Below are 144,179 nucleotides of genomic sequence, written 5' to 3'. Positions count from 1 at the left end.
AAGACTTAAGTCTTTGTGTAACTACTAAATGAAGTCAAGAAATCTTTGAAATAATTATAAAAGGTTAAGAATTCGTAAAAGGATTTAAAAGAAATTTTAATAACCCAATTCACCCACCCCCCCCCCTCTTGGGGCTACACCTTAGTTTTCATTTCCCTATTGCATTAGAACGAACCCGAGACCCTTCTTTGAGGCATCACTGTAAATAACAAATCCACCATCCCCTCATGGAATGGTAAGAACTGGAGCAGTAACCAGCCACTGCTTCAGTCCCTAAAAACTCTACTCGTACCCATCAGTCTATTCAAACTTTACGTTCTTCCTCATGGGTAGTGTTAATGGACCTATAGTCTAAAGAACCCTGCTACGAACCGTTGGCAGTATCCTCTGTGGACCTTATAGGTCATGCCCGATTTTGATTATGACAAATATTCATTGTCTCTAATGGGTGTTTGAGGTTTTGTGCAAGAACTAAGATTGTTAAGATCAAGATGGGCACAAAGCAAGTAAAGCCTGAAGACCAATTTATATTCAGTGTTGTAATATATTTCATTTAATTGGTCTGTAATAGTAATTAGGGCTCTGGTTTGTAATAAGCTCACACACATCACGTGCATGTTAATACGTAAGCTCAAACAAACCGTAAATGAAAAATGACCTTAGAAAGACCTTAGGGTTTTCCCTTCGGTTGACCGACACCAAACTTTTTCGGTGTCTTCAAAATTGGACCCCAAGTGACCTTAGGACACTCAACTTTGCACTTGTACGTTTTACGCACTTGAATAGGGTGAATGTATATTGAAATAGGACCAAAATGCACACATAGTGTATTTTCGGTCGACTGGCCAAGGCAGTTCATTTTGCCTTGGTCAACCGAAACAGACCTGGGTCAACAATTGACCAAGGTCCCAGTTGACCGAACCATTGCAATTCAAAACCCCTGGTCTACCGAAACCCCCTGGGTCAAATGCTTGACCATCTGGTCGACCGAGGCAAAAATGAACTCCAACTACCTGGTCGACCGAGGGTCCTCGGGAGAAATCCCAATGGTCTAGTCGACCGAACTAGCCAGTTCAAGATGGCCCAGTCAACCGAACCTCGGAGATTTGAAAAATCGCCTTCTCCTGGTCGACCGAGCCTTTAGTTCAAAATCCTCCTAGTCGACCAAACCATATGAGACCTGGTCGACCGAAACTATTCTAGTCGACCGGACCTCTCGGATTGCCTTGATTTTTACCACAGTTAAACATTTTTTAAACAGGATCAAAACATTTGAAATGTCATTAAACTTTCTTCATAATACCCAAAAGGTCCCTAACGGTCATATCTCTTCCCATGTCTATATATATAAGATCTTTTGTGAAAATAAGGGGATGCTTAGCCACTTTGATTAGGAGAAATTCTCTGAAATTTCCAAATCCTATAATACTCATTTCCAAGCTCCACACACTCGATCTTACCTTCCCATATTGCCTACATCATCTGTAAGTTGTTTTTCAGTGTTTGTCTTGAATAGGTTTGCTCTTCTATCTCTAGATCGATTGATTTATTTTTATTGAGATCCAAACCAAAAGAATTCTTAAGAGACTTTGTTAATAAGTCTATCCTAAGAAGACTTTGATAGATCTTCTAAGATTGCATCTTCATTGCAACATCTTAAGAAGATTGTATTTGTTTTTGGTTGCAAAATATTTTCAAAATACTTTCAAATATGTAGTGCGCTTTATCTTGTTAAACCCTTTAAAAAGATATTTGTTTGTGTGATAAAATCTTTGTTGCAATACTCGTTAACTCATATATCCTTTACTGAATACAAAGATTGAATATCCTTTTGCAAACCAAACATATACATTATTAGAGCATCATACGATTGAGAAAACCCGCTCATTGAAATATACATTGTTTGGATAGTATCTTTGTGTGAACATCTTACCTGAATATCTTGTGATACAAAGATTACTTGATTGATACTCTCACACACTCATTACACTGATAGTAAATATATATATCTGAGAGTTGAAATATTGGACCACACTGAGCTTACATATTATATCATTTGTGGTGTATGTAATTGCACGTATTTGGGTAGATATCAACTTTACACGAAAGCACAGTCACTGTACGATTTGATTGTAATAAACATCTGTTGTATTTCCAGGCACGGGCCTAAAGAGGGAGACTAGCCCTGGAATAGTCCTGGATTAGCTTAGACCCGGTTAGGAAAGCGAGGTGCGCTATCTTGTTAAGGCATGTAGGTTGAGGTCAGCCCCGCTAATTGACCTGGTTAAGGTTGAGGTCAGCCCTGTCCTATTTGACCTGGTTTGTATAGGTGCCGCTCCACCTGTTTAAGTGAGCTTTTAGTGGAATCCTCGGGCTTACGAGCTAGAGGCGGGGACGTAGGCACAGTTTGCCGAACCCCGATAATATATGGTGTGTTTGTCTATATTTCCGCATTTTATATTTATTGCACATGTATGTTATGGGTGAATGATGCGTATGACTTAATTTCCACATTATATTTATCTACACATTTGGAAATTGCATAGATAGACCCTAGGCTGTATATATACTATTGTTGGATAGATTAACCTAGGAGAAAAAGTTTTTAAATTCCAATTCATCCCCCTCTTGGGAATACACCAATTCTAACATCATGCAAGACCCAAAAAACTCCTGACCTCCTGAACACTCTTCGGTTTTGTCTAGCCCACTACAGCTTCTATCTCACTCCAGTCCACTTATACCCCTTCTTTGGACGCTACATGCCCTAAGAGTGCCACTTATTCTAACCAGAACTCATACTCATTAAACATCGTAAACAACTTCTTCCTAAGTTCCTGAAGTACCAACCTCAAATGAACTGCATATTCCTCATGACTCCTTGAATAAACCAGGATGTTGTCAATGAAAACGACCACAAATTGGTCCAGATACTCGTGGAACACCCTGTTCATCAAGTCCATAAATGTTGTAGGAGCATTAGTTAATCTAAATGGCGTAACCAGAAATTCATAGTGGTCATATTTAGTCCATAATGCAATCTTTGGTACATCTTCTGATTTCACCTTCAACTGATGATACCTCGATCGCAGATTGATCCTAGAGAAAACCTATGTGCCCTGTAGCTGGTCGAACAAATCATCTATTCAGGGTAACATGTATTTATTCTTCACTGTCACCTTGTTAATCTATCTGTAGTCGATGCACATCATCATCGACCCATCCTTCTTTTTTACACATAATACTGGTGCTCCCCAAGGTGAAACACTCGGTCGAATATAACCCTTATCTAATAGCTCACGTAGCTACCCTTTCAATTCCCTCAGTTCTGCTAGAGCTATATGATACGAAGCATTCTAAATCGGTGTCATGCCAGAAGCCAACTCTATAGCGAACTCCACCTCATGGTCAGATGGCAATCTCGGCAAGTCCTCTGGAAAAACATCTGAGAACTCCTTCACCACGGGGATTTCCTCCAGTTTACGTTCCTCCCTCGGTGCCTCTTTTATGAATGCTAAATAACCCTGACATCCTTGTAGAAGTAATTTCCTCATCTGTATGGCCAAAAGGATCCATGGTGTAAAGCACACAAACGACCCAACAAATATAAACTCCAACTCCTCAGGAGGTCAGAACACTACCTCCTTCCTACGACAGTCAATACTCGCATAACTAGCCGCTAACCAATCCATACCCAAAATAAGATCAAAGCCATGCATAGCAAATATAATCAAACTAATAGGTATTCTTCTCCCCTAAATATCTACTAGACAGTCTCGGATTACTTTGTTACACACTATCCCTACCCCTGTCGGTGTGACCAACTCTTACTCAACATCTAACGACTGTGGTTCTACCCCACACAACTTAATGACTTTCCGAGAAATGAAGGAATGTGTTGCTCCTGAATCAAATAATATAGTGGCACTATTTAAAAAAATTGAAATAGTACCTATCACCACGTCACCAGCATTCTCAGCATCGCCAGGAGTTAGAGAATATACCCTCGTCTAAGTCATGCCCCTGTAGTAGTATCCACGTGATGCCTAGCTACCACCCCGATACTGCTACTATGGAGGTGGAAATTTTGACGGTGCGTGATACTCTTGCATCTTATGTCTGGGCTGACCACACTGGTAGCACTCACCTAGTCCATCCCTACATTCTCCTGAATGCCACTTGCCACGCCCAGGGCAAAACAATGTCATGAGCTACCCTTAAATGCCCTAGCCCCCATACCCTGATGCTAGCCTCTGTCATGCCCATACTTCCTCGAAGAACCCTACCTCGCACTTGAATATGAACTGGAAGGTGCTGGCCTCTTTTTTGGAATCTGAACCTCTGTATCCTTCTATAGGCTTTCCTCTGCCATGGTGGCCTTATCCACCAGCATAGCAAAGTCCAAAATCTACAGTATCGCCATTAGCTTCCTAATCTCCTTCTTCAAACCCCTCTCAAACTTCCAAGCTTTCCTCGCCTCATTTGGTACCATAAACGAAGCAAAGTAAGAGAGCTTCATGAATCTAGCAGCATATTGTTGTACCATCAGCTTTCCCTGAGTCAGGATCATAAACTCCTCCATCTTTGCAATTGCTTTGATCTCTTGTTTCAAAGAAATAAGTGGCTCATAAGGAATGGAAAGAAACATATTCTAGTTGATCTCAAAGTCCTTATACAACACTTCTTCCAATGGTGGATGGTGGATCACTTGTGAGAAGGACATAATGCTAATCCATGTTCTACATAGCTAAGTCAATTTTTTAATTCCCGACTATGGCTGGAAAGTACCATTCAAAGAACACCTCTCTAAAATGGTCCCATGTCATCGCCACCACCACTAATATCTTTGCCTCAAGCAGCTTCACTGATTCCCACCATCTCTCGGCTTCTCCAGTTAACTTGAACGTCACATAGAGCACCTTCTGCTCATTTGTGCAACATAAAACAACCAAGATCTTCTCGATCTCGCAAATCCAATTCTTTGCTCGGATCGGGTTGTACTCCTTACGAAGGCAAGAGGCTCCAGTCAGGTAACTTGATCAATAAAACCTCCTAGCTCAATCGTGGGACGGTCTTGCCTCCTAGCATTCAGCGTAACCACCACTATAAACTGTTGGGCGAAGTCAAGAAACACTACTATAGAGTCACTACCACCCTCATTGGTAGCTCACTCACTACTACTGGCTCCAACGTTGGTAGTATTATCTTTGGACTCCATCCTGAAGAGACAATTAAGAAAATTTTTAAGAATCTTAGTACCTTAAATATCTGCTACAACTACAATACAATAAGGTTTACTTTAATAACTTATCGTCCCTAATGGCGACATACTCTACCAGCTTAATACTTCAATTCTAACTCAAGTTCCACCTCTCCACTCAGAAACAAAATCGTCAATGAATTGCCATGATTTTCTGAACCCGTCGACTGATCCAGAAAAGCATAGAAGTCCACCAATGGATTTCTATATCTAGGCCTATGAAGCAAAACTCAAAATTCCAATTCTACCTGTTCCTATCTTCCTACACTCTGGTATGACCTCCTAACCTCGTCTAACCAAGTCTACAATACCTAACAACCGAGTTAGCTCTGATACCAACTATAACGCCCTAACCTGCCATGTGGGCCCGAAGTGCTAGAAAGCATAACATAAAACAAAATATTCTCTGATACCATTCACAAGAGGGTTCGACCCCAAAGAGTTCACGGTTGCCCTATCCATAAACAACATACAAGAAAGCAGCGGAAAAGTTTGCAATCTCCAAAATACCATACTAGAGTTCTAAGTCAATACTATTACTTAAATACTTCCAATGTTTCTATTACAACCCCAAAAAGATAACCTGACCATAGTCCAGTACTTACACGAGTACTTACAAAAAGGACTCCCTAAGCACTATGCTCCAGAACCAACAAGAACATTAGGTCCGGTTTCCTGCAGGACCTGAAACAAGATTTGTATATTGGGGTGAGACACTTCTGAGTAAAGTGGATCATATTACATCAGTGTGTGACTACATGAGTTTATTCAAATTCAAAAATAATAGTAAGTTTAACTGAAATGAATTACGCAGTTAAAACATTCTCGACCCTATAATATAGAAGATATGTATATAATTCCTGCAAAAGATAGCATGGCTTATTGCCAGCAAGAGTTCCCCAGGTTGAGGTAGGATACAGGCCCATCCCTCGGCTCGGTACTCAAAGTTGTAACTCTGCCCATTTTATTTTTAAATCATGTATATGCATATCAAACTCATCTCTGCCTAGGAACACCACATAAACACCATTTACTTCCCCCATGGTATGGGCTGTGCGGTCCGTAGACCCGATCTAGCTCTGGCGGCCCACTAGTCTAATCACTTCAATGTTACAAGTTCGCTTTGGTCAACCCCACCTTGGATCAAACACTAGATCTAGTTACCAATCGACTTTTCAAATACCCACCCTTACCATCAAGGTGTGGTTGCACTATATCACCCACTAGCAACGGTACCATGCTTCCATAGTAACCAGTTCTTGAGGTGGTTCATACATCATATATACAATTTGTAATGAAAGCACAGTAAGATGTTTTCATTCCATAAAACATTTAAGTAATTCCAGTATTTTTCACAAACGCATTCATTCATCGGCATTACCAGGCATTCGCAGCCCTTGGTCTTAAATTGGTATCTCGTTTTCCAAAATTTCGAAAAACAATTTGGAACTCCAATTCCTATATCTTATACATATATTTCACCAGTTCAGTTCATTCATGGTTACCATCTTATGTCACACTCATTTGATTAAATATGTTATAATATAATAAATGGTTTGAAAAATATACTTTAATTAAAAAAAAAAAAAAAAAAAAACAAGGGTTCAAGCATCCCCAACCTTTAATATAATAAGAATATATAAGTTTAAAGAAAAATGGAGACCACACCCCAAAACCCTAATTTTCCCAAAATCATAAAATACAATTTAACCTGTTCAAATTTCAAAAGTAACTGATATAAGAAAACTCCCCTTACCTGGCTTGCAAGAAAGCTCACTGGAAACCCCAAACTCCACGCCCTATGACGTTTGTAGTTCAAAATCCTGAAACCACAATTTTCCAAAATAAATCAACACAAACTCTAGATCACCAACCATTAATTATTTCATAAGCCTTCCCATAGTTCACAACAACCACAAAGCCTTAAAATAACCTACTTACCATAGTTTTGGAGTAACGCCCAAAAAGCTCAGATCAAATAACTGTTCCTCTAGACTTGTAGAGAATCTCCCCTAGATCCTCGTAATAACTTCAGATCGTCGAATCTGTCAACGAGCAACGAGAAATCGTAGAGAGAGAAAGAGAGAGCGTGGGTGTGGGTTAGAGAGAGAGAGAGAGAGAGAGAGAGAGAGAGAGAGAGGGAGAGAGAGATAAATTATGTTTCTTTATGAAGAAGTAAACAAAATTTCTACTCATATACCCCTTGACTCGTTCAAATTCGTCAACGAATGGCGCCTTCGTTGACAAACCACTGAAGGCCATTCTTGGCAAAACAAGGACCTCATCGACGAACCCTAAACCTATTATTTTCTAAATGTTCTAGATCTCTTCATTGACGAAGCTCTGAAATTCAGTGACGAACCACTGAAGGGCCTTCGTCAATGAACACAGGGGACTCGTCGACGAAGCCTGCTGAAATCCCCTTTTTATCTTCAATTTCTTTCTTTTCTCATTCATTTATTTATTTTCTAAATTCGGGTCTCTACATAGAATATCCAAATCTGCATTAATTAGGGAATCTGCAAATTAGGAAATGAATTTCAAAATGTTATGCCTATAAAAGGGCATGCAAGCAAGGGGGTCAAGGCATCCAAGAGCAACCGTGAGCAGCTCTCCCTCTATTCTTCTCTCTTCTTCTCTCTCTTATTGCCATAACTCTCTCTACCACATGACTTACAACCACTGGGTACACTCTGTCTCTCTCCCTCACCTCAAGACCATACACCACAGCAGCACCACCCTTATGATTTCCTCTCACTGCTCCACACAAACGCAGTATAGCCTACAACCCAGCAAGCTCATGGACACCTTCAACAAGCTCACGACACAACTCTCAAGCCACCATGAGCATATGCAAATCAAGAAAGAAGGAGGGACCAGCAACAAGACACAACAGCAAGAGGGAAAACACGACCATGGGGCTATTGGGGAGACACAAGAGATCAGGATAAAAAGGGGCAGAAGTCCTTGCACCATCCCCGACCATAACTCTGGCCAGAGCTATTCCCCTAGCATCCCACAGCCAGAACAGTAGCAACAACCCCTCTCCATCCTCCATGCAACCCAGCGAACATACCAAGAGGGGTTGTAGCTTCTTCCCATCCCCCTCACTCTCCCTCTGGCCATTTGTTAGCCTTGGTGTATTCCCAATAGGGGGTGAATTGGGTATTTAAAAACTTCCTAGGTTGATTTCAATTCCACCAGCAATAACACTCAGCCTAGGGTCTGTCTATATACACATAAACCCAAATGCGTAGATAAATGGTATGCAGAAATTAAATCATGCACAACATTCACACTAAAACATACACATGTAGTAATATAAATTGTAGAAATATAAGACAGTGCACATGCGATATGTTATTGGGGTTTGGCCAACTGTGCCTATGTCCTCGCCTTGGCTCACCAGCACAAGGATTCCACTAATGCTCACTTAACGGGTGGAGCGGCACCCATTATAACCAGGTCAATTAGCGGGACTGACCTCAACCTACACCTTACCAGGATGGTACACCTAACTTTCCTAACCGAGTCTAATCCAATTTGGGACTATTCAATAGGGCTAGTCTCCCTCTTCAGGCCCACGTCTGGAATACAACAAATGTATATAAAATTTACGTACACAAAAATGCTTCTTACCCTAGCAGATATGTACCACTACGCATAATATCACAAATCAATGCAAACCAAATATGTAAGAATGATAAGCTCAGTGGTGTATATGTGCAATCTACACTCAATACAATGATAATCTCAAGTATGCACAAGAGTTTTCAAACAAGCTAATCTTTGAAAGCAAAGTATATCAAATCTCAATATGAGATTAGTATTTCAAAGATGCTAGCAATATATTCAAACAAACTCAAAAAATATTTTCTCAAATTGTATCAGGCACAAGAGTTGTTTGAAATCAATATTTGTAAAATTATTTGCACACAAAGACTATTACTTAAGAATCTTGCAATGACAATGCAAAGATCCGCAAGCTAATGAGTTTTTCCAACACAAGATTTATCAAGTTAAATCTATGGGAAGAACCCTAGCCGTCTCAATACAAAAATCAAACAATAAAAATTTCAATGAGAGTATATGGCTATTTAGAATGAAGCACTAATAATCTAAACACTCTATCTAAGCTTGGACGATCAAAGAAAATGAAGTAGGACAATATTTAGGATAGTATTAGGAAAAATAGGCTTTTTATGTTTGAGAGGATTTATTGCTAATGATTTTGCTAATCTCTACTTAATTTTCACAAATGAGCCCCTATATATAGAAAAGGTGAAAATTATAACCGTTGGGGACATATGTCATTGTTGCAAAAGTTTGAGTGAGGTTAATAATAATAACAGCATTTTTAACCTTAGTAAATTCGACAACCCGAGAGCATCGGTTAACCGACTTGATTGTTCGGTCGACCGAAGTGCTCAGTTTTGTTTAACAGGGAAAAATTGAACTGTATGTTCGGTCAGCCGTTCATAAGGCAATTCCTGAACCTCTGAGAGTCGGTCGACCGAAGTGAGTTTGGTTTACTGAACATGGGTGTTCTGTCGACCAGCCATTATTTGTATTGAAAGTTCGGTCGACCAGGCAGTTGGGATCACCCCACATGTCGGTTCGGTGGACTTAAGCATTATAGCTCATTTTCAGTTCAGTCAACTGAAGGGTCAAAATGTTGACTTGGTGGAGGTTCGGTCAACCGAATCCTTCTATGCATTACAATTCGGTGGACCAAACATGCCTTTTTTGAGCATTTCGGTACTAGTCCCTTTATAAAACTATCCCTATTCATATAATGATTGAATTTAATTCAATAGGGCATATTTTAATGCAGACATGAGGGTCTTAAGGTTAGTCTAGGTCTTTTTGAGCTTTTCTACCCTATCATGCATGTAATGCATTTTTTATTACAGTCCATTGAGCTTTAGTTATTACAGACCCGAATAAAAATTGAATTAAAATAAAACATATAAAAAATTCACGGTCTTTATCCTCTTCAAGTCCATGTGCACCAAGTTGGAATATGTACTTGAACTTGCACATAAACTCATTAACAATTAAATAACACAGTATTTGTCATGATCAAAATTGAGCATGACCTATGAGGTCAACATTCTCCCCATTTTTTTGAAGATGACAAATACGTCATACAAAAGTGGGTACAACCTTGAAAGGCTCCCCTTGACAATATGCACAGGGAATTAAAGTTCACAAAGTATACCCAATTTTGCTCTCTTCTCCCTCTTTTGGCAATAGCAAAAAGGGCTATGATTTTAAAAAAGCATGTAAGCAAGACATTAAGTATAAATCATTTAAATACAAGAGTTGTTTAAGAAAATTTTTAGAAATTTCGGCAGCATGTCGTTTGAAAATAGAGCATTTCCCCAAAAATCCCTGTATAGAAATAACCTGATTGAGTTTTAAATGAATAATTTGTCCATAACTACTTAACTCAAACAATTCAGTATGATCAAAACATAAATATGACTATCAATCATGCAAGAGATATGATAGTCATGCATTTTGTAGCACAAATAAATTCATAGAGTATAAAGCAATGACAGGTTTAGCAATTAAGCACACGAACTATATAACTTGTTATTAAACTAATTTAAATGACATGAAAACAAAATTATACCATAAATATGCACAAACCATTGCAATTGAAACATACCATAAGACCCGTGGAAGATATGAGTTTAAAGCACATGACATGTGATAGCAAATAGTTAGTTTGAACACAAACATAGTCTAACTAGTTCGCATGCATTTTCATATGAAGTTATCGAACTAGTTATGCAATTTTTTAAAAAATATATATATTTATGTATATAATAAATATATATCCCCCTTATAATGTTTGCAAAAAGGTATTGGAAGAAGCTTTAAAGATCAGGCAAGCACAAAGAAAATGTGGCAAAGCAATATATATCAACAAAATATTTTCACAAAGAGAATTTCATTTAAGTACATACCACAGGTGTTCCAACACAAATCTAAGTTGAAACGTTTGTGAGCATAATACGATAGACATTTCAATTTTAGATGCTCCCCCTATCAATTTGAAATCTAGCTTAGATGCAATAAACTGCTTATACCAGATAAAGAATTATTTCATTATGCCTAGTAGTATAAGCCATCAAACCAAATCTTTAAAATCAACTATACTGAGTATTTGTCACTTGATTAGTATAGTTGTCCTCATAGACCATAGATGCATCAAATAATGTATATTAAGGCATACAATAATACCCACAACCGAGAACAATCCATATATGTTCATTGAGCTTTTAAGAGCTTTATATGATGTTCCAAATTTTTAGAAGAACCTCAATATTTCAAAGAGTGAAGTGATGCATATAAGTCATTTATGCGCTTTCTATAGGGATGAAGTTAAGCTCCCTAGGTGCCTGATGATTATGTAAGGATGAAATTTTATTTTCATTTAGTTTTCACTCATCCTTTCAAAAAGATTTTAACATTTATTCTATCATAATCATCTATGTACAAGGTTTTACTTTTGGGAGAATTCCTGTCGAAATTTCGGCAGCGTGCCATCTATAAATCAGACATTTTCCCATAAAACCTGTACTTGACAGCTCGTTGTTTTCAATAGATAGTTCATATAAGGCACGCAACAACCTAAATTCCACAGGCAACATGCAATTCACATCAATAGCATCTGGCATGCAGGAGGCATTCTATATTAAGCATGCAAACAAGTAGTAACACAATAGTAGTTTAGAATATCTTAAGGAGTTCATGTTATAATCAAGATAAAAATATAATTACCATCTAAAAAAAAATTTAAGCATTCAATACACCATGGATAGTAGGTTAAAGTGTTGTTTTCATATAGACATACAGACATATAAGCATAAATAAAAATTAAGAGCATTTTAATATATATAGATATGAAAGATAAATGCTCCCCCTCAATTATGCATTCGACTCATTTAATGCTTTTTTCTTATTTTTCAAATCATTTAGCCAAGAGATCTAGATTTTTAATGATATATGCTTAACTTTGGATGAATAGACTTAAAGGACCAAAAAGTCACTATAGATATTTCTTTAAGTGAGCTAAGCCAATATTGCCTCTATTGATATGAATTTCAATACGTATGAGAAGCACGAGCTCAGAATGGCTTTCAACTTAAACTGCTCATACGCAAGTTTCATTTGGACTATGACCTTTCTTTAAATTTGAAACCTAGTGCAATTAATTTAGCCATTCAACTTTACTAAAGATATGAAGCTCTAAAGATTTGACTTTGAAGGATTGAGAGCTTATGACACAAGTTAGAATAAATACTCTTAAAGTTTTAATCACTTATTAAGTTCTAAAGAGTATTTTGAAGTGAGCATATGCGGACAGTATTAAGATAGTTTTATGATTGTGAATCTATCCAAACAATTTAGATAAAGAGCAACTAGAAGAGTATAAATTTTAGAACACTGCTCTTTGGTGATTAGAAAGTATCCTTAAGACATGATCACTATTTTGGAGTAAGGATACAAACCAATGAGAGAATGGATCTTTACCAGATGTGATCATGACGTGGTAAAGCTTTTCCTATGGAGGAGATGAACCAAAATCAGAGGATTTTTATTTTGAACTCAAAGGGAACAATCCCCTAGTGGATGCCTCTAATTTTGATTTCAAGGATGTCTTGTGAAAAGCACTCAATATATGTTGGTCATTTATGGTCAATAGTGCTTTAAGCCTGGAGTGATGACTAAACATTTTATTAGGCATTTAAGGCTTTCAAGATGAGTTTAGGACAAGATTTTTAAATTGAAGAATTTTATTTCCTAAAACTCAAACTTGTGCAATGGATAGAGTATGCTTAACTTTAGATATTCATATTTAAGCATGAGTTAAGCAAGTCAAATTATTTACCAAGCAAATAATGCTTTGTCCATTTGGAAGAAGATTTCATTAAATTATGTTATAGCCAATGTTTATCATATTTTATCTAGCCATTATGATATATATATATATATATACGTATTAAGTTCAGGTTGGATACATTACTTGAACACTCATATTGGCTTAATTATTTAAGACTTAGCATTCAATATAGAGTACAGTGAATGCATATACTAAGAATTTTCATTTTAAACACCAACCACTTCCTAAACCTACTGTCATCACAACTCCTAAACCTAGGAACTAAAGGAATATTGAAATATTTATATAATTCTCTATTGGAATCCGATCTTCCTTAGGTCCTACGGAGTTCGCCTTCATGATTACCCACATCATTTCTTTGTTTAAACCACTGGCAGTTTTGAATGGATATATGAATTAAATGTGCCAGATAATTTTATAAGATAAGCATGTTTTATGTATGCTTGAAAGAATATGCTTGCAAGTCTTATTTTTGCTCGATGAGGCATTTTTATGACTGTGGGTTTGATAGACAAAACATGAACCCTTTTTGAAAATAATTTTCATTTTAATTACAAAGGGCTCGTTATGATTATTCTGGTCATTTTCAGTTTTAATTATACCTCTAGAAAAATCATTTATCTATTTTTCTAAGCAGATGATTTTCAAAATCTTCTTAACCATTTTCTTTTTAAGGATGGCATGATACTCTTTTAATTTTTCTAATTGCTTTGCCAAAATATTACTCTCGTTTTTCAAAAAGGTTTTCTTCTTAGGCATCCCAGCTAGAATCTTATGCATTTTAAATGATTCATTTTCGAGTGTTGTATGTGAGGGCATGCTTTCATTGTATGATTCAATACATGATTCATCCCAAAATTTATCACTATAACATTCATATGAATCAATGCATACGGTATTGTCATCAGAGCCAATAGATGACTCATCATACAATATATCACATGATTTGACACAAGAGTCATCAATAGATGACTCATCATACAATATATCATATGATTTGACACAAGAGTCATCACAAAATGCATAACACGAATTATTAAACGAGCTAGAGTGAGAATCATATGCCTCCTCATTGATTTCTAGCTCATGATTTACCTCCTCTTGATCATTTGATCTTAGAGCATTTAGAGGAGTTACAATCCCTTCTCCTGGGATTCTCCATATTTCTTTTGTAGTTCATCCCAGATTTCCTGTGCACTATGACATGCCACAAACTTAACAAGAATATTAGAATCTAAAGCACGGTATAATAGCTCCATGATATATGAATTCGCATGCAATAAATTTATATCATCTTCATTAACTGACATACAAAATCCCTTCACAATCACCTGCCAGGCCCTCCAGTTCATAGATTTTATGAAAACACTCATTCCAATTTTCGAGTGGGTGAAATTTTCACCACAAAAAAATAGAAGGGCAAGTAGGTGACTATCCCTCACCAAAGGGGCACTACAAAAAATAAGGTTATTAGTGAGATTTTGAATTAGTTGCTATATTTGCTGTTACTAATACTTATTAGTAACGAAATTTTCAAATCATCACTAAAAAACCAAAGCCCGGCACTATAAATTCTACACCGGCTCAATCAAAAATCATCACTAAAGCCATAGTATTAGTGACTGTTTTAAATTTGTCACTAATGCGCTATTATTAGTGATGGTTTGAAAATCGTCACTATTGCTCACAGGAAACTATTAGTGACAGTTTTCAAACCGTCACTGATAGTATATTATTAGTGACGGTTTGAAAACTTTCACTAAAACTCTTAAAAAAAAGGTAATTATTAGTGATGGTTTTGAAACCTTCACTAATACTTAAATTGGACAATTAGTAGTGACATTTTAAAATCGTCACTAATAATTTTAAATTAATTTTTTTCAATTATTAATTCTTGTAAAAATCTGTAATTACATTTTTGTATACGTAACATTAAACCATAATTGCTAAAAAAATTATAAATTATTCAAAATTCTAATTCTAATTCAAATTCAAATTTACATAAAAATAAAAATATATCATACAAATTCAAATTCAAATACAAATATATTATACAAATTCAAATTTAAATACAAATACATTATACAAATTCAAATTCAAATACATTATCCTTCCCTTGCTCCCTTAATCTCATCTGCCACAAAAACATCACAAAGCCAACAATCACAGCCACTGAGATTGTCACAATCACCACCGCCCAGTTGGACTCCATCGACACCCACAATGCCACCTGGATCGACCTAAATAAATTTTAATTTATTTTAAATAAATAATTATATTTTAATTTAAAATTTTTTTTGAACAAATATTTTATTTCATTAAAGAAGACAATGAAACTTTAGCGTCGAGAATGGATCCACCATGATGGTGATGTGAGCTTCGACAATGAGAGACCATGGCAGCATGGGCAGCTATGGCTTGCTGCGGCGTCATCCTCGAGGGTGAAGTTCTCAAACAATAAGGCTCAATCTGCAATCCAGGGCCCAACTTCAAAATCCTTGACCTTGATGGTGATGGAGCAGACGACGAGGTCATGGAGTGTGATGAAGGACAATGAGGTCATGGATGACAGAGAAGGACGACGAGGCCGTGGATGGTGGTGGCAGCATCAACTTATCTAGTTTACTTGGAGTTTCTTTTCAAAATTGATTTGAAATACGATAAGTCTGCCAATGTAGACAAAATGAATTTGAGCCTTTCATCGATAGGTTGTCTCTTATAGTTAAGGTATGATTTAAATATTAATTTTATTTCTCTTGAATCTTGATGCCCTTCTTGCGATCATTGCATCCACTTACCTTATTGTAAATAAAATTAATATTTAAATCATACCTTAACTATAAGAGACAACCTATCAGATGAAAGGCTATAATTCATTTTGTCTACATGGGCAGGCTTATCGCATTTCAAATCAATTTTGGAAGAAACGCCGAGTAAACTAGATAAAGAATAACCATCCACTCCACTATAAGAGTACCTGAACCTCTCGATTCTTACCTTCATGTTCATCATAAACTCCAAAGAATGAAGTGGAATCATCCAAAACAGGATATGCAGCATGCTAGCAAATCAAACATTCATAGTCAATAACAAAATATTCATACTATTAGTAAAGAGTTAACACAGGCATTATCACACAAGTTCCAAAAACCTTGTGAGGTACATTAGTATGTCCAAGTGTAAGGTCTTAGGCACGTATTGTCATCTTGTAAGGATGTCCAAGTCGTAGAATTAAACAAACACAATACTATATATATGCAGCTCAACACTAAAACCACATACCCAAACAAGTATTATTCAATTAGAGGAATTCAACAGGATGTTTGTTACTCTCCAAGTGTGAAAAAAAGATGCCACAAATAAGTTTAACACATACTGATTCCCACAACTTGTGAAAATATGCACATGAGGAACAGATATTTCATACCTTATGAGCTGACTTGGCAAGTGCTTGCATATCGTAGCTTGTATGTGCATAAGAAACCAATTTTAACTACACACAATGCAAGCGAATAGCATTAATGTGACACCAGATAAGACAACTGAATCACCGCGCGCAACGACTCTCCACACGGCCCCATGATTGAAAACTTCGCCGTGAACCCTGCGGTAGCTATCGTTCGCGAACATCAACACGGGGGCTTGAGCATTTTATGTTCTGTAGTTGAAGGTGAATTTTCACTAGTTCAACAGAAGTGAGCAAAAGGCTCTACAAGGCCCCTGTTCCAATTCCCCCTAGGACAACTCCTTTGTAAGAGGGAGGCTCTTCAGCTACAACTGAGGAATCAAATGCTCGTGACAGCATTGCATAGATCTGGAAGACCATGGCATTCTGTAAGAGGCAACTGGAATGAATTTTTTGGTAAGAACTGTTGCATAGCTAGGAAAACAATTTGTTTGCAATCTCTTTCATTATGACTGCTTTCCCTTGGTGGATAGGGATGGGTGTGTTGTCTCATCCTTAAAACCCTAATTGAACCACAACACCAACTAATTGTGCCAAAGTTCATCCAAAATTCCAAAATCATGTATATGCTAATAATGTTTTCAGAATTTACTTCAAAACCCAAAAATCCAAAATCAAAAAAACAATGTTCCCAAATGGTGAGAGTGTCCATGACATCAAGTTCATAGGATTGGGAACACATGAGCATTGGCGCAGCAATCATGATATGGTTCAAGTTTAATTGTATTTGTTATGATAAAAAAGCTCGAATCCAAGGCATGCAAGATGAAACAGAGTTTGGGCTTAAGAATCTAAACAGATTAAAGACATGCAAGATGAACAAATTAATAAAGAAGAAGATAGAAGAAGAAGAAATGGTGAACTAGGCACCTGAAAAGTGACAGAGTTGAGGGGCACGCCCATGCCAAGGTAAAGGGTAGAGGGTCCCTCGGTGGCGACGATCTTCAGAGGATGCCCAAGGTAGAACCACCAATTCTAGAATGCTGCTACCAGATTCTCAGGGTGTCGACGAGGGTAGCCAGAGATGACGCCGGCCATCCCCCCGAATCCTCTCACCACGAACTCCTTCCCCAACTTTTCACGAGAAACTCTGGCCAGATATCCATCCATTCCATAATCCACTCACCCCCTTTGTATTGCAACTATCTATTTTAATGAGTTGCGTGCATGGAGGAGCGAGGAGGGAGGGGCAGAGGGAGGAGCATAACGAAATTTGGGGAAAGAAGAGATGGAAGGAGGGAGAAGGAGGTGGGAGTAGGAGAAAGAAGAAATATGGGGAAAGTGTGGGGGATTTCAGATTTTGAGCATCAGTGACGGTTTCAAAACTGTCACTTTTACCATACTATTAGTGACGGTTTTCCCAATCCGTCACTAATACCCTTAACTAATTTTTTTTTTTTATATCTTTTAAATAAAAACACTAGTAGTGACGATTTCAAAACCGTCACTAATACCCCATTATTAGTGACGATTCTTCCAAACCGTCACTAATACCCTTAATTGATTTTTTTTAATATTTTTTAAATAAAAACACTAGTAGTGACGGTTTCAAAACCGTCACTAATACCCCATTATTAGTGACGCTTCTTCCAAACCGTCACTAATACCCTTAACTAATTTTTTTTTAATATTTTTTAAATAAAAAACACTAGTAGTGATGGTTTCAAAATCGTCACTAATACCCCATTATTAGTGACGGTTCTTCCAAACCATCACTAATACTCTTAACTAATTTTATTTATTTATTCATAAATATGAGTAGTGACGGTTAGTTAATCATCACTAATAAGTGACTTTTAGTGACGAATTTAATCCGTCACTAGTACCCTAGAATCGTTGCTAATATTTTCCCGAATAAATTTTCACGCAAAAATTGTTTACCGCGCTATTTTTAGTGACGGTTCTAAAACCATCACTAATAGTGTTGTATTAGTGACGTCTGCTAAATCCGTCACTAATGCTTACACTATTAGTGACGGTTCTTAAAAACCGTCACTAATACCAACTTTTGGTGACGAAATTGAATTCGTCACTAATACTTTCGTCACTAAAAATAAGTTTTTTGTAATAGGGATACACCAATGTGAGTCATCTCGATCTTTTAGCAAAAACGTTCAAGTCAATGCTATGAAACTGTGATACCAATTTTTAGCCTTGATGTATTCCCAAGAGAGTGGGTGAATTGGGTATTTAAAAATGGTAATACTCAACCAAGGGTTTGTCTATATGCACATAAACCCAAATGCACAGATAAATGGTATGTGGAAATTAAATCATGCGCAGCATTCACACTATAACATACACATGGAGGAATATAAATTGTGAAAATATAAGACAGTGCACACGCAATATGTTATCAGGGTTTAGCCAACTGTGCCTACATCCCCGTCTTGGCTCACCAGTACAAGGATTCTACTAATGCTCACTTAACGGGTGAAGCGGTACCGATTACAATCAGGTCAATTAGTGGGGATGACCTCAACCTACACCTTACCAGGATGGTACTCCTAACTTTCCTAACTGGGTCTAAGCCAATCTGGGACTATTCAACAGGGCTAGTCTCCCTCTTCAGACCAACGCCTGGAATACAACAATTGTATATAAAATTTACATACATAGAAATGCTTCTTACACTAGCTGATATGTACTACTACGCACAATATCACAAATCAATGCACACCAAACATGTAAGAATGATAAGCTCAGTGGTGTATATGTGCAATCAATATTCAATACAATGATAATCTCAAGTATGCAAAAGAGTGTTCAAATAAGCTAATCTTTGAAAGTAAAGTATATCAAATCTCAATATGAGATTAGTATTTCAAAGATGCTAGCAATAATATTCAAATGAACTCAAAAAATATTTTCTCAAATTGTATCAAGTACAAGAGTTGTTTGAAATCAAGCTTTGTAAAATATTTTGCACACAAAAATTATTACTTAACGAATTTTGCAATGATAATGCAAAGATCCTCAAACTAATGAGTTTTCCCAACACAAGATTTATCAAGTTAAATCTGTAGGAAGAACCCTAACCAAACTCTCAATACAAAAATCAAACAATACAAATTTCAATGCGAGTATAGGGCTATTTAGAATGAAACACTAATAATCTAAACACTCTCTTTGAGCTTGGATGATCAAAGAAAATGAAGTAGGAGAGTATTTGGCAAAATGGGTGTTTTAAGTTTGAGAGGATTTCTTGCTAATGATTTTTCTAATCTCTACTTAATATTCACAACTGAGTCCTTATATATAAAAAAGGTGAAAATTATAACCGTTGGGGACATATATGTCATTTTTGCAAAAGTTTAAATGAGGTTAATAATAATAAGAGTGTTTTTAACTTCGGTAAATTTTGACAACCCAAGAGCATCGGTCAACCGAAGTGCTCAATTTGGTCGACTAGAGAAAATTTGAATTATGTGTTCGGTCGGCCATTCATAAGGCGATTCCTAAACCTCCAAGGTTCGATCAACTGAAGTGAGTTCGGTTGACCGAATATGGGTGTTCGATCTACCAGCCATTATTTGTATTGAAAGTTCATTCGACTAGAAGGTTGGGAACACCCCACTTGTTTGTTTGGTCAACCAGAGCGTTACAGCTCATTTTTGGTTCGGTCAACCGAATGGTCAAAATGTTGACCCGGTGAAGGTTCGGTTGATTAAATGCTTCTGTGCATTACAGTTCGGTCGACCGAACATGCATTTTTCGAGCATTTCGGTCCTAGTCCCTTTATAAAATTATGCCTATTCATATGATGATTGAATTTAATTCAATGGGGCATATTTTAATGCAAACATGAGGGTCTTAAGGTCAGTCTAGGTCTTTTTTAGCTTATCTACCCTATCATGCATGTAGTGCATTGATTATTACAGTCCATTGAGCTTTAATTATTACAGAACCAAATAAAAACTGAATTAAAATACAACATATAAAAAAATTCAGGGTTTTTATCCTTTTCAAGTCCATGTGCACCAAGTTGGAATATGTACTTGAACCTGCACACAAACTCATTAACGATTAAATAACACAATACTTGTCTTGATCAAAACTGTGTATGAACTATGAGGTCAACAACTTCTCTCTCCTACGGCTGCACCGCCATCCTCATGGTCGTGCACCTCCACGCACAACAGCCACGACCCCAAGGTCCTCTCTAGCTTCCCCTAAGCACACACTGCACACACCCTAAACACACACCACACACATACATGCATTATTGTTTTTTAAGTGTTTAAAAATCCTAATTTTTTTTTTTTTTTTTTGCATTTATGCTTATATTGTATATTAGTATTATTATTTTATTATATAGAATTTTTATGTTATGATGGTATTATTGTCATCCTTATCTTATTTTTATTATTTTATTGTTAATGTGATTAATATTATTGTTGTATGATTGTTATTATATTATTATTATTATAATATCATATTGATAGTTTTGTATATTTATTTAGGCTTTAGATTTATCATGCTAATATTGTTTAGGTTTTCTTTTTAGAGGTTTAGGTTATTTTATGTTATTATTGTTTGAGTTTGTTTAGGGTTTTGGTTGTTACTACTTATTATTTAAGATTGTAATTATTTCACATTTTATGTTTAGGTATGTTTAGGGTTTTGGTGGTTTTCATGTTTTTAGGAGGTTGATTATTTTATGTTTAAGTATTGTTTTAGGGTTTGATTATTTTCCTATTATTATTTGTCATATTATTGCATATTGATTTCTAGGGTTCAATTTATTTGCACATTATTGCATATTAATTTTTAGTGTTTCCATATTATTGTATGTTGATTTTTAAGGTTTTCCATATTAGTGCATGTTGATTTTTAGGGTTCAATTGATTTCCATATTATGCCACATTTTTTTTTTTTTGGTGTGATTTATTTTCTTTGTATATTGCATATCAATAGTAGTGTTTAATTTGTTTCCATATTTATATGATATTAGGTGTGTGTATTATTATTATTTTTATTATTATTATTATAGTATTATCATTATTATCATCATTATTATTACTATTATCACATATTTTTAATATTTTTGTTTGTTTTGTATGCTTATATTTTGTATTCTATATTACGGTATTTATTTTTATATTATTGTTTTTTTTTTGTAAGGGGTATCCCTATGATTTCCAAAAAATGGCAATGGGCTTTTTGATTCTCACATGTCTTAGCTCTAAGGGATACCCTATTTTAGATATGTTGTGTAAAATATGAATATTTGTGTGGCTTACTTAATTGCACGTCCTTAGGCACTTTATTAATTAAAAAGGGGGGTAAAATAAAAGGCTATTAAAATTAATTTTGAATAATTTTAATTAATTAGGTACCATTCGTAGAATGTGTGTGTAGGGGATGCTAGTACCTTCTACTCACATAACTAAACTCCCGATCTCGATCTTGGTATATGCAGACTAATTCTACTCTTAATTGGGTAATGATTATGTGTTCTAATCACATCCCAAAAGGTTAGTAGCTACTCCAACTTATAATTTTTCCCGAAAATTCAAATCATCATTTTTTATTTACCTTCCAGGGGCACCCTCACACCTGGGATGTCGCGGCATTCACCAAGAGGGTAGCACATGTTCAAGAAACACATGTTTGAGCAGAGAAGGGGACTTACATGTTAGATTTTTGGCATGTAGATGATGAATCTGTCAGCTACCTTAAGCTTTGGTTAAAGTCAAAGTTGTTTCTTCCATAAATATGGTCAAGCTCTAGCTCATATAGATAACTTTTATGGGGGCATTAGAATTCCAAATTCCATTTTAGGTTCGTACAAAATTTTCAAATCTTCATGCCCTTTTTTTTTTGAGGTTTCATATTTTGATTCATGAAAAACTATTTGATATTTGGGTGCACTAGGGTTGCTTTGCTAGATGATTATTGAAAAAATAATGTGTGTGTGTGTGTGAGAGAGAGAGAGAGAGAGAGAGAGAGAGAGAGAGAGGCAGAAATAGGAATGGAAGCACTCTTTTGAAATAATAGCAGAAACCACTTCTTGAATGGGGAAGAATACTACGACGATGATGAGAACAATAGTTGGGACGACTCCTATTGGTCAGAACTACTAAAGGGGAAAGATAAAAGAGGCATGCGCATGAAGAAGGCCTTCTGCAATTTTCGGCAAGGTTCACTAATGATGGCCAATTGATGGTGACATCTGCAATGGTGGCTAAAGTAGCAGTGATTTCCAGAGCATATGGTGGCTACAAACAAGACGACAAAGGGTGGATAAGAGCAAGAAGGAGACGACAACTGTTGGTGTTTCCCCAGAAAAACAAGGGTTTCTTCTCCAAAATTTCTAAAAAAAATTAGAGGATAGACAAAAAAAAAATATTTTTTTTTTTGAAGGTAGCTTTCATGATTTATTTTATTTTAATTTTCTATTTGTTTATATATATATTTATATATATTATTTAGGCTCTTTTGTTTCGAAATTTTTTCTTTTAGATGATTTATAAAAAAAATTTGTTTATTTTTTATTATTTTTTTGGGATGGTTGAAGATTAAACTTGAACTGGGGGATGGACGGCAGCTACACCAACCAACCGCTTCTATTGATATTGGAAATCAGCGACCACCAACCAACCCACCATTGTTGATTATACTGTTCTAACAATTGTTATAAATAGATGTGTGTGTGTGTGTGATGTAATGTATGGTTAAGAGAGAGTGAATAACACTTGAGAAAAGAGTTTGTGTATTTAGAATTCCTCTGTAATATTTTTTTTAGATTGAAATCTATTGAGTGCAATTTTTTTATTGAGTTTCAATCATAACCAGTGATTGAGTGAGTCCCTTCCACCCATCAGTGGTATCAAAGCGCCTAGGTTCGCTTAAATTCGCCAAACAGAGGCGAATGATTCACTCGAAAAATGAGCAGGTCGGAAACTATCCCAAGTATAGGAGTTCTGTCGTGTAATATTTAGCCCAGGGTTAGATCATCTCCTCAGGAAATGCGATTTAATATCAAATTTTACGTTTTCCCAATCGAAATTAAAAAGTTACTCAACTCAGTTCAGATTCGGGATTTTTATTCAATATATTTGTATGATGTTCCATAAATTCTATATCAATTAAAGTTGAAGAATTTTGCATTTAATTTTTGGTACCCATATTTTCTTGGGTTCGGATGGTTTAACAAGGGATGTTTCTTTAATTCTCCAAACTTGTTTAGTCTTCACACCCTTTCTTTTAAATGGACATTCAAATTTTAAATGTTCATTCTTCTTACATTGATAGCATATGGTGTTAGTGTAGGCATTAGAAGATGTGTTAGGATAATCTTTGGATGCTTTCGAAAAATAACCCATGTAAAGATTTTTTTTCTTTTTATTTTCAATCCCATTAAAGCCAATGCCTTCTTTGTTTAAGGTCATCCTTTGTGAACCTATTATTTTATCAAAGTTTTCCTTTCCTTTTGTGAAGTTGTAAATAATCTTTTCTTTATCTTCAATTTGATTTTTGAGATCATTTATCTTAGTATCTTTCTTGTCATCAACCTTCTTTTGTGATTTCTCTAATTCTTGAGATAATTTTCTGATTTTATCATCTAATTCAGAAATATATATGTCTTCATCATATTCCATAGAGGATAGGGATCGAAGATCTTCTATCATCTTTTCATTCTTACATTCTAATTTTATGATTTTCAATCTTTATCATTTCCAGCAATCTTAAATGATTCTAGCTCTTTCATCATTCCATCATTCTTGTTTTTCAATGATGTGTTTTGTTTAGTTACTTTGATTAGCATCTTATGTACTTTGAATAAATCATTTTGAAGTTCTTCATAAGATGACATACACTTATCATTGAATTCATTTGATGAATCACTACAAGAATTATTTAAGGATTTGGATTAGGTGCTTTCCTCATCGTCCTATGCCATAAAACAAGTGTAAGCAACCTCTTGATCACTTGATTCACATTCCGAACTACTTGTATAATCTCAGGTAGTGACTTTCATAGCCTTTTTGTTTTTCTTCTTAGACTTTTTCTTTAGTAATGGACATTCCGATTTTATATGTCCAACTTTGTTACAATTATAACATGTAGGCGTTTTATTTTTAGATTTCTTTTCGCTAATTTCTTCTTCTTCTGATTCGGAGTCTTGATTTCTTCTTTTGAATTTATTTTTCCTTCTAAGGATTTTGGCAAGTTTCTTGGACATGAAGGTTAGTTCATCTTCATTCATCTCTTCTTCACTACTAGAGTTTTCTTTTGAGGCTTTGAATGTTATTGTTTCTTGGGCTTTGATTTTTCCACTCCTTTCATTCATTGCCATTTCGTATATGAGTAAAGAAACTATTAGCTCATTTAAGGAGGTGTTTTTCAAATTTCTTCCTTCCATTATGGCAGTGCCTTTTGGTTCCCATATAGGTGGCAGCCTTCTAAGAATTTTTCTTATCATCTCATAGATAGTGTAGGTTTTTCCTAAGACATTTAGGGAATTTATTATGTGAGTGAACCTAGTGAACATGCTAGTTATAGATTCATCTGGATTCATCTTAAAAGCTTCATATTTGCTCGTAAGCATATCAATCCTATTATGTCTAACATCTATAGTGCCTTCGTAAGTTACTTCTAGCTTGTCTGATATTTCCTTGGCCGATTTGCAAGCCATTACTTTATTAAATTCATTCATATCAAGGGAAAAATATAAAGTATTCATAGCACTAGAATTAACTTGCAGCATCTTATGATCTAAGTCTGTCATATCCTTTTTCTTCTTAGGAATTTTTTTTTCATCTACTAGTTTAAAGGGAATTAGGTCACCATCCATGACAACCACCCAGGCTTTCCAATTCATAGTTTGAAGATAGATTTGCATTCATTTTTTTCCAAAAAGTATAGTTATCCCCACAAAAGATTGGTGGTCAGGTTAAGGATTGACCCTCTCTGAAGGGAGCTACTACTATGTGTGTCATTCGATCTTTTTATAACTACTTGTTAGGATTTGTTATAACCTGTCTCTGATACCAATTGAATACTAAGGTGTAGTCCCACTAGGGGGGTGAATAGGATTTAAAAATTTTCTTTTAATTCTTTTCAAGAATCCTTAACTTCTTTTTCTTCCTTTTAATGAATTATTTACTTCTTGTTGATTTATTCAAAGAATAAATACTTAAAAAAAATTCAATCTACAACCAACAAAGTACTTAACCAATCAATCAACCAATCAATTTTCCAATCATCCACAACATTCAAACTAAGATAGAAAATTCAGCATGTGTTTATTTTGCAGCCCTGTAGTGAATTAATTAGCTTTCTTAAAATAAGGTGCAATATAAAATTCAATACTCTTTCCAAAAGCTTAGACGTTAAATAAATATTCAGTTTAAAGAGTCTTTGAGTGTTTCACCAATCAACATACTCCTTTACGGTTTTCGCAAAGAATAGATCAATCAATGTACTCCATTTCGGTTTCCGCAATCCCAAAAACAATTAAGCTTAAGTTTACTTAATATCAAATCCATGTAGTGTTTATGATAAAGGAATTTAAAACATTCATACAATTCATATATGCTGTAAGTAAAGAGAGTAAAGGAAAGAGAGAGTGAGACCATAGTTTTTACAACGTTCAGCTTATCCATAGCCTACATCCTCGCCTTTGGAAAACCACCAAAGGATTGCTAAATTTAGTTCCTTTCTAGGGTGGAACAACATTGTTTACACACTCCTTCAGTAGGCTAGAGCCTACCTCTCTAAGTGATATCCCCTCACTCGGTCACTCCTTCAAATAGGTTAGAGCAGCACCTCTCTAAGCGATATCCCCTCACTTAGCCAACGATCCAACAATCCTAGAATCGTCAGAATCTACAAGAGATACAAAGTAATCTTTACATACAATATCATTCTCAAAATATAGTAGATTAGTAAAATTTCAGCTCTAGGTACTTCAATATTTTAAACACCAATAAGAAATAGAAATGAAAATCAAGTGTAGAATTCACCAAGGGTTCCTTTGTGATTTGAGAACACTTAGTATAAGAAACTTAGGTTGGTGTTTCAGCAGCAATTCATATGATTTCCCTTCAGCAAGAGTTTGAGCAATAATGAGCTTTGAGAGAGATTGAGAGATTTGATGCAAGTATGTTGTGTGATTGCTTGTATATATGAATTCTTGGGATTAAAGGAGTATTTATAAGCAATTTAGGATTAGTTTCCTTGTTCCCCAAGTGATTTGGAGTGTCCACCAAGTTTTTATAACTTTCATACTTGAAAAACCAATTTTTGAAATTTTTCCCGTTGGAATTTAAAAAGTCAAAACCTGTGGAGTCAGTCGGCTGGAGAGGCGACTGGGTAGTATATTTCCACAGGATCAATCGGCTAGACAGACGGCTGACACCCTTCTATCTCTCAAAAATTAAATTAGAAAATAGTCAATCGACTGGCATGACACAGTTCATTTTGGGTCAATCGGTTGGGTACTGTCAGTTGGCTGGGTACTTTCAGTTTATTGAGTCAGTCGGCTAGACAGTTAATTTTTCTATTGTTTCTCTGTCAATCGACTGACTAAATCAGAGTGTTTCTAGTTAGTTGGCTAGGCAGACCTTTTACTGATTTTCCTTTTTGGTTTTTAAAATTTAGTTTTGTTCACATGTTTTGATCTTTCATAAAATATTTTTCGGGATTTTAAAATAGGTCTTTAAGTCCATAAATAACCCCTAAAAAGCTTCAACAATATTTCAAAAGATATTTAAATATTAAAGCACTTACCTAAAGACTTCTAAGCCATTTTTCATTCTTAAACACTTAAGTCTTCATGCTTTGGTCTTCTTCTTGTCTTCAAGCTTTAATATCTTTTATATCAAGTTCATCCTCTCATAGTCGTCTAGCTTTAGTATATCATACATGCCTTTAAGTATTCTTTAAGCTTTATATGACCATGTTCTTTTGAAATATAAGCTTCAGCTGATCCTTGTGAGCACTTAACCTTGGTTTCACATATATGAGATATGAAATATCACTCAACCAAATATATTAAGTTGCACTTGTTTGTCAGCATCAAAATAGGATGTTAAGCTTTGTAAGGCCAACATAAACGAACATTAACCGTTATAGAATCCATTCATGGAGTATTCGATGAGTCAAATCCCTTCTCTAAAAGGATTGATGAAGATGAAATTGAGATAAATAAGGAATTTGAAAAACTGTCTATTGATAATGATTAAAAAAAGAGAAATGAAATTAAGGAACCATCTACTGAAACTAATCAAATTGAAAATGAGTTTAATGAACTACCTAGAGAATGGAAGTACACAAAGAGTCATCCCATTGATCAAATAATAGGTGAACCATTACGTGGAGTAGCCACACGATCCTCACTTAGGAATATGATTAGTCATTTTGCCTTTCTATCTCAAGAAGAACCTAGGAATGTGAGTGAAGCAATGGAGGATAAATCTTGGGAGATGTCCATGCAAGAAGAGTTAAACCAGTTTGAGAGAAATAAAGTATGAACATTAGTTCCTAGACCGGAGGATAAGATAATTATTGGAACAAAATGGATATATAAGACCAAGAAAGATGAACATGGAATAGTTGTTAGAAATAAGGTAAGACTAGTAGCTCAGAGATATAACCAGGAAGAAGGAATAGATTTTGAAGAAACCTTTGCACTTATAGCTAGAATGGAAGTCATTCAAATGCTTTTAGCCTATGCTGCTTTTAAAGATTTCAAGCTATATCAAATGAATGTCAAAAGCGCATTTTTAAATGGCTACATAAGTGAAGAGGTATATGTAGAACAACCCCAGGTTTTGAAAACCATAAGTATCCAAAACATGTTTATAGACTAACTAAACCCTTGTGCGGTTTAAAGAAAGCTCCTAGAACTTGGTATGAAAGGCTAAGCAATTTTCTACTTGATAATGGATTTATCAGAGGAAGGACATACATGACACTTTTCATAAAGTTAAAGAAAGATGGCATGCTCCTAGTTCAAGCATACGTAGATGATATCATATTTGGAACAACAAATGAAGACTTGTGCAATGAATTTGCAAGCACTATGCAAAATGAATTTGAGATGAGCATGATGGGTGAACTAAATTTCTTCCTAGGACTTCAAATCAAACAAGCGAAACATAGAATTTTTATAAATCAATCGAAGTACCTTAGAGATCTGCTCAAAAAGTTTAATATGGAAGATGGAAAAATACCAGGGAAACCTATGAGATCTTCTTTGAAATTAGACAAAGATGAACAAGGTATACCATTAGATGTCAAGCTCTATCATGGAATGATCGGTAGCTTACTATATCTGACTACCAGTAGACTTGACATAATGTTCAGCATATGTTTGTGCGCAAGATTTCAGGCTGCGCCAAAAGAGTCACATTTGTTAGCTATCAAACGAATACTTAGATACCTAATAAGAACTATTGAACTGAGGTTATGGTATCCTAAATATACATCCTCTGAGATTATCAACTATTCGGATGCTGATTTTGCTGGTAGCAAAGTGGATAGGAAGAGCACGAGTGGCACATGTCATTTCTGAAGACATTCTTTAGTCTCTTGGTTTTCCAAGAAGCAAAATTCAGTTGCTCTTTCCACAGCTAAGGTAGAATACATAGCGGTAGGAAGTTGTTGTGCTCAAACGTTATACATGAAGCAACAACTTATGGATTTTGGATTAAGTTATGATACAGTTCTTACAAGGTGCGACAATAAGAGTGCAATAAACATGTCAAATAATCCTATATTACATTCACGAACTAAACATATAGAAATTAGACATCATTTTCTTCGTGATCATGTGCAAAAAGGAGATGTGACACTTGAGTTTGTATGCACAAATGAACAATGGGCAGACATATTCATGAAACCACTTACGGAGGATATGTTTATCCAAATTAGACATAAATTAGGCCTGATGCATAGCCAAGAGTTGTCTAGAATTATATTAGATGACATAATTCAGGGGAGCAAAATCACTTAATATTCACAATTGGTTAAAAATTTCAAATTCGACTCATTTGTTCCCATTTGGTATCACATTTGTTTACATTTGGTATTAAACTCGTATCATGATGAGTACATGTTAACTGACACATGTTAATCCTCACATAACCTTTGAACTTTAGTGACTATTTTTGCTTATTCATGTCTATGAAATTTGACACACTGTGTATGTTCATATTAAAATTTAATTCAACAACACAATTGTTTTGCATTAGTGAGGGGGAGAAGTAAATTGAATTAACACAGGAAGACATATTTCACGATACAATTTTTGAAATTAGAATGTTGCATATTTTAAAAAAAAATATTGAGATTTAATTATGTCTGAACATTTTTTTATATACCTTTTTGTTGATGTCAAAAAGGGGAGAAGAATATAACGATATAGCAAAAATAGTTGGTAAGTACATGAGTTATATATGCAAAACTATTGCCTATTGTCAATTGTGTATGAGCATATTTCATATTACTGAATATTTGATTGTGCATTATTTGAGGGGGAGCCTTGTTAGGCATAACCCATTTCGTATTTTTGCTCGTGTATTTATTATCATAAAAAATGGGGAAATTGTTGACTCAATGAGTCCAATCCTATTTTGATTATGACAAATCATTTGGTATTTGATATGTGCATTGAGAATGTGAGTAGGAACATTACTCCGCATGCAAGGAAGGTTAGAAAGTTATGGAAGCCATGAGGATTAAAGGATATACAACTTGAGACAATCCACGAAACTTAAAAAGTAGAAGAATGAAGATGCAAGTGTCAAGTTCAAGATCGTCATGGGAAATGGGTATTTAGAACTAAATTTATTTACATATTTTATATGATTTAATTCAAAACTCAAAATACACCCTAGACTGACCTTAGGACTCATGCATCTCATGAAAATATTTTGGGGGTTATTCATTAACTTATAGACTCTATTTAAAACCCAAAAAAATGATTTATGAAGAAGCAAAGTAAGAAAGCAAAAATGATTTTTGAAAACAAAAAAAAAAAAATTGAAGTTAGACTGCCCAAACGACTGAGGATTACCCTTAGAAGTATAAACATGCAACTTTAGATGACTGATGTTTTACTTCAAGCGTCTAAAGAACTTCCTCAGAAGGATAAAGAATTAGTTCAGTCATCTGAAGAACTAATTTTTAAACACGGAACAGGAAGAACATCTTCAAATGACTAAACTGAATTTTCAGTTCAGTCGTCTGAACTAGGACTTTAGAAGACTAAACCTATAGTTTAGTCATCTGACCCTGTATTGAGACTGTGACTTTTAGTGCTTTAAGGAACTTCAGTCATCTAAATCCGTGAGCTCAGTCATCTCAACTTGCAAGAACTTTTAAAATCTGGTTTTTAGTGACAAAACACGCGAGTCATTTAAGTAATCAAGTTGATCCAACAGTCAATACTTAACCTAGGGCCGAGAACACTTAAAAAATCAACCTCAAAACCCTAGTTCCTCACTTTTTGCATATGATTGAGGAGCTTTGAACATTCTTGTACATCTCTTTAGAAGTTCTGAATACTATTGCTAAGAATCATTGCTTGCACTACAAAGAACACACATTTACTTAGGCATTCATATATTCAAGATCTGAGCAAATACATGTGTAACCTCTGCTAAATCTAGATTTGATCTTGAGGTTTAGAAATTATTTTATTGAGCTTTCAATTTTTATTAATCGGTCATCTTCTTCATTATTCATTTAGTAAAAAATCTTTTTGGGAGCAAGAAACTTATTTTCCCATAGTTTTTTATTTGAAAAATATTTTGGGAATAGTATTCTAAAGTTTGATTCATTGTGATATTCAAAGTTATATTCTTATTCAAAGAGATCTATCTTATTGGTGCAAAAAGTATTTGAAAAATATTGTTTGTTAAATCTTTGAAATGCTCAAAGTCATACATTTATTCAAAGGTTTGATCTTTCGAATTATTTGATAGCAAGAACTTAGATCTTCATAATATTCAAAACAAATTTTTTAATAAGATCACATTATGTATTCTTGCATCTAGTAAGTTGAACTAAAACCCTAAATTCTCCAAAGCATCAACTTATATAATTTTTTTGTGAGATTTGATCAAAGGGAAATTTTGTGAAGCATATCATTCATATAACGATTATATCATTACATACATACTGAGCTTCAAGTCTTATCATATAAATATGTGTTAGGATTTCCATTGTACTCACTAGCTTTGATAGAAGCAACATTGAGTTTTTGTAGATTTGAAATTTTATATTATAATCACAGTTCGTGTTGTGAACCGAGTGAGGAGGAAGTTGTGCCTCTTGTAAGCAGCGGATTGCAAGGGAAGCTCCGTCCCAGTTAAAGGAGCAGGGATTTAGTAGAATCGTTGAGTGGGTTTCTCAATGCGAGGATGTAGGTCGAGTTGGCTAAACCTTGTAAAATCGTGTTTGCCTTCTCTCTTCCCTTATCTTTTTAATTTCCTCTTGCTTTTCATAATCAACTTTTGCATAGTTGTTTGTTGATTTATATTATACGCACTTGATAATTAATTGGGTAAAATAGAATTTATTGAGATAATCATTTGAAATAATTTCAAGCCCCTGCAATTAATTTGTTAAATATTGAAATAGGGATTAAGTGGTAAAATAAACTTAAATATTTTTAAAATACCCAATTCACTTCCCTCTTGGGATTACACTTGAATTAACAGTTTAAGTTAGCTAATCCTAAAAGATATAAAGTGATAACTATAATTGTGTTCTAATAATAGACATGCTTAACTCATAAAATATTAATAGATATGTCTACTATATTAGAGGCCTTAAAGATCTAATGCATAAACTGAAAGTCTATCTTGACTATGCATATCATGATAAAGGATTCACTATATCAGCTATAGATAAAGGAATGAGGTAGTTTAACCCAAAAAATTCATCTCTCATGGACAAAAGTAGGTGACTTTAGTTGAATTGTCTAATATTATCCATGAATACTTAAGGTTAAAATTTTTAAGAGCACAATATATGTTGTTATTTTCTTATACTTGAGATTTAGAAGATCAAACTCAAAGAGACCTAGTTGATTGATCAATCACTGACGAATCTCACAAAGTTAAAAATCTAAAATACAGCTGATTGAAGTATTGCAAGTGCAATGAAATTATTCTATACTCACAGCATATGGCTAATTCAAGAAGAAAATTCTCCTTGTTCAATTTATGAAAAATCATTTAATAATACAAGGATATTGAACAAATTGAAATGGGGCATAAGGATAAATTTTCAAACTTATTGATGCTTATCATATTGAAACAAATGAAAATGATATTATTGGCCACAATCAAAGGATGAATTGTGCAAGGCTTAACTTAAAAAGTATTGAGATTTGGAAAGCCATATGAATTTTTGGTATTCATATGCAAATATATATATATATATATATATATATATATATATATATATTATCTGAAATCAAAAGAAAGAAAATATAAAGCAAATTGAGCTTATTGCATAAGTATTTTGAATAAGGAACAAGGATAAGTGTTTGAAGAAAACAGGATTAGGCTCATCAGTCAATTGATTTTTTTTGTGTGCTTGTTTGATGTTTCTTATGCTATTTTGGGATTCTTGATTATCTTCTTAAGCATGATGAGTAGTCATTAATCTTTTTTATGTTGATTGTATATGCTTATTGATGACTTTCTCATTTTGATTGATACAATGTTATAAGGAGGAGATGTGTTGGGAAAAAATACTAAAATCTGAGCATGAATATTTAATTCATACCATATGACATATGACTATGAGAATGAATCATTGAAATATGATTAAAGCATGAGCATGAGCATACTAATCTGATGGAATTACAGATGCATGAATATTTTCCGAAATCAAATACTAAGTTGGGTTAAAATGTTTGACACTATTTTTTTTTTTAGTTGTACTTAGCTATTTTATTTGTCTTCCTTGAACATCTTAGTTTACATTCTGATTTTGGATTTATATTATATATCTTTTGCAAGCTGGATGATGGATGACCATGTTATGATTGAAATATATGCTGGCTTATGCACCTTGTTATTGAAATCTAAATGAGAAATTTGTTTTGGTCCTTAGTACCTTTGCATAATATTTCTTTCGGTTCATCATTTTGTTGATATAAAAAGGGGGAGAAAATTTTAGCAAAAATTGAATATGTGCAAACTAAGCATGAGCATGGCATGATAAGTTTTAAAGCATGATTGATAATGATGATAGCTCCACATGATATTTACACTCATACTATTCATTGATACATAGTTTATACTTCACGAATGAAGGTCTGAATTTATTGAATATGAAATACATATCATTCAGGGGGAGTTAAACTTGTTAAAAAGTGATATTATAATTTATGTTCATGGCTAAAATTGATTGAAAATTATGATATACAATCTTTTGTATTTTCTCATTCTATTTTGGGACTTATTGTTATTCCTTTTGTGCATGATAAATGCAAAGTTTCCGTTTTGAGCCTTCACTAGATCTATACTTTTGCTTATGGTTGTTCATTGCCTTGGTGTTTATATATTTTTCTTGATATCTTACTCTTTTGGATTGATGTCAAAAGAGGGAGAAGTTTTAGGCAAAAATTGAGCATGACATTGCATACCTAAGCATGTATACTGGCTCAACTATGAAAGTATTTGATCTTGAATTATGCCATGATGTGATCTTGATATATGAGCATGATATTTAAATTAATATTGAAATCGATCTTGATATTGCAAATATTGTTAAGTTGATGCTTATTGTAAGGGGGGGGGGCCTTTTAAGGCTTACTCATTTTTTGCTCCTTGTTTATCATTATAAAAAATGGGGAGATTGTTGGCCTTACAAGCCTTAAAATCTTTTTTTTACGATAATAAATTAGAGGAACTAAAAATATTTGGTTAAGTGATGATATTTCAGGACTCAAGTATATGAATACAAGCTCAAGTGCTCACAAGGATTATTGAAAGCTTGTACTCCAAATAAAATGATCAAATGAAGCTTAAAGAGTATTAAAGCATGGATTCAAAGATGTTCTAATAAAGCTTGAAGTATATTAAAGCATGAAGTTTTAGATGAAACTTAAATCCAAATTCAAAATGAAGAATGGAAGCTACACATAAGACTTACTGCTTAGAGTGCTTAAGTTTTATAAGCCTTTTTCTCTATCAAACACTCCTTATTTTAACAAGTGGTCAAAATGAATGGTGTGAGATTTTCTCTTAGATTTCTATTGATACCAAAAAACGTTAAAATTAGAGTTATATAGTGGAAGTTATACCCAAAATACTGAAAGTTGGTCGAAGTTGTCAACATCCCAATCGACTGACATAATTGGTCCAGGCAACTGAACAGCAACCCGAGAGGACCCAGGTACTGCCTCAATTTTTCTAGTTGACTGAATCCTTGCTGACTTTGAATTCTGTGTGTTTTAAACTATCCAGGCGACCAAATCTCTATTTCCAATCGACTAACTCTTCGAGATTTCAAAATTTAAAAATAACAGGAAGTTTCCAATTTTGATTTTTTTGAATACTAAACGTTATGAAAACTTGGAAAACACTCCAAGTCACTAGGGGAACATGAAATATACTTTATAAACTCTATAAATACCCAAACCAAGGATTTAAAAACACCAAGGAATACAAATAGCAATCAAATTATATTGCAAATACTTCTCAAAAGCTCTCTCTTGCTCAAACTCTTACTGAAGTTTCTACTAAGAATTTGCTAATTTAGAGCCAAAATTCTTTGAGTTTCTACTGAAATTTTCCAAATCTAAAGAACCTCGGTGATATTATTTGGAACTTCATTCTTTCTATATTGATTTCTATTGAAGCATATTGTGCTAATCAATTGTACTAATCAGCTCTTGTAGAGAGTGTCATTGTACACCATTTGTTTTTTATTTTTGTGACGATTCAGGATTGTTGGATCGTTGGATTGGCAAGAAGAGGAATTCTAGTGTAACCGAGTGTGGGGTATCGCTTGGAGAGGAGGGCTCTATCCTTTTGAAGGAGTCTTGTAAAAGGTTTGCTCTGCCAGTAAAGGAGTGGTATAGTGGAATTCATAGGTGGTGTTGCCTAAGGCGAGGATGACTCACTCGAAAAATGAGCAGCTCGGAAGCTATCCCAAGTATAGGAGTTTTGTCGTGTAATATTAAGCCCAAGGGCTAGATCGTCTCGATCGGAGCTTGGACGGAAAAGTTATGCACAAAATACGAACAGGTGTTGGTTTTGGTTCCCAGGAATTTTCCTGCGACAAAAAAAATACCAAAACTTCATAAATAGTACAATAAAGTTCAAGAATGATGATTTTGGCACTTTATTAAAATATTGGACAATTTTGGATATTTAATTAAAAATATAAACCGTAAAGCCCGGGTTAAACGTCCAATTACGCAATTTTGACACGTAATCACACCCCCCAACTAACGTTTTGCTAGTCTCTAGCAAATGACGTGAATGAATCTCAGGGTGGTATCTACAACTACATACTCCAATAATCATGAAATCAATGCACAAGCGACAATATTATACCACTTCACATACAAGAACATAACTGAATTTCACACAAACTCGTTCATATTTAATGCACACGACTCTAAAGCACGTCACTTATGCAAGTTTCATCGTTTATATGTCATTTAAGAGCAGTATACTCACATGAAATTAATCAGTGGCACATTCAGAGTTAATGCAATCATATAAGTTCGAGTATATATAGGTAAACTCTCGAGGTGTGTGTGATGTGTGTGACTCAGTACACCTAGGATACTAGTGGACACCTACAGAACGGTCGCTTTGACTCGGCCTAACTGGTATACCCTTAAGAACACTCAAAGAAAATGGGTTCACTCATTATATGTGAGGAGGAGTGTCACGATCAAACATCCCACATATTAAAAGGAACAACGCTAAGTATATGGAGTGGACTAGTCAGGAAAGGATCTAGCCTATCTATGAGGTGTCGGGTCCTTCACCCTAGCATCTTCCCACCTACTCGCCATATCCAACTGAGACCACCCTAGATCAACTTACTCACAAACTTATCGTGAATACATCTGAGGCATTAATCAGTTGAAGAATCTTCATACGTGGAAAATATGTGTCGTCCTTCCTTGAATTTTTGTGATATGTATTTGGGCCGACATTGACATTTCATTTCATGCGCATGTGTATTGCTTATTCTTTGTTTCCTGCTTATTCTTTATTTTTTGTCTTTTCTTTAGCAATAAGGACAATATTAACACTTCTTTTGTAATCTTCATACCATCAATGGGAATTGAGCTCGAATAGAAGTTCATAAATTAAGTCTATCTTTAGGGGTGGTTCAGCCTTCACATTTTGAGTAGGCTACAAGACCTAGGTTTCTATCTCCCCACTAGGTGTCACCTCTAGGCTAACAAATCAAAACATAGACTAGTGTGCAGAGGAATCATCCAGAAAAAGAGAATTGAGTTCCATGAACTCTAATTTGATTTTAACGCTCAAAAGGACGATAATAGCTCAAGAATATCTCACAAAGGTGTCATAGTCGCCACGGGTGTTCTCTCAGTGCTCATAAGGAACCCTAAGTGCAATGAATCATGTGAATGTGTTTTTTTTAGCCTCGTGAGATGCCGTGTAAATATAGGAAATTATATAGTCAAATTAACATGAATGTACTACCAATCAATTCTTCATGGAGTCATAAGATCATATAGAGAGAAACTACGCATGATTGACTGAAGTGTGTCATTCTTAAGTTTTATGCAAGTATGCGAAAGGTATACGCAATGTTAAGCATGGCACAATGCAATGTAATTCCTCAGTGCTCCTCCTTTCTTTCTCTCTTTCTTTTTGATTTTTTGATTTTTTTGATTTTTTTTTATTTTTTGTTTTTAAAACCCAGTACGTGTACGTGCACAGTGTCATATACGAATGCTCATCTCCCCCAACTAAAGTGGAACATTATCCTCAATGTGAAAGTATAGGGGAAATAGAAAATACTGTGCACGGGAAAAGTAAGGCGTACTTAAGTGACGAAATAATGGAAAACAAAGATCGAACTACGAGAAAATAGACCTGAAAACTAACTAAAAATAAAATAAGATAAAATAAAAGGAAAATAAGGGAAAGAAAAACATCACAATTGTCGTGGCGGAGGCTCTGGAGGAATTTCGTCTGGTGGCCGCAGGTCTATAAATTGCATCGGCGGGTCTCCAAATTTGAGCCACCACAGTGGATCAGTCTTCATACCTGCATGAAAATCAACCTCAAATGAATAAATGCGTGTCAAAATACCAAATAATATATGTGCAGGTCGACCCTCATGTGTGGACAAGAAAGGGTCTTTATTCAACATCGGGTCCAGGAAATGTGCTTCTTTACGAACTAACGTGTGATGGGAAGTTATTGGAGCAATTACCTGTAGTTCTTCAAAAGCATTAACATTAAAAGTTTTACCTGGTTCTTTTAAAATTATATGCTCACCAGACTGGTCACCCTCTTTATCGGGTGTACATATCATCATACCACTACAGGAGTCTGCCTCCATACTAGGCTCCTTAACATCTGATTCAGGCGGGAGTGACGGTTTCACAATTTCTGAGCTCGGAGTATGAGGTACCACAGGTTGGTACTCCGTATGAGTGTCAGTATCCTCATCAACTAACTGTTTCGCTTTTGGGCTCGTTTCCTCTGATTTTTCTTTGAATTCATCTATTTCAGCCATAACTTCCGGTGCTGGGACAACTATTTGTCCGACGATGAGCATTTCAGATTGGGGTTCGTCTTTCTCGCTACTGAAGGTGATGGTGGCCTCTGCTGTCTCAAGAGAAACATCATGTATTGGTTGTTGCGGTTGCTGGTACTCTTGAGAACTAGGCTGAGGTTCTGCGAGTGTTTCCTCATTTTCTAAGATGTCCAACTGTGTGCTTATCGCATTAATGGTGTCCCGCAATTCATTATTATGATCGACTTGAGTTTGCATGAACTGTTGGAGCATGCTCGCCATCTGAGTTATGCTGTCCTCCAGAAATTCTGACGGCGTACAGCTCGGAGAGATCTGTGGTGGCTGGTATTGAGGCGGAGGAATATCCGGGCAGTTTGGTGGTTCATATGCATCACCACCACTAATTGTGCTGATAGGATGTGCAGTCATGGGTGCCTGAGTGTATCGTGTGTTGCACTGTGGGACATTGTCAGCTAAGTAATCAAAGAATGATCTGGATCCTCACTGACGGGCTCTCTATTAGACATAGTCTGGACAAAACACTTGCAATCAGGGGTAAGAGCATTATAAAAACAGTTAACTAACCTCCATGAGTCGAACTCGTGATGTGGACAAGTGCGTAGCAGATCCTTAAATCATTTCCAGCAAGCCCGAAATGTCTCATCATCATGTTGCACAAAATTAAGAATCTGTTCTTGCAAAAATTGAGTTTTCTGTGAGGGATAAAACGCATGCAGGAATTCATGCTCCATATCAACCCAATTAGTGATAGAATGAGGTCTCATAGAATGAAACCAAATCAGTGCCCTATCCTGCAAAGTAGAAAGAAATAAATTCAGTCTAGTAGATTCGTCAGCTCTAGCATGAGAGAAAAACATGTTACAGGTTAACTCAAACTCTGCTAGGTGCTGATAAGGGCACTCAGATTCCGTCCCGTAAAACTCAGGTAGCAATGACGTCCTCTTGTGCTGCATCATGAAATTAAGCTCATCATAAGGTAAAACAGTGGAAGAGGATGCAGTGGCATATTCAAGCTGCAAAAAATCCATTATCGTGCGCGGTGCATGTGCAGCCATTTTTCAAAACTCGATTTTTTTTTCCTTTTTTGTTTTCTGCTTTTTTTTTTCCTTTTTCTTAAAATTAATAAAAATGAAGGGAAAAACGCAAAATTGAGACTAAGAATGACATTCCCCGGCAACGGCGCCAAAAACTTGACTCACTCGAAAAATGAGCAGCTCGGAAGCTATCCCAAGTATAGGAGTTCTGTCGTGTAATATTAAGCCCAAGGGCTAGATCGTCTCGATTGGAGCATGGACAGAAAAGTTATGCACAAAATACGAACAGGTGTTGGTTTTGGTTCCCGGGAATTTTCCTGTGACAAAAAAAATACCAAAACTTCATGAATAGTGCAATAAAGTTCAAGAATGATGATTTTGGTACTTTATTAAAATATTGGAGAATTTTGGATATTTAATTAAAAACATAAACCGTAAAGCCCGGGTTAAACGTCCAATTACGCAGTTTTGACGCGTAATCAGAGGACGTAGGTAGGTATAGCCGAACCTCGTAAAACTCGGTCTCATTGTCTTCCCTACTCTCTTTAATTTTTTGTTCATATTAACTGCATGGCTTATTGTTTATTTTTCAGTTCATATACACTGTGTGGTTTGGAAAAAACATAGCTAAAAATTAATTTGATATTGGGATTGCAGAAATTGAAAGGGAGTACATTGGTTGATCAAATATTATTGTGGAAACCATAAGGGAGTATATCGATTGATTAACATCCAAGACTCAAAAATCATTAAATGAAAATCAACAACGATCTTTAATCTTGAAAATGACTGGTTTGAAATCTGAGTTTTGCAATAGTGATTAGAAATTTCTATTGTGTTTCATATTGAAAAATCAAGTATATCTTGCGTATTAATAACATGACTTTTGTCAGCTACATACATAAAAGCTTAATCTTGAAAGCATTGCTGAGATTGTGTTATTATTTCATATTATGAATCTTATCTTGGTTACCTTGCTTGAATTTGTTTGTTGGATAATTGTTGAAAGTTTCTTGACTAATCCATAAATCATTCAAAGCAAGCATACTCATTCATTAAGGTTGATAACTAATTTAATCTTCCGCGCTATTTATTATTGATAATTAATCTTACATGTGTAATTGTTAAAACTAAAGAGGATTGAGAAAGAGTTTATTAAAAAGGATTTAAAGAAAATTTTAAAATCCCAATCCACTCCCCTCTTGGGAGTACACCTTCCTTTTTCAATGAACCTAAATGAACCCTTCAAATACTTAAAAAATAAATGAATTTATTAGAGGGACTTTTAATTGATCTGGTCAATAGTGCTTAAAAGATTAAAAGCCAATTGGATGTTATTGAAAACTTAAAATACCTTGGCTAAATATGTTAAATGAGAAAAAGGATGAAAAATGGGGCAAAATATCAAAATTAGCAAGCCCTAGTCGATCGCCCCATATATGTCAGTCTACTGGACTTACCTAATTCCAGTTATATAGCAACCCCAATCAACTGCCTAGTCAACCAGACCCCTCCGGTTTACCGACATTCGACTGAACCCTAAACTAAAGCCCTCTATTTGAGCCCGGTCGACTGGTACCATTCCCCAGCTGAGCAGGCAACTAAAATGAACTATTCTTTCTAGCCCCAGTTGACAGGTACCATGCCTTAGTCGACCAGCCAACTAAAAAGGAAGCATTCATTCAAGCCCCAGTCAACCGGTCACATTTCCCATCCGACCAACCCCTAGAATTTGAAGTGTCTCCCCAGCCCAACTGACCGAGCCCTTTCCCCAGTTGACTGATCAGAGACAAAACGAGCCTAATTTAATGCTCGTCAGTCAACCGGGACCCTTCCCTGTTGATCAAAACTACGGGATATATATATATAGCACCCGAGTCTTATTTTTCACGGCCATCTTGAGAGAAAGAACCCTGTTTTTCCAACCTTCGTGGTTTTAGCTAAAATCCTACCTGCATACCTTCAAACAATAATGTCGAGGCCCGATAAGCACAAGGCTATCTAGGAAGTCAGAGATGTCATAGGGAATTGGTTCATCACCCAAAGTGAAGAAGTTAAATATGAGAGGGACTTCAGGCTGAATAACGCTCTACTTGGTAAGGTACTAGACATCTCATTCATGGAACTTTTTTTCGAAATGTTCTTAAGATGTTTAGGTACCAAGAGTGGTACCCCTTCATATCCTATCAAACAAGGGGAGTGTACCCTACCCTTGTCAGGTTGTTTTAGGCAAACATAGAATGTGATGATAGAGGTTTTTACTCTAAAGTCCTAGAGCAGCCATTTAGGTTTGACGCTCAACTCCTCGTAGAAACACTAGAAATCGAGAAAGCAAACTTTCAATGCCCTGACCCCAGGACAACATGGATTAATGAATAGGATTTCTTGTCTATGCGTTTGTTAACCTAGTTATGGTGCACCCTGTAGTCAACCTCAACCATACCCCTGAGTACAAATCCTTCACCCTAGAATCCAATGTAGTACACCACCTCATCTCCTACAACATCCTACCTAAGAGCGGGTCTAGGGTGTATGTATCATTTTTAGTATGGTGTCTGTAAACTACGAAGAAGGTGGACCTAGCTAGTTTGATCATTAAATGGATGTTTATCAAGACCACAGGAAACAAGATAATTATGCCATATAGGGGCGTACTTAACAGAGTCTTTTTAAGATTGGGGGTCGCCAAGTTGGGTGAAAAGTTAAGGTGTACTCCCAAAAGGGGGGTGAATTGGGTTTTTAAAACTTTCTTTTTAAATTCTTGTTTTACAAGTTCTTTTAGTTAAGTATTAACCCATTTTTCAATTTGAGTTAATTTGTAATCACAATAATCAACTTCACAAGTACAGTTGATTCGTAACAACCAACACTCAAACTAATCAATGAAGTAAGCTTGATATTGCATTATGAAATACAATAGAAAATCCAACCAAGCTTCCAAAGTTCAAATATTGGTATCAATTAAGTATCTTGAATTTAAGTATATAACCAACCAATATATTAACGAGCTTTGGTATTAGTCAATCAACGTACTCCCTTATGGTTTCCGAAATATATTGATCAATCAACGTACTCCTTTATGGTTTTCGCAATTCCCAAAGGCAAATTAAGTACACAACCACGTAGTTTATAAGTGCTGAAATTTAAAAAGAGTAAGAGAATGACACCGAGTTTTTATGATGTTCGACTATACTCACCTACGTCCTCGTCTTAGGCAACACACCTAAGGATTTAACTATACCACTCCTTTACGGGCGGAGCAAACCTTTATAACACTCCTTCGATAGGATAGAGTCTTCCTCTCTAAGCGATACCCCATGCTTGGTACAATGATTTAACAACTTGAACCGTCAAAAACAACAAGAAACAAGGACAATTTTTTGTGTACAAAGACACTCTCACAATAGTGCTGATTAGTACAAGTTAGAGCAGTAATATACTTCAAATTTAAATATCAATAAGGAATGAATTTGAAGCTCAAGAAATTTTTCACCGGGTTCTTCTTTAGAATTAAATAAGCTTAGTAAGAGCATAAGACCTGAGTGGTTGTATTAGTAGGAATTCAATATAACTTCAACAAGAATGTGTGAGCAAGAGAACTTTGAGAATTAGAGACTTTGAATCCTTGATTGTAAGTAATTGTTGTTATTAAAATCCTTAGGTTTTCCATGTATTTATAGAGTTCTAAAAGTAATTCTTTGTTGCCCAAGTTTACTTGGAGTATTTCCCAAGTTTATACAAAGTTTGGAGCCCAAAAAAACATTTTTGAAGACTTTTCAACACTACTTTATTTCAAAAATTACAAACATCAGTCGCCTATCAAAAAGTATCAGTCATTTGTCACGTTAAAAATCAGCATATTTCAATTGTCAATGCTCTATCAGTCGCTTGAGTATGTTCTATCAGTCGCCTGACTACTGTCATTCGCCTGAGAAAAATTTGTGAGGCACCTGTCACAATTCTATTTGCCTTTCCTAAAAACATATAAGCAATCAGTCGCTTGAGAGTGCAATTTCACTATTTTTTAAGGTTTTGTTTCCAAAAACTCTTTTGGATTTTAATCTTGGAAACTTTGATTTGAAATTTGAAAAATGTATTTCCTAAGGTTTTAAAAATGGGTCTCTAAGTCCATAAAAATTCCTAAAGAGCTTCAAAGCGTCCGTATTGATTTTAAATTGAAGTACTTACACAAGACTTCCTTAAGACTAAAACACTCTCTAAGTTTGAAGTCTTCATGAATATCCTTCGTTGAGCCCATCTTGACCTTGAGCTTCAATATTATTTAAGCTTTCATAAGATTTGTCAAACTTTGATTTGTTGAGCTTTCTTTTGATCACTTTTTTTGAATGTAGGCTATCAATGCACTCTTGATCTTGAACTTTAATGTATGTTTCTTGAAATGTTATCACTTTAACCAAAACATGTTAAATTCCCTTGATTTGTTATCATCAAAATAATATTCGTAAACCTTGTTAGGTTAACAATCTCCCCATTTTTTATGATGAAAAATAAAGAGCAAAAGAGAGTGAACCTCAATAAGGCTCCCCCTTACAATAAGCATACTTTTAACAATGTTTTGAAAAAAAAAAAATCTTCACATACCATGTAAGTTCATTTTCCAAGATCGATATATCAATCAAGTATCAGTGCATTTATCAAGTATTAATTCATCATAATTCATTTCGTCATATCATCAAAATCATATCATATCTCATATCATATATCATATTATATCTTATATGTTTATATGGTCTACATTTTAGCTCAATTTTGCTCTCATTTTTGCTCAAACTTTCTCCCCATTTTGACATCAATCAAAAAGAAAAGTAACTCAGCAAAGGAAAATGAACCACACAAAAGATATTCATATTCATCCTGAGGTGTACATAGTGTCAAAGACATCTGGAGATTCAAACCAATGTACAAAACAAAAAAATTGAAATTTTAACACAAATACATATGGATAACTAAGATACAAAGCAACAGAAAGAGATATCAATCATCATCAGCTGCATCATCATCCTCTGTATTTTCTTCATCTTCTTCATCTTCCTCTGATTCTTCATCAGATGCATTATCATTACGAGGTGCAAATATGATGTCCATAGGATATCTAGTGTGTGATGAACTAGCCAAATGTTGTTCAATACATCCAATTCTCTAATCAAGTGCGAAATAGTTAATCTGTAGAGATGCAACATTTTCTTGAAGAGATTTAACTCCAGACCTTATGTCACTACTAAATGTGGTGAATTTCTAATAGAAAGGAAGGAACCAGGAAGGTCTATCTTCTATCTAAGGAGCAGATTGCTACTTTAGATACTGAATAGGTGGTTGGGGTTCAGGAGCTTGGTAGCTTTGCCGTCCTCCTTTGGAAAACCACCCTTGTTCATGTTTTTCATATCTCATTATCCTAAGGGCAGTGGCAGAAAAGATGTCATAGTGAGTCTGTTTAACAAACGAGGAGGATGGTGTGGTGAGATGAAAGTGTGCAACTATCAAATTCAGAATCCCACCATATGGAAGAACAATGTGATGAGCTTCTTCCTTCGTAATCAACCACTTAAGAATGAGGTCATAGATCCAACTTTTTCCCTTTAAGAATACACCACATTTCAAAACAATCTAGAAAAGTAAATGTGATCCAGCTCATGGTAAAATATTATAGGTGATCAGCTTTTAAAGGACCAGAGCTTCGAGGTGTAATTGTCTGTAAAGTGGGGGATTACCAAAATAAATAGGTTCTTCTTTCATAACTAATGGGAGAAACTCTTTTGGAGTGAATTCTTAAGTCATTAATCACGATTTCTTAGTTTGAGGACATTCAAAATCGCCATGCTTAATATGGAGAAATTTAGCTAAGGATTGTGGGGTTAGAGTAATTGAATGCCCCATGACCTCGGAGCCTAGTCCCAAATCTTGTTTGGCCAAATTCTCATAAAATATTTTGATCAAAGTTGGGTAATATCTAGTGGCTTGATATGTGATAAACTTCTTCCATCCTATCTTTCAAACATAGGCAATATTTTAGGAAAATCGGTTTTAATGAAGGATGTATCAAGAACTTTACTGAATATAGGATCCGTGGAGCAAAGGTGATTCCTATATAGTTGCTTGGCATATGAAGAGGTTAGCCATTTTTCAACTTCATCATCTTCCATAGGCATGGAGGATGAAGCTTTGTTCCCGATGGTCTTCGTTTGTGGCATGATGATTCAATGGAAGCCCTAGGTATTTGAACAGAAATGAAGTATAAGTATATGCTTCAAGTGAGAATCGAAGGTTTATGAGAAGTGAGAGGCTAGAAATTGAAGGAGAGGGAGTGTTAGACAAGTAAAGAAGTAGAGTCAGGCCGTTAAGGGTTTCAAAAAAATAAGGTTTTTTGGTATATAAGTACACGATCTGCCATGTGTCAGACGCCTGACACTCGAAGAGTTAGGCGCTTAATGAACTTAATTTCGTCAAGCAGTAGCTAGTCAGTCGCCTGACTCACATAGTCAGTCACTTGACATACAAATTCATTGTTTTCTTCTTTAAACGACTTCTCTAATATGTAACAATCCTAATTCACGTCTAATAAAGATAAATCGATCCTCTGAAAGTAGTTTTGTAAAGATATCTGCCCATTGATCATTTGTATTCACAAATTCAAGAATTATATCCTTTTTTTTAACATGGCCTCTTAAGAAATGGTGTCTAATATCTATATGTTTTGTTCTTGAATGTGATATTGGATTTTTGGAAATATTTATAGCACTCATATTATCACACTTAATAGGTATAGTTAAGTAGTCTAAAATAAAGTCTTTTAATTGTTACTTCATATAAAGTGTTTGAGCACAATAGCTACTTGCTACAATATACTCGGCTTCAGCAGTGGATAAGGCTATGGAATTTTGTTTCTTGGAAAACCAAGACCCAAGAGATTGTCCTAGAAAATGACAAGTTCAACTTGTGTTTTTTCTATCAATTTTACATCCCACGTAATCTGCATCTGAATAACTAATCATCTCAAATCCAGTTTTCTTAAGATACCATATACCTAATTCAATAGTGCCTATTAAATATCTTAAGATTTATTTTACTATTATCTGATGAGTTTCCTTAGGAGCTGATTGAAACTGGACGCACATGCATACACTAAACATTATATCTGGTCTACTAGTTGTTATGTATAGCAAACTACCTATCATACCTCGGTACTATTCTATGTCAACTGGTTTTCCTTTTTCATCTTTATTGAGGCTTACGGAAGTACTCATTGGTGTTCCTATATGCTTGCTACTTTCCATGTCAAACTTCTTTAGCATTTATAAATGTACCATTTTTAGCTTTCCTGATTTGTAATCCAAAAAAGTAATTTAACTCTCCCATCATACTCATTTCAAATTCGTTTTGCATACATTTTGCAAATTCCTTACATAAATCATCGCTTGTAGCACCAAATATGATATCATCAACATAAATTTGTATGAGAAGTATATCTTTATTCCTAGATTTTATAAACAATGTGTTGTCAGCCTTCCCTTTTGGAAAACCATTTTCTAGTAGGAATCCACTCAACCTCTTATACCAAGCTCTAAGAGCTTGTTTTAACCCGTATAATGCTTTTGTTAATTTAAATACATGATCAGGGTTATTTATATCCTCAAAACTAGGAGGTTGTGCTACATAGACTTCTTCACTTATAAATCCATTTAGAAATGCACTCTTTACATCCATTTGATAAAGTTCAAATTCTTTGTGAGATGCATATGCTAATAACATTCTTATGGCTTCCATTCTTACTACAGGAGCAAAGGTCTCATCATACTTTATTCCTTCTTCTTGATTATATCCTTGAGCTATGAGTCTTGCTTTATTTCTTTCTACAATACCATTTTCATCCTTTTATTCTTAAATACCCATCTAGTTCCAATTATTGAATGGTCATCGGGTTGAGGAACTAATTTCCATACTCTATTTCTTTCAAGCTGATTTAATTCTTCTTGCATTGTTGTTATCCATGAATCAACATTTAATGCTTCTTCAATATTCTTAGATTCTTCTTGGGATAGAAATGCATAATGATTACATAGGTTTTTCAATGAGGATCTAGTCGATACTCCTAGTGATGGTTCTCCTATGATTTGCTCTATTAGACAATTTCTTACAAATTTTCATTCTTTAGGTAATTCAAAATTTTCAGTAGAATCATTATTTTGAGTTTCTTCATTTTTCTCTTTTTTCACTTCTATGATTTCTAAATCTTCTTGTCTTTGTGTAGCATCTGTTGGCCTAACAAGACTTAACATCTTGTTTTGATACTAACAAACAAGTAGAACTTAACATATTTGGTTAAGTGATGATTTCAGGGCTCACATATGTGAAAGCAAGGTCAAAGTGCTCACAAGGATCAAATGAAACTTAAAGAATCAAAAGTCATGGTCTCAATCTCTCTTTCTTTTACTCTCTTTACTTTTAGCATATATTAACTGCATGGATGTTCTTAATTTCTTAATCATATACACTACGTTGATTAAAAATTAAATAAACTTAAGCTTAATTTGTTTTTGGGATTGTGGAAACCAAAAGGGAGTATGTTGGTTGATCCATACTTTACGAAAACCGTAAGGGAGTACGTTGATTGGTGAAACACCCAAAGACTCTTTAATTGAAAGTTTATTTGACGTCTAAGCTTTTAGAAAGAGTATTGGATTTTATATTGCACTTCATTTTGAAAGAAAATTCATTAACCACGAGGCTTGAATCAAACATTCATATATACAGGTTTACAAACAAACAAAAGTTGAATTTTATATCTTAGTATAATAGATATTGTGATTGATTGAAAAATTGATTGGTTTGGTTGATTGGTGACTTGATTGCTTAAACACTCGTGTTGTAGATGTGAATTGAATTTTGTTTTAAGTATTCATTGTGTATTCGATAAATCAACAAGAAGTCAAGAATTTGTTGAAGAAAATTAAAAGAAATTTTTAAATCCAATTCACCCCTCTCTTAGGACTACATCTTTGTTTTCAATTAGTATTAGGGTGGGGTTATAAAAAATATTAAGAAGTAGTTATATAAAGATCTAAATGGCACATATAGGAGTAGCTCCCTTCAGAGAGGGTCAATCCTCAACCCAGCCACCCATCTTTTGTGGTTTGAACTATACTTTTTGGAAATAGTGTATGAGAATATATCTCCAAACTATGAATTGGAAAGCTTGGGAGGTTGTCATGGATGGTGACCTAATTCCCCTCAAACTAGTAGATGGAAAATAAGTCCCTAAGGAGAAAAAGGATATGACTGATTTAGATCTCAAAATTGCTACAAGTTAATTCTAGTGTTATAAATGCTTTATATCGTCCTCTAGATATTAAAGAATTCAATAGAGTCATGGTTTGCAAAATAGCTAATGAAATTTGGGATAAGTTAGAGGTAACATACGAAAGCACTATTTATGTAAGGGACAATCAAATTGATATGCTTACAAGCGAGTATGAAGCTTTTAAGATGAACCCAGATGAATCCATAACTAGCATGTACACTAGGTTCACTCACATAATAAATTCCCTAAATGCCTTAGGAAAAACCTACACCACCTATGATATGATAAGAAAAATTCTTAGAGGGCTACCACCTATATATGAACCAAAAGCCACTGCCATAACAGAAGGAAGAAATTTGAAAAACATCTCCTTAGATAAACTTATAGGTTCTCTCCTCACATATGAAATGTCAACAAATGAAAGGAATGGAAAAACCAAAGCCCAAGAATCCATAACCTTCAAAGCCTCAAAAGAAAACTCTAGTACTGATGAGGATAAAGATGAAATAGATGAAGATGAACTAACCTATATATCCAAGAAACTAGCAAGAATTCTTAGAAGAAAGAACAAATTCAAAAGAAGAATCCAAAACTCCGAATCTGATGAAGAAGAAATCAATACAAAGAAATCAAAGAATAAAAACCCCACTAGTTATAATTGCAAGAAGGATGGACACATAAAACCAGAATGTCCACTACTTAAGAAGAATTCCCAAAAGAAAAATAAAAAGGCCATGAAGGCCACTACTTGGGATAGTACAAGTAGTTTGGAATGTGAATCAAGTGACCAAGAGGTTGCTTATACTTGCTTCATGGCTCGAGATGATGAGGAAAGCTCCTCATCTAAATCCTTAAATAATTCTTGTAGTAATGAATCCAATTATGAGTATATGCCATCTTATGAAGAGTTACAAAATGATTTATTTAAAGTGCATAAGATGCTAGTCAAAGTAACTAAACAATACACATCATTGAAAAACAAGAATGAATGGGTGATAAAGAGCTAGAATCAATTAAGCTTGCTGAAAATGATAAAGATTCAAAAATCAAGAAACTAGAGAATAAGTATGGAGCTATGATGAATGAATTAGAGTCTTAAAATCTCACTGAAAAAGAAAAAAATTTGAAAATCAAGAAATTAGAGAGCAAGAATGAAAAATTGATGAAGGCAGTGGAAGACTTGAGAACCCAATCCTATATGGAAAATGAGAAAGACTTATATATTTTTGAATTAGAGGATAAAATTACTAAGAAGTCTAAAAACCAAGAAAAAAGTAAAAATAAAGAGAATTCTGAAATTTATGATCTTAAAAAGGAAATTGAGGATCAAGCCAAAATCATTTACAATTTCACTAAAGGAAAATAAAATTTTGATAAAATGATTGGCTTACAAAGAATGTCTCTAAATAAAGAAGGCATAGGGTTCTATGGAATTGAAAATAAAAGAAAAAAGAATCTTTACATGGGATACTTTACAAAAGAATCCAAAGATTATGCTAGCACCTCCTCAAATGCCTACACTCATACCACATGCTATCTATGTAAAAAGAAGGGACATATAAAGTTTGAATGTCCATTTAAGAGAAAGGATGTGAAAACTAAACAAGTATGGAAAGTAAAAGAAACATCCTTAAATAAACCATCAAGACCCAAGAAAGTATGGGTACCTAGATAAAAAGCCTAGCATGAAAAATCTCAAAGAAGAGTTTAAAAGCCTATAAAAATAAAACAAAACAAAAAAAAAAATTTGTTGGCCTCAATTAATGAATAATTCATACAAGCCTTAAATTATAAAACATTAAGATACATGAAATTTGGATTTTTATATGAAAAGAAAAGAAAATCTGAAGCAAATAGAACTCATTGATAAAGAAGAAAGCTTGATAGAAAAATTGTCAATCGACTGACCATAAGATCAGCCGACTGATGGAACAACACCTTTAAGAAGAAATGATAGGTCAGCCGACTAGACAAAAGCTCAATTAACTGACTGAAGGTAAAACTGTTAAACAAGTTTGAAAATAAGAGATACTTGAGCAACATAAGAACAAACTAAGCCAAAGTGTAGTACAATGCACATGATAATAATATACTCCATGTCCATGCTTATGTGATATGTAATAAGCTACATGTGTATATCTTGAAATTGGTGTCTTGAAATCTCTAAAGACAATGAAAATGATTGATGATTTAAATGACTCACTATGTTTTGAAAATCTGAGCATGAAACTATTAAGCATGATTTTTGAAACATGAATTATGATATTGATATATGAATATGAAATTAATGCTCACTACAAAAAATAATGTTATTAGTGACGGTTTTGAATTAGTCGTTATATCTGCCGTTACTAATACTTATTAGTGACGAATTTTTCAAACCATCATTAATAATTGAGTATTATTGACGGATTAAAACCGTCACTAAAAAACCTAAGCCCATCACTATAAATTCTACACCGGTTCGATCAAAAATCGTCACTAAAGCCATAGTATTAGTGACAATTTTAAATTCGTCACTAATGCTCTATTATTAGTGACGGTTTGAAAATCGTCATTATTGCTCACAGGTAACTATTAGTGACAGTTTTCAAACCGTCACTAATACTATATTTTTAGTGATGGTTTGAAAACCTTCACTAAAACTCTTTAGAAAGGCAATTATTAGTGACGGTTTTGAAACCTTCACTAATACTTAAATTGGACAATTAGTAGTGATGGTTTTAAAATTATCGCTAATAATTTTAAATTAATTTTTTTTCCAATTATTAATTCCTGTAAAAATCTATAATTACATTTTCGTATACGTAACATTAAGCCATAATTGCTAAAAAATTAATAAATTATTCAAAATTCAAATTCAAATATAAATAAAAATACAAATATATTATACAAATTTAAATTCAAATACAAATATATTATACAAATTCAAATTTAAATACAAATACATTATACAAATTCAAATTCAAATTCAAATACAGAAAGTTCATCTGTTCAGATAACAAAAAAAGTCAAAAGCTGCATTCGTAGTGCATGATGTAACGCCCTGAACCCTTAAACCCAGGTCCGGCACGTTATAACTGATAAAATCTCTGATAATCCATAATCCATAATATACGCAGCGGAAAATATAACCATAGTCTCCACGTAACATAATACCAGAGTTTACTAATTCTAACTACCAACCATAATAAATTAACCATTCACTAGTATTCAAATATATACATGTCTCCAAAACATTATCCACTAATACTAGTAAGTTTCACAACTATCCTTTCATAACTGACTTAAAACATAAAGATATAAAACATAAAATATACATATCAGAATTAACATAAAAATATACCCTTTTTCTTATATCTTCCAAAAAATGTTATAAAATCTCGAGCTCTCAAAGCTCTATCCTGAGAAATCCTGAAAAAAAATGAATTCATATTCGGGTGAGACACATCTTAGTAAAGGAAGAAACAATATATTAAACTCAGCGTGTGGCCATCATGAGATTATACATATCATTTTATAATATTTGCAAATCATTAACATAATACTAAAAGTCATTTTCTGATCCTAAACAAACACATGCAAATGTTTAACCCACGAGATTACCTGAGGATAAGGGTGATTACCCGCCCATACAAGTAGCACCCTTCTGCTCTGATACATTTAGCAACCCGAAGGTCACAATTTAAGCATACTAGGGCACTCACCTTACTCAGTAAGCCCTCAAGTGTTAGATTGATCTCGTACTCACACATTCAACAATAATTTATCGGCAAAGGCCCTAAGGATAGGGAAATCTACCCGCTCATACAAGTAGGTTCCCTCTGCCCTAGTACGTTATGCTACTACTGCCACATCAGCTACCAGTGCACTCGCCTTACTTAGCAAGACCTTAGGAGAAAAGTACGCCTCGCCCAATCGTAACATGTTCTACGTACATACATACTTCTAATATCATAATACATCATTCTTTTTTGTCATTATACATTCATGCACATTCATTCCTATTCATAACTTAATTTTGCATTTCGTTTTACTTTAAGTGACTTTTTCCCATTTACATCATTTACCTTTGTCATTTCATTTCATTCTCATTTCATCGTCATTTCATTGCATAACATTTCATTTCATTACTTCGTACTACAGCTGGTCTTTAGCCATCATTAGTTAGTCTACGTAGAAATGTGATAGATCTGCTAACACAACTCCTTTTAGCTGTCATCAATTAGTCTACACAGAAGTGTGCTAGATCTGCTAACATGGCTGTCTTTCAGCTGTCTTACATTTACATGGTTGCATTTAACATACACAGGCAACATTGTCCATATCATATTTTATTTTCATTGCTTTACTTACTTAGCCTGCATCTCATACATTTAACATATATTTGCATAGAATCTCATACCACATAATTTAGTAATAAAATTCATACACTGCTTGTAAAATAAGTCAACCAACATTTAATGCTTATATACTGAAAATACCTTTCATTTCTTACTTAATTATACTGAAAGTATTTTTCCACTTTCATCAGTTCATTTTCGCATATACATATCTAATAAACAGCCCTAAACCTGAAAAAAATATAATTTAAACAGTTGGCATTTTACCCATTCTGCAACATATACACGTACATATAACATAGTTTATTTTTCCATTAAATTCATAAAAATTCTGATTTAATATATATTTTTTCCCTTACCTGGTTTCTTGAACTACGCCAACAGGGACTCCGAAAAATACCTACGGCGCTCACTCGGACCCTAAATCAAAAATTCCTAACTCCAATAAATTATTCCTGAATAAAATAATATTTAAATATTTCCTAAGGTTATAATTCCTAAATAAATAAATATACCCTTAAATTTAGCCGAATTGCCAAATTTTTCAAATTCCACTCTCGCTTTGGAGTAGGGCCTAGCCCCAATTGAAAAATTACTTACGTCAAAATGACGACAACGACGATTAGGACCCCGTGGTAGTGCCTGATCATCGATTCAACAGTAAATTTAACCAGAAATTGAGAAATTGAGAAAAAATTACCTTTCCCCAGGAGCAGCGCCTAAGTCGTTCCTATGAAAAATCTGCTCCAGTAGAAATATCAGTGGCGGAGTTAGGAATCCAACGACACCTTCCGTTTTTCGATTGGTCGAATATTCATCGAAAAATAAGGGGAGAGAGAGAGACGGAGAAGGAGAGTGTACAGACGCAAAGAAGGGACTGAGAAAGAATCTGAGATACAGACGTGAAGATGGATGGGATTGGATTTCAAATTGAAATCCAATCCATCTTATTACATTTTATATATATTATTTTAATATTTTATATATATCTACTTTAACTTATATTATATAATAACCTTATATATATATTTATATACCTTTATTTCAATTTTTTTTCCACACAATTCCTCTTATTTGTTTATTTAATTAATTAATTTAATAATATTTAATTAATAATTAGTCTTAATTTTTTTTCCATACTATTTCTTTTTATTTGTTTATTTAACACATTAATTTAATAGTATTTAACCAATTAATTGATTAATAATTTTAATTAATTATTTATTTTTAATTTTTTTTTCGGGTTATTACACATGACATCGTGCTGATGTTGTGACGATTGCAAACCCTACAAATTAAGAAAGTAAAAAAAATTTAGTATATGTTTTTTGAAAAATTTTGGTAACATTTCTCCTGTAAATATAACATTTTCCATGGAGATATGCTCCAAATCTAAGTGTTTACAATAAACAGTTCACAATAATCCAACCAGTAATGGATTTTACAAGTGCACAAGAGTTTCATATAATAAGCATTAAATAATGTAACATGTTCATGCATCTCATAAACAATATATATATATATCAAAATATAGTTCTATGAAAAAAATAGAATGTGATGTTTATGATTTACATGACTTCTATAGGACTTTAAAACAACTATAATAATCAAATAATGCAAATGAGTCCATGATTGATAGAATTTTCACTTAGCATATGCAAAAGTAAATTTAGAGATGAAGTTCAAAGTTCATTTGAAGTTCACTCATTCTTTCAAAAATATTTTGACATTCAGCACACTATAACCATATGAGCATATAGTATATGGCTATGATAATTTTAGAAAAAAGTCAACAAATTTTCGATAGCACGCCGTCTATGAATAGAACATTTTCCAAACCTGAAAATCACAAAAGCATGCAATTCAAAATATTTTTGCATCATATAGATGCCACTTAGATTAAGACATGCGACAACATAAAAGTATCTACCAGCAGGCAATACACATTACTGCATTAGTCATGCAGGTGGCATTTCAATCAAGCATGCAGTCCTAATGTCCACTACATAGCATGCATTTCACAAGATATATCAATCCAAGCATGTAGTCCATAAGTTAAATCATCTATTAAACTGAAGTTAGATAAGCATAAGGAAATTGTGTGTTGTGCGCAGGAAAAAAATTTTGAGTGCGCAAACAATAGAAATTATGTGTGTTGTATATACAAAAAAGGATTGTAAGTGTGTTCTGTGTGTTGGCAACATGGAAGTGTTTTGTAAGTGAGAATGCTTAGTGTTAGTTATCTTGTAGTACTTGTGAGGTACATTAGTGTGTAACCATATTTATTGTCTTGTGTGAGTGTCTTGATGTATGTCCAAGTGTAAGGTCTTGGGCACGTATTTTCATCTTGTAAGGATGTCCAGGTCGTAGAATTAAACAAACATAATACTATATATATATATATATATATATATATATATATATACAGCTCAAAACTAAAACTACATAAAATTAAAAATAGAACATTCATGAATCTTTATTAAGAATGTTCTGAGTACCAAAGAAGATAGTAACCTTTGTCTTCACCAAATTAGTTTCAGCCCCATCGTCCTCCGCCGCAGACACCATATACTTTAGTGCCACCACCGACTTCACCTCCTTCCCTTGCTCCCCCGATCTCTACCACAAAAACATCACAAAGCCGACAATCACAGCCACTGAGGTTGTTACGACCACCATCGTCCAGTCGGACTCCATCAACACCCACAGCACCGCCTAGATCGACCTAAATATATTTTAATTTAAAATTTGTTTTGAACAAAAATCTTCTTTCATTGAAGAAGACAATGGAACTTTAGCGTCGAGGATGGATCGACCATGATGGTGATGCGAGCTTCGACAGTGAGAGACCATGGCAGCAAGGGCGGCTATGGTTTGTTGCGGTGTCATCCTCGAGGGCGAAGTTCTCGAACAATAAGGCTCAATCTTCTTTCTAGGGCCCAACTTCAGAATCCTCAACCTTGATGGTGATGGACCAGACGACGAGGTCATGGAGGGTGATGAAGGACAATAAGGTCATGGATGACAAAGAAGGACGACGAGGCCGTGGATGGTGGGGGTTGCATGAACGATTCTTTATCTAGTTTACCCGGCATTTCTTTTCAAAATTGATTTGAAATGCAATAAGCCTGCCCATGTAGACAAAATGAATTTTAGCCTTTCATCTGATAAGTTGTCTCTTATAGTTAAGGTATGATTTAAATATTAATTTTATTTCTCTTGAATCTTGATGCTCTTCTTGCGGTCATTGCATCCACTTGCCTTATTTACAATAATTTCTCACTTGAGTCTTTGAAATTCTGTAGAATGTTCTAATTAAAAGTAGTGATTTGGACAAGATTCGGCCAAATTATGGAGCTAATTTAGTTATTTGTATACAGGATGAGTTGTTCTCATTCCATGTCAAGGTATGTTCTTTTGTTTCTTGTTCTTTGATCATCATGAATTTTTATTAAAGCTTCTGCACATAAGGTTGAAGAGATGAGTCCAGGATAACAATACTTGAGGAATTAGTACCTCTTCCTCCTCATAGGTTTGTGGTTGGTTGTTGATAGGTTTACATTGTGAAAGTCAATCATGATGGTTTTGTGGCTCATTTGGAGGAAGAGGTACTAATTCCTCAAGTATTGTTATCTTGGACTCATCACTTCAACCTTATGTGCAGAAACTTTAATAAAACTTCATGATGATCAAAGAACAAGAAACAAATGAACATACCTCGACATGGAATGCAAATTGAGAACAACTCATCTTGTGTACAAATAACTAAATTAGCTCCATAATCTGGCCTAATCTTGTCCAAATCACTGCTTTCAATTAGAACATTCTATAGAATTTCAAAGACTCAATTGTGATATTATTGTAAATAAGGCAAGTGGACGCAATGACTGCAAGAAGAGCATCAAGATTCAAGAGAAATAAAATTAATATTTAGATAATACCTTAACTAAAAGAGACAACCTATCATATAAAAGGCTAAAATTCATTTTTTCTACATGGGCAGGCTTATCGCATTTCAAATCAATTTTGAAAAGAAACTCTGAGTAAACTAGATTAAGAATAACCATCCACCCACTATAAGAGTACCTGAACCTCCCAATTCTTACCTCCATGTCCATCATAAACTCCAAAGAATGAAGTGGAAGCATCTAGAACAGGATATGCCGCATGCTAGCAAATCAAACATTCTTAGTCAATAACAAAATATTCATACTATTAGTAAAGAGTTAACATATGAATTCTAGGCCTGATCCTAGGAATATAATGGTCGTAATATTAGGATTTGGTAACTTGCAAAATAAAATGTGTTGTCATCATAATAAATGACAATACAAAAAGCTTTATGAATCTGTAACATGGAATTTGGACAAATTTGGGCTTTGTGTGCAGTCAAATGGATCTCTGTAGGGTTGACTTAGAGATTAACAAATAGGCTGAGAGAGTTGCTCCTCTTCTCTAGTCTTTTTTTTTTTCCTTTGATGTATTTAATTGGAATATATAAAATTTGTGATCTGATATATAAAGGATGTAAAGTGTAACTTATTTTTGGTAGCGTAGTAGGGAAAGACCTTAGAGGTCATCTCTAGTTTAATCAAAATTTTTTTTATCAAATTTCAAATAGAAAAAAGGAAAATCACATTAAAATTTTGTAAAATTTGAAAATCCTCTCAAAATTAATTTGAAACTTAGAATTTGATATCAATTTTGCTATATAAGACCCAGATAAAATTATGTGCCTAAATTATTTTATTATATATTATAATATATTAACTATTGATAAAACATAATTCAATTATAGAATGAAGAAGAATAACCATATATTAATTTAAAATAATATTAAAAATTAATGCTACTAATTTAATTAATAATATTATTTTAATATAAATTGATATGATGATCATCTGCTATAATTTATATTAAGAACAAGATTAATTTTAATTAAATAATATTATATTATTTTACTTAATAAACTATTTAAATGTTAAAACACAAATTTTAACATATATTTAAAGAATATTCATATATTACCGTACAATAATCATATTCCCAAATACTGTATTTGGGAGCATGAATATCGAACCTTCAATTTGGATTTGAATGCATTTAAATAAATTTCAATACAATTTTTTATTACATTTTATTCAAGTTTAATACAAATTAAAACCCAATACCTCTCCAAATTAAAACCCAATACAAGTTTATGACATTGTGAGCAGCGGCAGCGGACGGAGACGTTGTGGGCGGTGGCAGCGGTGGACAGAGACGCTGTGGGCGGCGGTGACAGGCGGAGACGCTGTGGGCGACGGCTTGAGGAGTGAGGAGGGAGGGGCAGAAGTGAGGAGCGAGGAGGAGGGAGGGGCGGGAAGGAGGAGGGAGACGACACGTAGTTGGGGATTTCATATTTTGAGGAGGGATGGGCAGAGATGCGGGTTAATTAGAAAGGGATTTTAGATTTTAAGCATTAGCGACAGTTTCAAAACCATCTCTAATACCTTATTATTAGTCACGGGTCTCCCAATCTATCACTAATACCCTTATCTATTTATTTATTTATTTTTTTATATTTTCAAATAAAAATACTATTAGTGACAGTTTCAAAACCGTCACTAATATCCTATTATTAGTGATGGGTCTCCCAATCCATCACTAATACCCTTATCTAAGTTTTTTTTTTTTTTTTATATTTTCTAAATAAAAAACACTATTAGTGACAGTTTCAAAACTGTCACTAATACCCTATTATTAGTGACAAATCTCCCAATCCATCGCTAATATACTTATCTAAATGTTTTTTTTATTTTTTAAATAAAAAAACACTATTAGTGATAGTTTCAAAACTGTCACTAATACCCTATTATTAGTGACGGGTCTCTCAATCCGTCACTAATACCCTTAACTAAATTTTTTTTATATATTCATAAATATTAGTAGTGATGGTTAGTTAATCATCACTAATAAATGACTTTTAGTGACGAATTTAATTCGTCACTAATACCCTAAAATCGTCGCTAATATTTTCCTGAAAAAATTTTCGCACGAAAATTGTTTACCGCGCAATTTTTAGTGACGAAAGTATTAGTGACGGTTTTAAAACCATCACCAATAGTGTTGTATTACTGACGACTGCTAAAACCGTCACTAATGCTTACACTATTAGTGACGGTTCTTAAAAACAGTCACTAATACCAACTATTAGTGACAAAATTGAATTCGTCACTAATACTTTCGTCACTAAAAACCAGTTTTTTTGTAGTGGCTTATGATAGATCACATGGATAAATTTGCATCTAACTAATTGAGTATTCATGAGCTGTGCATAATATGATATTAGCATTTGCATCTATAAAGTATATTAGTATCCATGAATATATAAATTGGTATTTGAGCATATCAAGCCTAATGATATCCATAAGTATAACTGTGACATTGATGTGATATTGGTATTTGATATAAGTATCCATGAGCATATACATGATATGAATCAATATTTGAAGTATAGGATGATAAACTTAAAAGCATAACTGGTATCAAATCTGAATGTATTAAATTCAGGGGGAGTATTATGACTCATTGTTTATATTATGATTTTTTCCTAATTTTTTAATTGGTATCATGAATTATTTATAATTGGTATCATAAATTTTCAATAGGTATTAAAAGTTCAAAAGTTCAATTAGAATTAGAATTAATGAAAATATTAATTGGTATCATATACTTGATATGCATGATTGATATTCATATGCTAAAAAATATGATTTATTTTGTTTATATCCTACACTTTTTGATTGATGTCAAACAGGGGAGAAGTTTTAAGTAAAAATTGAAAAATTGAGCTTGGTATTGAAAAAGAGGAGAAGTATTTGACAAAGGGGGAGAAGTATTTAACAAATTAATGATCTTAAACTTAACATGATGAAATGAGTATGATAGTGAATTGTATTGAAATTAGTGTTGATATGAATCTTGAAATTACAAATATGTTGAAGATGATGTTTAATGAAAGGGGGAGTCTCTTTAAGGTTTACTCATATTTTTACTCCTTATTTGTCATCATAAAAAATGGGGAGATTGTTGGCCTAACAAGGCTTAACATCTTGTTTTGATGCTAACAAACAAGTGTAACTTAACATATTTAGTTAAGTGATGATTTCAGGACTCACATATATTAACTGCATGGATGGTCTTAATTTCTTAATCATATACACTACGTGGATTAGATATTAAATAAACTTAAGCTTAATTTGTTTTTGGGATTGCGAAAATCGAAAGGGAGTACGTTGGTTGATCCATACTTTGTGGAAACCGTAAGGGAGTATGTTGATTGGTGAAACACCCAAAGACTCTTTAACTGAAAGTTTATTTCACGTCTAAGCTTTTGGAAAGCGTATTGAATTTTATATTGCACTTCATTTTGAAATAAAATTCATTAACCACAGGGCTTGAATCAAACTTTCATATATACAGGGCTGCAAACAAACAAAAGCTGAATTTTATATCTTAGTGTGGATATTGTGATTGATTAGAAAATTGATTGGCTTGGTTGATTGGTGACTTGATTGTTGAAATACCCTTTGTTGTAGATGTGAATTGAATTTTGTTTTAAGTATTCATTGTGTATTCGATAAATCAACAAGAAGTCAAGAATTTGTTGAAGAGAATTAAAAGAAATTTTTAAATCCAATTCATCCCCCTTTTGGGACTACACCTTTGTTTTTAGCATCAATTTTAACTTTTTCAATATCAATTGCTTTTGTAAATGGATTTACTTTATCAAAGGTTACATGAATTGATTTTATAATTTTGAGTGTCCTTTTATTACAGATTCTAAATGCTTTGTTATTCATTGCATACCCTAAAAAGATTCTTTCATCTAATTTTGTATCAAATTTCCTTAAGTTATCTTTATTATTTAGTACAAAGCACTTGCATCCAAATACATGAAAGTAAGCTATGCTAGGCCTTCTTCCTTTCCATAGTTCATAAGGAGTTTTATTTAAGGTTGATCTTAAGGAAACTCTATTCATTAATGTTGGCCTAACAAGGCTTAACATCCTATTTTGATGCTAACAAACAAGAGAAACTTAACATATTTGGCTGAGAAATGAGATTTCAGAAGCTCACAAGAATCAAGCATATAAATGCAAGGTCAAGAATCCATTGCAAGCTTATACTTTAAAGAAGGGTGATCATATGAAGCTTAAATGACATGGATTCAAAGAATAAAACTTGAAGATCATAAGAGCAAGGATATTAAAGAGAAGTCGATGAAAAGCTCAAAGTAATTTAAAGCTTGAAGACAAGTAGCAGACCAAAGCATGAAGATTTAAGTGTTTAAGAATGACAAATGACTTAGAAGTCTTTATGTAAGTGCTTCATATTTTAAATATCTTTTGAAATATTGTTGAAACTTTTTAGGGGATATTTATGGACTTAGAGACCTATTTTAACAACCCGAAAAATGTTTTATGAAAGATCAAAGCATGTGAGCAAAACTAATTTTGAAAAACTAAAAATGAAAAACTAGAAAAATGATTGGTTAGCTGACTGACCATATTACACTGGGTTTACTTAGCCGACTGACAGAAAAACATCAGAATGAATAACTGCCCAGCCGATTGACAATTTGAACTAGAAATAGTTAGCCAACTGACAAGCCCAGCCGGCTGACATTTTTGAATTGTGTCCAGTCAGCCGACTGGCATTTATTTGGGTTAAATTCTAAACAAATAGAAAGGTGTTAGCCACCTACCCTGCTAATTGACCCTGTGAAATACACTACATAGTCGCTTGTCTAGCCAACTGACTCTAAATTTGAATTTATGAACTTAACGGGAAATTTCTAAAAATCAGTTTTTTAAATATAAACGTTATAAAAACTTGGTGGACACTCCAAGTAACTTGGGGAACAAGCAAACTAATCCTAAAAAGTCTATAAATAATACCTTAATTCCAAGAAATTAATAACCAAGCAATTACATGACAAACTTGCATTCAATCTCTCTCAAAGTTCTCTATTGCTCATACTCTTGCTAGGGGAAATCATCCGAATTGCTGCTGAAACATCAACCTACGGTTCTCATACTGAGTTTTCTTAATCACAAAAGAACCCTTGTTGATCTCTGTTTGAGAGTGTTCTTGTATGTAGCTACTCTTTTGTATTCTTGCAGTATTTTTGACAATTCAAGGTGTTTGGATTGTTGGCTAAGCATGGGGATATCGCTAAAAGAAGCGGGCTCTAACCTAATTGAATGAGTGACCGAGTAAGGAGATATTACTTGGAGAGGCAGGCTCTAGCATACTGAAGGAGTGTTTAAACGGTGTTGTTCCGCCCAAAAAAGGAACTAGTTTAGTAAATCCTTTGGTGGTTTGCCAAAGGCGAGGACGTAGGCTAGGGATGAGCTGAATCTCTAAAAACCGTGGTCTCACTCCCTCTTTCCCTTGCTCTTTACTTTCAACATATATAAATTGCGTGGATGTTTTAAGTTTCTAAATCATATATACTACGTGAATAGATATTAAATAAACTTAAGCCTAATTAGTTTTTGGGATTGCGGAAACTGAAAGGGAGTACGATGGTTAATCCATACTTTGCAAAAATCGTAAGGGAGTGTGTTGATTGGTGAAACACCCAAAGACTATTTAATTGAAAGTTTATTTAACGTATAAACTTTTGGAAAGAGTATTGGATTTTATATTGCATTTAACCACAGAGCTTGATTCAAAATTTCATTCACTATAGGGCTGCAAACAAACTAACTATCTTGATTGAATATTTTGTGGATTTGATTGATTGGTTTTAAAGTTTGGTGTGATTCGTTGTTTGTTAAATTTTGTTATGGATTGTACAAAAAGAACTAAGTTCTTGTGAAATTGTTAAATCAAACAAAGAAGTCAAGAATTGAATAAAAGAAGCAAAAGAGGTTAAAGAGTCTTAAAAGGAATTAAGAGAAAATTTTTAAATCCAATTCACCCCCCTCTTGGGACTGCACCTTAATTTTCAATTGGTATTAGAGAGGGATTATAGCAAATCTTAATTAGTAGCTATACAAAGATCTTAATGGCACACTTGGGCGTAACTCCCTTTGGAGAAGAACAATCCTCAACTAGGCCACCCATCTTTTATGGTTTAAATTATACATTTTGGAAACAAAGGATGAAAATATATCTTCAAACTATGAATTGGAAAGCTTCGAAGGTTGTCATGGATGGTGACCTAATTCCGCTCAAACTAGTAGATGGAAAACAAGTCCCTAAGGAGAAAAAAGACATGAATAAAATAGATTTCAAAATGTTGCAAGTAAATTCTAGTGCTAGGAATGCTTTATACTGTGCTCTAGACATGAATGAATTCAATAGGGTCATGGCTTGCAAATCAGCCAACGAGATTTGGGATAAATTAGAAGTTACTTATGAAGGAACCATTGATGTAAGAGATAATAGAATTGACACGCTAACTAGTGAATATGAAGCTTTCAAAATGAATACGGATGAAACAATAAATAGTATGTATACTAGGTTTATCCACATAATAAACTCACTCAATGCCTTAGGAAAAACATACACTACTTCTGAAATGATTAGAAAAATTCTTAGAGGGCTGCCACCTATATGGGAACCAAAAGCCACTGCCATAACCGAAGGAAGAAATTTGAAAAATTCCTCCTTAGATGAACTTACAGGTTTTCTCCTCATATATGAAATGTCAATGAATGAAAAGAATGGAAAAGCTAAAGCCCAAGAATCTATAGACTTTAAAATGTCAAACAACAACTCTAGTGATGAGGATAAAGATGAAATGGATGAAGATAAATTAACATATATATCCAAAAAGCTAGCAAGAATTCTTAGAAGAAAGAATAAAAACAAAAGAAGAATCCAAAACTCGGAATCAGATGAAGAAGAAACCAATACAAAGAAATCAAAGAATAAAATTCCCATATGTTATAATTGCAATAAGGCTGGACATATGAAATCGGAATGTCCATTACTTAAGAAAGACTCTAAAAAGAAAAAGAAAGAGGTCATGAAAGCCACTACTTGGGATAGTTTGAGTACAAGTAGTTCCGATAATGAATCAAGTGACCAAGAGGTTGCTTATACTTGCTTTATGACTTGGGATGAGAAGGAAAGCTCCTCATCCAAATCCTTTAATAATTCAAGTAGTGATGAATCCAATAATAAAAGCATGCTATCTTATGAAGAATTATAAAATGATTTATTCAAAGTACATAAGATGCTAATCAAAGTAACTAAAGAAAACAATCATTGAAAAACAAGAATGATGGAATGATGAAAGAGCTAGAATCAATTAAGCTTGCTGAAAATGATAACAATTCAAAAATCAAGAAAATAGAAAATAAGTATGAAGTTGTGATGAATGAATTAGAGCCTAAAAATCTTGCTGAAAAAGAAAAAGAATTGTAAATCAGGAAATTATAGAGCAAGAATGAAACATTGATGATGGAAGTAGAAGACTTGAGATCCTAGTCCTCTATGGAAAATGAGAAAGAATTATGTATTTCTGAATTAGAGGATAAAATTACTAAGATTTCTAAAAACCAAGAAAAGGGTAAAAATATAGAGAATTCTAAAATTTATGACCTTAAGAAAGAATTTGAGGATCAATCCCAAATCATTTACAATTTCACTAAAAGAAAAGAAAACTTTGACAAAATGATTGGCTCACAAAGAATGTCTTTAAATAAAGAAGACATAGGATTCAATGGAATTGAAAATAAAAGGAAAAAGAATCTCTATATGGGATATTTCACAAAATCCTCTAAAGATTATGCTAGCACCTCCTCAAATGCCTACACACATACAACATATTTTCTATATAAGAAAAGGGGGCATGTTAAATTTGAATGTCCATTGAAGAGGAAAGGTGTGAAAACAAAACAAGTATGGAGAATTAAAGAAACATCACTTGTTAAACCATCCGGACCCAAGAAAGTATGGGTACCTAGATAAAAAGCCTTGTATGGAAAATCTCAAAGAAGAGTTTAAGAGCTTATCTTATTAAAACAAATAAAAAAAAATGAAAATTGTTGGCCTCAATTAATGAATGATCCATACAAGCCTTAAACTAGAAAGCATTAAGATAGATAAAGTTTGGATATCTATAGAAAAGAATATCCTAAGCAAATAAAACTTGTTGCATAAGTAGAAGAAAGCTTGGAAGAAAATTTGTGAAGGTTAGCTGATTGACCACAAGCTCAGTCAATAGATTGAACAAATACTTTAAGAACAAAGGATAGGTCAGCCGACTCGAAAGCAGCTCAGCCGACTGACTGAAGGTAAAAACTATTAAACAAGTTTGAAATGAAATATTTGAGCAACACAAGAACAATCCACAAAAAAGTATAGTACAATGCACATGATATGATATATTCCATGCTTATATGAATTCTATATGCTACATGTGTATATCTTGAAATTGGTATCATGAAATCTCTAAAGAAAATAAAAATATTGATGATTAATGGCTCACTATGTTTTGAAAATTTGAGCATAAAGTTAATAAGCATATGACCTGATTAATTCTTGACCATGTATGCCTATGATGGATCACATGGATAAATTTGTATCTAACTAATTGAGTATTCATGAGCTGTGCATAATATGACATTAACATTTTTTATCTATAAAGTGTATTAGTACTCATGAATGTATAAATTGGTATTTGAGCATGACAAGTATAATGATATCCATGAGTATGTTGTGACATTGATATAATATTGATATTTGATATTTGATATCCATGAGCATATACAAATCAAATGTTTGAAAACATGGGATGATAAATTTGGAAAGCATAATTGGTATCAAATCTGAATGTATTAAATTCAGGGGGAGTATTATGACTCATTTCTTGATTTTTCCCTAATTTTTAAATTGGTATCATGAATCATTTTTTTAATAGGTATCATAAAACTTTCAATTGGTATTATTCTTTAATGTTTAATTTGGAATTATTGAAAATATCATTGGTATCATTACTTGATATGAATGTTTGATATTCATATGCTCAAAATATAATTTTTTTTTTTGATATCCCACTCTTTTTAAGTGATGTCAAAAGGGGGAAAAGTTTTGAGCAAAAATTGAAATATTGAGCTTGATATTGAAAAATTTTGAAATTTTGAACATGACATATGTAGCAAAAAATAGGGATAAGTATTTAACAAAAGGGGGGGGGGGAGTATTTGACATTGAATGATCTTAAATTTAATATGGTATTGTATGATATTGAAATTGGTATCGATATTGATCTTGAAATTACAAATATTGTTAATATGATTCTTATTGTAAGGAGGAGTTTTTTTAAGGCTTACTCAAATTTTTGCTCCTTGTTTGTCATCGTCAAAAAGGGGGAGATTGTTGGCCTAACAAGGCTTAACATCCTATTCTGATGCTAACAAAGAAGAGAAACTTAACATATTTGGTTGAGAAATGAGATTTCAAGAACTCACAAGAATCAAGCATGTAAATGCAAGGTCAAGGATCCATTGCAAGCTTATACTTCAAAGAAGGATGATCATATGAAGCTTAAATGACATGGATTCAAAGAATAAAGCTTGAAGATCATGAGAGCATGAATATTAAAGAGAACTCGATGAAAAGCTCAAAGTATTTTAAAGCTTGAAGGCAAGAAGAAGACCAAAGCATGAAGATTTAAGTGTTTAAGAATGACAAATGGCTTAGAAGTCTTTGTGTAAGTTATTCATATTTTAAATATCTTTTGAAATATTATTGAAGCTCTTTAGGGGATATTTATGAACTTAGAGACCTATTTTAACAACCCCGAAAATATTTTATGAAAAATCAAAGCATAAGAGCAAAACTAATTTTGAAAAACTAAAAATGAAAAACCAAAAAAATGACTAGTCAGCCGACTAATTATATTACACTAGGTTTACTTAGCCGACTGACAGAAAAACAACAGAATGAATAACTGTCCAACCGATTGACAGTTTGAACTAGAAATAGTTAGTCGACTGACAAGCCTAGCCGACTGACATTTCTGAAATGTGTCCAGTCAGCCGACTGACATTTATTTGGGCTAAATTCTAAACATACAAAAAGGTGTCAGCCACCTGCCCAGCCGATTGATCCTGTGAAATACACTACTCAGTCGCCTATCTACCCAACTGACTCTATGGGAATTTGAATTTATGAACTTAGCAAGAAATTTCTAAAAAATAGTTTTTCAAATATGAACGTTATAAAAACTTGGTGGACACTCCAAGTAACATGATGAACAAAAAAACTTATCCTAAAAAGTCTATAAATACTACCTTAATCTTAAGAAATTAACAATCAAACAACTACACAGCAAACTTGTATTCAATCTCTCAATCTCTCTCAAAGTTCTCTATTGCTCATACTCTTGCTGGGGGAAATCGTCTAAATTGCTGCTGAAACATCAACCTATGGTTCTCATACTGAGTTTTCTCAATCACAAAAGAACCCTTGGTGATCTCTACACTTGAGCTTCAATTCTATTTTATATTGGTATTTAAATTGTTGAAGTACATAGTGCTGAATTCTTACTAATCTACTATGTTTGATAGTATTCTTGTATGCAGCTACTCTTTTGTATTCTTGTAGTATTTTTGGCGATTCAAGGTGTTTGCTTCATTGGCTAAGCGTGGGAATATCACTTGGAGAGGCGGGCTTTAACCTAATTGAAGGAGTGACCGAGTAAGGGGATATCACTTGGAGAGGCGAACTCTAGCCTACTGAAGGAGTGTGTAAACATTGTTGCTCCGCCCGACAAAGGAACTCGTTTAGTGAATCCTTTCGTGGTTTACCAAAGGCGAGGACGTAGGCTGGGGATAAGACAAACCTTGTAAAAAATTGTGATTTCACTCTCTTTTTCCCTTACTCTTTACTTTCAACATATATAAATTGCGTGGATGTTTTAAGTTTCTAAATCATATATACTACGTGAATTAGATATTAAATAAACTTAAGATTAATTCATTTTTTGGGATTATGGAAACCGAAAGGGAGTACATTGGTTAATCCAAAGTATGCGGAATCCGTAAGGGAGTACATTGATTGGTGAAACACCCAAAGACTCTTTAAATGAAAGTTTATTTGACGTCTAAGCTTTTGGAAAGAGTATTGGATTTTATATTGCATTTTACCACAGGGCTTCATTCAAAATTTTATTCACTGCAGGGCTACAAACAAACTAACCGTCTTGATTATATATTTTGTGGATTTGGTTGATTGGTTTTAAAGTTTGGTGTGATTGATTATTTATTTAGTTGTGTTGTGGATTGTATAAAAAGAAATAAATTCTTATGAGATTGTTAAATCAAACAAAGAAGTCAAAAATTGAATAAAAGAAGAAAAAGAGGTTAAGGAGTGTTAAAAGGAATTAAGAGAAAATTTTTAAATCCAATTCACCCCCCCCCACCCCCTCTTGGGACTACACCTTAGTTTTCAATTACATAACATGCGGTATTAACCGCTTCAGCCCAAAAGTACTTTGGTAATTTGTGTTCATTTAACATGGTCCTAGCCATTTCTTAAAGGGATCTATTCTTTCTTTCAACTACTCCATTTTGTTGTAGAGTTTTAAGTGCTGAAAAATTATATTTTATTCCATGTTCATTGCAAAATTTTTCAATATCTTTATTGTTAATTCAAGTGTAATCCCAAGAGGGGGTGAATTGGGTATTTCAAAAAAAATTAAGATTATTTACCACTTAATCTCTATTTCTATATTTAACAAATTAATTGCAGGTGTTTGAAATTGATTCAAATTATTATCTCAATAAATTTTATTTTACCCAATTAATTATCAAGTGTGTGCAGGGTTATTCAACATACACACATGCGAGATAGGTAATGAAATGCATTACGAAAATTAAAAGGAGTAAAGGGAGAGAGAAGGCAAACACAATTTTTACGAGGTTCAACCAACCCGGCCTACCTCCTCGCCTTGAACAACCCACTCAAGGAATTCACTAAATCCCTTCTCCTTTAACCGGGACGGAGCTTCCCTTACATTCACTGCTTACAAGAGGCACAACTTCCTCCTCACTCGGTTCACAACTCGAACTGTGATTACAATAGAGAATTTCAAATCTGCAAAACAACTCAATATTACTTCTAACAAAGCTAATGAGTACAATGGAAAACCTAACACATAACCATGCGATAAAATTTAAAGCTCAGTATGTATGTAACGATGTAATTGTTATATGAATAATATGCTTCACAAAATTTCCCTTTCACCAAATCTCCCAAAATAATTATATAAGTAAATGCTTTGGAGAACTTAGGGTTTTAGTTCAACTTACTTGATGCAAGAATACCAAATGTGATCTTATTAAAAAATTGGTCTTGAATATTATAGAGATCTAAGTTCTTGCTATCAAATAATTTGTAAAGTTGAATCTTTGAATAAATAAAAAGACTTTGAGTATTGCAAAGATTTAAACACTACTTGTCACAACAATATTTCTCACATATATATATATATATATATATATATTGAGAACCTTTAGACTTTTCAATCAAGTAAATTTTGCAATAGCCAAAATATTGAGTCTTTGAATGAAAATAAGAACTTGAAGATCGCCAAATATTCAATGTTTAGAAAATCCTTTCACAAATAAATTTATATATAACAACACAAGGTTTTTTTTTTTTTTTTTTTTCAATAAGAGTAATAAATGTATGAGTATAAGATATGAAAGATCTTCAAGATATCTATATATTGAAAATACAAACCAATCCCTTGTTTACCAAACCTGAATCACCAAAGCTTGCTTTCGAGATATGTAAATGAAATCCCTTCAAATAGCTGACATGGTTTGCCTAAACTTGATGAATATTTGTGGAGTATAGGCAATCGTATTGCAATATATTCAAGCTTCTCAATATAAATCCAAAAGTTGGGGCACTAGGGTTTTGAGGTTAATTATATAGGTAAGCTTGGCCTTAGGATGAGTCCTGATCATTGGATCAAATTGATCAAGTGTATAACCCGCGTGTTCTTTCGCTAAAGATTAAATTTTTAAACTTCCCGCAGGTTCAGAAAATTGAGGTCTAAGGTTCAGACGTCTGATGTTCCTTAGAGCTTTGAAAAAATTAAACTGGACATAGGGTCAGACGTCTAAAGTTGAGGTTCAGACTTCTGAAGTCCCTACTTTAGATGATTAAACTTAAGGTTCAAACATCTGAAGGTGTTCTACCTATTCTATGTTTCAGCAGTTAATTCTTCAGACAACGGAACTAATTCTTTAGTCTTCTGAGGAAATTCTTTAGACGTCTGAAGTAAAACTTCAGTTGTTTGAAGTTGCATCTTTAGATGTTTGAGGGTAATCTTCAGTCGTCTAGGTAGTCTAACTTCAATTTTTTTATTCTATTTTCAAAAACCATTTTTGCTTTCTTGCTTTGCTTCTTCATAAAACATTTTTTGGGGTTTTAAATAAAGTCTTTAAGTCAATGAATAACACCTAAAAGATTTTCATGAGATGCATGAGTCCTAAGGTCAGTTTAGGGTATATTTTGAACTTCGAATTAAATCATATGAAATATGTAAATACATTCAGTTCTAAATAATCATTCCCATGACAATATTGAACTTGTCACTTGCATCTTCATTCTTCTACTCTTTTAGTTCCATGGATTGGGCCAACATATATATACTTTAATCTTCATGGCTTCCATGACTTTCTAACCTTCTGTGCATGCTAAATATTGTTCATGTTCACAATCTCAATGCACAGATCAAATACCAAGTGATTTTTCATTATTAAAACAGGATTGGACTCATAAGGTCAACAATCTCACCCTTTTTGATGATGACAAATACGCGAGCAAAAATATAAAATGGGTTACGCCTAACAAGGCTCCCCCTCAAATAATGTACAATCAAATATTCAGCAATATGAAATATGCTCATACACAATTGACACTAGGGTTCTTAGGTTAGTTTCATAAGTGTTCTCGACCCTAGATTTAATCTTGGTCATTGGATCAAGCTAAAAACAAAAGTTTTTGTCCGTTTCCACGCTAAAATGTGAATTAGTGTTTCAATCTTCATCGAAGAGTGGGTAGGTTTGTCGATGAGTGTATAACACTCATTCATTGATAGGCCATGAGTTCGTCAATGAGACCACTATCTGAAACTTTTTAGTCTCTTGGTATTTGTTCATCGACGAGACAACATTTTTTGTCACCAAGTGGCCTTCATACCTTTGTTGGCGAGGCCTCTAAAATTTGCCTCGAAAAATTTATTCAACTTGGACTAATGTAAATGAATTTTTCATGAATGCATGAGTCCTAAGGTATATTTGAGCTTCAAAATATATCATATGACATGTAAATACATTTAATTCTAAATACCCATTCCCATTGACGGTCTCGAACTTGAAGCTTGCTTCTCCATCCTTTTATTCTTCTAGATCCATGGATTGAGCCAAGTGATATGTACTTTAGGGTCCTTGTTGCTTCCACATCAAGATCATCGTTCGTGCATTCTAAATCATGATCCTGTTCACAAACTCAATTGCACAGGTCAAATGCCAAGTGATTTGTCATTATCAAAATAAAATTGGACTTATAGAGTCAACAATTTCCCTGTTGACTCTATGAGTCCAATCCAATTTTGATAATGACAAATCACTTAGTATTTGATCTGTGCATTAAGATTGTGAAGAGGACATATATTAAGCATGCACGGAAGGATAACAAGTCATGGAAGCCATAAAGAATAAAGCATACATATCTTGGCAAAATCCATGGAACTCAAAGAATACAAGAATGAAGATGTAAGAAACAAGTTCAAGAGCGTCATGGGAATGGGTACTTAGAACTCATGTATTTACATTTTTATATGATTTAATTAGAGGCTCAAATTATAAACTAGAATGACCTTAGGACTCATGCATTTCATGAACATCATTAGGGGACTTTCATGGACTTAGAAATATTTTCAAAACTCTGGAAAATACTTTTATAAAAGAGCCAAGAAAGAGAGCAAAGTAGAATTTTAAACTACAAAGAAAAAATTTAGGAAACGGCCACTTCGGTAGCCTGAACTCAACCTCGGTCGCCTGAAGATTAAGATCAGTCACCTGAAGAATTAATGGTGAAACACAGAACCTTGCCGAAGCACTTCAGTCGCCTGAACTCATCACCTCAGGTGTTTGAACTCGACACTTCAGAAGCCTGAACCCTACTTCAGTTGCCTAACCCTGTATCCAAGTTAAATTTTTTTCGAAACTCAAAAGAACTTCAGTCGCTTGGGCCTCAACCTCAGTCGCCTGAACTTGTGGGAAAACTTAAAAATTTGATTTTTAATAAGAGAACTGGTGAGATATTTTTTTATCCAATGGTTGAGATTGGTCCTAAGGGTAAGACACCTATATATTGAGCATCTAAACCCTAGTGGATTAGCTAAGATCAATGAGAAGAAAAGAGAACATATTATTGAAAGAGAACTGAGAGACTTGAACGTATTGCTATATGATTGCCTGCACTCCAACCTATATTCATCTTTCTTGGGCAAATCAACTCAGAAAACCAAAAGGGATCTCACTTATACGTCTTGATTTCAACTTGGTATTGAGGTTTGGCAATTCGAGTTAATATTTTTCAAGAGTTTTTCTTCTCATCACTTGTTATTGAATATCATTAGAGAGATTGATCTTAAGTGTGCATATACATATAAAGATTTTTTTTGACAAGATCATTACTTGAGAAAGGTTCTAGCTATTGGTTGAATAGTTTTTGATTCAAGAGCATATCTATTTTCCAAAGATCGTATCATTGCAAAATCTACTTTTGAATATTTGTTAAGAAGTTGATCTTGAGTGAGCATATATTAAATCATTTTGATAAGATCACCACTTGAGAAAAGCTTTTGTTATTAATTACATATTTTTTATTCAAGTGGGTTTTTCTTTCAAAGACTTGATATTTTGAATACTTCAATACCATTTGATTAAATATCCTTAGAAGCTCATAACTATATATATGTACTCTGTTGAGGGATATTTTGTTTGGAAAACCTTATACTCAGTGTTTTGATCTTTGAAATACATATCGTATATATATTTTCCTATTACAAAGATCAGGTTGTGATTGAATATTTGAAAGAAAGTTTTTTGATATAGATTGATAAAATATTCAAGATAAAGCTTTTGATAAGTTCACATTAAATATTCATACATTTTTGTAAAGTGAACTAGAACCCTAATTTTCTCCAAAGTTTTTATTTATATCATTACTTGGGAGTTTTGGTAAAAAAGGGAAATTGTGTGTTAGAGCATATCATTCATTAACGAGTGTATCGTTACATACATTCTGAGCTTCAAGTTTGATCATATGATTATGTATGAGGAAGTTGAATTGTACTCACCAGCTTTGTCAGAAGCAACTTTGAGTGTTTTGCAGATTTGGTATTATATTGTAATCACGGTTCGGGTTGTGAACCAAGTTTGAGGAGAAAGTTGTATCTCTTGTAAGGAGTAGGAAGAAGTTGTGTCTCTTGTAAGCAGCGGAGTAGGAGGAAGTTGTGCCTCTTGTAAGCAGCGGAGTAGGAGGAAGCTATGCCTCTTGTAAGCAGCGGATGTAAGGGAAGCTCTGTCCCAATTTAAGGAGTAGGGATTTTAGTTGAATCCTTGAGTGGGTTGCTCAAGGCGAGAACGTAGGCCGGGTTGGCTGAACCTTGTAAAATTGTATTTGCCTTCTCTCTTCCTTTATCCTTTCTATTTTCCGCGTTGCATTTCAATATCTTGCTTGCATATGTGTATGTTGAATAACCTCACACAAACTTGATAAGTAATTTGTTAAATTTAGAAAGAGGGACTAAAAGGTAAATAAGTTTCAAATTTTTTTTAAAATACCCAATTCATCCCCCCCCCCCCCCCCTTCTTGGGATTACACCTAAATCAACATTTGGTATTAGAGAGGGTGTACATAGACTTAATAGTTCTTGTGTAAAAAAATCACGATGGCCTATTTTTGTGTATCCCCATTTGGTGTGGAACAAATCTTTGCAAGACCTCCAATGTTTTATGGTGAAAATTTCACCGAGTGGAAAATAATAATGACTATTTTTATCAAATCAATGGATTGGAGGACCTAAAGAGTAATTGATCAAGGAAACTTAGCTCCTATGAAAATTATTGATAATGTTGAAATCCCTAAATCTGAATATGAGTTAAATGAGAATGACATGAAATTAATGCAAATAAATTTTGGTGTTATGAACCTTCTATTGCTTGGTTTAGATACTAATGTTTTTCATGAAATCAAGTCATCTCAAAGTGTTAAGGAGATATGGGAAGAACTTGATAGGAGATTTGGGGAGACCAAAGGAAAGAAGTCCACTACTTGGGAACACTCGTGTTCAAATGATCATGTAGTAGAAAACTGTGGCCTAGTTGCACTAGTTGATGAGGAGGTACACTCTACACATTCTACTTCTCATTCAACTTTTCAAAATGATTCATGCAATGACTGTGATACATCTTGTAATAATTTTAGTAGTAAATATTATGATGAATCTGATAATGTTAACATGACATCTTATGAGGAATTACAAAAGGAATTTGGTAAGGCTTATAAAATGTTAACAAAGATGACCAAAAATAAAATAATGTTAAAATGTGAAAATAAAGACTTAGCAAAACAGCTAGAAGAGTTTCGAGAATCTCGTGCTTCTTGGGAAAAAGAAAAGATTGAAAAGGAATTAGAAATTAAAAGATTAGTAACCAAGAATGAGGCACCACTAAAATATTTAGAATCAAAAATCAGTGTTGAAAAAGAAAAGGATTTGAAAATCATGAAATTAGAAAGCAAGAATGATATGATGGCAAAAGAGATGAAAGCGTTAAGATCCACGATTTCGAGTGATAATGCAAAAGATCTTAATTTCTGAACTTGAATGTAAAGCAAACAAAATGACCGATGAATTGGTAAAATTACAAGCTGTTTGTAAAGGCTTAAAGAATTTAAAAATTCAAGACTTAGAATGAAAGATAGAGGATCAAGCTAAGATTATCCACACATTTACTAAGGGAAAAGAAAATTTTAACAAGCTCTTAGGTTCTCAAAAGATGACCTTAGACAAAGAAGGTACAAGTTACAATGGAATTGAAAATAGGAGAAGAAAGAACCTATACATGGGGTATTTTGTTAAAGCGTCAAAATTCTATGCTAGTACCTCCTCTGGTCTGTATGCTCACACCACCTGCGTATTATGTAAAAATAAAGGACACATAAAATTTGGTTGTCCATTTAAAAGGAAAGGGGTGAAGCTCAAACAGGTTTGGCGAATCAAAGAAAAATGAGTACCAAACAAACCCCAAAGACTCCTCTTTAGACTTTAGGATTGAGAATTTAGTGAAGTCAGCCACATAAACAAAAGGGGGTTGTGATGACTAATCGACTTGGGGAATTGTATATGCACTTACTATATGAGTTCTTAAATACTAAGAATCTTGGAAAAGCAAGCCAATATGATTCCTTTAATTAATATATCCAATCTAACTACCTAATACTCTTATATTGTAATAATTGGGTAAAATGCTAAAATATTGAATAGCATGCAAATCTTGATGTATTCAAAGTGAAGGTTGAAGGCTTAACTAGCTAAAATATCAGGAACCCTATATCCTTGCAAGGTGTAACATAACTCACAACATTGAAGAATAAATCCACTTCCAAATGAAATAAAGCATTGTTGTTTAACAAAGAATTCTTATTGCTTAAAACATGCTTAAATATTAAAATCCTAAGTTAAGTAGATCATGCACATTGGATAAGACCGAGCCTTTAGGAATAAATCATATATTAAACATCATATAATCCTAAACTCATTCTTGGAGTCTCAAATGGTTAAATCAGTCATCATTCTAGCCACAAGCACTAATAATCATAAATTCCATATCTATCAAGTGCTTATTAAAAGATATCCTGTTATAATCAAATCAGTGGAATTCTCTAAGGGATCAAATTGTGTACAAAGACATTTTCTAATAAATATTTTCGTTGTGCTTAAAACGTAAAAATCCCTAAGTTTGATCTGTGATTAAGCAATATTTTCCACAAGAAATCTTTACCATACCATGATCATATCCGGTAAAGATTCATCTATTATAGGCTCGTACCCTTACTTAAAATTGAAGACATACTTATAAGGTACTATCCAATAATTGGAAAATCAGAAATACCTAAAGAGCAGTATTCAAAATTTAATATTCTCCCAAATTGCTCTTTGGCCTATGTAGTTGGATATACTCACTTCAACGAAAATGTTTTGAATATTGTCTACACACAATGAATATTCTTCTAAACTTAATGATAATTAAATTGTTAAGAATATTTACAAAATCTCACTTCACAAGCTTTCAAAATTCAAGTCAAATCTATTTAGAATATTTTGAATATGCAAAATGGCTAAGCTATATGTTATAGGTTTTAATCTTTATGATAATGCAAATGACTAGGAAACCTGTGCGTTGAGATCCATAAGAAAAAAAAAAAGCAATATAGGCTTAGGACCCTTTAGTAGAATTGTTTATGACCTTTTGGTTCTCTCAGTTAAAGCAGGTAAAGTTAAGTATAAATCATTCAAAATCTGAGAACACTCAGCTAAATTGGTGAAGAATGATTACAAGGAAAAGACATAAGAATATGATAAGTGCACAACTGAAGGGGAGCAAATTAACTTGAAAATGCTACGGCTCTCAAAAATAAGCATAGTCACATTTAGTATCATATGTTGTATTTATATCTGGTGTGAAATCATGATTGGCATGTGTAAAATCTTTTATGCATATTTGATGCAACAAGTTAACAAAATGAATTTTTTTAAAAAATATACTGAACTAAACTTGTGGCATATTGTCACTTTCCCTTAGGGGCCTTGCACCCGTGGCAACAACGGGTACCTATCAGAGCACTCATTGAGATTGAGGCGTTACGTATCGCCGTCCCTTAATTCAGCAAGCCCCCGGGCGGAGAGTCTTACTTTGCCACAATCATTCATAAGCGAGAGTTCCCGAGGATCGGGGGTAACAACCTCTTTGCTCTGATACCACAGTGTACTGTCCCCCTTTCGGGCATTGTCACTTTCCCTTAGAGGCCTTGCGCTCGTGGCAACAATGGGTACCTATTAGAGCACTCACAGAGATTGAGGCGTTACGTATCGCCGTCCCTCAATTCAGCAAGTCCCCGGGTGGAGAGTCTTACTTCGCCACAATCATTCATAAGTGAGAGTTCCTGAGGATCGGGGGTAACAACCCCTTTGCTCTAATACCATCTGTAACGCCCCGAACCCTTAAATCCAGGTCTGGCGCGTTATACCCGATAAAATCTCTGATAATCCATAATCAACATATATGCAGCAGAAAACATAAATCATGATCTCCATATACCACAATACTAGAGTTTACTAATTCTAACTACCAATCATAATAAATTAATCATCCACCAGTATTCAAATATATACATGTCTCCAAAACATTATCCACTAATACCAGTATGTTTCACAACCATCCATATCTTATAAAACTTAAAACATAAATTATAAAACATAAAATATACATATCAAAATTAACATAAAAATATACCCTTTTTCTTATATCTTCCAAAAAATGTTATAAATCTCAAGCTCTCAAAGCTTAATCTTGAGAAATCCTAAAAAAGATGAATTTATATTCGGGTGAGACACATCTTAGTAAGGGGAGAAACAATATATTAAACTCAGCGTGTGGTCATTATGAGATTATACATATCATTTTATAATATTTGCAAATCATTAACATAATACTGAAAGTCATTTTCTGATCCTAATCAAACACATACAAATGTTTAACCCACGAGATTACCCGATGATAGGGGTGATTACCTGCCCATACAAGTAGCACCCTTCTACTCTGATACCTAGGCAACCCAAAGGTCGTAGCTAAAGCGTACCAGGACACTCACCTTACTCAGTAAGCCCTCAAGTGATATATTAATCTCATACTTATGCATTCAACAATAGTTTACCGACAAAGGCCCTAAGGATAAGGAATTCTACCCGCCTATACAAGTACGTTCCCTCTGCCCTAGTGCATTATGCAGCTACTGCCACATCTGAAGCTACTAGTGCACTCGCCTTACTCAGCAAGCCCTCAAGCGAAGAGTATGTATCGCCCAATCGTAACATGTTCTACGTATATAGATACTTCTAACATCATAATACATCATTATTTCCATCGTTATTCAATCATTCACATTCTTTCATGTTCATAACTTAACATTTCCTTGTGTTTCACTTTAAGTGACTCATTCTCATTTGTATCATTCACATTTCACATTTCATTTCATTGCATTGTCATTCCTTGTCATTTCATTTCATAACATTTTTCATTTCATTCATTTATACTACAGCCGCTCTTTAGCCGTCATTTGTTAGTCCACATAGAAATGCGCTAGAATCTAACACAACTCCTTTTAGTTGTCATCAGTTAGTCCACATAGAAATGAGCTAGATCTGCTAACCCGACTTTCAGCTATCATACCTTTACATGGTTGCATTTAACATACACAGGCAACATTGTCCATGTCATATTTTATTTACAATGCATTACTTACTTAACCTACATCTCATACATTTAACATATATTTCCACTCAACATTCCGATTTACTCATGCCACACAATTTAGCAATAAAAATCATACATTGCCTGAAAAATAAGTCAACCAACATTTAACATTGATATACTAAAAATACTTTTCATTTCTTATATAATTCATCAGAAAATTCTTTCCACTTTCATTCGTTCATTTTCACATATGCATAATTATATCAACAAACCTAAGCTCAGAAAACATAAATTTCATGGCTGGCAGTTTAATCTCACATAAAATATATATACATAAATAACACATAATTATTTTTAATTCATGAAAAACCTGATTTAATATATAAATTTCTACCTTACCTTATTTCTTGAACTACGCCGATAGGGACTCCGAAAAAATACTTGTGGCGCTCATCTGGACCCTAAATCAAAAATTCTAATTCCAATAAATTATTCCGAAATAAAATATTATTTAAATATTTCCTATGGTCATAATTCTTAAATAAATAAATAAAAGAAAAAAAAATAAATTAAAATTATTTATTATTAAATAATTAATTAATTAAGTATTGTTAAATTTAATTTATTGAATAAATAATATGATGTATATATGAATATATAAGGATAAGATATATATAGGTTAAGTTAAAGTAAAGAAAAAAAAAAGAAAAAAGAAAAGAAAAAGACAAAAGAAAAAGGAAGCAGAATCCAATTTGAATTTGGATTCTGCTTTCAGTGTTCTGCGCCCGGCCTTTTCTCAGTCTCCTGCTCTCACCCATCCACTCCTCCATCTCCGCTTCTCTCTTCCCGCTTATTTCTCGACGAATACTCAACCGATCGGGAAACGGAAGGTGTCGTTAGGTTCCTAACTTCGCCACCGACATTTCTACTAGAGTAAATTTATCAAGCTCCATTCCTAGAGAAAGAGAATAAAGAACCTATGTGCATCATAGTATCACTTTAGTTGGTCTAAAATATTTTACAATGATTGCTTATATGGCTTTGAACTAGTAGTGAAATTAATCCTTGATAAGTATAAGCATTTTTTTTCATCTACGCAAGTATTCAAATTCATAGGGGGAGCATCTGGAAATTATTTCCTATCTTATTATGCTTACCAATATTTCTTTTGCTTAGATGTGGAGTGATCCTTTATGTGGCATGCACTCAATTATGATAATTCCATGGACTACTCTAAATGAAAAATATATTGTTTTGCCACAAACTCTTGAGTTAAACACAAGATTATGTTTTGAAATGCATTGATAGAATTAGGATCTGTATGGTTAGTCCTTTTGGTTATAATTCTTTTTGGAATGTACTTAAAGCAAAAATCTAGCGCACAATGTGTTTTGCAGATCCAAAAGATGAGAGATATTTACTAGAGTAAATTTTTTATGAGAACCGAAGAGGGAGAGATATGTTTTTAATTGCATACTCTACAATGTCTATGAGCTTAAATAAATAAGACAGAGGAGAGTTTTTCTGAGCTAAAATAAATATAGTTGCTTAGAATCATATTAGATGACATAATTCAGGGGGAGCAACGTCACTTAACATCACAATTTGTTAAAAAATCTCATAGTGAGCTCATTTATTCTCATTCGGTATCGTATTTTTAAGATGTGAACATTTGGTAGCACATTAATCAAATTGGTATCCTCTCATTAATCAATTTGAAATTTGACACATTGTATATGTTCACAATGCAATTTACATTCCACAACACAAATTTATGCGTTAGCAAGGGGGATGGTTGATGTTAAAAGAGGGAGAAGTAAATTTTTTTTTGGGTCAAATCTAATGGTTGAACAGGTTTAAAACTTAATTTAAGGTTTCAAATGGGAGAAGAACATAAGGTTATGTCCACTCATGTATGATTGCTATCTTCCTTTTTGTTGATGTCAAAAGGGGGAGAAATATGGAGCAAAAATTGTTGGCAAAACTAATTGTCCAAAAGGCTGAGAAGGATAATAGAAAAAATTGTTTTGAAATATCAGGAGCAAAATTTGTTGGCAAATCTAATTGTGTAAAAGGGAGAAAAATCAAACTATAGGAGAAGAATCAGGCTAAACAACGTGTGTATGAACATGAGCATATTTTATTTGAAATCAAGCTAAACAACATGCGTATGAACATGAGCATATTGTATTTGGCATGAGCATATTTCACACTGAATATTTGATGCATTAATTGAGGGGGAGCCTTGTTAGGCATAACCCATTTTATATTTTTGTTCGTGTATTTGTCATCATCAAAAAGGGGGAGATTGTTGACTCTATGAGTCCAATCCGATTTTGATAATGACAAATCACTTGGTATTTGATCTGTGCATTGAGATTGTGAACAAGACCTATATTAAGCATGCACGAAAGGATAACAAGTCATGAAAGCCATAAAGAATAAAGCTTACATATCTTGGCAAGATCCATGGAACTCAAAGAGTACAAGAATGAAGATGCAAGCAACAAGTTCAAGAGCATCATGGGAATGGGTACTTAGAATTAATGTATTTACATTTTCATATGATTTAATTAGAGGCTCAAATCATAAACTAGAATGACCTTAGGACTCATGCATTTCATGAACATCATTAGAGGACTTTCATGGACTTAGAAATATTTTCAAAACCCTGGAAAATACTTTTATAAAAGAGCCAAGAAAGATAGAAAATCAAAATTTTAAACTAGAAAGAAAAAATCCAGGAAATGGTCACTTTGGCAGCCTGAACTCAACCTCAGTCGCCTGAAAAATTTCTCTAGAAGCCAGAAGATTAAATTCAGTCATTTGAAAAATTAATGGTGAAACACAGAACCTGGTCAAAGAACTTTGGTCACCTGAACTTGTCATCTCAGGCGCCTGAACTCAACACATCAAAATCTTGAACCCTACATCAGTCGCCTGACACTCTATCTACGTTAACTTTTTTTGAAGCTCTAAGGAACTTCAGTCACCTAGGCCTCAACCTCAATTACTTGAACTTGCGAGAAAACATAAAAATCTAATTTTTAATAAGAGAACTAGCGAGATATTTTTTTATCCAACGATTGAGATTGATCCTAAGGGTAAGACACCTATATAATGAGCATCTAAACCCTAGTGGATTAGCTAAGATCAACGAGAAGAAAAGAGAACATATTATTGAAAGAGAACTGAGAGACTTGAACGTATTGTTATATGATTGCCTGCACTCCAACCTATATTCATCTTCCTTGGGCAAATCAACTCAGAAAACCAAAAGGGATCTCACTTATACATCTTAATTTCAACTTGGTATTGAGGTTTGGCAATTCGAGTTAATATTTTTCAAGAGTTTCTCTTCTCATCACTTGTTATTGAATATCATTAGAGAGATTGATCTTCAGTGTGCATATACATATATAGATTTTTTTTGACAAGATCATTACTTGAGAAAGGTTCTAGCTATTGGTTGAATATTTTTTGATTCAAGAGCATATCTATTTTCCAAAGATCGTATCATTGCAAAATCTACTTTTGAATATTTGTTTAGAAGTTGATCTTGAGTGAGCATATATTAAACCATTTTGATAAGATCACCACTTGAGAAAAGCTTTTGTTATTAATTACATATTTTTTATTCAAGTGGGTTTTTCTTTCAAAGACTTGATATTTTGAATACTTCAATACCATTTGATTAAATATCCTTAGAAGCTCATAACTATATATATACTCTATTGAGGGATATTTTGTTTGGAAAACCTTATACTCAGTGTTTTGATCTTTGGAATACATATTGTATATATATTTGCATATTACAAAGATCGGGTTGTGATTGAATATTTGAAAGAAATCTTTTTTATATAGATTGATAAAATATTCAAGATAAAGCTTTTGATAAGTTCACATTAGATATTCATGCATTTTTGCAAAGTGAACTAGAACCCTAATTTTCTCCAAAGTTTTTATTTATATCATTACTTGGGAGTTTTGGTAAAAAGGGAAATTGTGTGTTGGAGCATATGAATTATTAACGAGTGTATCGTTACATACATTCTAAGCTTCAAGTTTGATCATATGATTATGTATTAGGAAGTTGAATTGTACTCACTAGCTTTGTTAGAAGCAACATTGAGTGTTTTGCAGATTTGATATTATATTGTAATCACGGTTCGGGTTATGAACCAGGTTTGTGGAGAAAGTTGTATCTCTTGTAAGAAGTGGAGTAGGAGAAAGTTATGCCTCTTGTAGGCTACGGAGTAGGAGGAAGTTGTGCCTCTTGTAAGCAGCTGAGTAGGAGGAAGTTGTGCCTCTTATAAGCAACGGACGTAAAGGAAGCTTCGTACCAATTTAAGAAGCAGGGATTTTAGTGGAATCCTTGAGTGGGTTGCTTAAGGAGATGACGTAGGTCGGGTTGGCTGAACCTCGTAAAGTCGTGTTTGCCTTCTCTCTTCCCTTATCCTTTTAATTTTCCGCATTGCATTTCAATATCTTGCTTGCATGTGTGTATGTTGAATAACCTCACACGAACTTCATAAGTAATTTGTTAGCTTTACCGTGATCCCAAGAGGGGGGGTGAATTGGTATTTTTAAATTTTATCTCCTAGGTATTCCTCCTAGCAGCAGTATGTTCACAAGCTTAGGGTCAATCTAGTGCAAGTAATGTAAAAGTACCAGGAATTTAGTAAAGCAATCTAAACAACCATACGAGCACCAGAAAGCAGTAAAGAGCAAATGACACGCAGATATGTTATCGAGGTTCGGCCAACTGCCTACGTTCCCGCCTTGGTTAACCAGCACAAGGATTATCACAATAACTTGCTCACTTAAACGGGTGGAGCGGCACCTATACAAACCAGGTCAAATTACCACAGGGCTGACCTCAACCTTTACACCAATCCTTACCGGGCTGGATTACCGCCCCCTCAGGCCACGCCTGGAATCACTCAGATATACAATCAAAGGTACAATACAAGAGTGCTTTCACGTAAAGCAAATTTGTACCACAAAATGCACACAAACACAAACACCACAGATGATTTAATAATGTAAGCTCAATGTGGTCTAAGCAGATTAACTCTCAAAAATGTTTTCTATCAATGTAGTGAGTACGTGAGAGTGTCAATAAAAATCCGTGTATCTTAGAGTGTTCAATCAAACGCCTTCACACAGAGTATTAAACAAGCCTCAATAATATCACTCAATAGAATGTGTCAATCATATGAATGTGTATATGCTTAGATGGCAAAATAAATAATCTTTGTTTTTGGCAAATGATGTATATACTTGTATAAATAATACCACAAAGATTAATATATCACACACACGAATATCTTTTCACAAATATATCAATATGAACTCCACAAGATATTCGAATATGTTTGAAAGTGTTTTTGCAATCCCCAAACAAAAACGAACTTCCTAAGATATTGCAATGAGAATGCAATACTTGGGATGTCACCACAAGTATTTCTTAGGGTAGGCTTATTGGCAAAGCCTCCTAAGAAAACTTAGGTTATGCTCTCAAAAGATCGATTCAATTATGCAACAATATGGAGAGCAAACCTCTAGATAACAATACTCAATACACTTACAAATAATATGGATGGATGAAGAAGGTAAGCTTGAGTTGGTTTTCAAAGATGTAAGCAATGAGGAGTAAGATAGAATAATTTTTGCTTGAGAGAGGATTTCTTAATCTTTTTGTTAATCGCTACTTAATCCACCAAATGAAGGAGTATATATAGACATACTAAAAATTTTGACCGTTGGGGACTTATTAGGGATTATTGGAAAAGTTTAATTACACTTAAGACAATTTAACCCTGTTTAAAAAATTATTAACCGCGGTAAAAATAGGACCAACCCGAGAGGTCCGGGCGACCAAAACTGGTTCGGTCGACCAGGACTCAAGTAGCTCGGTCGACCAGGGCAATTTTGAACTGAGTGGCTCGGTCGATCGGAGAGGGCAATTTGCCAAATTTTCGAGGTTCGGTCGACCAGGGCCTTTTTGAACTACAGGGCTCGGTCGACCAGGCCGTTGGGAATTCTCCCAAGACCCCTCGGTCGACCAGGTAGTTGGAGTACAAATCTGGTCGGTCGACCGAGAGGTCAAAGAGTTGACTCCCAGGAGGTTCGGTCAACCGAGGTCAAATGACCTATAAGGGCTCGGTCGACCGGGCCTGGGTCAAATAGTTGACCCGGACCGGTTTCGGTCGACCAGGCCAAGAATGAACTGTTTTGGCCAGTCGACCGAAAGTGCACCAAGTGTGCATTTCGGTCCCTTTTTGCAACATATAAACCCTATTCAAGTACCTATTACATACAAGTGCAAAGGCGACTGTCCTAAGGTCACTTGGGGTCCAATTTGAAATCACCGAAAAAGTCCGGTGATGGTCGACCGAAGGTTCACCCTAAGGTCTTTCTATGGTTCGGTTTGAGCTTATAAATTAAATCATGCATGTGATGTGTGTGAGCTTATTACAAACCGAAAACCCTAATTACTATTACAGACAAATTTCATTTAAAAACTATTACAATTAAGAGTATGAAATTGTCTTCAAGTCTTTGAGCTTTTCACGTGCCACTGAAGATATGCTAATATGAACCTGCACATGAACTAGATATTTATTAAATACAATTGTATTTGTCATTATCGAAACCAGGGTGTGACCTATAAGGTCAACATTCTCCCCCTTTTTGATGATGACAAACCCGATTGGCAAAACTATAGGGGTTAAGCCCTAAGAAGGCTCCCCCTCACAAGATGCATCCAATTTGCCTCTCTTTCCATCTCCCCCTTTTGGCAACAGCAAAAAGGGTCATCGAAATTAAAGGTCTAGGCATGGGTTGTTAAGTACATTTATACAAGAATAATTTTGGAAAGGGATTTTGAAAAATTTCGGCAGAGTGCCGTTTGTAAATAGGACTTTCCAAAAGTAAACCTGTATAAGTGTAACCTGTTTTGAGTTTATATTTCCTAACAGTTTATCCACAACTACTCAAACAGTTCAGTATGGTCCAACACAATAAATAAACTGTCAAAATGGCCATGAATTGGACAATGATGCAATCATAGATAATAGTTAATATGAACATGCAATAAATGAACGTATGACATAAGCACCCAATCAACAACCAATTTTCACAATATCTCAAGCAAAAAGATAAATCAACAATAAGATCAGTTGCTAAGACTTGAAAAGTTCGCATAAGAGGGCTTCCCCTAAAATTATGCAAGTTATGAGGCATTTTAGTTTAGGAAGCTTCTCTACTATGCATTGAGCCTAACTCACGTCTAATTTGTATGAATCTATCCTCAGGTAGTGGCTTAGTGAATATATCAGCCCACTGTTCATTTGTGCATACAAACTCAAGAGCCACATCTCCTTTTTGCACATTATCACGAAGAAAATGATGTCTAATCTCAATGTGTTTAGTTCGTGAAAGTGAGATAGGATTTTTGGAGATGTTGATTGCACTAGTATTATCACATTTAATCGGTATTGTTTCATAGTGCAATCCAAAATCCACAAGTTGTTGTTTCATATAAAGAGTTTGGGCACAACAACTTCCAGCTGTAATATATTCAGCTTCGGCGGTGGATAAGGCAACTGAGTTTTGTTTCTTAGAAAACCAAGAAACAAGAGATTGTCCTAAGTAATGACAAGTGCCACTAGTGCTTTTTCTATCAACCTTACTACCGGCAAAGTCAGCATCAGTGTAACTAACAATCTCAAAGGTAGTATGCTTAGGGTACCAGAGTCCTAACTCTATAGTTCCAACTAGATACCTAAGAATTCGTTTAACAGCTTTCAGATGGGATTCCTTAGGGTCAGCCTGAAATCTAGCACACATGCACACACTAAACATAATGTCAGGCCTACTAGCAGTGAGATATAGGAGACTTCCAATCATGCCACGATATAATTTTACATCAACAGGGATTCCTTGCTTATCTTTATCAAGCTTTATGGAAGAGTTCATAGGTGTGCCAAGGATTTTACAATCTTCCATATTAAATTTCTTTAGCAAATCCCTAATGTATTTAGATTGGCATATGAAAGTTCCATGATTAGCTTGCTTAATTTGTAGACCTAAGAAGAAACTAAGTTCACCCATCATGCTCATTTCAAACTCACTTTGCATGCATTTGGCAAACTCATTACACAACTCATCATTGATTGCTCCAAAAATAATATCGTCCACATAGATTTGAACAAGGAGCATATCATCATTTTTGGACTTGATGAAAAGTGTAGTGTCAATTTTGCCACAGGTAAACTCATTTTCTAATAGGAAACCACTAAGCCTCTCATACCAAGCTCTAGGAGCTTGTTTCAATCCATACAGGGCTTTAGACAACCGGTAAACATGATCGGGATATTTATGATTCTCAAAACCGGGTGGTTGTTCTATACAATATCATCTACATCTATACCTAAGCAGCGGAAACACAAATCATACAACCATTCACATATATACTATACAATATCAAATCCAGTATATACAAACCATAGCTATACAAAAATAACCTTCCAATATCATCTACCCAAAAATATACACAACTCTGTTAAAAACTCACCCTATAACTAGGGTAATCAAAATACTCTCTATCTACGAGCCTGATCTGCTTGCCTAACTGGCTCACCTAAAAAAATGTCAAAGTAATGGGGTGAGTCGATGCTCAATAAGTGGAAATATGCTATTACTAGTGTGTGACAACTAAGTTAAGAATACTTTTTAAATAACAACTGAACTGTAGTACAATAATAAATCTCTACAGCATATCTTTCTTGCACAATTTAAAATATATTGTATCATCTATATTTTCTATTTTTCATACTGATAATGTCATACTATACTCATCATATACTGTAAAACTATATGCATATACATAACTGTGGTTTATCCCTGGGACTCTGTATGTCATGATTTGATCCCTCATGATAGGGTTGTGTGGCCCATAGGTGGGAATTCATCTGGTCAGCCCTCCAGATAAGTCAATATACTCTACATTACCTCAGTCCGGTCAAACTGCATCCACTCCTAAACTCAGGACTGGCTACTACCTCGTCAAACCGGCTCCCTCCACCTAGTGAACTAGGGAGCTGTAACCTCTCCGAGCACGGCTGACAGTACCCACACACTATCTGAGATATGTGGTTGCACTCTATCTGTATATAGCAATGGTACCGTGCTTTGTAATCTATATCTGTACTATATTTGTCTGTAATCTATCTATAGGGATCTGATACTATATACATATATACTATTTTCCTGTTTTCATCATGTTTCCAAAATTACCATAACGCTATCTTTCTGTACCGTAAATACTGTAATCTCTGTATACTATATCTGTAGCATCTTGATGCTACCTCTGTATATTTGTTTGTATACTCTGTCTATATACTCTGTATGTTATGGTAATAGGAAACATGGCATGCTATAAACTCTGTATATACTGTTCTGTATAAACTTGTAATATATATACTGATCTTAGTAAAACTGTATACATGTATATGTATATATATATATATATATATATATATATTTGTTTTATGAAACTATTCGTATAAAAGCTGTATATGCATGTATATTTCTCTGTATAATCTCTGGGATTATATATCTATGTCTGTATATTATGTATAACTCCATATACTAGGAAAACTATATAAACTGTCTATATTTGTATATTCAGTATAGTATAATACATTGTAAAAGCTATATAAGTTCTTCATCACATGAAAATCTACTCAGGCCACACAAGCATTTAAACTCATATTCTGTGAAAAATTGTATAACAAACTGATATAAATATATATCTATGAAATCTCTGATAGCATTATGAAAACTTCTAGCATAGCATATTTCCCTTACCTTAACTTTGAAAAGCCCCTATAAAATTCTAGCTCTATACCCGCAGGGTTCCTAGCTCAACCTCCTAAAAAAAAAATCCTCAAAACAAAATATCAGTATTTTCTTACCTATAACATTTCTCATGACTGAGAGAAAGACAAATACTAAACAAAATGTCTTACCCTAAGCTTGGGACGAAATCCAACTCAACTTTTCTGACGATCAGCTCTGGCAGATTTGCAAAGAACTTCGCTAGGAGCGTCGTGGTAGCCTTAGATCTTCGATTCGGTGAGAAACAGGCCCGAAAACGAAGAGAGAAGTGAAAGAGAATGTATGAGAGAAAGGGGAGAGAGAGGAATCCTGAAATTAGATAAAAATATGAGTTTTTCACTATTTATAGGGCTAAATTTGTCGACGAGTTCTTCAATAATTTCATCAACGAACTTCCTAGCTCATCGGCGAATTTTAGGCTGCCACAAAACCTCTCTTGGTATTTTCTCATCGACGAGACGTGGCTTCATCGAAGAAGTTCGTTATGCGCTCGTCGATGAATTCCCTGTGTTCGTCGACGAGGCCCTCTGTAAGAGTTTCGGCTTATTCCATCCAAAATTCGCGTTCGTCGACGAAGCCTGTTGCCTCCTTCCATTTCTATTTTCACTTCCCTCTCTCTTTAATATTTAAATACCATTATTTTATGGGTCGTTACATTCTCTCCTCCTTATAAAATTTCATTCTCGAAATTTACTATCTATATCCCATCTATACACTCCATCATACCGTAAAGGAAAAAGGTCTACTTATTTTATTACCTACCCTCACTTGTGGCGGAGGAATACCATGGTTACATTCACATCCTGGGAGATTACATATATAAAACTAAAAACTACCCACTAACTAAAATCAATACATGTACCTGCAAAAGAAACCTATCTAACTATTATCTTTACCTGAGTACCTCTATACCTCTAGGAACAACTACGAGTATCTCTGTCTGATCTACTCCTCGAGCTCCCAAGAAGCTTCCTCTATAGCATGATTCCTCCACAAAACTTTAACTAACTGTATTACTTTAGTACGTAAAGTCTGAACCTTTCTATCCAAAATTTGTATTGGTACTTCTTCATATACTAATGAATCCTTAAGCTCTATCTTTGCATAGCTAATGATGTGGGATGGATCTGGGACGTATTTCCTTAACATGGCAACATAAAACACGTCATGAATTCGAGCCAAAACTGGTGGCAAAGCTAGCCTATAGGCAAATGACCTTATTCTCTCAAGTATTTCAAAAGGGCCAATATACCTAGGGCTCAACTTGCCCTTCTTTCCAAACCTCATAACTCCTTTCAGAGGAGCTATCTTCAAAAATACTCTATCTCCCACATCAAATTCCAACTCTCAGCGGCGAGTGTCTGCATAACTTTTCTACCGACTCTATGCTGTACTAAATCTTTTTTTAATTAATCGGACTTTGTCGGTCACCTGTTGTATTATCTTGGAGTCCAAAACTCGCCTTTCACCTACTTCATCCCAGAAAAGAGGAGAACGACATCTCCTGCCATATAATGTCTCGTATGGAGCCATGCCGATACTAGCCTGATAGTTATTATTGTAAGCAAACTTAATTAACGGTATAAAATGAATCCAACTGCCCCTAAAATCAAGCACACAAGCACAAAGCATATCCTTTAGTGTCTAAATTGTTCTCTCAATCTGACCATCTGTCTGGGGATGAAAAGCAGTGCTAAAAGCTAACTGTGTACCCATAGCCTCTTGAAAACTTTTCTAGAATCGTGAAGTAAACTGACGATCTCGGTTTGAGACTATGGATACTGGTACTTTATGAACATGAACTATCTTCTAAACATATATCTTTGCCAATCTGTCCATGGAATAACCAATTTTAATAGGGATGAAATGAGTAGTCTTTGTCAGACGATCTGCAACCACCCAAATCGCATTCAGTCCCTGTTGTACTGGTGGTAACCTCGTAACGAAGTCCATCGAAACGTGGTCCCATTTCCACTCTAGAATGAACAATGGCTGCAACTGTCCTACCAGTCTCTAGTGCTCAGCTTTAACCTACTGACATGTCAAGCATTGCTGAACAAATTCAGCTATCTCCTTCTTCATTCCACTCCACTAGAAATACTCTTGCAGATCCCTGTACATTTTAGTACTGCCGGGATGAATCGTGTATAGGGATCTGTGAGCCTCCTTTAGTATAGTTCTCCTGATCTCAGTATCTTCAGGAACACATAGCCTAGTACGAAATCGTAGAGCTCCATCATTTGATATGCTAAACTCCTCACCCTGACCATCACGTACTCTTGCCATCACTGCTGCCAACTCTGCATCATCACTCTAAGCTGCTTTAATCCTCTCGTAAAGTATAGGTTGAACCACTAGACTCTCAATAACTGCTTGAGGACTCTCCTCCACCAATTCTATACTAAGCCTCTCCAAATCCACTAGAATTGAGTGCTGAATCTCCATAACTTCCAGTACGGATCCCCCTGATTTCCTGCTCAGAGCATCTGCCACTACATTTGCTTTTCCTAGGTGGTAACTAATCATGCAATCATAGTCTTTAATAAGTTCTAGCCACCTTCTTTGCCTCATATTCAACTCTTTCTAAGTAAAGAAATATTTCAAACTCTTATGATCTGTGAAAATCTTGCACTTTCAACCATATAAATAATGCCTCCAAATCTTGAGAGCATACACCACTGCAGCAAGCTCTAAATCATGGATAGGATAATTCTTCTCATATTCTTTAAGTTGCCTAGACGCATATGCAATAACTTTGCCATGTTGCATCAACATGCACCCAAGCCCTTTTAAAGAGGCATCACTGTATATTATGAACCCATCCTCCCCTGAAGGAATAGCCAGAACTGGAGCTGAAACTAACCGCTGCTTTAACTCTTGGAAACTCTACTCACAGTCATCAGTCCATTCAAATTTCACATTTTTCCTCGTAAGTCATGTTAATGGACCTGATAGCCTAGAAAAACCATCCACAAAACGCCCATAATAACCTGCTATCCCCATAAAACTCTTGACTTCCTAAACATTTCCCGGCCTCTCCCAATTCACGACTACCTCTATTTTACTTGAATCAACTGATACTCCTGCTTCTGAGATCACATGGCCGAGAAAAATAATTTGCCTTAACCAAAACTCACATTTCTTGAATTTTGCATATAATTTCCTTTCCCTTAATACCTGCAATACCAGCCTCAAATGATGTTCGTGCTCCTCGAAACTCCTCGAGTAGACCAATGTATCATCAATGAACACAACCACAAACTGGTCCAAATACTGGTAAAACACCCGATTCATCAAATCCATGAAAACCGCTGGTGCATTAGTCAACCCAAATGGCATCACTAAAAACTCGTAATGCCCATACCTGGTACGAAATGCGGTCTTCGAAATGTCCTCTGCTTTAACTTTCACCTGGTGGTAACCCGATCGCAGGTCAATTTTAGAGTAGACCTGGGTCCCCTGGAGCTGATCAAATAAATCATCGATCCTAGGGAGAAGATATTTATTCTTGACTATCAATTTATTTATCTCCCTATAATCAATGCATAATCTCATGGTTCCATCTTTCTTTTTCACGAATAGAACTGGCGTACCCCAAGGCAACACACTAAGCCTAATGAAACCCTTATCCAATAATTCCTGTAGCTGATCTTTTAGTTCTTTCAACTCGACTGGTGCCATGCGGTACAGTGCTTTAGATACTGGTGCAGATCCCAGTAATAAGTCTATAATGAACTCAATCTCATGATCTGGTGGCAAACCAGGCAATTCTTCTGGTAATACATTCGGAAATTCCCGCACTATTGGTATGTCAGTTTGTCTCAATTCTTCTTTTGAAAATTCTTTTATGTATGCGACATACCCCTGAAAACCATCCTGTAATAGTCTAGTCACCTGAATAGTCGACACCAATTGTGGCAAGGCACGCACGCTTGAACCCGTAAATCTAAATTCTGGCTCACCCGGGGGTCTGAAAATTACTTCTTTTTTATGGCAATCAATACTAGCGTGATAAATAGCTAATCAATCCATACCCAATATCACATCAAATCCCTCCATATCCAGGACCACAAGATCGAAAAGCACTCTCTCCTGAATACTTACTGGAAAATTCTGAAGTACCCTTCTGCATCTAATCACAGATCCCATCGGCGTACCCACAAACAATTCTATATCTAATGGTTATGTCTCTATTCTAACTATTTTCACATATCCCGCCAATATAAAAAAGTGAATAGCACCTGTATCAAACAAAACAATCATTCTATATGGTAAAGCAGTAAGAGTACATGTGACCATGTCTCCAACCGTCTCAGTGTCTCTTGGTGCCAACGCATAGACCCTCGCCGGCACAGTGTTCCTCTGCTGACCACCGCGAGGCACCTGATATCCACCTCCAAATGGTCTGGGAGCCTGTGTATAATTCAACGGCATCTGACATGTTCGAGCCATATGATCGGGCCTCCCGCATCGATAGCAAACATTCTCCCCCAGTCGGCACTCACCAGGATGTCTCCGTCCGCATCTAGAACAAATGGTAGGAAGTTGTCCAACCTGAAATCCACCATGCTCTACCATTTGTCTCTGGCCTCCGCCATATCTACCTCCTCTCCAAGGGCCTCAACTGGGACCTGCCTAAAAACTCAAGGGCGCAACCCTTTTCTTCTAACTCTGTGTCTTTGTCTCTCTAGATAGACTTTCCTCCTCTATAGTGGCCATATCAACTAATTCTGTAAAATCTTGAATTCTCAGTACTGCCACCTGCCTGTAAATATCACGCCTCAAATTTCTCTCAAACATTCTAGCCTTCTTTGCTTCATCAGGGACCATATAGGGGCAGAAACGAGAGAGCTCAATAAATCTCGCCGCATATTGCGGGACAGTCAACGACCCCTAGGATAGACTTAGAAACTCCTGTATTCAAGCATCTCTAACTGAAGCAGGATAATATCTATCAAAGAACATGTCCCTGAATCGGGGCCAGGTCATCTGCACTAGTATCTCCCTCTGCTTCTCTAATAGTCTGGTGGCTGACCACCATCTCTCGGCCTCCCTCGCCAACTTATATGTGGCATATAAAACTCTTTGCTCGTCGGTGCAATGGAGTACTGTGAGAATCTTCTCTACCTCCTATACCCAGTTCTCCGCAACTGTAGGATCAGTCGCTTCAGAAAACGCTGGCAGATTCATCTTCATAAATTTCTCTATGGTGCATCTCTGAACTGGAGATGGACCTCCCTGCTCTCTAGAACTCCGTGCTATCTCAGCCATAACTTGCTGAGCCACACTACGTAGCCCAGCATCTGAATCCCCACCTGATGTGCCAGAAGGGCCAGCACCATCATCCTCACTAGCATGAGCGCTATTGCCTCCTGGGTCCATCCTGTAAACACATAGAACACCGTTTCAGAATTCTATTTCCCTAAATACCCAACTTATTCAACTAAAACTCCAAATTCTCTATTAACCATCCCTCCTGATCCTAATCCCAAAATCCACTCCTACAACCAAAACATATGACTCGTCGACAACTTACTATGGTTTTCCTGAAATCGTCACCCTGGGAAAAACACAGAAACTATAACGAAATCCTGTATCCAGATCACAAAATAAAACCTCAAATCTTTTCCCCTATATTCTGGTATTGTTTTCCGCTGCACCCTAGAGTCTACAAAACCTAGCAACCTAGGCTCTGATACCAAAATGTAACATCCTCAAAATTCTTACCATTTATATATATATATATATATATATATATATATTTGTGAATCTACATCCACACCTAAGCAGCTTAAACACAAATCATACAACCATTCACATATATAATATATAATTCCAAAATCTAGTATATATAGACCATAGCCATACAAAAATAACCCTCCAGCATCATCTACCTAAAAATATACACAACTCTGTTAAAAATTCACCCTATAATCAAGATAATCAAAATACTCTCTATCCGTGAGCCTGATCTGCTCGCCTAACTGGCTCACATGAAAAATGTTATAGTAATGGGGTGAATCGACGCTTAGTAAGTGGAAATATGCTATTACTAGTGTGTGGCAACTAAGTTAAGAATACTTTTTAAATAACAACTTAAATGTAGTGCAATAATAAATCTATAAATCATATCTTTCTTTCACAATTTAAAATATACTGTATCATCTGTATTTTCTACTTTTCATACTGATAATGTCATACTATACTCATCATATACTGTAAAACTGTATGCATATACATAATTGTGGTTTATCCCTGGGACTCTGTATGTCATGATTTGACCCCTCACGACAAGGTTGTGCGGCCCGTAGGCGGGACTTCATCTGGTCGACCCTCTAGATAAGTCAATATACTCTACACTACCTCAGCCTGGCCAAACTGCATCCACTCCTAAGCTCGGGACTGGCTACTACCTCGTCAAATCGGCCCCCTCCACCCAGTGAACAGGGGAGTTGCAACCTCTCTGAGTACGACTGACGATACCCACACATTATCTGAGATATGTGGTTGCACTCTATCTGTATATAGCAACGGTGTCGTGCTTTGTAATCTATATCTGAACTGTATCTGTCTGTAATCTTTCCACAGGGATCTGATACTATATACATATATACATATATACTATTTTACTGTTTTCATCATGTTTCCAAAATTACCATAACGCTATCTTTCTGTACTGTAAATACTGTAATCTATGTATACTGTATCTGTAGCATCTTGATGCTACCTCTGTATATCTGTTTGTATACTCTGTCTATATACTCTGTATGTTATGGTAATAGGAAACATGGCATGCTATAAACTTTGTATATACTGTTCTGTATAAACTTGTAATATATATACTGATCTGAGTAAAACTGTATACATGTATATGTATATATATCTGTTTTATGAAACTATTCGTATAAAAGTTGTATATGCATGCATATTTCTCTGTATAATCTCTGTGATTATATATTTATGTCTGTATATTATGTATAACTCCATATACTGGGAAAACTATATAAACTGTTTATATCTGTGTATTCTGTATAGTATGATACATTGTAAAAGCTATATAAGTTCTTCATCACATGAAAATCTACTCAGGCCACACAAGTATTTAAACTCATATTCTGTAAAAACTGTATAACAAACTGGTATAAATATATATCTATGAAATCTCTGATAGCATCATGAAAACTCCTAGCATAGCATATTTCCCTTACCTTAACTTTGAAAAACCCCTATAAAATTTTGGCTCTATACCCGGAGGGTTCCTAACTCAACCTCCTGAATACAAAATCCCCAGAACAAAATATCAGTATTTTCTTACCTACACAATTTCTCATAACTGAGGGAAAGGCAAATACTGAACAAAATGTCTTATCCTGAGATTGGGACGAAATCCAACTTAACTTTTTCGACAATCAGCTCTGGCAGATTTGCAAAGAACTTCACCAAGAGCATCGTGATAGTCTCAGATCTTCGATCCGGTAAGAAACATGCCTGGAAACAAAGAGAGAAGTGAGAGAGACCGTATGAGAGAGAGAGAGAGAGAGAGAGAGAAAGAGAGAGGCAAGAGAGAGAGAGAGAGAGAGAGGAATCATGAAATTAGATAAAAATCTGAGTTTTTTACTATTTATAGGGTTAGATTCGTCGATGAGACACGTCACCTCGTCGACGAGTTCTTCAATAATTTCGTCGACGAACTTCCTCCCTCATCGACGAATTTCAGGTTGCCGCAAAACCTCTCTCGGTATTTTCTCATCGACGAGACGTGGCTTCGTCGACGAAGCCTGTTGCCTCCTTCCGTTTCTATTTCTATTTCCCTCTCTCTTTAATATTTAAATACCATTATTTTTCGGGTCGTTACATGTTACTTTATATATAGCGTTTGAGTATAACAACTTCCAATCGCTACGTATTCAGCCTCGGCTGTGGACAGAGCAACTAGATTTTGCTTCTTTGAAAACCAAGATACTAACAAATGTCCTAGGAAATGACATGTGCTACTACTACTTTTTCTATCTACTTTACTTCCAGCGAAGTCAGCATCTGAATAACTAATAATCTCAAAGGTTGTATACTTAGGATACCATAATCCAAGTTCCACGGTTCCTCAGCATCTGAATAACTAATAATCTCAAAGGTTGTATACTTAGGATACCATAATCCAAGTTCCACGGTTCCTATCAAGTATCTAAGTATTCTTTTGACAGCTAATAAATGTGACTCTTTAGGTACAGCCTGAAATCTTGTGCATAAGCATACACTAAACATTATGGCAAGCCTGCTGGCAGTCGGATATAATAATCTACCAATCATCTCATCATAGAGTTTAACATCTACTGGTATACTTTCTTCATCTTTGTCTAATTTCGAAGAAGAACTCACAGGTGTTCCTGGTATTTTTCCATCTTCTATATTAAACCTTTTTGAGTAAGTCTCTAATGTACTTCGATTGATTTATAAAAATTTCATTTTTTACTTGTTTGATTTGAAGTCATTGGAAGAAATTGTGTTCACTTATCATGCTCATCTCAAATTCATTTTGCATAGTACTTGCAATCTCATTACACAATTCTTCATTTGTTGCTCCAAACATTATATCATCTACGCATACTTGAACTAGGAGCATGTGTTCATTCTTCGATTTTATAAAAAAAGTGTTGTATCAATATTTCCTCTGATAAATCTATTATCTAGTAGAAAATTGCTTTGACTTTCATACCAAGCTCTAGGAGCTTGCTTTAAACCATACAAGGCTTTAGTTAGTTTATAAACATGTTTTGGATACTTATGGTTTTCAAAACTTGGGGGTTGTTCTACATATACCTCTTCACTTATGTAGCCATTTAAAAATGCGCTTTTGACATCCATTTGATATAGTTTGAAATCCTTAAAAGAAGCATAAGCTAACAACATACGAATGGCTTCCGTTGTAGCTACAGGTGCAAAGGTTTCCTTAAAGTCTATTCCTTCTTCCTAGTTATATCCCTAAGCTACTAGTTTTGTCTTATTTCTAATACCTATCCCATGTTCATCTTTCTTGTTCTTATATATCCATTTTGTTCCAATAACTGTCTTATCCTCAGATCTAGGAACTAATGTCCATACTTTATTTCTCTCAAATTGGTTTAACTCTTCTTGCATGGACATCACCCAAGATTCATCCTCAATTGCTTCACTCACATTCTTAGGTTCTTCTTAAGATAGAAATGCACAATGACTAATTATATTTCTAAGTGAGGATCGTGTGGCTACTCCACAGGATGGTTCACCTATTATTTGATCAATGAGGTGATCCTTTATGTACTTCTATTCTTTAGGTAGTTCATTAACTTTACTTTCAAATTGATTATTTTTAGCAAATGATTCCTTAATTTTATTTCTATTATCTAAATCAATTTCAATAGACAGTTGTTCAAATTCCTTATTAATCTCAATTTCATCCTCATCAATCTTTTTAGAAAATGGATCGGATTCATTGAATACAACGTGAATGGATTCTACAACTGTTAATGTTCGTTTATTATATACCTTGTAGACTTTACTATATATCTAAGTCATATCCTAGATAGGTACCTTCATCTAATTTCACATCAAACTTTCCTAAGTGTTCCTTGTCTCTAAGCACAAAGCATTTACAGCTAAAGACATGAAAATATGAGATGTTTAGTCTATGGCAATTCCATAATTCATATGAAGTCTTATTTAGAAATGGTCTAATCAAAGCTTTATTTAGAACATAGCAGGTGGTATTCACTACCTCAGCCCAAAAGTACTTAGGTAACTTATGTTCATTAAGCATAGTTCTGGTCATTTCTTGTATATACCTATAATTTCTTTCAAGTACTCTATTCTATTGAGGTGTTCTAGGAGCTGAAAAGTTATGGGATATTCCAAATGAATTACAATATTCTTCCATATCTTGATTTTTCAATTCTCTACCCCTATCACTTTGAATATTTTTGATTATATATCCTTTTGCATTTTGAATTTTCTTGCATAGTTTAATGAATTGTTCACACGCTTCATCTTTGTGACCTAAAAATAGCACCCATGTATATCTAGAATAATTATCAACTATAACGAATGCATTTGATTTTCCTCCTAAACTCTGAATTGGGTTTGGACCAAATAAATATAAGTGTAACATTTGAAACGGCCTAGTAGTAGAGATTACTTTCTTCTTTTTAAAACTGAATCTTGCTTGTTTTCCTAGTTGACATGCATAATAGATTTTGTCTTTCACGAATTTAGTCTTAGGCAATCCCTTAACTAAGTCTTCCTTAACTGGTTTAGATTGATATTCAGTCTATGTTTGTGTGTCCTAGTCTCCTATGTCAAATCCAGCTAATCTCATTCAAAGTAGAAAAATAGGTTACATGTTAAGAAGCAAGATTGTCAAAGCTAGTGGTATATACATTTTCATGACGTTCAGTAGTGAATAGAATTTTGTTATCAATTTTATGTTCAATAATGCACTTGTCATGCTCAAAAGATACTTTATAACCTTTATCGCATAGTTGACTTATACTTAATAAGTTATGTCTTAAACCATCAAATAGTAAAACATCTTCTATAATAAGTGATGAATCGTTACCAACTTTACCTATACTAGTGATCCATCCTTTTGCATTGTCCCCAAAAGTGACAAATCCTCCATCATTTGGTGTGATGGATGCGAATTTAGCTTTATCTCTAGTCGTATGATGTGAGCATCCGCTTTCCATATACCATCTATCTTTCAAAGTGGACAATCTTAAGCACATCTGTAAGACATAATCAGATAACTACTTTTGGTACCCAGATTTTCTTGGATCCACGGGGGTTAGTGCTTGACTCTCCTTTAACTCACCATACCTTTTTCATCTTAATATCTTTGTTCTTAAAAGGACAATCAAATTTTATATGACCCATCCTTTTACATTTAAAGCATGTGGTATATTTATAAGAATCTTTTGATGGAACATAATTCTTTGATTCTTTTACAAAATAACCCATGTAAAGATTTTTTCGTTTCAAATTTTCTTTTCCATTAAAACCAATCCTTCTTTATCTAGGGAATTTCTTTGAACTCCAAGGAGTTTTTCAAAATTAGTTTGATCTTCTCTAAATTTACAAATAATCTTAGATTTATCTTTCAAATTCTTTTCTAACTCCTCAAGTTTCAAATCCTTGTCTCTCATTAAGGATGCATGAGATTCATTTTGACTTTCTACTGACTTTGAAAGTTTCTTCCATTTTAACTTCAAACCAGAATTTTTCTTATTCATTTTCTCAAGCATTTTAAATGTATACAAATATTTCTGTTGCGGTTCATCATAAGAGAGCATGTCATTTTCATTTTCTAAATCACCGGAATAATAAGATGAAGCATAACAAAATGATTGTACCTCATGGTCATCATGAACCATCAGACATAGATTTGCAATCTCGTCATCACTGGATTCAAATTCTGAACAGCTGGTACTTTGAGTATTTCATCTGACCTTTAGTGTCTTCTTCTTCTTCTTGGATGCTTTCTTCAACTGGGGGCAATATGGCTTGATATGCTCAACTTTTCTACAGTTAGAGGACATAGGAAGATCTTCATTTTGCTTCTTTCTGCTTGTTTCTCCCTTTTCTTTTTTTGACCCCTTGAATTTTCTAGTGTATTTCTTATTCTTTCTCATGAACTTTCCAAATTTCTTAGTGAGAATAGTCATTTTATCATCCGATTATGAATCATTTTCTTCACTGGAGCTCTTAGATGATGCCTTAAGTGCTGTAACTTTCCTTACTTTATTTTGCTTATTTTTCTTCTCATTTATCGCTAGCTCATAAGTGATGAGCGATCCGATCAGTTCATCAACTGGCATCTCCTTCAGATTCCTTCTTTCAGCTATTGCAGTAGCCTTAGTTTCCAAACTGGCAGTAGTTCCCTGAGTATTTTCCTGATGAACTCATAACTAAGGTAAGATTTACCAAGGGCATTTAAAGAATTCATGATGTGTGTGAATCTAGTGTACATGGATTGAATAAATTTATCAGCAGTCATTTTAAATACTTCATATTCACTAGTAAGCATGTCTATCCTACTATCTTTTACTTTCTTAGTACCTTCATGAGGGAATTGAAATGAAAGTCTAAAATTTTCCTTGTAGGAATTGAAATCATCTCTTTTGTAACTGCAACTTCAAATTTATGGATGGCTTTTTTTGCCGTCCCCAATTTCACTCAGTATGCCCACTTTAGAGATGAGTTAAAATACTTGTCCGCTTTACTCATCTCCTAAAATCATTTTTTTTTTTTTTTTGGTATTGTTCTCATAGGTGCCAAGTGTAGTTAAGTTACAATGATGTAAAAGAACTTTTGAAAGACGGTCTAGGCGCATATTAGGAGGTAAATAAATGTGTTACACTATCCCTAACTACAATCCATTAAAGACAAAAAAGCATTTGCATGTTTAAATAGTTTATATTAATGGGAGAAATGTGAGATTTGTACTCAAAGATCTTTAAGGACCCAAACTGCACGATGGTAGGGAACAGGGAACAAAATAGGAAAAATAAGTACACCTAAAAAGTTTGATTGAATTAAGAAAATTTGAGGGGATAAAAAGCACCCTCCTTAAAAATCATTTATGTTGTTGTGACTCCTATCTAACTACTCAAAATATTGACATATCATTTTATATTTTTTCCAGTAAGAAAAAAGCATATAGTAAATTATGAGTTACTTGGAATATAAATTAAGTTTGGTCGTTTAATGCAATAAGATAGCACCAGCTCTTGGGGGAAAAAAAAAATTAAACTCAATTTCCGTTAGTTAATTTTGCGAGCGAGATGGAAGTAGGGAGGGAGGGTGTGCGGAGAAGGGGAGTTGCCATGAAGGTTCCTGGAGTCGTTGCCATCACTACATTCATTTGTGTGGAGTGTTTGCACGCGCCTGCAGCTGAGTGGGGAAATTGACAGCATCTTTGCATTTGTATCCATCATCTCCACTCACTTCCGAACTTTGTCTAAATTCTGCAGAACACCCTCTTGTCATCTGCACTTATTATTTGCGCCATTCAACAGACACATCTCTCACCCCTTATCTCTCTCTCTCTCTCACACAATGTTTTACTCGCAGTGCCTTCGCCTTTTCTGCAAAGAAAACCCTGATGGGCCTGCTCTCTGAAAAAAAAAATTGCAGATATCCTTCACCCAAGAACTGCAGTAGTCTTTCAAGATCTCCAACAGAGCCACCATACTGCTTTTAATTGAACCCAATTGAGGAAAACCCAAAGCAAGAGAGAAGGTCAGGGAATCTCCTATTCTCTTTAATTTCCATTTGATCACTACCCCCCATTACCTTATCTTCAACCCTCAGAATCCCCCCCCCCCCCCTCTCTCTCTCTCTCTCTCTCTCTCTCTGTCTTCTGCAGTAGCTCCTGAAAAGAATTCATACACAGTTGGGAGGAGCCAGAAGCACAGTACCAAAAGCTGCATAAGACTGCATGCTCTTTATTCAACTTACGAGGAATTAAGAAGCTGTTCTTTTCCTAGTATTGTACTTCTTTCACATTTACACACACTCAGAAAGGAGCTAGGCAACATCAGCATGATATAAAACCCTTTTAGAAGAAGAAGAAGAAGAAGAAAGGAAAGAAAATAGAGCTACAGCTGCGAATTTCGTTTCTGTTTTAAGATCCAGAAGGGGCAGATCCTAACTATTCATCCCATGGAGCTAGTTTCAGAATCCAGCAATCCCAGCTATACCAACCCCACAGCCACGCCGACCATAAACCCTAACACGTCATCCGCTACAACTCCGTCGCCGTCTTCCATTCCAAGCCGGTATGAGAACCAGAAGCGCCGGGACTGGAACACCTTCTGCCAGTACTTGAGGAACCACAGGCCTCCCCTCTCCCTCTCCGTGTGCAGCGGCGCCCACGTCCTCGAGTTCCTCCGGTACCTCGACCAGTTCGGCAAGACCAAAGTCCACAACCAAAGCTGCCCCTTCTATGGCCTCCCCAATCCGCCCGCCCCGTGCCCTTGCCCGCTCCGACAGGCCTGGGGAAGCCTCGACGCCCTCATCGGACGTCTCCGAGCCGCCTTCGAAGAGCACGGCGGGAAGCCGGAAGCAAACCCATTCGGAGCGAGACCGGTTAGGCTTTACTTGCGGGAGGTTCGGAATTTTCAGGCCAAAGCGAGGGGAATCAGTTACGAGAAGAAGCGGAAGCGACCGAAGCAGAAGGTGGCACTGCAGCAGTCCGGTGCAAGTACTGCCGAAGCCGGGGAAAACCCAGTATACAACACCCTGCATTGAAGCCATAGGTACAAAGATAGCTGATGAAGATGAATAGTGCTAGATTTCCTGCTTTATTAGCCATATGGGTATGATTATCTTCTCTAATATTTTAAATTTCAGATCGAAATTAGTAAATTAGTACACATGGAGATCATCGGTAACCTAATTATGCAGTAGCTGCATGTTTAGGATGGCTTAGTTATGTGGTTTGCTACCTTGCTTTATCAGAAGCTGTGTTTAATTTCATATAATAGTACTTGAAAAGTGTGAGTTGCTGGTAACTGCTAAGCAGTAGTGAAAGGCGCAGTAGTAGCAGTTGATACAATACATGTAGAATATACTATATATGTGAGTGAAGCATGTAACTGGTCATAATTAAGTGAATGTGTACTTGAAAACGCATTTTTATAGTACGTTGGCTGCTCGTATCTGCTTTGTAATCTTTTTTCTCTTTTGTAATATGGTATTGGAGAGCTTTTATTTATTAATTAATATTGAAAGAAAATAATAGAACCTAAAAGGGATCATGTCTAGATATATGCATCAACCATGCAATTATTAAATTATATTATTTATATATGTGTATCTGTGTCTGCACTCTGCAGGTAGCTTAATTAAGACTGTCATATCACATCATCTACAACTTCATTCAATTAAAAGGAGGAGATATTGAGATTCTTGCATGTACACGGAAAATTCAGAGGAGAGAAATCATATATATATATATGACTATATAATCCCTTCAGATTATTAACACCAATGTTTAAAATTGTGCCAATAGCTGATGTTGGATTTTTCCTTTTGGAGCAATTGATTTAAGAAATCACTGTGATGTCAAGAGAGTTGCATATGATTTGAGAAATCTAATAAAATGTTGAAATTTCAAAAATTAAGTTCGATCAAAAGATTTGTCAAGATACTTTGCTAACTATTGAACCTTCCTATGATTTTTGTGGGGGCACACACAAACGTAATTACTTTCATTATGGGGCATATATTCACTTGTAAATATTTGATTTGTATTGTTTGTATATATGTTTTAATTGATCAATGTCCATGGTATTTCAAAATTTGAATTTTTAAAATATTTAATATCAAGAAATTATCTACATTTTTTTATTATTGTTTTTGCAAGCGTGATGTCATGCATGCAATGTGTTGGGTTGTCTCTTATTGACATTGTAGTTGTTGTGATTGAATTGAAATTAACTTTATTGACTTTGGAATTTAATTTCTTAGGAGTTGTCTCTTTCATTCATATGAAGATGGATCAATCTCAATGAAGATAATTTTTTTTATGTGGAATATATGCAAATATTTTCATATAGACTTACAGAGATGGGAATATATTATTCTTCCATGGACTTACAGAGAATTTAGATGGAAATTTTGAACATGTGCATTGATCTTTAATTTCTATTTTAAAGAACGTGAAAGTGACGTTAGCCTTCTTTGGCATGAATAGTATTAGAATTAATCAATTGCTTCAACATTTACATTTGCTTCATTGCTTTTTATCATCAAAAGTGAAATAGCATGCAACATAGTCTTACATATCATATGTACACAACCATTTGGTACATAACCATTTGGCATTTCACTATATTCTACTTTGCTAAAGAGTCCAACACAAAACAACATACAAATAATAAAGCATATCAAGCTTTAGGATACATTAATAGAGAGTGCATATGACAAATACACACACACACACACACATGAAGTTATGTACACAAATCCAAACTTCTTTCAAGGTAATTGTTTTAGACAACCAAATTTGTCCCTCTTGCGTAGCAAAGAATCAGCTTTAGGATAAAGATCTTCTAGAGTTGTTCTTTATGTGAAGTTTTACAAAGTAGGAGGTTATCTCTCTCTCACTCTAAATATATATGTGATATATATTGCATGCACAATTTGAGCTACCATGGAAAGCGGCTGAAAACAGTTTATTGTCGAATTTAATTAAGAAACTCTAACTATTTAATTTCCCTCCTAATTATTTAAATCTCTTGCTATTTTGAAGTTAAGAAAACCTATTTTGCAACTCCTATATGTCCCTTTGAAATGGTGAAATTGTCCCATTTTTCTCTCCAAATATATGATGGCTCACATCCATTATAGAAAAATTAGCTAGGCTTACTAGGATATTGCAACAATTAATACCATGTCATGATATCCTAGATACAGGTATATCGAAGGCCTTGAAAATCAATGTAGATTTGTCTTGAACCTAGTACATTGACAACTTTGAATTATAAGTTAAATGAACTACAAGGAGTTTTTCTCTTGTATGCTAATTTTTTGGACCTAAAAAAGGTTAGATGTTGCTGTTGTTGTCATCATCACCGTTGTTGCTTGTTGTTGTTGTCAATTATTGTATAATGTTCTTTAGTACCTTTTCTTATCTTCAATTGCTTTTTGGGACAAGTTCATTCTTTAGGGTATTCTCGCCATTTTATATCAATAATGTTGTAAAAGTTGTTATCATAATTTAAAAAAAAAAAAAACTCTATTTGAAATTGTAGTTAATTGTCATTTTGGATCATAAAATTGATGGTGATCAGAAGATGAAGCAGGTCGACTTAATTTGCTACTCATTGTCCAAAATTATTAGTAAAGTTTTTAGGATATTTGGTAGGGGGATGTAGTTTTTCTTGAAGATTTCAACTTTTTAATTGGGATTTGGAATTGGGGATAGCATTAGTAGAGGTTGTATACATGACCATTATACCATATTGCCACTATCACTTCCATTAGCTGATGTTGTATATATCACCAACATTGCAGCATCCCATAGTTGCACATCATTTCAACAATGTGCATCACCATACCATTCCAAAGTAATATATTCACCCGACTAACTATTTATTGAAGTGAGAGTGAGGTTTTTGATATGATCACTTCATTGCAAACCCCTTGTTCCACATTTATTTCAAAATTTTAAGATCTCCCTTCCAAACATGTACATGCTAAGTTTCCTTTCATGTGGTTAGGGAAAATAATTTTTCACAATTGAGCAGCTAATATATGCCTCCTAGGGTTTTACTCCTAATTATTTATCTTTATAGGGAATGGAAAGAGATTTTGAAAAGTAATATTTTGTATAGTTAAAATTATTTTTTTCAACATAGTTCAATTATTACATGATATCATTTCTCATTTTTGTTTATTTAGGACAAATACTAAACTATAGAAATAATCTTAAAATTGTTTCATGCTAGAACATATATTAATTAGAAAATGTTTTGATAGAAATGTGAAATTAGGTTTTATTTTACAGTTTTTTGAAATTATTTTGCTTTAACTTGATTGTGAAAGCACCATTTGAATGTAAGCTATATTGTTTCCTTCGTAACTACTAAGAGGAAAGTCATCATCCATCAATTTTAACTTGAACTCAGATATTGATGAATCATTGTATATGGTTGCTAGCTAGCTCTGTCAATGTTATTGGTTACATGATGATTTCTCAATTGGTTTTCATTGTCCATAAAACTTGAGAGAGAGAGAGAGAGAGAGAGAGAGAGAGAGAGAGAGAGAGAGAGAGAGAGAACCTAAAATTCACTTCCGTTTCCTTGATTGCATTTCTTATCATTCTAATGTAGCTTTTAACAAATATTTCCATTATGGTGAAGTGAACACTTTAGCCTAGTATGTGTTTCTTAAACTATCTCTTCTAACGCATATACTTTTTCCTATGCAAAATTCCTACAATATTTTCCTCATACTTTTTATCAATCTTGCTCTTTTTTAAATGAAGAACCACATTATAAATGCTATGAAAATGGTTTTGTAGAAAATGGCTTAGTGTTTCAATATTTGAATATATATATATATAATGTTTCCACTATTTATTTTGTTGTGGACATTGGACAGTATGCTTTTTGAATATAAAAAAAAAAAATAGATTAATTTCTTTGACAAGGGGAAAAATTGTTTCATTTTGTATGATGGTAGTTCACATTGACAAAGTGAGCTATTTAGCTTCTTTGACTCAAATTTTAGAATGACACAAATACCCTACATATAGAAATAAATTTTGGTACATCGGTTTCATGAAATAGACAAAGCCTTAATATGTGTTTCCTACTCATTAATTGCTTATATACTTCAATTAGCCTCTTGATTTTCAAATAACATGTAATACCACTTTCAAATGAAATCTAACTATGCAACTATTGTCTTTTCCGTCAAGAATTTCAACTTATCCTCTTGATTTTCAAATAACTTAGTTTAATTGTTTAACTAGAAAGGAAAGTAATACTACATTAATAACTGAACATGCATTCTAAAACTAATGAAAATAAGAGAACATATTAGATGCATCAAGTATATACACTAGAATTGAAATGATTTCACCATGTGTATAAAAGAATAATTATAACTGTCTAATTTAGTTAAAATACCTACATTTGTTTTAGTATCTATACTCGTTATACTTAATAACTTCTTTTAAAATAAAACGCGTGATATAAATATAATTTCTTGTGTTTAGAATGATTTTAGAAGTTCAATTTTAAAATAATTAGTAAGGATATCGGACAATACATGATCTTTAGCCAATTTATAATTTAAATCTGTGGACTATTTAGAGCTGCCAAAATTTAAAATATGTTATTCCTTTTCATTTAGCTACATTCTTGAAGGTTTTTCAAATTCAATGTGGGAGAAAAAAGTTCTTTGTTTTTCGTTTTTTTTTTAAGAGTGAGAAAGGTTGGTGATATACCCGAAATTAATACTCATAAAGAGAAAAAGAGTTACAAATCCACCATAAAAACATCTTTATATAGTTAACGTGGAAACTTTAATACATATACATTCATGAGAGGGAACCGTTATAAGAGTACTACAATAAAAACCCCCATATAAATGCCTATAAAACTTTATAACCCCCATAGGTGCAATAATGTGCTCATCAATGTTGGATCAATAGAGGGTCAACCTCCACTACTATAAAAAGGAATTTGGAGAAGAGGTAAGCATTTAAACAAAGTACTCTTTTTTCTACTATTGCAATTCAAAACCTCTCATTAGTCTCTTATTTAGGTATCGGAGTAATCCCCCGAAGTATACCCCAAGTCCTCCAAACCATTCTTGCTTGATCTTTTTCAAGTGGTCGTGATTAAGGAACGATTCATGAAGATCGTTCGATTTTCAAGCAGCAACAGTTGACACCGTCTATGTGAATTATTTTTAGAGGTTTTTCTAAGCCTTGATCATGGCTACATCACACAATTCAAAATCAAAACATACCGGCAATAGGTGACCAATCGCCCCAATCCATACATTCTGCACTAAGTGACAATTCCAGTGTGACGAGAAGTGAATTCCTTACATTTCAGAAAAGGATGGAGGACATGTTCACTAGTACTATGATCCTATAGCAGAAAAGGGATCATAAGGAACCTGCTCCTAATCCTAACCGAGTAGAACCCGAGTCAAATGAGAAAGTTGCAGTTCCATTAGAAGTCACTGATAGAGCTTCTGATCCAGTAAATTAAAGAAGTTGGAGGACGTGAATAGTGTGGGCATTTATTAGCAATAGTCACATGAATTAAAAAAAAAATTAAAAAAAAACAAACTGATCAATAGGAGAAAATAATGAAGGAAGCTCGCAACAACCCTTCCGCTAGGGAGTTCTCAGTCAAACCCTCAGATTCACCTTTCACTAAAGAGGTAATGGATGTTCCCCTACCTAACAAGTTTAAAATGCACGCCAAATATAGAAGAGTATGATGGCTTGTCCGATCCTCTTCATCACTTGGACACCTTTAGAGTGTTGATGCAATTGCAAGGCGCACTAGATGCAATCATACATCGAGCAATTACAACAAATCTAAAAGGGAATGCCAATGCGTGGTATCAAACCTTGAAGCTTAGTTTCATTGGATTTTTTTTTTTTTTTCTGAAACTGAGTAGCAGTTTGCAGGACACTTCGTCAGTAGTACTCGAAAGATAGTAAAAAGTTTGGCTCATCTTATGAGCATTGTTCAAGGAGAAAAGGAAATGTTAAAGAAATTCATGCATCTTTTCATCAACGCAACCCTGGAGTTTCGAAACTTAGATTACAGAGTGGCAGTAGCAGCCTTAACAAAGGCTCTCCAGCCAAGGGATTTCATAAATTCACTATGAAAGAAGCTCTCGGTTAATATGGAAGAGCTGATGGCATATGCTCAAAAATACATCAACTTAGAAAAGGTGATGACCACATGAAGGAGTCTAACTGACTTGAAAAGGAAGGACCCAATTGATAAGCACAGTTCATGAGGCCTAAAGGTTGGCCCAACATATGAGCATTGCTCATGAGGCCCAAAGATCAACACACTTAATGAGCACAACCAATGAGGAAAAACAAAGAATGAGCACTGCTCAACGAAGTGACCCAACTGATAAGCACAACTCATGAGGCCTGAGGATTAGCAAACCAAATGAGTACCGCTCATGAGACCCGGCCTAAAGACCAACCCACTTGATTAACACAACTCATGAGGCAAAACAAAGACTAACCACTGCTCAGTAGAGTGACCCAAATGATGAGCACAACTCATGAGACCTGAACACTAACCCAATAGATGAGCACTGCTCATGAGGCTTGAAGACCAGCCCACTTGATGAGCACAACTTATGAGACAAAATAAAAATTGAGCACTGCTCAGCAGAATGACCCAATTGATGAGCATATTATCTCACATCATTAACATTAGACCTTTAGTCTAAAATTTTTCTTATTAAAAGAAATATCATTTTCAAACTACGGTATCAACCACTTTTAAGAAATCAAAATTAAATTTAATAATAAGCAATGAACATATGCTCACATTTAAGTGGACAAAAAATTAGGAAAAGAAGTCATATCATATCCACAACATATTCTTTCGTACAAATGAATAGACATATTTTGTAGTATCTCATAATCAACTTATATCATAATTCAAATAATGTTGATTTGAGTGGGATTGGAAATGTACCTACCATGAAGAGATGCCACCCCCCATACATTAAAACCCACTATGCTTTTTCATTTTCTATTTTCTAGTATTAATTTCGTGAAAAGAAAGGAAGAAAAAAACCTCCATATTTCTTAAGTGAAATTCTTTAGTCGTATTCTACGCTGAAAACATTATTATCGTCGATTTTGTGAGTTGGTTGTATATTTTTCAGTGTCTCTAAATATTTATGCATTAATTAAAGTGGGTACATCTTGTGAATTTTCAGTAGAGGAATCTACCAAGTGAACGGTGATGATGTGCGCGATACATGAGCGCGCGCGATGCACATTAAAATTTCTCAGATAGCACGGTAAGCGAATCGAGTAAGAAGATCCCGCAATCTACGCGTAGGACGGAGGGAGGACAGGCTGCAGACACGTGCGCAGAACGTGGTCTCACAGGCCCCGTGGGATGCTCGTGACACCTGTACGGCGTGTCGGCTACAGGCACCAAATAAAGGCCTCCTCGTTGCAGGCGCCACCCAAAAGGCACCACGTGGATATGCCAGGGCCGTTAGATTCGTCGCGGGCAGTGGATTCCGTCCGTACGTTTTTTAAAGGGCTTATCGGGGTCAGTGTTTGCCATGTTTGGGTTGGACAGTATTTGCTATTTATGGCGGTGGGACTCATGATGGATGATGGAGTTTGGAGGGGGTGGTAGGTCCTCCTTTCATTTTTGGGGTCCGGAGTTTTGACCTTTTTGGTGCGACCAAAACACATCTCATGCCATATCCTCGACTAATATGTATTTAATTAGGGAATAAGCTAGGTGAATGTAAGTTATTTTTATTTCAAAAACACGCAATTTTGTGATAATTGACCATTACAGAGTTGTATTAAAATATCATCGACTTTTCAAAAATTGATTAGTAAAAGCATAATTAACTTTTGAAAAGTCAATAATTATGGGATCTAGTGAACTCTCATTGTGTCCATCTTAGAATTCGACAAGCTTCACCCCGCTCCTACTGAGATTTCATGCACTTTATATAACAATAATTAGGTTTCTATAAGTTTAAAAGCTAGCCCAATCATACACGGATGATGTCCTTAATACCTGCTTAATTTTAATTATATTATCAAATACTATCATGCTGCATTTGAGAGCATGAATTTGAGACTTCAAATTTGGAGTTGGGTGAGTTTGGACAAATATCAATACTAGATAAATTGTCCACACTAGTTATTTCAGCCGAGTTCACGATCTCTATTTCATACTTTCGAGGCTTATAGATTTTAGGGATATGGGAATGGATTAAGTGGATTAAAGATTCAAGGTTTATGGTTTGGTGAAAATGATGGATGATATTAGATGAAAATAAACATATAAGCTATTGTAATAAAGGATGTTGACTAATTGGTGTCATGGACTTCACATACTTCCAGAGCATTGATGGGTGTGCTTCACGATTAGGTTAAAGATTTTTCTTAAAGTTACGATTGGAAACATCTACATTAATTGGTTGTAATTTTAGGGTATCGACATCAATAAGATCTTCAACTTTGTGTTTAAGGGCTAAATAAGTATTGATTGCCTAAACATAAACATTCATGTGATACACGCGATAATTTGGGATTATGAAATCTTTTATTTTGCCTTGATTTCTTGGGTATTTCACAATATGCCCTTGAACTACCAATGGTGATACAAATCAACGAGAGGAATTGGAAGAGTGGTGAACTCCTTTCTAGGCCTTGGATTAGAGTCCGTCTAACTTCGATTAGCATTTGGTGAGCTGGGCATTTTGGTTTGTGAGCCATAACTTTTTAAGTGGTGTAGTTGCAGACTGCTTAGATTTGGTTATGTCTTGCCTTGAGATACTACACTCACTTCCTCTTTTTTCTTTTCTTTCTTCACAAAAGTTTTTTTTTTTCTTAGAAACTTTCTTAAATGATTTTAGAGTGGTGTAGTCACTCAACTTCCTTAATTTCATAGTGCTTTCAATTCTTTCACCAATAGGTACCACTATTGTAAAGTTGGATAGACTTTGTGGGATCAACTTACTACAGAGCATCTCTTTCATGTACCCACAAAAGTATTGACCATTTTAGTTTCTAATAAAAGTGGGATAGCGTGAGTAGTATCCTCTCCATCTCTAGGCATAATCTTTAAAAGAACTGAATTCTTCTTCTCTATGTTTTGATGGCTCATTTGTTTTATAGCAATATTGACATTGAACTAATATTACTTCAAGAAAAGATTAGCCAAATCTTTGCATTTCTAAACTCTACTTATGTCTAGTGAAGCGTATACCACTTTAGAGCAGGTCCATTTAGGATTTTGTGGAACAAATGCATTAGAAGTTTCTAATTCTTAGATAATTTTATGAGTTTGATATTTGCATAGGTATTTGAAAATAAATTTGGGTGCTTTTTGGTTTCATCACCAAAAATTGAGATTTATTTCATTTTAATGGAGATTTGTAGGAATGACGACCACTATATGAGGGTGTTTTAGGAAAGTTTAGGATTTATTTTAAAACCCTAACCTGTTGCTTATAAGAAGAAGCTAAGAAGCTAGGTTGGGAAAATCTATGTCTACGCAATTGAAGACTATTCTTTGAAGAAGAAAGGGGAAGTCACAAGTTTGGAGGCTTAAGGAGGTACCTTTCTAAGCTAAGGATCTCGTGGCTTAGTCCATTAAAGCATTCAAAGCTAAAAGAAACCTTAAAGAGCAAGATATGTTTCTAAACTCCATCAAAAGCTCATGTATTTATGTGATGCCTCAATTTTTCATACCATTTTTTAAAATATAAATAAAACTTATTAGTCACATATCGGCCACATCAACATCTCTGATACCATTTATACATAACCTGACCCGAAGTGGGTACCGGGTACACAATCATTCTCATATACACAAACCTAACAGCAGAAGTCATTATATATATACATACCAAAGTGAATGCATATACCAGAGTACTAATTTATCCATAAACACATGTCTAATACCTTCCCAAAAAGAAACACAAAATGCTTTAGGGGAATCCTCCATCCCTAACTTAGAACACTCACCCTATCTAATCATTCTCATATACACAAACCTAACAGCAGAAGTCATTATATATATACATACCAAAGTGAATGCATATACCAGAGTACTAATTTATCCATAAACACATGTCTAATACCTTCCCAAAAAGAAACACAAAATGCTTTAGGGGAATCCTCCATCCCTAACTTAGAACACTCACCCTATCTACGCAGGGTATTAGCTCCCCTCTATCTTGGAGCTTTATCACCTGGTCTATCTCGGTTTTCAGAAATATTTAAATGATTGGGTGAGACACATCTCAATAAAATGAAATAAATTATCTACAGTGTGTGGCAGTATGAATTTCATTATATCATAACATATAGTCACTTCAGTGATAATATCTTTTGAGAAAATATATCATTTCTACTCATAATCATATAAATATAAAACACAAGCTTTTACAAGCTTTAATTCCATTTACAAGTTCATTTCCACGCCACCCATGTTTACCAGCGAAGTTCCCAAGAATAAGGAAGATTACATGCCCATACATGTAGCTCCCATCTGCTGTAATATCGTTTGTATCCTTACCCAATTAACTCAAGTTCGGCTACAACTGATACTTATTAAGGCACTCACCTTACTCAGTAAGCCCTCAGGTGGAGTATTTTACTTTGCTTTCATTAGTTATATTATTAACTTATGCTATTTCATTTCTCATTTCCATTCTCATTTTCATTTCCATTTCCATTCCATGTCATTTCCATTTCACATCTAGCTCATGAGTGTCCTCGGTAACCAATACATCCGCATTTGTAACTCATAGCTGCATTGAGGATATTTTCCACACCATGCTTCACCCCATGGTTGAGGTTGTGCGGCTCTAAGGCTGAACCTAACCGCAGTTGGCTTACCCAGTTAGATCAAAATAAACATACCATATACTCGTCTATAGTACAAATGGCTTGCAACATACCCGGATTTGGACTCAGGGGGCAAAACAACCCTTCACATTGGCTCATTTAAACTGTCACACCACACGCTCCACGAATCTATGTGGTTGCACTTAATCACCACTAGCAACGGTATCATGCTCATTTCAACAATACATCCATCCATTAGGGTTTCATTTCTTCATTTCAATATTTCACAATTGTAAGAATGGCCTGCCATATACCCTGATCCGGACCAGGGGGGCAAAATATCCCTTCACACTGGCTCATTTGAACTGTCACGCTACACGCTCCACGAGTCCGTATGGTTGCACTTAATCATCACTAGCAACGGTACCGTGCTCATTTCAACAATACATCCATCTATTAGGGTTTCATTTCCACATTTCAGTATTTCATAATTGTAGTATTTCATAATGCAATTTTTCACATTTCTAGTATTCTCATTTCACATTTTTATTGTAATATTCACATTATCATATTCACATTTCAATATCCATAATGCAATATTCACATTGCCATATCCACATTCTCATATTCTCATATCAGTATTCACATTTCATCATTCTTATTGCAGCATTAACATTGCAATGTTCACATTTCAGTAATCACATATCAAGATTTACATTGTAGATTTCACATTGCAGTATTTTCATTTCCTCCATTCACAACTCATTTCATTATTTCAATGATATTTCATCAATTCTGTTAATTCAAGTGAAATCCCAAGAAAGGGGCGGGGGGTGAATTGAGTATTTTAAGAATCTTTAAGTTTATTTTACAACTTAATCCCTATTTCAATATTTAACAAATTAATTGCAAGGGCTTGAAATTAATTCAAATTATTATCTCAATAAATTCTATTTACCCAATTAATTATCAAGTGTGTATGTCGACCTGCTTAATTTTCACATTTTTTTTTTATAAAATTAATAGCATAAATCTCAACAGATCATAATCCACTTGGACCCGTGGGTACCAGGGATACATCAGAACATATAGCAGAAGCCTAAGCAGCAGGACATACACATTCATATACATCTCATTATACCATATATCACAATACCAAAGTTACCACGATTACTGTATATATATATACAACACTTAACTCAAAAAGATGTCTTAGGGCCATTTCCACAAAATACATCCGACCCTATCAAAATACTTACCCTTTTAGAAGGGCAGATCTACAGCTCTAGATCAGCGGGGCTTTTCCCGTTCTCCTATCTGGGGTTCTTGAAAAGTTTATAAAATTTTGGGGTGAGACACCTCTCAATAAGGGAAATAAACTAATACCAGTGTGTGGCAACATGAGTATTTTGTGTTATACATATACCATATAGAACATAATCAGTAACTGTTATATCAAATTTGGGAGAACATATATATATATATATATATATATATATCATCAAAACATGGCAGAACATACTGCATTTTCATAAACATATTTCATCTCATATCATAATAATACAAAACATTCCTGGTAGATTAGCTGGCTGTTGTCATGTATTAACCCGACATGACGGGATTGTGTGGCCCGAAGGCGGGACCTGACAATGGTTGACCGACCACTGCCAAGTCAAAAGTACAGTCTATAAGTCTGATGGGTTTTCCAAAACTGGTCCATACACTAGGGGCGCTCACACACTTCTTATAAACCACTTCGACCATCCAATCTCACACTACTCCACAAAGCAGCGTTAACATAAATATCATGATCATGATGACCATAGACACATAGCAACGGTACCGTGCAAGTGCTAGCCTAAACCAATCCAACCAGATTTTGATATCATATAACATATACTGAAACTGTTATACATGGATATTTCATATCATTAATTATCAAATTAATCATGTCATTTTGCATATATACGTATTTCATGAAAATCATCGGCCCGTACTCTGGAAAATCATATACCTAGCTCAGCCCGTACGCTAGCAAATCATACACATAGCACAGCCCCGTACGCCGGCAAATCATAGCACAACCTGTACGCTAGCAATCACATCCATAGCTCGGCCTGTACGCCAACAAATATATCAAAATCTCGGCCCATATGCCGGTTTTCCATTATAAAAATCCGTATCATTAACACATTCCCAGAAAATAGTATTTCATATCAATTTATACTCATGCCACACTAACAGGTTTTTCGCATATTCAACATACCATCACTTTCAACAGTATTTTCCCAAATATATAAATCATAAATAAATATATTTATTTTTTTGAAATCAAATGCTATAACAAAATATACATATTTTCATAAAATACTAGCTTAGTTTATCACCTTACTTGATTCTTGAAAAGCCCCTAAGAAAAATCTGTCCCACACTTGTAGGGTTCCTCGTTCAACACCCTCGAAATGAAAACTCCCAGTACTAAACTTTAGTATTTCTACGCATATATCACTTTCTACAACTGTCAAATAACCAAATACTGAGTAGAAAGCTTTACCCTGGATTTGGGATGGTTTCCAACTCACCTCCACCGACGATCCGCTCCGGAAAACTTGCAGAGAACTTTCCCAAAAGCATCGTGGCAGCTTCAGATCGTTGAACTGGCCAAAATCTGGCCCGAAATCGAAGAGAGAAGGTGGAGAAACCGAAGGGTACGAGAGAGAGAAACTCTGCGTAGAAAATTTCGTCCAAAAATGAACTTTAGGCCTATTTAAACTGTGGCCTTCATTGACGAGCCACGTTTCCTCGTCGATGAGGTCAATGCAAAATTCGTCGATGAACTCTCCCCTTCGTCGAAAAAATTCAGAAACCCCAAAACCATCCCCTCGGTATTTCCTCGTCGACGAGCCCAATTATATTTTTGTTGAAGAACCCTTGTATTTGTCGACGAGGAGCTGAAAAATTCTTGGGATTTATCCTTTTCAAAATGCAACATCGACGAAGTCGACTGCCTCCTTCTGTTTCTAGTTTCCATTTCCCTTTCTTTTATTATTTAAATACCATTATTCTTCGGGTCGTTACATTCTCCCCTCCTTATAAAATTTCGTCCTCGAAATTTACTATTCACGTAACTTGTCATCCCTTAACAAGAAAAGGTCTACTTATTTTATTACTTACCCTCACTTATGATGGAGGAATACCGTGGTTACATTCCGAGTCTTGGGAGATTACATATAAAAATAAAAATTCTCCCAAAACTAAAATGCTACACTAATTAAACCATTACAAGTACCTGCAAAAGCAATACTATCTAACTACTTACATTTTACCTGTTTAGACTTCTTGAAATAGATACGGATATTTCTGCTTCATTTGCTCCTAGGACTCCCAAGAAGCCTCTTCAACGGTATGATTTCTCCACAACACTTTCACCTGAGGAATCTTCTTGGTATGTAACTCCTGTACTTTCCTATCCAGAATCTATACTGGTACCTCCTCATACACCAGTGAATCACTAAACTCTAATTCATCATAACTGATGATATGGGAAGGATCTGTGACGTATTTCCTCAACATAACAATATGGAATACGTCGTGGATTCTGGACAACACAGGTGGTAAAGCTAGCCTGTAGGCTACCGGCCCTACTTTATCTAGAATCTCAAATGGATCTATAAACTTAGGACTAAGTTTACCCTTCTTCCCAAATCCCATAACCCCTTTCATCGGAGCTATCTTCAAAAACACATGATTACCAAGATCAAATTCTAGATTTCTGCGGCAATTATCAGCATAACTTTTCTGTCAGCTCTGAGCTGCACTAATCTTGTCTTTGATGAGCCAAACCTTATTGTATGCCTGTTGTACCATATCTAGTACCACAACTCGCCGCTCACCCATTTCATCCCAATACAAAGGAGATCGACATCTCCTATCGTATAGTGCCTCAAAAGGTGCCATGCCAATACTGGACTGGTAACTATTATTATACGCGAACTCCACCAGCGGCATGAACTGAGTCCAACTACCCCTAAAGTCTAATACAAACGCTCGGAGCATATCTTCTAATATCTGTATCGTCCTCTCAGTCAGCCCATCTGACTGAGGATGGAATGCCGTTCTGAAAGATAACTGAGACCCCAGAGCCTCCTACAAGCTCCTTCAAAATCGTGACGTGAATCACGGGTCTCGATCTAACACAATAGATACAGGTACCCCATGAGAACGAACTATCTCTTGAATGTAAATCTCCGCTAAATGGCTGAGGGAATAGATGATCTTGATAGGAAGAAAATGGGTGGTGTTAGTCAAACGATCAACAATCACCCAGATGACATTTTGGCCATGTAATGCCGTCGGCAGCCCTGACACGAAGTCCATGGATATATGATCCCACTTCCAGTCTAGGATAAATAACGGTTGCAATTACCATGCCGGCCTCTAGTGCTCAGCCTTTACTTGCTGGCATGTCAAATAATGTTGCTCAAACTCTGCTATCTCCCTCTTCATGCCACTCCACCAGAAATAATCGCACAGATCCTTATACATTTTTGTATTGCCAGGATGAACAGTGTATAGAGATCTATGTGCCTCCTCTAAAATCGTTCTCTTGATGCCGTCATCTGTAGGCACACACAATCTAGTGCAATATCTCAAAGCCCTATCATCAGAAATATTAAATTCCTCTCCCTGACTATCCTGTATTCTGACAAACACCTCCACTAACTCTGGATCATCTCTATAAGCAGCTTTAATCTTTTCATGTAATATGGGTTATACAACCAAACTAGCAATAAGCGCTTGAGGATCATCCTCCACTAATTCCACACCAAAGTCTTTCTAAGTCCATTTGAATCGGATGCTGAATTACCGCTGCTAGTGGTGTTGTGTCTCCTAATTTACAGCTCAAAGCATCAGCCACCACATTTGCTTTACCTAGGTGGTAACTGATGGTACGGTCGTAATCCTTGATAAGTTCTAACTGCCTCCTCTGCCACATGTTCAGCTCTTTCTGTGTAAAGAAGTACTTTAGGCTCTTATAATCAGAGAATATCTCACACCTCTCACCATATAAATAATGTCTTTAGATCTTTAGTGCGTGTACCACTACAGCCAATTCCAAATCGTGAGTAGGGTAGTTCTTTTCATATTCTTTCAACTGCTTGGACGCATATGCTATTACCCTACCATGTTGCATCAACACACAACCAAGCTCTTTCAAAATGTGTCATTGTAAATAACATAACCATCACCTCCCGATGGAATCGTCAATACTGGTGCAGTGACAAGCCGCTGCTTTAATTCCTGGAAAATTTGCTCGCATTCTTCATCCCACACAAATTTGGCATTTTTCCTAGTCAACCGCGTGAGAAGACCTGACAAAGCTAAAAACCCCTCAACAAAACAACGGTAATAACCTGCCAGTCCTAAGAAGCTCCTGACTTCCTACACATTTCTCGGCCTAGACCAATTTACCACCACATCGATCTTGCTGGGATCCACTGAAATACTGTCCCCTGAGATCACGTGGCCTAAAAATGCTACCTTCTCAAGTCAGAACTCACACTTGCTAAATTTAGCATAAAGCTTCTCCTTTCTAAGAGTCTGCAACACCTACCTCAAATGCATCTCATGCTCCTCAAAACTCTTCGAGTACACTAGTATATCATCAATGAAAACTACTACAAACTGGTCTAGATACTGGTGAAAAATTTGTTCATCAAGTCCATGAACATAGCCAGGGCATTCGTCATACCAAACGGCATAACGAGAAATTCATAGTGGTCATACCTGGTTTTGAAGGTTGTTTTCGCGACGTCCTCCGCTTTTACTCTCACTTGATGATACCCGGATCTAAGGTCAATCTTGGAATATACCTGTGTACCCTGGAGCTGATCAAACAAATCGTCTATATGGGGTAAAGGATATTTATTCTTATTAGTAACCTTGTTTATCTCTCTGTAATCAATACACATCCTCATGGACCCATCTTTCTTCTTTACGAACAACACTGGAGCTCCCCATGGTGATACACTGGGTCGTATAAACCCCTTGTTCAACTGTTCCTTTAATTCCCCTAATTCGGTTAAGGAACCTTAGAGATCAGGGCAGTCCCTGGAGGTAAATCTATAGGAAAATCCACCTCATGCACAGGAGGCAACCCTGGTAGCTCCTCTGGAAAAACATCTAGAAATTCTCGTACTACTGGGGTGTTGCCTATCTTCAGTTCATTTTCATATACTTCTTTCACAAATGCTATAAATCTCTAACCTCCATCCATGAGTAATCTGCTCGCCTGCACGGCGGATATCAACTGCATTGGAGCATGTACCCGTGAACCAATGAATTTGAATTCCTGCTCTCCAAGAGGTCTAAAAATTACTTCTTTCTGGAAACAATTAATGCTAGCGTGATTGGAAGCCAACCAGTCCATACCTAGTATTATATCGAACCCACACATATTGAACACAATAAGATCTGCTGGTACCACTTTCCCATGAACTTCTATCGGATAGCCTCTAAGTACTTTCTGACATCTAATCACTGATCCTGATGGTGTAGCCACCGACAGCATTATATTTAATGACTGTGTCATTCTCAGATAATTTAACATAAGATGTAGAAATGAAAGAATGAGTAGCACCTGAGTAAAAAAGAACAATGACTGGATGTGATAAAACAGTAAATGTACCTGTTACCACATCCGTAGCAGCCTCTGCATCACCCGGCATTAGAGCGTGTACTCGCGTTGGGGCCACATTCCTCTGCTGGCACCATAAGGCGCTTGGTAACCTCCTCAGTATGGTCTGGGAGTTGGAACTGCATCTGGTGAGGTAGGGCAATCTTGCACCATATGCCCTAATCTACCGCAGCGATAGCACACCACACCACCAGCTCGACACTTTCCCTAGTGCCTCCTACCATAGGTCTGACAGACTGGAGGACCCTACCCTGTCTGCATCTTGCGTCCTCCTGTCTCCTACCTCCGTCCTCTGCCATGATTTCCTCTTCTCCACTGACCCGGTCTATGACCCTACTGGTAGCCCGTAGATGTAGATCTCTTCCTCTGCCCCTGTTCCTTTACATCAAGATGCTCACCAATCTCTGCCAAGGCTACCCTGTCAACCAACTTAGCAAAGTCCTGGATCCACAGCACCACTACTTGCTTGAATATGCTCCGCCTTAAACCTCTCTCAAACTGCTTTGCCTTCTTCACTTCATCGGGAACAATATACGGGGCGAAACGGGAGAGCTTGATGAAAGGTGCTGCATACTGCTGGACGGATAGCTGTCCTTACTTTAGACTCAGGAACTCTTCTACCTTAGCCTCCCTGATGAACTCTTCCCTTTGTCGACGAAATTCAGAAACCCCAAAATCATCCCCTTGGTATTTCCTCGTCGATGAGCCACGTCACCTTGTCGACGAGCCCAATTATATTTTCGTCGACGAACTCCTGTATTTGTCGATGAGGAGCTGAAAGATTCCTAGGATTTATCCTTTTAAAAATGCAATGTCATCGACTGCCTCCTTCTATTTCCAGTTTCCATTTCCCTTTCTTTTATTATTTAAATACCATTATTCTTCGGGTCGTTACAGCGTATAATATAAATCAACAGACAAACATGCAAAAAGTGATAATGAAATGCAAGCGAAATTAAAAAGATAATGGAAAAGAGAAGACAAACACGATTTTACGAGGTTCACCCAACCCAACCTACGTCCTCGCCTTAAGCAACCCACTCAAGTATTCTACTAAATCCTTGCTCTTTTAACTGGGACGGAGCTTCCTTTACAATCCTCTACTTACGAGAGGCACAACTTCCTCCTCACCTGGTGCACAACCCAAATCATGATTATAATATAAAATTTCAAATCTGCAAAAACTCAATATTGTTTCTAACAAAGCTAGTGAGTATAATGGAGAACCTAACACATATTCATATGATAAAACTTGAAGCTCAGTATGTATGTAACGATGATATTGTTATATGAATGATATGCTTTACAAATCAATCCTTTAAATCAATATCTCCCAAATATGATTTTAATATAAATGCTTTGGAGAAAAATAAGGTTCGATTTCAGAATACTTTAAGCAAGAATAGATCGTTTCAAAAATAATCTTTGATAATGCATAGATCTATATTCTTGCTATCAATACTTCTTAGACTAATCAAATAGCAACCCTTTGAATGAAGATATATTTAAAGGTTTCTTCAAGATTTTAGTTTAAAAAAAAAAAGAAGCTTTTCTCAGGTAGTGATCTTCCGCAATATATATATATATATATGTTAATATTGAGTTATTATCTATATATATATATATATATATATATATATATATATATATATATATAGATAATAACTCAATATTAACTTCTGAAAATGAATATTCAATGATAAGTTTGTGAGATGAAAAACTCATTGAGAACAAGCAAACACTTAGTTTGATCACCAAACCTTAATACCAAAGTAGTTTGCACAATAGTTGTTGGAACCCCTTTTGAAAATCAACGTAGCCTAAGCTTTAATATGATGTAAATGCTTTGAAATCGTAGACAAGAGCTTAGCAATAAGTTCAACAATGTTCAGAGATGTGTATATGTTCAAGGCTCCTAATTCTATTACAAAATTTGAGGCACTAGGGTTTAGAGGTTGATTATATAGGTAATATCGGCCTTAGGATAAGTCCTGACCATTGGAGAAATTTGATCGAGGGTATAACCTGCGTGTTCTCTCACCAAAGATCAGCTTTTTAAACTTCCCGTAGGTTTAGACGATTGAAGATTCAGGTTCAAACGTCTGATGTTCCTTAAAGCACTAAAAATTATAGTCTGGATACAAGGTCAGACGACTAAACTGAGGGTTCAGTCTTCTTAAGTCCCTAGTTCAGAGGACTGAACTTGACAATTCAGACGTCTAAAGGTATTCTACCTATTCTATATTTCATAATTAATTCTTCATATGACTGAACTAATTCTTCAGTCTTCTGAGGAAATTTTTCAGAATTTTGAAGTAAAACTTCAATCGTCTAAAGTTGGATCTTCAGACTACTGAGGGTAATCCTCAGTCGTCTCAGTAGTCCAACTTCATTTTTTTTATTTTGTTTTCAAAAACCATTTTTTCTTTCTTGCTTTGCTTCTTCATAAAACACTTTCCAGGGTTTCAAATAGAGTCTCTAAGTTAATGAATAACCCCTAAAAGATTTTCATGAGATGCATGAGTCTTAAGGTCAGTTTAGGATATATTTTGAGCTTCGAATTAAATCATATGAAATATGTAAATATATTTAGTTCTAAATACCCATTCCCATGATGATCTTGAACTTGATGCTTGCATAAGATGATTGCATCTTCATTCTTCTACTCTTCTTAGTTCCATATCTTGTATCAGGGTATATATATATATGCTTTAATCCTGGTAACTTCCATGACTTTATCACCTTCCGTGCATGCTAAGTAATGTTCCTGCTCACATTCTTAATGCACAGATCAAATACCAAGTGATTTGTCATTATCAAAATAGGATTGGACTCATAGAATCAACAATCTCCCCCTTTTTGATGATAGCAAATACACGAGCAAAAATATAAAATGGGCTACACCTAACAAGGCTCCCCCTCAAATAATGCAGAATATAAAAATTCAGCAATATGAAATATGCTCATACACAATTGAAAATAGGCAATAGCTTTGCACGTATAACTCATGTATTTATGTACTTTTGCCAACTATTTTAGCTATAACCTTATATTCTTCTCCCCCTTTTGACATCAACAAAAAGGTATATAACAAAAATGTTCGGACATAATTAAATCTCAAATTTTTTTAAAAAAATATGCAACCTTTAGATTTCAAAAATTGTACTGTGAAATATGTCTCCCTGTGTTAATTCAATTTACTTCTTCCCCTTGGTAATGCAAAAAATTGCGTTGTTGAATTAAATTGCAATGTGAACATATGTCAAATTTCATAGACATGGATAAGCAAAAATAGTCACTAAAGTTAAAAGGTTATGTGAGGATTAACATGTGTCAGTTAACATGCAATCATCATGCTATGAATTTAATAGCAAATGTGAACAAATGTGATACCAAATGGGAACAAATGAGTCGAATTTGAAATTTTTAACCAATTGTGAATATTAAGTGATGTTGCTCCCCCTTAATTATGTCATCTAATATAATTCTAGGCAACTTCTCGACTATGCATCAGGCCTAATTCACATCTAATTTGGATAAACCTATCCTCTTCAAGTGGTTTCGTGAATATGTCTGCCCATTGTTCATCTGTGCATGCAAACTCAAGTGTCACATCTCCTTTTAGCACATGATCATGAAGAAAATAATGTCTAATTTCTATATGTTTAGTTCATGAATGTAATATAGGATTCTTTGAGATGTTTATTGCACTCGTATTGTTGCATCTTATAGGAATTGTGTCATAGCTTAATCTAAAATCCTTCAGTTGTTGCTTCATGTATAGCGTTTGAGCACAACAACTTCCTACCGCTATGTATTCTGCCTCAACTCTGGAAAGAGCAACTGAATTATGCTTCTTGGAAAACCAAGAGACTAAAAAATGTCCTAAGAAATTATATGTGCCACTTGTGCTCTTCTTATCCACTTTGCTACCAACAAAATCAGCATTTGAATATCTGATAATCTCGAAGGATGTATACTTAGGATACCATAACCCCAGTTCAATAGTTCCTAGCAAGTATCTAAGTATTCGTTTAACAGCTAACAAATGTGACTCTTTTAGTGTAGCCTAAAATCTTGTGCACAAACATACGCTGAACATTATGTCAGGTCTGCTGGCAGTCAAATATAGTAAGCTACCAATCATTCCACAATAGAGCTTGACATCTACTGATATACCTTGTCCATCTTTGTCTAATTTCAAGGAAGAGATCATAGGTGTCCCTAGTACTTTTCCATCTTCCATATTAAACTTTTCGAACATATCTCTAATGTACTTCGATTGATTTATAAAAATTCCATATTTTGCTTGTTTGATCTAAAGTCCTAGGAAGAAATTTAGTTCACCCATCATGCTAATCTCAAATTCATTTTGCATAGTTCTTATAAACTCACTGCACAAGTATTTATTTGTTGCTCCAAATATGATATCATCTACATATACTTGAACTAGGAGCATGTCATCTTTCTTAGATTTTATGAAAAGTGTTGTGCCTATCCTTTCTCTGACAAATCCATTATCCAATAGAAAACCGCTTAGTCTTTCATACCAAGCTCTAGGAGCTTGATTTAAACCATATAAGGCTTTAGTTAGTCTATAAACATGTTTTAGATTCTTATGGTTTTCAAAACTTGGGGGTTGTTTTACATATACCTCTTCACTTATGTGGCCATTTAAAAATGCGCTTTTGACATCCATTTGATATGGCTTGAAATCCTTAAAAGCAGCTTAAGCTAACAACATATGAATGGCTTCCATTCTAGCTACAGGTGCAAAAGTTTCCTTAAAGTCTATTCCTTCTTCCTGGTTATATCCCTGAACTACTAGTCTTGCCTTATTTCTAACAAGTATCCCATGTTCATCTTTCTTGTTCTTATATATCCATTTTGTTCCAATAATTTTCATATCCTCAGGTCTAAGAACTAATGTCCATACTTTATTTCTCTCAAACTAGTTTAACTCTTCTTGCATGGACATCACCCAAGATTTATCCTCAATTGCTTCACTCACATTCCTAGGTTCTTCTTGAGACAGAAAGGCAAAATGACTAATCATATTCCTAAGTGAGGATCGTGTGACTATTCCACGTAATGGTTCACCTATTATTTGATCAATGGGATGACTCTTTATGTACTTCCATTCTTTAGGTAGTTCATTAACCTCATTTTCAATTTGATTAGTTTCAGAAGATGGTTCCTTAATTTCATTTCTATTTTCTAAATCATTTTCAATAGAAGTTTTTCAAATTCATTATTTATCTCGATTTCATCTTCATCTGTCCTTTTAGAGAAGGGATTTGACTCATCGAATACTACATGAATGGATTTTATAACAGTTAATGTTCGTTTATTATTTACTCTGTTGGCTTTACTATCTAAGGCATACCCTAGAAAGATACCTTCATATGATTTCACATCAAACTTTCCTAAATGTTCATTGTCTCTAAGAACAAAACATTTACAGCCAAAGACATGAAAATATAATATGTTTGATCTACAACCATTCCATAATTCGTAAGGAGTCTTACTTAGAGATGGTCTAATAAAAAATCTATCTAGAAAATAGCAGGCGGTATTTACTGCCTCAACCTAGAAGTACTTAGGATGTTTATGTTCGTTAAGCATAGTTTTGACCATTTCTTGTATGAACCTATTCTTTCTTTCAACTACACCATTCTGCTGTGGTGTTTTAGGAGCCGAAAAATTATGAGCTATTCCTAATGAATTGTAGTAGTCTTCCATGCCTTGAATTTTAAATTCTCTACCCCTATCACTTCGGATTTTAGTGACAGTATAACCCTTTTCATTTTGAATTTTCTCACACAATTTAATGAATTGTTCACACGTTTCATCTTTGTGACCTAAAAATAGTACCTATGTACATCTTGAATAATCATCAACTATGAAGAATGCATATGATTTTCCTTCTAAACTCTGAGTTGGGTTTGGACCAAATATATCTAAGTGTAGCATTTGAAGTGGCCTAGTAGTAGAGATCACTTTCTTCTTCTTAAAAGCTAGTTTTATCTTGTTTTCCTAGTTGGCATACGTCACAAATTTAATCTTTCATGAATTTAGTCTTAGGCAATCCTTTAACTAATTCTCTTTTAACAAGTTTAGATATTAAGTCCATGTTTGTGTGTCCTAGTCTCCTATGCCAAATCCAACTAATCTAATTTATAGTAGAAAAACAAGTAACATGTTAAGAAGCAAGATTGTCAATGCTAGTGGTGTAGACATTTTCATGACAATCAGCAGTAAACAATATTTTGTTTTTAGATTTTTTCTCTATAGTGCATTTGTCATGTTCAAATGAGACTTTATAATCTCTATCACATAGTTGACTTATACTCAATAAGTTATGTTTAAATCCATCAACTAATAACACGTTATCAATGACAAGTGAAGGTTTCTTACCAACCTTACCAACTCCAATGATTTTACCTTTAGAGTTTTCCCCAAATGCAACGAATCCTTCATCTTTGGATATGATAGATGCGAATTTAGCTTTATCTACTATCATATGTTGCGAGCATCCGCTATCCATATACCACTTGACCTTCGAGGAGGACAATCTCAAGCACATTTACAGGACATAATCAAATAACTACTTTTGGTACCCAGATTTTCATAGGTCTATGGGGGTTAGTACTAGATTCTCCTTTGACTTTCTAAAATGTCTTAATTTTGACATCTTTTTTTTTGAAAGGACAGTCAAATTTTATGTGACCTAACCTCTTACATTTAAAACATGTAATATTTCTATGATAGTCTTTAGTTGGAACATATGATTTTGACTCTCTTGCCAAATATCTCATGTAGAGATGTCTCTGTTTTAGATTCTCCTTCCCATTAAAACCAAGACCTTCCTACTCTAGGGAATTTCTTTGAGCTCCTAGGAGTTTTTCAAAATTATTTTGACCTTCTGTAAATTTACAAATAATCTTAGATTTATCTTTCAAATTCTTTTCTAACTCCTCAATTTTCAAATCGTTGTCTTTCATGAGAGATGCATGAGATTCATTTTGAATTTCAACTAACTTCAAAAATTTTTTCAATTTTAATTTCAAACCAGGATTTTTCTTATTCATTTCCTCAAGCATTTTAAGGGTATACAAATATTCCTTATGCAATTCACTATAAGAAAGCATCCTATTTTCATTTTCTGAATCATTTGAATAGTAAGATGAAGTAGAACAAAAAGATTGTACCTCATGGTCATTGTGAGCCATTAGACATAGATTCGCAATTTCATAATCATTGGATTTAGATTCTAAACTACTGGTACTGTGAGTGTCTTAGCTCACCTTTAGAGCCTTCTTCTTCTTCTTAGACACTTTCTTCAGCTGGGGACAATCTAGCTTGATATGTCCAAATTCTCTATAGTTATAACACATGTCAGGATCATCCTTTGTTTAACGACCCGAATAATAATGGTATTTAAATAATAAAGAATAAGGGAAATGGAATCAGTAACAGAAGGAGGCAGTCAACTTCGTCGACGAACGCGACATTGCATTTTGGAGGTGATAATTCCAAGAAAATTTCCCAGGTCTCATCGACGAACATAGGGGTTTCGTCGACGAGGGTTCTTCAGGATCTCGTCGATGAGATCCCATCTCGTCGACGAGAAGAAACCGAGAGAGGATTTTTGAGAAGTTTGAAATTTGTTGATGAGGATGCAGGTTCGTCGACGAACTTTCACAGGACTCATCGATGAGGTGACGTGGCTCGTCGACGAATCCCGCAGTATAAATAGTGCTTAAACTCAGTTTTTTCATAGAATTTCAGCGCAGACTCTCTCTCTCTCTCTTCTCTCCTATGGCTTCTCCCTCTTCTCTCTTCAATTCCGGCCCAGTCGTTCACTGGATCGACGATCTGAGGCCACCACGACGCTCCTGGCGGAGTTCTCTTCAAGTCTGCTAGGGCAGATTGTCAGTGGGATCAACTCAAATTTCTTCCCAGAATCAAGGTAAGGTCTTTTAGTCAATTTTTGGCCTTCTGTCAGTTGTATGAAATGATGTAGGTAAAGAAATATTGATATTCTATTCTGAAAAATGTTGGTTTCAGGGTATTGAGTGGAGAGCCCTGCGGGGGTAGGACCGGTATACGATAAGGGCTTTAAATAGTTAGGTAAGGGAAATATACTATGCTAGGGAAATATACAACAGAAATTATACAATTTATCAAGTATATTTGATATGTTTTAAAATTACTATGTGGCTTGAGAATATAGGTATAGTACAAAAATATGTTTTACAGTATTTTCCAGAGATATATTTTATAGAATGTACAGACAGTGAATATATTTTATAGCAATTATAGAAATACCATGATTATACAGTTTTATAGTACCACGACGTACAGATTTACAGTTAGTTACAGAAACACAGTTGATATAGATACAGTTTTCTACAACATCATGGTTTATACAATTATTATGGAATCATGGTAAAACAGATAGTTGTATAGAAAGACGTATTATATAGTATCAGACCCTGTTGGATCATTACAGTTTACAGAGCACGGTACCGTAGCTACATACAGTATATAAAGTGCAACCACCTATTCAGATAATACGTGGTATAAAGGTCAATCGTATAGAACCCACGAGTGGACAGGCTCCCCATCAGATATGGGTTGAGGAGGGCTGATTAGACTGATGGAGTGTAGTGATTTATTCCCGATTGGCCAGCCAGAGTAGATCTCGCCTATAGGCCGCACAACTTTGTCATAAGGGGTTAAATCATGACACACAGTTATCCATAGGAAAGTTTACAGTTATTACTATGTTTATACAGATTTATAGAGACAGAATATATATATATATATATATATTAGAAGTATTCTGAGTAGAAACCTAAAGTTCGGAAATGTTAAACAACAAGAGAAAGGTGATGGTTTATATTATTGGTATCGTATTTTATAGATTCAGAGATACATGATTATATAGTAATAGATTTTCATAGTATTGAACTCATTTTCCACACTAGAAATAACATATTTTGTTTTACAGGGCATTGGCTCATCCCATTACTTTAACATTTTTCAGGTGATCCAGGTAGGCGAGCAGACCAGGCTCGCATATAAAGGGGCCTCAGTATTGGCCTGATATTAGAGTGAGTATTTTTGGGAGTGTTTTTGTATAGCCCTAGCCCAGTTGAGGGTAATTTTTGGAAACAGTCATATATGTATATTTTGGGAAGCATATGAGGAAGCTCCAGTACAGATCCTAGATAGAAAAGAAAAGAACAGGAATTGCGCAATAAGAAGATACCACTAGTAAAAGTTCTATGGAGGAATCATGCAATAGATGAGGCCTTGTAGGAGCTCGAAGATGAGATCAGACGGAAATATTCCCATTTGTTTGGTTGGTTATAGTAGTGATGTGTAATTAAAGTAGTGATAGTTTTGTTTTTTACAATGTAAATGTAATTTAGAGTATAGGACAGGTAGTATTTTGGTTTTGAGGGAATTTTCTTTTATACTTGTAATCTCCCAGAACTACCCATGTAACCACGGTATTCCTCCTCCATAAGTAAGGGCAGGTAATAAAGTAAGTAAACCATTTTCCTTTATGGGATGATAGAAGGAAATACAGATAGTAAATTTTGAGGACGTAATTTTATAAGGAGAGAAGAATGTAACGACCCGAATAATAATGGTATTTAAATAATAAAGAGGGAGGGAAGTGGAATCAGTAACAGAAGGAGGCATCCAGAAGCGTTCGTCGACAACATTGCATTTTGGAGGTGATAATTCCAAGAAAATTTCCCAAGCCTCGTCAACAAACACAGGGGGTTCGCCGACGAGGGTTCTTCAGGATATCGTCGACAAGGTCCCGTCTCATCGACGAGAAGAAACCGAGACAGGATTTTTAAGAAGTCTGAAATTCATCGATGAGGATGTTGGTTCATCAACGAACTTTCATAGGATTCGTCGACGAGGTGACGTGGCTTGTCGACGAATCCCGCAATATAAATAGTGCTTAAACTCAGTTTTTACACATAATTTCAGCGTAGGCTCTCTCTTTCTTCTCTCCTACACCTTTCCCTCTTCTCTCTTCAATTCCGGCCCCGTCGTTCACCAGATCGACGATATGAGGCCACCACGATGCTCCTAACGAAGTTCTCTTCAAGTCTGCTGGGGCGGATCATTAGTGGGATCAAGTCAAATTTCTTCCCAGAATCAGGGTAACGCCTTTTAGTTAGTTTTTGGCCTTCTGTCAATTGTAGGAAATGATGTAGGCAAAGAAATATTGATATTCTTTTATAACGAATGTTGTTTTCAGGGTATTGAGTAGAGAGGAGCCCTACAGGGGTAGGACTGGTATACGATAAGGGGTTTTAATAGTCAGGTAAGGGAAATATGCTATGCTAGGCAAATTTAGTATGATTTTTAGTATAGTATATATATTTTACCATATTATTATTCACAACAGAAATTATACAATTTATCAAGTATATTTAATATGTTTTAAAATTACTGTGTGGCTTGAGAATATAGGTATAGTACATAAATATGTTTTACAATATTTTCCAGAGATATGTTTTACAAAATGTATGGACAATTATTATATTTTACAGCAATTATAGAAATACCATGATTATATAAAGTACCATGACATACAGATTTACAGTTAGTTACAGAAACACAGTTGATATAGATATGGTTTTCTACAGCGTCATGGTTTATACAGTTGTTACAGAATCATGGTAAAACAGATAGTTGTATATAGAGATGTATTATATAGTATCAGACCTTGTTGGACCATTATAGTTTATAGAGCACGGTACCGTAACTACATACATTATATAGATTGCAACCACCTATTCAGATAATATGTGGTATAAAGGTCGATCGCATAGAGCCCATGAGTGGACAAGCTCCCCCTTAAATATGGGTTGAGGAGGGCTGAACAGATAGATGGAGTATAGTGATTTATTCCTGGTTGGCTAGCCAGGGTAGATCCCACCTACGGGCTGCACAACCCTGTCATGAGGGGTTAAACCATGACACACAGTTATCCACAAGGAAGTTTACAGTTATTACTATTTTTATACATATTTACAGAGACAGAATATATATATATTAGAAGTATTTCTGAGTAGAAACCTAAAGTTCGGAAATGTTAAGCAACAAAAGAAAGGTGATGGTTTATATTACTGGTATCGTATTTTTACAAATTCAGAGATACATAATTATATAGTAATAGATTTTCATAGTATTGAACTCATTTGCCACACACTAGCAATAGCATATTTTGTCTTACTGGGCGTTGACTCATCCTATTACTTTAACATTTTTTAGGTGATCCAGGTAGGCGAGCAGACCAGGCTCGCAGATAGCGGGGCCTCAGCATTGCCCTGATATTAGAGTGAGTATTTTTTGGAGTGATTTTGTATAGCCCTAGCCTAGTTGAGGGTAATTTTTGGAAATAGTCATATATGTATATTTTGGAAAACATTTTAGCACTCTCGTATTGTATATAATTATATATGGTTATGTTATTTGATTTCCGCTTCTCGCTGCCTAGGTTGTTGGTTGGGTTTAATCCAGTTTGGTATTTGAGCATTATAAATGTTATAGTATAAAATAAAATAAAAAAATCCAGAGTTAGATAGCAGGTCGTTACACTTTTATTCCTTCTTCTTGACTCTCCCTTTTTTGTTTTTAAGCCCTTGAATTTTCTAGTGTATTTCTTGTTCTTTCTTATGAATTCTCTAAATTTCTTAGTGATAAGTGCCATGTTTTCATCTGATTCTGAATCACTTCCCTCACTGGAGCAGTGAGATGATGCCTTAAGTGCTATAGCTTTCTTTGCTTTAATTTGCTCATTCTTCCTCCCACTTATTGCAAGCTCATAGGTGATGAGCGATCCAATTAGTTCATGAACAGACATCTTCTTCAGATTTCTCCCTGCTGCTATTGCAGTAGCTTTAGCTTCCCAAACTAGAGGTAGTCCCCTAAGTATTTTCCTGATCAACTCATAAGTAGGGTAAGATTTACCAAGAGCATTTAAAGAATTCGTGATGTGTGTGAATCTAGTGTACATGGATTGAATAGATTCATCAGCAGTCATTTTAAATGCCTCATATTCACTAGTAAGCATGTCTATCCTATTATCTTTTACTTCTTTAGTACCTTCATATGTGATTTCTATTTTTTCCCAAATATCTTTAGCAGACAAGCCATCACCATATTAAATTCATTTACATCTAGTGCACAGAATAACAAATTCATTGCAGTAGCATTATTTGCACAAATTTCAAGTCTTCCTCTGTATATTCATGTTCAATCTTAGGAACATTTTCCTTGTTAACTACTTTCATGGGAACATGGTTTCCCTTAAAAACTATATTCCATACTTTCCAATCCGCATTCAAAAGATATATACTCATCCTACGTTTCTAATAGGTGTAATTTACACCGCAGAAAATTGGTGGTCTTGTGGACGAGTGTGCCTCACCGAATGGAGTTACACAGATGTGTGCCATGTGATCTTTTTACAAAATGAACAGTTAAGTCTATGTAAACCCGCTCTGATACCAAATGTTAATTCAAGTGTAATCCCAAGAGGGGGGTGAATTGGGTATTTTTAAAATCTTTAAGTTTATTTTACAACTTAATCCCTATTTCAATATTTAACAAATTAATTTTAGGGGCTTGAATTAATTCAAATTATTATCTCAATAAATTCTATTTTACCCAAAAAATTATCAAGTGCGTATAATATAAATCAACATACAAACATGCAAAAACCGATAATGAAATGCAAGCGAAAATTAAAAAGATAAGGAAAGAGAGAAGGCAAACATGATTTTACGAGGTTCAGCCAACCCGGTCTACGTCCTCGCCTTAAGTAACCCACTCAAGGATTCTACTAAATCCCTCCTCCTTTAACTGGGATGGAGCTTCCCTTACAATCTGTTACTTACAAGAGGCACAACTTCCTCCTCACCTGGTCCACAACCCGAACCGTGATTACAATATAAAATTTCAAATATGCAAAAACTCAATATTACTTCTAACAAAGCTAGTGAGTACAATGGAAAACGTAACACATATTCATATTGTGATGCCCTAATTTTCATACATTTTTTTTTCAATAATAATAAATAAATATTCATTTGTCCTTAATAACATTCATAAATCGGCCACGTCAACAACCTTATTACAATTCATATGATTTGATTTGCATTGGGTACCAGGTAAAAAGTTATTTCATTTATACAACCTAACAACGGAAGACGGTATATATATAACAGTCAGAATACAATACCCAAAGTATCAACATACATATATATACATCACTTCACAAACTCAAAAGCAACTCAACTCTAGGGGAATTACACCTCCCCTAGTCCAAAAACTGACCCTGTGTGTCAGGTCTCGAAGCTCTATCACTTGACATATCCTTGTTACTTGAAAAATTTAGATAATTTGGGTAAGACACAACTCAATAAGAAGAAATAAATTATTTATAGTGTGTGACCATATGAGTTCAGTTAAAATACACTTTACTTTTCAAATCAATATTTCATTTGAGAAAAATACACTGATAAAGATATTTTCATAATCATATAGATATACAATATAAGGTTTTATAAGCTTTAAAATCATTTCTCAAATTCAATCATTTTAACACATATTTACCTGCGAAGTTCTTGAGAATAGGGAAGATTACCTGCCCATACAGGTAGCTTCCCTCTACCCTAACGTGTTATGCAGCCAGGTATGACCACATCTGATACCTATCAGGGCACTCACCTTACTCAGTAAGCCCTCAGGTGGAGAGTTTCACTTTGCCTCAATTATTTCTATTATTAACTCATACGGTTCCATTTCTCAATTTTATCATTCTCTACTTCTCAATTTCTGTTATTTCTTTCATTTCTCATTTGCTCCCATTTTGTCATTCTTTCACCTTCCGTTTCCATTATATTTTCCAGCTCATGAGTATCCTTGGAATCAAATACCAACATCGCGTCTGTAACTCATGGCCACCCTGAGGATCTTTCTTTCCATGCCATGCTTCCCCTCATGGTCAAGTTTGTGCAGCCTGAAGGCTGAATCTAACCGCGGTTGGCCAACCTGTTTAGATCAAAATATCATATCACATATCGCGTCTATAGTACGATTGGCTGGCCTATAGCCCTTATCCGGACTCAGGGGGCCCAACAACTCTATAAAATGGCTCAGTCGACTATCACGCCACACGCTCTAAGAGTCCGTGTAGTTGCATTACACCACTAGCAATGGTACCGTACTCAATATCACAACCATCCATCAGGATTCACTACCACATACCCGCAATTATTATGCGGTATTGAAATTTCATCAATCATATTTCAATTCCATATTGTAGTATTCATATTTTCCATTTTCACATTTCAGTATTTCCATATCAATATGCATAATTATTCTCATATCAGTATATCTCAATTCATCTCAATATAAATGTTCTCATCATTTTCTGTACACATTTTATCATCTCATAATAGTATATATCGTGTTTCACGTATTTCAATATTTCTCAAAATACCCGTTTCAATAATTTGCAAAATCTCATTTTTCATGCAAATCAGTTTTACTCACATATAAATACTATATTTCATTATTTTCCACTAATCACAACAATAATTATCATTTCAATATTTTCTCAGAAATTACTCATTGTTATATTTCACATTTTTCAATACACGTCATATGTCACACAGTTCTCTTCTAATATTCATAACATATTAATTTCACACACCAAAATATTACAATTTAATATTACTCAAATGCCACACAATTTATCTGATATTTATATCATAACAATTTCTAGACAAAATACCATATGCTCATTTTCACATATTAATTTAAATAGTAATTCTAAAAATACTACTATAATTTATTCCCCTTACCTGACGTATTGAGAGTCTCGTTAAAACCCAAATCGTACGCCCTTGGCGCTCAAAACTCAAATCTTGCAATTTGCATTTTCTTCAGATTAATTAACTCATTTCCCCAAAATAATACCCATCTAACCTTCCCTAAGCTCCATATACCTCAAATTAATATTTAAACTAATATTTAACACCCCCACTTAATTTTTTGAATTATGCCTACGAGTTCCAAAATTACACCCGCGACGCTCACCCGGACCCTAAATTTCAAAAATTCTACTTCAATCCCAGATGCTCAATATTCTAGAATTCTTAAATTAACACTAATTAAATAATAATAAGTCCCTTAATAACCCATTTATCCCAAATGTGGGGTTATGCCTACGATGACCCTACGAGAAATCCGTTCCGCTAGACTTGTAGAAAATATCTCTAGATTCTCGTTGTGGTATCTGATCGTCAATTGGGCTTATAATTTATAAGATATTGAGATAAAAGGGAAAATTTGGCTTACCCCAGAAGTTACGCCTACACCGCTCCCACAACCAATCCGCTCTGGTAGAAATGACGGCAGCAGTAGTGTATGCATTAAAAATTTGGAGGCACTACCTATACGGTGAAAAGTACGAAATCTTTACCAACCATGTGAGTCTTAAGTACTTTTTCACCCATGAAGAGTTGAATATGAGGCAATGCAGATGGCTTGAGCTAATTAAAGACTAAGACTATATCATTAGTTACCACCCAAGAAAAGCTAATATGGTAACTAATGCTTTGAGTCAGAAGTCAGTATCTGCATCAGTCTTAGTAATTGGGGCTCAACATAAGATTGGGATGGACCTAGAAAGGTTGGGTGTGGAATTAGTGGATGGAAATCACCAGGCGTTCATTGCTAGTCTGGTAGTGTAACCGACCTTACAGAAAAGGATTAGAACAGCCCAGATGAAAATGCTGAGCTGGCAGAGATTGTGAATGGAATACATGATGGGTTGAATGCAGATTGCAATATCTTATATGACGAGGTGTTGAGATTTCACACCAGGATATGCGTACCAAATGATGTTGAGATTAAACGAACCATCCTGGAAGAGGCACATCACTCTCTATATATAGTGCATTTAGGAAGCACAAAGATGTACATGAATCTACGGGAATCTTTCTGGTGGTCTAATATGAAAAGATAGATTGCCCTTTTTGTTGAGTAGTGTTTGATGTGTCAGCAGGTGAAGGCTAAGCACTAAACGCTAGCAGGACCGTTGCAACAACTTGATATTCCTAAGTGGAAGTGGGAGCATATCTTGATGAACTTTGTATCAAGGTTGCCTTTGGCAGTGCATGGGTAGAATGCTATCTGGGTTATTGTGGATTAATTGACGAAGACTACACACTTCATCCCGATTAGATTCAATTATTCTATGAATAGGCTAGCAGAGCTTTATATGCAGGAGATTGTACGATTTCATGGCGTCCTGATTTCCATTGTTTCAGATCGAGATCCATGGTTCACTTCTCTGTCTGGAAGAGTTTGCAAAATGCCTTGTGATCTCAACTAACATTTAGTACCGCATTTCACCCGCAAATGGATGGATAGTCTGAAAGGACCATTCAGATTTTAGAGAATATGCTGCGGGCATATATGCTAGATTTTGGAGATAGTTGGATTCGGTATCTACCACTCGTAAAGTTTGCATATAATAATAGTTATCATGCCAATATCTAGATTGTAATGACCCAAAGAATAATGGTATTTAAATATTAAAGAGAAAGGAAAATGGAATTAGGATAAGAAGGCGACAACAGCGTTCGTCGACGACGTGGTATATTGGACTCGTCGACGAGGATGTGATTCGCCGACAAGAAAATACTGAGAAGGATTTTGGGTGATTATGAATTTTGTCGATGAGAAGATAGTTCGCTGATGAGTTATCTTCATCACCTCGTCGATGAGGGTCAGTGTATAAGTAGTGTTAAACTCCATTTTCAGCATAATTTCTGGCGAAAAATTTTCCTCTCTCTCCCATTTCGGTTTCCCAACCCTCTCTCTAGTTTTCTAGGTCCATTCTTTGCCAGATCAATGATCTGAAACCACCACGACACTCCTAGGAAAGTTCTCTACATATCTGCCGGGGTAGATCGTTGGTGGGGCTAATTTGGAATCCATCCCGAATTCAAGGTAAGGCTTTCTACTCAATATTTGACTTCTTGACAGTTGTAGAAAGTATAGTACACGTAAAACTACTGAAGTTTAGTTATGGGAAATATCATTTTCAGGGTGTTGAATGGGGAACCCTGCGGGTGCAAGACTATTTTTCTTAGGGGCTCTTCAAGAATCAGGTAAAGGGATAAACTAAACTAGTTATTTTATGAAAATGTTTGTATGTTATTACAACATCTGATTTCAGGAAAATAAATATTTATATATGCTTTATGTTTGGAAAATATTGATGTAAAAGATGATATGTTTAAATATGTATAAAATATGTTTCGTGTGGCATAAGTAGAATTTATAATGAAATACTGTTTTTCTACGAATATGACAATGATGTGGATTTTCATAATAAAACCGACATACGGGCTAGGAATTTTTACATGCATTGCCGGCGTACAGGTCGTGCTATGGATATGATTTGCCTACATATGGGCTGTGCTATGGATATGATTTGCCGGCATACGGGCTGTGCTATGGATATGATTTGCCGGCATACGAGCCGTGCTATGAATATGTTTTGCCAACGTACGGGCCGAGCTATGTGTATGATTTGCTGGCATACGGGCCGAGCTATGGATATGTTTTTCTGGCGTACGAGCCGTGCTATGGTAAAATGTAAAATACCAGCGTACAGGCCGATGATTTTCATGATATACATATATATATGAAAAACGATATGATGATATTGATTTGGTAATTAATGGTATGAAATATCCATTTATCACAGTTTCATTATATTTTATATGTTATCAGAACCTGGTTGGCTTGGTTTGGGCTAGCATTTGCACAGTACTGCTGCTTTGTGTTCGTGATCATCACGATATTGTTTTAACGCTACTATACGGAGTAGCGTGAGGACGGATAGTCGATGTAGTTTTAAGAAGTGTGAGCGCCCCTGGTGTACGAATCAGGTCTAGTAGACCCATTAAACTTACAAACTGTACTTCTGACTTGGTAGTGGTCGGCCAACCATTGTCAGGTCCCGCATTCGGGCCACGCAACCCAGTCATATGGGGGTAATACATGACAACAACCAGCTAATCTACGAGGGTTACTTTCGTATTATATTTATATGAGATAAATTATGCTTATGAAAATCATGTATGTTCTGCAATGATATGAGAATATATGTTTCCGAGATATGATACAGATAGTTATACTGATATGTTTATGTATGATTTTATATAGAACACGGAAATACTCATGTTGCCACACACGAGTATTAGTTTATTTTCCCTTTCTGAGAGGTGTCTCACCCTGAATTATATGAACATTTCAAGAGCCCTTGATAGGAGAGCAGATAAAGCTTCCCTAAGATAGTACTGATGATCTGCCCTTTTTGAAGGGTAAGTTTTGGTAGGGACAGATGGATTTTTGTGAGAAATGTCCCTAGGACATTCTTTTTTTGATGTATATATATACACAATGGATGTAGTAACTCTGGTACTGAAATGAATGATGTTATGTTTATAATATTAAGATTTTATGTTTCCTTCTACTTATGCTTCCGTTATGTGTTTTATGTTTTATCCCTGGTACCCACGGGTTCAGGTTGATTATGACCTAGTGGATTTGATATGATGATATTGTATTTTATTATTTAAAAAGGAAAAAAATGTGTGAAAATTAAGCAGGTCGTTACAGAGATGGCACCATATGAAGCTTTGTATGATCGCCGGTGCCGATCTCCGTTGTATTGGGACGAGGTAGGCGAGCGATAGATTTTGGGGCCAAAGTTAGTTTAGCAGACCTCTACAAATGTCGAACTTATTAGGGGGAGGATTAAAGCAGCACAGAGTCGGCAGAGGAGTTATGTGGATACTTGCTAACAGGAGCTAGAATTCGAGATCGGTGACATGATATCCTTGAGAATTGCTCTGATGAAGGGGGTGACGAGGTTCGGGAAGAAATACAAGTTGAGCCCTCAGAACAATGGGCCATTTGAGATCCTGGAAAAGATTGGTCCAATTGCCTATCGAGTGGCATTACCCCCAGCATTATCTAGGGTTCATAATGTTTTCCATGTATCAGTGTTGAAGAAGTACATATAAGATCCTTCGCATGTGATAAGTTATAAGCTTTTGGAGATCAGGGATGCTCTAGCATACGAGGAGGTACCATTTCATATTCTGGATTGGAAAATACAAGAACTACGTACCAAGGATATACCGTTAGTGAAGGTGTTGTGGCATAATCATGCAGTTAAGGAGGCTTCCTAGGAGTTAGAGATAGAGATACGACAGAAATACCCACAGCTTTTTAGCGAGGATCAGTGGTAGTCAGACCAGTATAGTTGCTTAGGTAAGTGTTAGTTTATTTGCAGGTCAGGTAAGGTAGGTGTGTGTAGTTGTTAGTTGTTTATGATTATGTATATGAATGGTATTTGGGAGAGTTTTTTATGACATTGTAATCTCCCAAGACAATATATGTAACCACGATATTCCTCCGCTATAAGTAAGGGTATCTAATAAACTTGGGACGGGGCCGCTATGTGGGTGGCTACCGACTCTTCTGTAGAGATGGATTGTGAGTTGAAGAGGTAAACAGTAAGAATTAGCAAATTTCAAGGATGAAATTCTTATAAGGGGGGAGATTGTAGAGACCCGAACATGAAAAAATAAAGGAAATAAATAAGAGAAGAAGTAAGGAAATTTTTAAAAGGCAAGCAGCAAAATTCGTCGACGAACTCCCTATTTTCGTCGATGAAGCCCCTTTGCATTTCATCAACAAAGTTCAGGCATCATTGACGAGAAAATTCCAAGAGAAATTTCAGGCTTCGCGTTCGTCAACGAACCCAATCTTTCATCAACGAATATAGTTCTACAGTTCATCGATGAAGGCACCATTTCATTGACGAACTTGGCCGAGTCAATGGCCTATAAATAGATATTTTAGTTGCTTAATGGTTAAAAAACTTAATTTCTCTCTATCTCGCTCTCTGAACCGGCGCCCCTCACTCTCTCTCTACGATTCTTCGCCGTTCGTCACAAGATTCGATGATCAAAAGTTACCATGAGGATCTAGGGGATATTCTCTACAAGTCTAGCAGAGTAGATTTTTGAATGAGGTCTTTCTAGGCACCTCTCCAAAACCAGGGTAAGTAGGTATTTTGGAGTTTTATTGTTGATTTGGAGTATAGGGGACCTAGGGAATGTGTAATGATAAGTATTTTGTTGGTTGGGGTGATTAATTTAGGGAAAATGCATTTCATGGTTTTGAGCTTTGAATGCCTTTGGGCGTGGATTTCGAGTTCTAGAATACTTTCTAGTAAGCCAGGTAAGGGGATTAAGTTAAGTCAGAGGTTTACTAAAATTGAACCAATTCAAATGTTATATATGTATATTTATGGTTTTTAACTGTTATTTCAAAAACCAACCGTTCAAAGTGAACTTTTCAAACCTAGGATATATGATATGGTATTTTGAGTAAAAATGAATGGTGGAAAGTTTGGTTTGACATTATAAATGGGATATACTGCATACTGAAATCGTGTGGCAGATGGATATTATTTCGGGGTTATTGTGCAACGGGGTTTATGGAATTGTTTGTGAAATACTAGAAATGTTTGTAAAATATTGGAAATGTTTGTGAAATACTTGAAATGTTTGTGAAATACCAGAATGACTTGTGAAATATTGGAACTGTTTGTGAAAACACAGGGAGTTTTATATGATGGCCACAAGGGCCGGGATTTGATATAACGACTTTAAGCTGAGAGGTATATTACGACCGGGGGCTGAGTTTTATAACATGACATATTTTATATGAAATGAGTGGAAATACAATTTTTATTACTTAAATTGCATGATATGCTTTAGGACCCTGAGGACCAGTTATGTTACGAGCATGGTACCGTTGCTAGAGATTCAGTATTTGGCTATGTGCACCCAAACTATTCTAGACGAAAAAGTAGGGTGGTATTAGCTGATTAGCCTTAGTAAAGGGTGTACCTTTCTTGGAATTCTGGACTTTCAGGATGTGATAGGGCAATCGGAATCCTGCAAGCGAGTTGCGGATGCATGCGTATTGGAAGTTAAATGCAAATGTATGATTTGACTTTGTATGGGTTAATCACCCCAGGCTTAGTCTAGCCTTCGAGCCACACATCCCGTACCATGGGGGAAGTAAATGGTGTTTAGTCCCAGGGAATGTCTTTTATGCATATCTCTAGATTTATGTAAATGATACTATTTATTTACTGAACTATTAATACCATGGAGACGAGATGAATATTTTCAACTGTATAAAGTGAGTACAATGTAAAATGGTTTTTTCGGTTAAATGAAGGATGAATGTTTTTTGTAAACCCTAAATGCATGCTGACCACACACTAATATTAACTTAATCTTCCTTATTGAGAAGTGTCTCACCCCAATATACAAATTGTCTTTTCAGGACCATCTCGAGGTCAAGGTTAGCGAACTTTGGGGTGGGTTGATAGTTAGTTAGATTTTTTGTGAGTGTTAGTAAGAACTCTACTGTATTTAAGTTGGGTTTGAAGCCCCTGAGTATGTAATATGGGTGTATGGATTGAGTTAGTTTTAGTATTGCCCTATGGTTTGTATTATGAGCATTGGGATACTCTAATATATGTTAGTATCATTGAACTCTGGTAATGGATTATGGAGACTATTTTATTTATTTATACTGCAATGTTATAATGACTATGGTATTAGGTATACAAACGTCACTAAAGTAGCACCCTAGGCCCACGTGGCAGGTCGGGGCGTTACATAAGACGTGAGAATTAAGCCACCCCTAGAGATAGACGTATTTCATAGAATATCTTTTCGAGCTTAATTTCCTATCAATAGTATGAAGACGAAAAAAGTTGTGAGAAATTTTCTAATAGACCATAGAAAAAATTACATACAAGAATGAGTAGAAAAGGAAAAGAAATGAAAAATACATAAAAAAACATGTTCCAAATATAAAAGGGTTGAGTTAGGGACACAACACACATGTTCCTACACGTATGAAGCTTCTTCAACTATCCAATGCATATGATGTATTCACTTCTGGTTTATGGATAAGTCAATGTAGGGTGGGCTTGGTTAGATGTGGCGGGTAGGCGAGAAGTCACTATGGTGAATGACCCGACACCTCATTAATAGGCTAGATTCCATTATTATGAGACTAGTTCACTCCATTTTTAGTGTTAGTTCTTCAAAATATGTGAGTTGTTTGATCATAGCATTCTTCCTCACATATGAGAGTGAACCTATCTTCTTGAGTGTTTTTAAGAGTATACCAGTGAGGTTGAGTCAAGATGACTGTTCTGTAGGTCTCCAAGGGTGACTTGAGTGTGATGAATCATTCACTTTACATATGCCTTGTGATGTTGCCTAGTTATACTTGAATTTATATGATGACATTAACGCCAAATTGCAATTGCTGGTTGATCCTCTATGAGTTGTGCTTTTCTTGATGGCAATACAACGTTAAGACTTGCATGAGTGATTTGGTTTAGACTACGTTGTTTATATAGTGGAGTTATGTATGAAAGAGCCTGCTTGTAATTAGGTTATATTCCTATATGTGAAATGACATTATTATGTTGCATGTGATCTTATTTGATGTTCACTGATATTGGTGTTTGTGGGTACCACCCTAGAAACCCTCACGAGACTACAACTTGTCCACTAGGGTCACCTAGGGGTTTTAAGCCTTGTCGCATATGGTAAATGCAACCGTGCTTCACATGAAAAAGGAGGTGGATAGGATTTTATAGTTTTCTTAGTTTTTTCTTTGATCAAGCACTAGCAAAGTGTAAGTTTGGGGTTGTGATATGTTCCTAAAATGCACTATTTTAGGCCACCATTTACCTTTGTTTTGTCTTCATTTACCTTGTAATGACCCTTTGTCATCACAGTTCGGAGTTACGCAAGGTTTGTTTATGTTTTAGGAAAAACAGGTTAAAATTGAAGAGTTAAGCAATATGAAAAGCCAAGTGAGTAAATAGGAATTATAAAGCTCAAATAAGATGCTCAACCAAGCCCTTTGAGCCTCAATTCATCAAAGGAAAGAAGACCTTATTCGATCATGTAGGTGACCAGCTAACATAGGGCGACCAGGTCACAAGCTGCTGACTCCAAGGTTTAGAATGAGAAAGAAATGCTGCAAGGTTTGACCAAGTGATCAACCAAGTGACCCTGAGCGGCGACCAGGTCAAGCACCTAAAGTTGACTAAGCCAAAGATACTGATAGTCTCGACCAACAACTCAACTAGAGAGACCTTGCGGGGCGACCAAGTTGAGATTCTAAACTTTCTTGAAGACTAAAATCCTGCAAGTCTCAACCATCATCTCGACCAACAAGACTAAAGAGAATTACTAGGTCGAGAAAACTTGAATTTGAATTCTTGATTTCCCGTGAGCCCCAACTAGGGCGTGACCATGGGAGAACAGGGGTGCGACCTGATCGATAGCGACAATCTTCTGTGCGAGATTTTTTCAGAAATTTTCCATTTTGAATTTTAAACCTTGTAAACCTTTTTGTGTATAAATAATAGCTTCATATATGTTCTTAGGGTTCCTTTTTGGCCTCTATTGGGTTAGTGATAGGCCTAGGAAGCCATTAAGAGCCACTTAGATTAGGATTTATTGCTTTTCTGTTTAATTCCAGTATTGATTCATGCATGGATTCATTGAAGGCTTGTGATGACCTTCATGTTCATTGTGCAGCCGCTTAGAGTAGATGATTCTTGATTGTATTCTTGATTGTTAGTAACAGACCTTTGAATTGCAATTGAAGCCGAT

At 35.1% G+C, this 144,179-nt stretch overlaps 1 protein-coding gene across 1 annotated transcript; it reads left to right on the top strand.

Moving 5' to 3' along the window:
* The first annotated feature begins 101,406 nt into the window (after positions 1 to 101,406).
* Positions 101,407 to 103,221, top strand: LOC131154255 (protein LIGHT-DEPENDENT SHORT HYPOCOTYLS 1-like). The gene is made up of 2 exons (XM_058106910.1): positions 101,407 to 101,803; positions 101,931 to 103,221. Exon 2 carries the CDS (start codon positions 102,227 to 102,229, stop codon positions 102,812 to 102,814), a length of 588 nt encoding a protein of 195 aa, XP_057962893.1. The 5' UTR covers positions 101,407 to 101,803; positions 101,931 to 102,226; the 3' UTR covers positions 102,815 to 103,221.
* The last annotated feature ends 40,958 nt before the right edge of the window (positions 103,222 to 144,179 follow it).

This window comes from Malania oleifera, chromosome 4 (assembly GCF_029873635.1).
Source record: "Malania oleifera isolate guangnan ecotype guangnan chromosome 4, ASM2987363v1, whole genome shotgun sequence".
In the NCBI taxonomy this organism is placed as follows: Eukaryota; Viridiplantae; Streptophyta; class Magnoliopsida; order Santalales; family Ximeniaceae; genus Malania; species Malania oleifera.
Note: the sequence above shows the minus strand (reverse complement) of the source record. Positions and strands in the feature narration are given on the sequence as shown.

Excerpts from the sequence above, each read along its gene's own strand:
- LOC131154255 (XM_058106910.1), top strand. The coding sequence starts at position 102,227 with ATGGAGCTAGTTTCAGAATCCAGCAATCCCAGCTATACCAACCCCACA.